General features: G+C 33.5%; 14 protein-coding genes and 2 long non-coding RNA genes across 39 annotated transcripts; 10 read left to right on the top strand and 6 right to left on the bottom strand.

The window, feature by feature from the left end:
• Nucleotides 1-733: 733 nt before the first annotated feature.
• On the top strand, nt 734-3,617 carry LOC123921049. 3 transcript variants are annotated; one of them, XR_006813898.1, is made up of 4 exons: nt 812-992; nt 1,688-1,768; nt 3,014-3,164; nt 3,256-3,617. XR_006813898.1 is itself a non-coding variant. In XM_045973449.1 (2 exons), the coding sequence occupies exon 2, from the start codon at nt 1,763-1,765 to the stop codon at nt 2,204-2,206; it is 444 nt and encodes a 147-aa protein (XP_045829405.1). In that variant the 5' UTR covers nt 820-992; nt 1,688-1,762; the 3' UTR covers nt 2,207-2,485. The 3 variants fall into 3 exon arrangements, 1 of the variants encoding a protein (XP_045829405.1); XR_006813897.1 differs by having other exon boundaries at nt 734-992; nt 1,688-3,164; XM_045973449.1 differs by lacking the exons at nt 3,014-3,164; nt 3,256-3,617 and having other exon boundaries at nt 820-992; nt 1,688-2,485.
• A 1,093-nt stretch (nt 3,618-4,710) lies between these two features.
• On the top strand, nt 4,711-6,856 carry LOC123923126 (pathogenesis-related thaumatin-like protein 3.5). Its single transcript, XM_045975781.1, has 3 exons — nt 4,711-5,297; nt 5,954-6,224; nt 6,542-6,856. Exons 1-3 carry the CDS (start codon nt 4,799-4,801, stop codon nt 6,729-6,731), a joined length of 960 nt encoding a protein of 319 aa, XP_045831737.1. The 5' UTR covers nt 4,711-4,798; the 3' UTR covers nt 6,732-6,856.
• Nucleotides 6,857-14,579: 7,723 nt separating this feature from the next.
• LOC123923616 lies at nt 14,580-18,761 on the top strand. Of its 14 annotated transcripts, none has more exons than XR_006814444.1 (8): nt 14,580-14,745; nt 14,974-15,027; nt 15,659-15,708; nt 16,454-16,477; nt 16,711-16,780; nt 17,444-17,541; nt 18,116-18,228; nt 18,375-18,761. It is a non-coding gene; the product is annotated as an uncharacterized LOC123923616 (long non-coding RNA). The 14 variants fall into 14 exon arrangements; XR_006814448.1 differs by having other exon boundaries at nt 15,633-15,708; XR_006814447.1 differs by having other exon boundaries at nt 15,633-15,708; nt 16,409-16,477.
• A 7,821-nt stretch (nt 18,762-26,582) lies between these two features.
• Nucleotides 26,583-32,292, bottom strand: LOC123881743 (ribosome biogenesis protein BRX1 homolog 2-like). Its single transcript, XM_045930478.1, has 9 exons — nt 32,189-32,292; nt 31,776-32,019; nt 30,108-30,249; nt 28,336-28,414; nt 28,031-28,155; nt 27,620-27,721; nt 27,194-27,262; nt 27,010-27,108; nt 26,583-26,917 (listed from the first exon to the last, which is right to left on the bottom strand). The coding sequence occupies exons 2-9, from the start codon at nt 31,997-31,999 to the stop codon at nt 26,786-26,788; spliced, it is 972 nt and encodes a 323-aa protein (XP_045786434.1). The 5' UTR covers nt 32,000-32,019; nt 32,189-32,292; the 3' UTR covers nt 26,583-26,785.
• Nucleotides 32,293-36,060: 3,768 nt separating this feature from the next.
• On the top strand, nt 36,061-41,508 carry LOC123921240 (autophagy-related protein 13a-like). The gene is made up of 4 exons (XM_045973694.1): nt 36,061-36,569; nt 36,858-38,337; nt 38,426-38,607; nt 40,868-41,508. Exons 2-4 carry the CDS (start codon nt 37,081-37,083, stop codon nt 41,178-41,180), a joined length of 1,752 nt encoding a protein of 583 aa, XP_045829650.1. The 5' UTR covers nt 36,061-36,569; nt 36,858-37,080; the 3' UTR covers nt 41,181-41,508.
• Nucleotides 41,509-46,647: 5,139 nt separating this feature from the next.
• Nucleotides 46,648-73,180, top strand: LOC123923712. 7 transcript variants are annotated; one of them, XR_006814480.1, is made up of 9 exons: nt 46,680-46,892; nt 47,416-47,589; nt 47,686-47,927; nt 48,017-48,223; nt 48,313-48,405; nt 48,488-48,589; nt 49,251-49,653; nt 72,462-72,533; nt 72,630-72,752. XR_006814480.1 is itself a non-coding variant. In XM_045976430.1 (9 exons), exons 2-9 carry the CDS (start codon nt 47,430-47,432, stop codon nt 72,818-72,820), a joined length of 1,455 nt encoding a protein of 484 aa, XP_045832386.1. In that variant the 5' UTR covers nt 46,680-46,892; nt 47,416-47,429; the 3' UTR covers nt 72,821-73,180. The 7 variants fall into 7 exon arrangements, 6 of the variants coding, with proteins under 6 accessions (XP_045832385.1, XP_045832389.1, XP_045832390.1 ...); XM_045976430.1 differs by lacking the exon at nt 72,462-72,533 and adding an exon at nt 72,540-72,582 and having other exon boundaries at nt 72,616-73,180; XM_045976429.1 differs by lacking the exon at nt 72,462-72,533 and having other exon boundaries at nt 46,648-46,892; nt 72,540-73,180.
• Nucleotides 49,893-51,402, bottom strand: LOC123923715. Its single transcript, XM_045976438.1, has 3 exons — nt 51,320-51,402; nt 50,455-50,683; nt 49,893-50,338 (listed from the first exon to the last, which is right to left on the bottom strand). Exons 1-3 carry the CDS (start codon nt 51,370-51,372, stop codon nt 50,090-50,092), a joined length of 531 nt encoding a protein of 176 aa, XP_045832394.1. The 5' UTR covers nt 51,373-51,402; the 3' UTR covers nt 49,893-50,089.
• LOC123923714 lies at nt 52,246-53,208 on the bottom strand. The gene is made up of 3 exons (XM_045976437.1): nt 53,094-53,208; nt 52,675-53,025; nt 52,246-52,592 (listed from the first exon to the last, which is right to left on the bottom strand). Exons 1-3 carry the CDS (start codon nt 53,166-53,168, stop codon nt 52,344-52,346), a joined length of 675 nt encoding a protein of 224 aa, XP_045832393.1. The 5' UTR covers nt 53,169-53,208; the 3' UTR covers nt 52,246-52,343.
• Nucleotides 57,811-58,239, bottom strand: LOC123923716. Its single transcript, XR_006814481.1, has 3 exons — nt 58,204-58,239; nt 58,028-58,120; nt 57,811-57,945 (listed from the first exon to the last, which is right to left on the bottom strand). It is a non-coding gene; the product is annotated as an uncharacterized LOC123923716 (long non-coding RNA).
• LOC123923713 lies at nt 67,200-68,166 on the bottom strand. Its single transcript, XM_045976436.1, has 3 exons — nt 68,056-68,166; nt 67,605-67,958; nt 67,200-67,519 (listed from the first exon to the last, which is right to left on the bottom strand). Exons 1-3 carry the CDS (start codon nt 68,140-68,142, stop codon nt 67,268-67,270), a joined length of 693 nt encoding a protein of 230 aa, XP_045832392.1. The 5' UTR covers nt 68,143-68,166; the 3' UTR covers nt 67,200-67,267.
• A 3,701-nt stretch (nt 73,181-76,881) lies between the features above and the next one.
• Nucleotides 76,882-77,469, top strand: LOC123922416. The gene has a single exon (XM_045975135.1). The coding sequence runs from the start codon at nt 76,882-76,884 to the stop codon at nt 77,467-77,469; it is 588 nt and encodes a 195-aa protein (XP_045831091.1).
• A 12,725-nt stretch (nt 77,470-90,194) lies between these two features.
• On the top strand, nt 90,195-94,150 carry LOC123881508 (zinc finger-containing ubiquitin peptidase 1-like). Of its 3 annotated transcripts, none has more exons than XR_006799490.1 (8): nt 90,204-90,404; nt 90,485-90,530; nt 91,390-92,306; nt 92,407-92,518; nt 93,180-93,275; nt 93,358-93,472; nt 93,769-93,803; nt 93,911-94,150. XR_006799490.1 is itself a non-coding variant. In XM_045930217.1 (7 exons), the coding sequence occupies exons 1-6, from the start codon at nt 90,337-90,339 to the stop codon at nt 93,439-93,441; spliced, it is 1,323 nt and encodes a 440-aa protein (XP_045786173.1). In that variant the 5' UTR covers nt 90,195-90,336; the 3' UTR covers nt 93,442-93,472; nt 93,769-94,150. The 3 variants fall into 3 exon arrangements, 1 of the variants encoding a protein (XP_045786173.1); XR_006799489.1 differs by having other exon boundaries at nt 90,212-90,404; nt 93,769-93,819; XM_045930217.1 differs by having other exon boundaries at nt 90,195-90,404; nt 93,769-94,150.
• Nucleotides 94,151-97,467: 3,317 nt separating this feature from the next.
• Nucleotides 97,468-98,425, top strand: LOC123921822. The gene has a single exon (XM_045974503.1). The coding sequence runs from the start codon at nt 97,756-97,758 to the stop codon at nt 98,167-98,169; it is 414 nt and encodes a 137-aa protein (XP_045830459.1). The 5' UTR covers nt 97,468-97,755; the 3' UTR covers nt 98,170-98,425.
• A 29,847-nt stretch (nt 98,426-128,272) lies between these two features.
• On the top strand, nt 128,273-133,892 carry LOC123881688 (wiskott-Aldrich syndrome protein family member 2). Its single transcript, XM_045930410.1, has 2 exons — nt 128,273-128,860; nt 133,060-133,892. The coding sequence occupies exons 1-2, from the start codon at nt 128,416-128,418 to the stop codon at nt 133,572-133,574; spliced, it is 960 nt and encodes a 319-aa protein (XP_045786366.1). The 5' UTR covers nt 128,273-128,415; the 3' UTR covers nt 133,575-133,892.
• A 1,501-nt stretch (nt 133,893-135,393) lies between these two features.
• LOC123924523 (60S ribosomal protein L6-like) lies at nt 135,394-137,270 on the bottom strand. The gene is made up of 4 exons (XM_045977452.1): nt 136,930-137,270; nt 136,710-136,816; nt 135,814-135,995; nt 135,394-135,712 (listed from the first exon to the last, which is right to left on the bottom strand). The coding sequence occupies exons 1-4, from the start codon at nt 137,184-137,186 to the stop codon at nt 135,557-135,559; spliced, it is 702 nt and encodes a 233-aa protein (XP_045833408.1). The 5' UTR covers nt 137,187-137,270; the 3' UTR covers nt 135,394-135,556.
• Nucleotides 137,271-140,252: 2,982 nt separating this feature from the next.
• On the top strand, nt 140,253-141,490 carry LOC123922415. The gene is made up of 3 exons (XM_045975134.1): nt 140,253-140,342; nt 140,459-141,027; nt 141,073-141,490. Exons 1-3 carry the CDS (start codon nt 140,253-140,255, stop codon nt 141,488-141,490), a joined length of 1,077 nt encoding a protein of 358 aa, XP_045831090.1.
• The last annotated feature ends 1,768 nt before the right edge of the window (nt 141,491-143,258 follow it).

The raw sequence follows: 143,258 nt of genomic DNA, 5'->3' as shown, positions 1-143,258 counted from the left end.
AAAAATATATATTATTGTGACAAAATATAAAATATTATATTATTTTCTTAAGAAGTGTTATTAATTAAAAGAAAAATATTATTTAGTAAAAACAAAATTTATGCATACAATTGCCGCAACAAAACACCAGCAGAATTGCTTGCAAAAAAAAAAAAAAAAACCAGCAGAATTCCTATTTTTTTTCACCATATCATCCTATTTTTTTATATGAACATGACAAATTAATATCTTTATTAATTAATAACTACGTTTTACATGTTAGAATATCTTTATTAAACTCTTTATTTTATTAATTAATAATCATAACATAATCTATTCTATCTTATATATAAAGAGGAAATATAAATTTTGATGTGAACTTTTAATAATATCAACAATATCTTTGATTTTTTTTAGTAGCAACAAAAATCTTTTATTAACAAACTCATCATAAGCACATCTTTATTTTTAGCAGTAAAAATTCTTTATTAATAAACTGACCATAACATAAAACATATATTTTATTTTTTTGGACATAAGTTAGACACATTACAAAACTGACCGGCTACCAATTAATAATGAGAAAGTGATGGGTTAAGAAAGAACGATAGAGTTGGATCCGATAGTTAATCCAAAATTAATGGAAACACTGACACCTTACAAAACCCGACCCAATATCAACCTTTTTACATTTGGATCACAATTTACCCGAAATTTAACATGCATTTAGTTTTGTCCTATATCCATATGTGTCCCCACCCACAAGTCCACAGTGACCATAAGTGCATCACTTTCTATAAATAAATACCCATTCTTCCTCATTCCTTGCTCATTTCATTTTTCTTAGTTTTGTTTTGTTTAGGTGCAGAGAGAGAGAGAAAGAGTGTGAAAGGTTTTTTTTTCTTTCATTAATTTCTGTTTTTATCTTTTGGTTTTTTCTCTTTCCTCATTTTTATAGGTATTTTGTGGAGGAAGAAGACTTTGTAGCTTGACTTTGTGAAAGATTAAATCATGTGAGTTCATTTTCTCAATTTTCATTCATTTCTTACAATTGTTAATCTATTTTAATTTTAATATTTTTTTCTAATTCCAAAAAAAAAAAAAAATCAATTTTTTTTATAATTTATTGACAAGAATTAATTATTATTGAGTTTTTTAAATTTATTTCTTAATTTGATTTGTTATATATGAGCATGGTTTTGTGGGGGTTGTTGGGAAATATATGTGGTATAATTTGTGTTAATTATGTTGTTTGTAAATCATGTAATTGGTTTTGGTTTTAGATCTACAACATGTGGATAATTGTTTTGTCGTAAATTGAGTGTGATTTGTCTTATTAGCATGAAAAAGACACAATGATGATAAAACATATGCTGATATTTTTATATGTCCTTTGTGTATTAGATTTTGTTCTCATAATTCATTTTGCTATCTGCAAAATTCCAAAAAAATATTATGGTTGATAAAAAATTGTTAATTCCTTGTGTTAGGTGTACCCTTTTTTGTAGGTTGTTACATTAATGGTATAAGATAAGATAAGATCTAATTTTACACATACCTCTTTTGAAAGGGAATGATTAGTTGTAGATTAATATGAAATTAAGTTTATTTATAAAAGGAAGTTTAAGTGAAATTAAGTTTATGAGACAAGCAGATGAGTTTGTGTTGAGTTTGACTGAATTATGTGTTGTTGTGGTGGGCCCTGCAGACAATTCAGGGGGTCTTAAAGTTGGAGGGAATTAGATTGAAATATCTTAGAAGTTTCTCTCTTTCGACTGAAGAAATGGAGGTATATGGAAAATCTATGGTTGCAGCTCCTTCAAATGTTATTTATCTGTCAAGTATTTTGGGCCATGATGGTCCAAGTCATGTTCACAAATGCGACTGGAAATGCCAAAACGAACGTGTTTGCGGAAACATGTTTCGCTGCAAGCTGACAGGTCTCACACACATCTGTGATAAAAACTGTAACCAGAGAATTCTGTATGATAACCATAGCTCCCTTTGCCTAGCAAGTCGTCAAATTTTCCCCCTTACTCCAACAGAAGAACAAGCAGTGAGAGGCGTTCGAAGGAAGCTCGACGCAGCAGAGAGTTCACCCGTTGATAATAACATCGGTTGTAAGCGTAGGAGGGATGCACAATTCCATCCTTCTCCTTTCGAGAGATCTTTCTCTGCTGTCAGTCCTATCTGCAGCCAAGTTGGAGACGGCATGGATACGAACTAGATATTGAGATTCATATAACTGAAGGAGACCTTTTTATCATTTTCTCGTTTTTTTTTTTTCCTTTCTTTTTTTCTATCTGATGAGTATCCATAACAGAACTTGAACAATTATGAATCGCCGATTGGTGGACCTTATGTGTCCCCATTCGCCGTAGGACGTCTTTATGATTCTAGTAATAATGTAATGCAGTATTTAAAGTAGCTTGACTGTTGAATGGAGACTTGAGATGGCTGTGTGTACACAGTTATGAGACTTGAATTAAATTCGGTTTCTTTCTAACTTACTCAGAAGCTGATTCTTATATAGCTTACCACAGGATATATTCTAGCCTTCGTCTATGATGCTTGAATTTAATTTGGACCTGGTTGATGTATACATATTAGCGATGTTTCTCATGTATATGTAATCATTAAGCGTCCATATTCTAGTATTAGAGTGGTGTACTCTTGTATTCTTCCACTTTCTTTTTCTATGGTTCTGTTAGAACAGGTTCTCTTCAGTTCTTCATATGCAAATTTTTGGAATCTTATGGAGACCGATACTAGTTCTCTGTTACAGGCTCAAGGGAGATTATACTAGTTCTGATTTGAACTTGTCTTAATCAAATTTCTATTATTTTTTGAGGTTTGAATTTGATTGACAGTTGGTTGTGTGAGTTGAATGTAAATTGTGCAGGTTTTGAAGCATATATGCTAGGAAGGAGTCTTCAAAATATTTGTGTTTCAATACTGAATGATTTCTTATGATATAGATTTTCCCTGTTTTATAACATGAAATACTGATAAATGTTTCATTTTCTTGATGCAGGTACATGTACATGCATTGCAACTTTGGCTTGAGTTTTTGTCTTTGCTGAAGTTTGGAGAAAATGAGGCTGTAAAGAGTTAAAAGGATATCTCTACCCTACAAGATGTCAAAAGGATTGAGAGCAGTTATGACACTGTTAAGGGATGATAAAGTAGGTAGCCTTAATCTTATATATTAATTCTCATTGAAATTTCAGACCTCATTGTGTTTGACTTCTCCATTATATGATCTATTTCTTGTAGGTGGCGAGGTGAAATTGAGCAAATAAAGATTTACCTCCAGAAAAAAATATCTGTCATCATTGCTGTCACCAAAAATATCTGCATAATGGCGTTCAAGGATTGAAAGTAAACCTGTTTTGAATTGAAGGATTGAAAGTAATAGGTTGTTCTTGGCTTCTGCTAAATTGCATATTTTTGTTACATTCTTATAGCTTATTTGTGAAGGTAGAGGAATGTAATATACCCCAACTTTGATGTATTTATCTCATATCTTATTGGCTTGTAAGTATCCAATCCAATCAATGAAATTTGGAACTGTTCATTTTCATGTAATGCAAGCTGTCTTAAAGATATGGATATTCAGATTTTGTTTTCTGTTTTAATATGCCAATCACCTTTGCAAAAAATGATATAAAAATTAGATAAGTTTACTTTAAGATTTATAAGTTTTCAAAATGACCTAAAATCAATAAAATAATACAAAAAGACTAGAAAAGGACTGCTTGAAGTTGTGGCCCGTGACCTCCAACTTACAAAACAACTTTATTTTTTGGGGTTAACCTCTGAGTTCTAGGTGAAGCAGGTTTTAGTAATTCAGAATTTAGTCAAGATTGTAAGTAAAATCTGATTAAAAATTGTTTCATTTCGAAATTGAGTTTGGATCTTCCTTAACAATTTTTTCATAATGAAATTTATTAATCACTTGAGCACAATCATTTTGCCACTACTAAAATAAGCCACAATAATTGCATAGAATTTTCCACCATCTACACAATATGGAATTTAAAAAGAAAAATGTGCCAAGAAGTTTCAATTTTATTATTATTAGTATACCAAGTAGTTGTTTAACCTGAAAAAATGAATACCAAATTCTACCAGCTTTGATCCAGAAGTTTGTGAGGTGGAGCAAGTTTCCCAACGGGAAGAATTGATAATAATTAAAGGAAGTCATGGTCAAATTTCTTGTTTAAAAGTTTATCCTTTACCTCATATAATTAAAGTTCAATAGTTGGTATATGTCAATGTTCTAAAGTCACTGAGGTCAAAGGGAGTAGTTTGAAGTTCTAGGGAGGGAAACATTATGCATATAATATTTGCATAAACGAGTTTAACTTATTACCTAGTCAATATTTTTCTATCTATAAGGAATCATAGGTCACTTCTTTATAGGATTATCCTATTCAACTTGCTAACTTTTTCCTTATTCTCTTGTCATAGATTTTCTTTCATATAGATTTCTTTGATAATGATTTTCATATAGATTTCCTTATTTGTACATTTTCATTTTTCTCATGAAATAGCAAAGGCAAAGAATTGCTTCTAAGTTAGGCTAGGCTATCCACAATAAAAAGAAACACTAAACCCATAAAGATGTTTTTGCGGCTAAGAATTTCATCGAAGCAAAGTCAAATTTTTATTGTTTTTTAATAACAAAGAAACTCGCAATTCATCATAGCATATAAAGTTTATAAACACTATTACAAATATGAGAAACATTATATATCCATTCTTTCTATATATCTTAACTCAAGGATACTACCATATAATAAAACTATAATCATTGATGATAATGCCAAAAATTGTATCTTGGAAACTCACAAGTTCCTTTTTTGTTCTTTTTACTTTGTTAACTTGTTCTTTATCTAGCATATTCACCATAACCAACAATTGTCCGTATACGATATGGCCGGGGACACTCGCCGGTGCAGGCACACCGGCATTACCATCGACCGGATTCCAGCTTGACTCAGGTCAAGCTGTGAAACTAACAAGCGCGCCGGGATGGTCGGGTCGGATATGGGCGAGGACCGGTTGCACATTTGATGCAACAGGAATTGGGAAATGTCAAACAGGTGATTGTGGTGGAAGGCTTGAATGTGATGGGAATGGTGCAGCTCCACCTACTTCACTCTTTGAGATTACAATTGGTCAAGGTGATCAACAAGATTATTATGATGTTAGTATGGTTGATGGCTATAATCTACCAATGCTTGTTCTACCAAGAGGTGTATATGGTAAAAGTGCTTGTAATGCCACAGGTTGTGTGACTGATATCAACAGAGGTATGTATAAGTTCTAAATTAATGAGGCCATTAATTATAACATGGTTCATTTATCATTAGGTACCATAATAACAATTTCTAAATTAGTCCTAAAATGAAATAGAAAAATCAACAATTTCTTGCTTCATGTAGAACATGTTTGTCCAATTGAACTTGTATATTGTGGCAAGGTACACAACTTAAAAAATGATGTACGGTATAAATTGTGGACAGTCGAGTGTCTCGCGCCTAGAGGTTGATCGCTTGGAGTGCTTTGCCACATTTTTCTGCTGCTGTAGCTTCAACTTTTGACTATTTGTCAACCAATATCCAAACACCTTAGTGCCTGTTTGTTTTTGCGTTTCAAACTACAAATGCATGTCCGTCCATGTTTCCACCGTGATTTCCAAGAAGCTACAAATCAAGCTTCTGCATTGTCGTGATTTTTGCAAACGCGACGCAAAGCCAAACAGACGCTAAGTTGTGTACCGTAAAAGCTGTCTATATCCATAAATGCATTAAAAACAATTGGGCTCATAGGGATTAAATTGAAAGATACTTTGTGCATGGAACCAAATAAAAATAAAATCATATATAAGTATACAAATATGTTTTAACAATCACTTATGATGAAATGACAAGAGTGCTTTTTTGATTGAAAAATTACAACTGTATAGGTTGTCCAAAAGAACTTCAAGTAGTTGGTGATGATATTGGATACCAAGGTAGTGTAATTGGTTGTAAGAGTGCTTGTGAAGCATTTGGATCAGATCAGTACTGCTGCAGTGGACAATTTGCTAATCCAACAACATGCCAACCTTCCTATTATTCCACAATTTTCAAGAAGGCTTGTCCAAGAGCTTATAGCTATGCATTTGATGATGGCACCAGCACTTTCACTTGCAAAGCTTATGAATATGACATTATTTTCTGTCCTACCAGCAACAAGTATTTACTTTCTCCCTTGAATATTATTATGAGTTTTCCATTTTTTTTCAATTTATCGTCTCGCGTGTATGATATACTTGCAAACAAAACATATGAAGCATAGACAATCTTGGGACTAGATGTGTCCCTGCATGTCCGACTCTCGTATGAAACTCGTACGACATGTGTCGGATAGCTCAGACAATTATCTAACAAACAAAATCTTTACTTCGACACGCCTTAGACGCTTACACGACACAACATAGAATCATCGATTGTAATAATGGACATTGGTTCTAAATTTTATTTCTAACTTTCAACATTTTACATTACAACAGGATTACAAAACCAAATGGTGCATTTCCTCCGCCGCCGCCGCCGCCATCACCATCAATTGGATTTCCTTATGAGAGGGTTCAGCAAGACAGTTCTTCTTCAAGTGTTATCTTGCCTTTTCAAGTGTCAATCTTTCTCTTAGTTGCCACAATATTCTCTGTGTTTATAGAAAAGATTTTACCAATGATTTGAAGTAGTGCCAGCAAAGAATCATACAAGTTTTTTCTTGGAAAGTTAGAAACAACTTGGAAAAGGCCAATACAAGGAAATGGAAATGATAAGCAGTGAAAATGAATCATATGAAGAATCCTACTGAATCAAATAGATGCAGACATTAGACATAGTTTCAGTTTACCCTTGTAAATCATCCAATAAAAAAACTGTGGAATGAATTGATAAAATAGCAAGTTATTTACAATGTAACCGTTTTCAGAATCTAGTTTTTAGATCAATTCGTTTTGGCCGGAGCCTGGATGGAGTCGAAACGTACATTCAACTAACCCGTAAACTCGTACCTTATATGAAAATAAACATATATAATATATATTTTAATTACACATTTGGTTGCTTACGTTTATTTTAGGTTTTAATTTGATCCCTTACGTTTAACAAGTATCAATTTGGTCCCTTACGTTTCTACCGTTTCATTAGTTAGTCCTTTCCGTCAGTTTTGTCACATGTGGCAGACAGTTTGCATATGTGGACAGACACGTGGACATTGGACATACTGACACGTGTATAGTTCAAATTGTGTTAGTCACAAAACTAACGGAAATGACTAACTAATGCAAATGATGAGAACGTAAAGGACCAAATTGATATTTTTTAAACGTAAAGGGCCAAATTAAAATCTAAAATAAACGTAAGTGATCAAATACATAGTTAAGGTTTTTTTTTAATTTAGAAATTTAAGTGTTATGAATAATTTTATTTATTTTTATAATAAGTGTTATGAATAATAATTAAAGAAAAGATGACAAAATTAATATATTATTAATTTTAAATTAAAAAATAAATTTAAATATTAAATAATTCACACTTAATTGATATTCTCTTCTTCTCATTCAGTAGGTAAATATGACTATAATTATGCATTTAAATACAGTAACAAATAACTCAACAACTATAAAGACATAATATCTCTCTTATTTTTTTTTCACATATGATTCTTTAAATCATGCATGTAATGCGAGATTGAATATTATATATTATTGAAATACAAAGTGGTTGTATATTTTAACCCCCTATTGTTGTATTTATTTTGGCGAAACCTCTATTATATCATGTATCTTTTTTTAAAATAATGTTTATGTATTTATTATTTATCAAATTAATAATTATATTTAAATGTCCACAAATTTTAGCTCAACTACTAGAAATATTGAAATTGCTAGGTCGGACGTCATTTCATCTATTTACAAATATATATATATATATATATATATATATATATATATATATATATATATATATATATATATATATATATATTTAAACGCATAAAATTTTGAAATATTATTGTATTTTATCACAATAAAATTATTAACTTGTTTTGTTTCTCACTTGTTTTTGTATTTTTTTTCGCACATGTGCATAAAAATAGGAGACATTGTTGGGATCATACGAGTATTAAAAATTATTATATGTTTGTCTAATTGTTAATGTACTCCTTTCATTGAATAATTAATATACTTGGTCAATAATATAGATCAGATAATTAATTGTTACTCTTATAATTATTAAGATATACTATTATAAAAAATTAAGTGCTCTAGATGTGATATTATATATATACTAGTATCCGGACCCGTGCCAAGCACGGGTAAAATGAGACAAAAATTTAACATTTTAATATTAAAATTTTCATAATTCTCAAATAAAAAGAATGAAAAGTTATAACTTAAAAAAAAAAAAGAAAAAAGAAAGAAGGATCCCGTATTTGTCAAAAGTTAAATAAAATATGATCCTGTATTAATATATAAATATAGTTCCTGTGTAAATCACAAAAAAAAAAAAGGAGGTCTCTTATAAATTACAAAAAAATAAATCATTTCTCTTATACATAAAAATATAGACTGCTGATCTCATAAGTCCTAGCTCAACTGACAAAATGCCGAAATTGTTACGCTGGACGTCGTGACCCAGGTTCGAATCCGGGATCTCACAATTATACGTGAGTTTAATTTCAGTGGATTATCACTTCATCTAAGACAAAAAAAAAATATAGACTTGTGTGTAAACTTAAAAAAAAAAAAAAGAGTCCCCCAAACAAACAAAAAAAAGTTAAATTAATGTCATAATATCCATATGAAAATAAATATGAAACAAAAATACCCTAAAAAGGTTATCTGAATATATCTTATATTAGTTAATTTTCACATCAATATCCTCAAAATAAAAAAATATAGAACGTCGTATAAATTAAAAAAAAAATTGTCTTTGTGTTAATATATGAATACAAATATAGTCCTTATAGTAATATATTTTTTTGGTATTAACCCTCTTGTTCTCATGGAAGAATTCTCTGATAATTCAGAGTTCAACCGCCATGTAAGTATAGCCCCAAAATAATACATGTGCAAAAATATATGCCCATATAAATTATAAATACAAAAGTCTCACATAAATTATAGAATAAAGATAGATTCTCGTCTTAATATATGAATATAAATATATAGTCTTCATATAAATCAACAAAAAAAAAAGTTATATATAAATAACAACAAAAAAAAATGAACCCAGGCCCCATAAAAAATACAAAAAAATAGGTCAATATATGAATATATTAGTAAAAGTATAAAATTCCGTATAAACGTGTTAAAATAAAGCCCCCGAGCAAAGAAAAAAAGTATAAATGCAGGGTTTTCTACATCTCAACCATCGATGAAAAAATGTAATATGAATTTATGGTAGAGAAATTGTTTACCACCACAAGCTTTTACTAATCCCTTAATTTTTGAAAATGCCTTAATTTATGGGGTTCATCCAATATTTGACATTTCCAAAAATATATTGCATTACCATATATTTTCCAACTATTTTAAATATACTACAGTCAATAAATATATATACTACAGTCAATTTTTTTTATTGTATTCATAAAAAGAAATTAGTTTAGCTATAATTATTTATAAAAAATATTTCATTTTAAAAAAATTTATTTCGTTTTAATGTACCTATAGTTTTTAAAAAATAAAAATTATTAAAAACCTTTTATTTAAAATATAAAAATTAAAATCTTTTTCCTTAAAATATAAAAAAAATCATTTAGATAAATACTTCTTTTAATTAGTTTTTTATTTTATGCCAAAGATTAATACAAAATTATTTTTAGAGGATATTCTTTTATTCATACTTTTAATTCGAATTTGCTATAATTATATAGATTGATATTTCGATTTTAATTAAACAAAACGCGTGGCTAATTTACGCCCAAATATATTAATATATTTCAATTTCATTATTTTATTTGCTGAAAAAAAAATGAGCTAGTAAACATTTATTAGAATTAGAATTCTTTGAATTCTTGCCATATATGATTTTAATTGCAGTAAAAAAAATGTATTGATGAGTGAATCAATTAATTAATATCAATCAGCACCAATTTTGCGAAAAAAGAAGTGTATAGAAAGAATGAATGTGATTTCTAATTGCCAAATTTTACGGATCCAAAAACCGCAAATGTATCGCACCACTTTCATAATTCTCTGCCACCATATAAAATTATCAATTATATATATCCATAAACTTTACATAATTGGAAGAAGAAAAAAAACTACATTACATAAATAATCCTATAATAAACTACATTACATAATCGTAAAAAAGAAACTAAATCACACAGATAATCCTATAACTCCTACAAAAATAAATCCATGGATATTGGACCTTTGCAATGGGGAACTGCACTCAGGTAATTAATATATGTATGTGTGTGTGTGTGTGTGTCTATATATATATATCATGATGAGAAGGCATCGAATCAATTTTTTTTACAGTTACATGTGATACAATTTTCATTGTGCATCAATGCGATTTATAATTAACAAAAAAAAATTGACATAAATGTGATTTATAATTGACATAAATGTTTACCAATTTAAAATTTAAAAATATGCAATCAATAAATCGTTTTTTACTGATAGCATAAATCAAGAAATTGATATATGGTGGAATTCTAGGTCGGTCAACATGTAATAACTGTGAATATTAATAGACTAAATATCAAATCAAGGAGAAGAGAGGATTATTGCAAGCATGCCATGTGGTAGGAGAGAAGAATATTAATACACTAATTATCAACATCGATCTTCCTTGAATTTAAATTACATACTTTGTTTTATTAGAATTTTCAGACATATTCTAATTAAAACATACCTTAATTATAAATCAAAAATAATTTAATATGATAATTAATTGTTTTGTTTTTGACTAAGTGAGAATTAATTGTTAAATGCACAAGAGAAGAGTGTATTTTTTAATTACAAAAGAAAAAATTAGTATTGTTAATAGTGTTAATAATAATTATTTTACAATTGTCTTTGAAGGATTTAAATCTTATTCATTTTGGTTATAAAGTCAAGCTCTATCGCAAATATAAACTTAGATCCTCTCTTTCAATCAATTTTGTCCCACTTTCTCCTTTACTAATTTGTGCCTATTTCTCTAATATTTTTTCTCTTGTTTTTTTAATTTATTATATTTTATTAATTTCATCCCTCCTCTTACACTTGTATTCTTGAAGGAGGTAGAAAGGTGGGAGGAGATGGTCAACCTCCACAGATATGATATCTCTTGAACATAATTTTTATACAAACAGTTCAAGAGAAACAAATTATATGAGATTATTGGGTAACTGTCTTAAGAAAAATAAAGAAAAAAAAGAGGACTATTGAGATACTCTATCCACATTTCACATCAACGTTTCAAATAACTCAGTTGTCTATATAGATTGTACTAATCACCTCAAGGATTTTTGCATCACCAAATCTTGAAGTGCAAAACAATCAGGAGAAAAAAAATCTGAAACTGAATTATACGCTATGGTATGGGGAAAAAAAATTAGAATTGTAGTGAAGTGTACAACATGATTATATCCATATTGTTAACAATACAACAATATGCATATATACTTAAAATCAGAGAAACATACCATTACTATAGTAGAGAAGAGAAATATAACGCAATAGTTTTTAGCCAATAATAACATTATTTATTACTCATTACTATGGTATAAAAGCCTTTTCATTCTACAATGAAGTTTTGAGTGAAGTTTAAACTAACAATAACAAAATGTTCAGTAATACTTTCCTACACAATAGAAAAACATAAATGATAAAGGTAATTAAAGAATACAATAGAAAAATCTTCTCATAAAACATGCATTTGTCCCTACCAATTCACCACAGCCTTTGTCGGCTATACTCGTAAACCTAACATTATTCTTCACTCTCGGTCTTTTAAGAAGATAAGAAAAGCATGACACTCAAAAGAAAAATCCACCAGAACAGTTGCCTTCACCTAGTATTCGGACTCGTGCCAAGCACGTGACAAAATTCCCTTAATCGCATTTTTTTTAAACTAATTTTATACTGTTAATCAATTTTAACCATGTATTTCACCAAATCATTCCACTACATCCCATTTCAATTATATGACATGGAAAAATTTTAGATTCCTATTAGATGTCAATGTAAAATTAATTTACACCGACAGAGCATATTCGTTAAACTCTTTTTAATTATAAAAAATTTAATCTTAAGATGATATTTTTTAATCGCATTTTTACCCGTGCTTGGTATTTACCATCTTGTTCTTAGGGGAAGAATTCTCTGATAATTAATAGTTCAACCGCCAGGTGCGTGTATATCCTCAAAATAATACATGTGCAAAAGTCTCACATAAATAAAAAAACAAATAGGTCATATATAAATAAAAAAATAAAAAAACACAAGCCACATAAAAATACAAAAAAATAGGTCCATGTATTAATATATAAGTAAAAGTATAAAATACCATATAAATGTCTTAAAATAAAAGTATATAACCACGATAAAAAATATAACAAATAAAAAAAATAAAAAAATAGGAAAATAGGAAAATTAATAATAAAAAAAAGGAGAATGTCTTAAAATCCCGTATAAATGTCTTAAAATAATTGTATTCTCTTCCTCCTCTTTATTATTGGTCTTCTCTAAATAAATAAAAAATTGATACAGAAAATAATCTTAACCTAATCAAATAAATTTAATCCACTCTAAGAAAAGAATATCATTGATTCCGTCAAGTTCAATCGCAACTATCTTGGTCTTAATTCATTATTTTCATAGTCTTTCTATTCATCCGCGAATAAAATATAATAAATGGTTAAATCCAATATAAAACATTGCTTTGGATATTATTTTTACGGTACTATAAAAATATAATAAAATTAATGTTTGCGATAAAAATTATATTCTTTAACGATATGAATTTTCTATAGAGCTATTAATAGAATGTTGCATCGCTTATTTGATTATAGAATGTTTTTAATAACGTCCAATTTTGCATATTATTAGTACTAATGGTACAACTATAAATCATCAAATAAATTGCAGCGTTTTATTATCAAAAGAGAAAAGAAAAGAAAAGAACAATAAAAAGCATATTAAATACATACAACATTTTAAGACCTGCTATCAATACGCTAATGGACTGGATAATTTGTTGCCAAATAACGTAAAGTGTTGCCTACCTCCTACCTGAAGGGATGCTTCAACACCCATCCATATAAAAACTTGCTTCCATAACTCAATAGTGCATTGCTACCGATTGACTATTAAAAGGAATAGCTTTTTTTGAAGCAATTAAAAGGAATAGATGTACCACTAAAATTTCGTAGCCTATTTATCAAAAAATAATAATTCGTATTCCCTATATTATTATTTCTAAATTCTAAATATGGTAACTATTTGAATTATCATGTCTTTTATGGTCAAGCCAATAAATATTATTAACGGAGCTGGACGATATATCAGGAAGTAATATGAAGAATAAATATGTGAGTAATACAATAGAAGTAATATTTTTAAAAGTGATTAATTTTCTAAAAAAGATGATTTTTTTTAAATAAAAAAACTGTAACAATGCCTCTTAGTTATATTTTTCTAAAAATTTTAAAAGTAATACAATAGAAGTAATATTTTCTAAAAAATTATTTAGTTATATTTTTTTTATCAATCATTATTTAGTTATATACTTTTGTTTCTTAGTTTTTCAATTTTACGTAGAGATTTTTTGATAGTCAACATCATATTATGAAGGAAAAAAAAAGGAAAGAATATTAATGCATTTAGATGTAATGAGTTGTTGATTTACGTAAAACATATTAGTGCATTGCCACGACTTTATGACCAGAAAATTAACTTTGATCAATCACATTTTTATGTGCCTTGGACAGATTTTTTTTTTGTCATTAATTTTATTAATTACAATAAATGCCAAATGCATGAGGAATGAGATTGAATGAGAAGAGGAGAGAGAAAGACAAATTAGTTTGGCATTTTACATTTTTACAAATGTCATGTGTACAAATTTATTTGAAAAAATGGTCCCAAATAATATAATAATAGATTCTAATTTAATTCGTTGTCATCTATTTTCTAATTTAATATGTTTATGATATTCAATTCATTTTTTTTTCAATTATATATGATCACATACAATATCATATTTATATTACTATATATAGCATAATATATTTTTTTTATGTCGTATATAATTCTTCACATTAATAATTTGCTAAATCATCTCAATTTTTTGTTACCAATTTTATTTCTCGTTATATAAAACACCTCAATTTCAAACCGAGGAACATATTGTATTAAAATGAAAAAATACTCAACATTAGCACAAAGCCTGTTTTATTTTATTATAAATTAGTAAATAGAACTGTATATATTATTTTATTCTATTTTTAAAAAAAGAAAAATACTTACTACATAAATTATTTTATTAATTAATATTTAGCAACAAAATGGTTAGTTTAGAGTGCAGTAAACAATCCTATCTATTAACAATAGAAACCGCTTCACATAATACTGTTAGGGGCAAAAGAGGCGCGTACCCAGCACCTTCTCCCTCGTCCCCCGACGCTGTAGCTTCAAGAAAATTGCGCGTTTTTCAAATCCCTCTCCAACTGAGAATCTCACTTTTGTCCTTCATCACTGTAAGATTTTGATTCTATTCCTTTTATATTCTTATTTTGATTCTGATGCTTGCTCAGCACCTACTTCTCCATCGCAGCATCACACAAGTTTTCCATCCACCTTATAAATACCCTAATCATTGGTATGTCTCCATCCTTCGGATTTGAGCCCATTTTGTTGCTTTTAATTGTAAGTTGCTTTGTAATGGATTTTTCATTTGAGTTGGTTTCTGATTTACATCCATGTAGGAAGGCATGGAGAATGAAGGTTAGGGTTGTAAGGATTCCTCATCTCAATTCTTGGTAAAGTTCCATCTTCTCCATGCTTATTTTTTCTACCCATAACTTTTATGCATGATAAACATTTTTCCCTTCTCATTTCACGCACTTGAAATATTTGTTCTTTTTGCAAATTTATATGCCAGATTGTTAAAATTTGTGAGTTGTTATCCCAGTATCAATTTTAGTTAAACTACTTGATTTATCAATTTTAGTTAAACTACTTGATTTTGGGTGTGGGTAGTAGTGGGGATAGAAATAGAATTAGTAATTGAGATAAAATGCATTGCAGGTGTTTGATAAAATGCCCATGTGGAAAATTGTGGTAGCTACAATAGAACTATAAGTCATGGACTTAATTTTGAATGTCTTTATCTGTGGCCTTTATAATATGCATCATTTTAACAATATTAGACAGGTTTTTTCAGATATAATCTTCTAACTATACATACAGTTTTCTTTGTGTGCATAAAAAATCTCTGGCAAATACTATATTCTAAAGGTTTGTACACAATTTCATATCAGTTTTGCCATAGGTGGGTCATTATTTTCCACAATTCTGTTAGCTAAATTAAATTTGAAGTATTGATTCAATTATGAGTTATTTGGAATGGTTGATACATTGATAGATGATTATATAAGTTTGATTCACTAGGCGACGAGATTCAATGGACAACTTTAGAAGACAATTGTGAGTTGTGGAAGGTAAAGTTAAGCATTTTTCAGTTTAAATTTACAACCAAGAGGAGGAGTTAATTTGCAAAAGCACAATGATTGGTCTTAAAATGAGTTTTTCCTTCACGTTAAATAAGTTCTTAAACTGCATATCTTCTTTTTGAAAATTCTTACCAGTTGAATTTGATCTCAATAAAAAATTGTTATTCAAGTTTTCTTCAACTGTGTATTTAAATATGATCTGATCCAAACCTTCCAATATTCATGAGGCATGCCTAATATTCTTATGTTTGGGTTCGATTGTCTGTATTTTTAACTCTTACTGTTATGTTCATTTTCATTACATGTCATGTTGATTTTCATGGAGTATTATTTTTTTACTATATTGATATGGATATATTTTGAAGAGGAAAAATTGTTGCACTCATATAGCACAGTTTTAGGTAGGGATCTAATTCTTTTTTTATAGCTATATTTGTTATAAACTTCAAAATGAGAACTAGGTTGCTCATGCATGATATTATATAACTCTGCTTTTCCTGTTAGGCTTAACTTTGGGTATGACTTCGAATTAATTAAATTTGTTAGTGTCTCACTGCCTTATTTCTGGTTATGATATTTACTTAAATGTCATCATTTGTATTTTGTTAGTATTCTTTTGTCATCTCTCTTTATGTTATCAGCTGATGCAAATGTTTGATTTTTTATTGCATGCCACTTTCTAATTCAGTGGACGACAATTTTTTCCTAACCTTAAGATGGTTTTGGTCTGCAGATCCCATGATTGTTCCAGCTATTGGTAAGAATCCATACTCTTAACAAAAGTCTTGCCAAATGTTAACCGGAGATACCCCATTTTGGGTGTTTTTTGCCTTTCCCCGTTTGTTATTCATCTAAATTTCTTTTCAACTATTAATTTGATTGAATGTATTTCTTCTCCATGAACACAATCGGGTGAGAGAGATTCTCTCATGATTTTTGGGTTTTTTTCTCCTCATTTATTGTTTTCTTTTTCTCTATTTTTTTCTTCAGCAACAGGAAATAATGGCAGAAAGTTTGGTATGAGAGATGAAAATTGCTTGACTACATATATGTATGTAAGGTAATTATAGAAAGGGATGGAAAGACGCATCAATCATTTATTTTATCTTTTGTTTTTGTAGGTTATGTTTATATTTTTGGGCTAAGAAACATGGTTCAAATATTTTAGAAATGAATTCATTGAATGAGAGATTGATGAAATTTACTCTTCAGTTATGGGCTTTTTAATTTATGAAATAACACTTCATTTTGAGTTTTATTTGTTATTGGTTCATTACATCTTTTGTTAAGATCTAACTAATTCTAAATAAAAAAGAATGGAATTCTAGACGAAGTTGAGTTTTATGTTTTTGTTTTTAATTAGTTTTTAGCGTCTTCTCTTTCTAAGATGTCTAATCCAGTGGAAATTTAGAGTCTTTGGAATCAATGAAAAATACTTTTATCTTCTGCAATGAAATGTTATATATGCAATGAAATGTAATACATGCAATCAAGTGTCATAAGAACCGTTTGTTATTTCTTGCATATTGGTTCCTCTGTGTTTCAACGAATTTGATCCCTTTTAGGAAAGAAAGTTCTTAGAACTCATAAAGGTCTCAAACTTTTGGTCATTTTGTTTTATTTCATTGCTTTTTGTGTTTCAGTAATTATATATTTTCGTAAATCGTATCTATTTTAATTTTTTGCATCAATTCATTTCTTTCTTGGTGCTTGAAATATGCAGGAGCTAAAAGTAATGGAAAGAAGAAAAATTATAGCTTTCGGGGATTTTGGTCATCGAGCATTTCACAAAGGAGTTTGGAGCTTTTGTCATTCTCGTAGGTAAACTACTTTTAATGACTTGCTTATGGGAGATTGCTCCAGCACAAATTTTTACACTATACATATTTGGTTTGATAAATTTATGACTAATTGAAATAGATTACTATACTATACTGCATATCTAATAAGTTTATGTCTAATATGAGTAAGTTTTTATTAAGATTACTTATTTCTTTTAGCGTTGTTAAACTTTGGCATATTACTTTTTGTGCAGTTCATGGAGAAAAAGAAACATTGTTTAAGGTTTTAGAACCAGCAGTCGCTGAATACTTTTCATTTTTGTTTTCCAATAATGCAAATACGAGATCTATTTATTTTTTGGATTTTCAATTCAGCAGTTAACTTATCATTATTAATATTTTTTTTGTGGTTAGAACACATTGGATAAAATGGGTTGCTAGCTATTTCCTGAAATAAAATTACATTTACCAATATTGTATAGCTTTATGTTCAATTTCAATTTCATTTGTAATGTGTGGCTGTTGTTCAATTTCAATTTCAATATTGTATAGCTTTATGTTCAATTTCAATTTACATTTACCAATAAAATTACATTACCAATTTTGAATCCCAGTTAATGCCTTAGACTCAATGAAATGTGTGGCTGCTGTAAAAAGGAAAGGAGAAGTGCAAGAAGAGGATATTTGCATGAAGTTTCTTACTTCCTTTTCATTGATGAAGAAAGAGGTAGTACATTAATTTAATTTATTATTGCTATCTATCTTTTATATTTGTTCATCATCATAAATAACAGTACATGGGATGCCATCTTATTATATTAAACAACCACTTTACTTGGAACATGTACTTATGATTGTATTTTATGCTATTAGGTGAGTGAAGATCCATTCATCTTGCTTCTTGCAAAGGTAGTAGAAGTTTTATGTATTTTGATTGTCTTAATTTAATTTTTTTCCCGGTTGATTTGGAAGAAGCTGAATACATAGTGTTCAAGTACATATGGTGAATAGAGGAGGAATAGAGAAATACAACTTATGATATGAGGTTGGGACTTGGGAATTTGTAAGAATGTGACAAATTAACTATATCTTTATGAATTGTTGATGTCAAACATGAATACAAGATTGATCAAGTAGTTGGTACTTAGAGAAAATTTGTCTCAATGATGAAATTGGTAATGTCCATGTTAAGAAAGATTGTGAAGGCTGTGAAAATTGACAATGATGAATATGAGTTTAAGATTGTGAAGGTTGTGTCAATTGGACTTGTTTTATCATATTTTTTTTTCTTCTTTCATTTATCCTTTAACTTTAAGTTCAGTTTATTTATAGTTTTTAATATTTACAAAATAAATAAATTATTATTACTTTTATCAAAAGTGATTGAGACTTTTAAATGCTTTTGCTCTAACACTATGTAAGTTTTTATTTGGTTTTAGACAAAATGATAATTACTACCGTGAGATTTCAGATTCAAACATAGATCAAAGTTTTAGCTTAATAATATTTCCATTTATAAATATTTTGATTTAAAAAAAAATATTGTCAATCTAGACATTCTAAAAATTGTTTATAATTAATTATGGTGTCAATAAAAACATTTGGAGTTTGATAACGATAAAAAATTAAGTTTTTTTTCTTTTCAAATTAACGTCGAGTTCTAAATACTATGTAAACATGTTGCACCCGTGCGGTGCACGGGATTAACACTAGTATATTATCAATCAAAAAACTTTATTGTTCATCTTCTCATAACCACTTTTCCCACTAACATCTACATAAGAAATATTTTTCTACAAAAAATCTAGATTAACAATATGCCATTATTGTTTTCAATTTTGGACTGGATAATTTGTTGCCAAATAACGTAAAGTGTTGCCTACCTCCTACCTGAAGGGATGCTTCAACACCCATCCATATAAAAACTTGCTTCCATAACTCAATAGTGCATTGCTACCGATTGACTATTAAAAGGAATAGCTTTTTTTGAAGCAATTAAAAGGAATAGATGTACCACTAAAATTTCGTAGCCTATTTATCAAAAAATAATAATTCGTATTCCCTATATTATTATTTCTAAATTCTAAATACGGTAACTATTTGAATTATCATGTCTTTTATGGTCAAGCCAATAAATATTATTAACGGAGCTGGACGATATATCAGGAAGTAATATGAAGAATAAATATGTGAGTAATACAATAGAAGTAATATTTTTAAAAGTGATTAATTTTCTAAAAAAGATGATTTTTTTTAAATAAAAAAACTGTAACAATGCCTCTTAGTTATATTTTTCTAAAAATTTTAAAAGTAATACAATAGAAGTAATATTTTCTAAAAAATTATTTAGTTATATTTTTTTTATCAATCATTATTTAGTTATATACTTTTGTTTCTTAGTTTTTCAATTTTACGTAGAGATTTTTTGATAGTCAACATCATATTATGAAGGAAAAAAAAAAGGAAAGAATATTAATGCATTTAGATGTAATGAGTTGTTGATTTACGTAAAACATATTAGTGCATTGCCACGACTTTATGACCAGAAAATTAACTTTCATCAATCACATTTTTATGTGCCTTGGACAGATTTTTTTTTTGTCATTAATTTTATTAATTACAATAAATGCCAAATGCATGAGGAATGAGATTGAATGAGAAGAGGAGAGAGAAAGACAAATTAGTTTGGCATTTTACATTTTTACAAATGTCATGTGTACAAATTTATTTGAAAAAATGGTCCCAAATAATATAATAATAGATTCTAATTTAATTCGTTGTCATCTATTTTCTAATTTAATATGTTTATGATATTCAATTCATTTTTTTTCCAATTATATATGATCACATACAATATCATATTTATATTACTATATATAGCATAATATATTTTTTTTATGTCGTATATAATTCTTCACATTAATAATTTGCTAAATCATCTCAATTTTTTGTTACCAATTTTATTTCTCGTTATATAAAACACCTCAATTTCAAACCGAGGAACATATTGTATTAAAATGAAAAAACACTCAACATTAGCACAAAGCCTGTTTTATTTTATTATAAATTAGTAAATAGAACTGTATATATTATTTTATTCTATTTTTAAAAAAAGAAAAATACATACTACATAAATTATTTTATTAATTAATATTTAGCAACAAAATGGTTAGTTTAGAGTGCAGTAAACAATATATTATCAATCAAAAAACTTTATTGTTCATCTTCTCATAACCACTTTTCCCACTAACATCTACATAAGAAATATTTTTCTACAAAAAATCTAGATTAACAATATGCCATTATTGTTTTCAATTTTGGACTGGATAATTTGTTGCCAAATAACGTAAAGTGTTGCCTACCTCCTACCTGAAGGGATGCTTCAACACCCATCCATATAAAAACTTGCTTCCATAACTCAATAGTGCATTGCTACCGATTGACTATTAAAAGGAATAGCTTTTTTTGAAGCAATTAAAAGGAATAGATGTACCACTAAAATTTCGTAGCCTATTTATCAAAAAATAATAATTCGTATTCCCTATATTATTATTTCTAAATTCTAAATACGGTAACTATTTGAATTATCATGTCTTTTATGGTCAAGCCAATAAATATTATTAACGGAGCTGGACGATATATCAGGAAGTAATATGAAGAATAAATATGTGAGTAATACAATAGAAGTAATATTTTTAAAAGTGATTAATTTTCTAAAAAAGATGATTTTTTTTAAATAAAAAACTGTAACAATGCCTCTTAGTTATATTTTTCTAAAAATTTTAAAAGTAATACAATAGAAGTAATATTTTCTAAAAAATTATTTAGTTATATTTTTTTTATCAATCATTATTTAGTTATATACTTTTGTTTCTTAGTTTTTCAATTTTACGTAGAGATTTTTTGATAGTCAACATCATATTATGAAGGAAAAAAAAAAGGAAAGAATATTAATGCATTTAGATGTAATGAGTTGTTGATTTACGTAAAACATATTAGTGCATTGCCACGACTTTATGACCAGAAAATTAACTTTCATCAATCACATTTTTATGTGCCTTGGACAGATTTTTTTTTTGTCATTAATTTTATTAATTACAATAAATGCCAAATGCATGAGGAATGAGATTGAATGAGAAGAGGAGAGAGAAAGACAAATTAGTTTGGCATTTTACATTTTTACAAATGTCATGTGTACAAATTTATTTGAAAAAATGGTCCCAAATAATATAATAATAGATTCTAATTTAATTCGTTGTCATCTATTTTCTAATTTAATATGTTTATGATATTCAATTCATTTTTTTTTCAATTATATATGATCACATACAATATCATATTTATATTACTATATATAGCATAATATATTTTTTTTATGTCGTATATAATTCTTCACATTAATAATTTGCTAAATCATCTCAATTTTTTGTTACCAATTTTATTTCTCGTTATATAAAACACCTCAATTTCAAACCGAGGAACATATTGTATTAAAATGAAAAAACACTCAACATTAGCACAAAGCCTGTTTTATTTTATTATAAATTAGTAAATAGAACTGTATATATTATTTTATTCTATTTTTAAAAAAAGAAAAATACATACTACATAAATTATTTTATTAATTAATATTTAGCAACAAAATGGTTAGTTTAGAGTGCAGTAAACAATATATTATCAATCAAAAAACTTTATTGTTCATCTTCTCATAACCACTTTTCCCACTAACATCTACATAAGAAATATTTTTCTACAAAAAATCTAGATTAACAATATGCCATTATTGTTTTCAATTTTGGACTGGATAATTTGTTGCCAAATAACGTAAAGTGTTGCCTACCTCCTACCTGAAGGGATGCTTCAACACCCATCCATATAAAAACTTGCTTCCATAACTCAATAGTGCATTGCTACCGATTGACTATTAAAAGGAATAGCTTTTTTTGAAGCAATTAAAAGGAATAGATGTACCACTAAAATTTCGTAGCCTATTTATCAAAAAATAATAATTCGTATTCCCTATATTATTATTTCTAAATTCTAAATACGGTAACTATTTGAATTATCATGTCTTTTATGGTCAAGCCAATAAATATTATTAACGGAGCTGGACGATATATCAGGAAGTAATATGAAGAATAAATATGTGAGTAATACAATAGAAGTAATATTTTTAAAAGTGATTAATTTTCTAAAAAAGATGATTTTTTTTAAATAAAAAAACTGTAACAATGCCTCTTAGTTATATTTTTCTAAAAATTTTAAAAGTAATACAATAGAAGTAATATTTTCTAAAAAATTATTTAGTTATATTTTTTTTATCAATCATTATTTAGTTATATACTTTTGTTTCTTAGTTTTTCAATTTTACGTAGAGATTTTTTGATAGTCAACATCATATTATGAAGGAAAAAAAAAAGGAAAGAATATTAATGCATTTAGATGTAATGAGTTGTTGATTTACGTAAAACATATTAGTGCATTGCCACGACTTTATGACCAGAAAATTAACTTTCATCAATCACATTTTTATGTGCCTTGGACAGATTTTTTTTTTGTCATTAATTTTATTAATTACAATAAATGCCAAATGCATGAGGAATGAGATTGAATGAGAAGAGGAGAGAGAAAGACAAATTAGTTTGGCATTTTACATTTTTACAAATGTCATGTGTACAAATTTCTTTGAAAAAATGGTCCCAAATAATATAATAATAGATTCTAATTTAATTCGTTGTCATCTATTTTCTAATTTAATATGTTTATGATATTCAATTCATTTTTTTTTTCAATTATATATGATCACATACAATATCATATTTATATTACTATATATAGCATAATATATTTTTTTTATGTCGTATATAATTCTTCACATTAATAATTTGCTAAATCATCTCAATTTTTTGTTACCAATTTTATTTCTCGTTATATAAAACACCTCAATTTCAAACCGAGGAACATATTGTATTAAAATGAAAAAACACTCAACATTAGCACAAAGCCTGTTTTATTTTATTATAAATTAGTAAATAGAACTGTATATATTATTTTATTCTATTTTTAAAAAAAGAAAAATACATACTACATAAATTATTTTATTAATTAATATTTAGCAACAAAATGGTTAGTTTAGAGTGCAGTAAACAATATATTATCAATCAAAAAATTTTATTGTTCATCTTCTCATAACCACTTTTCCCACTAACATCTACATAAGAAATATTTTTCTACAAAAAATCTAGATTAACAATATGCCATTATTGTTTTCAATTTTGTGACTCATCCCAAAATGTTCTTGATATTCCTGAAAAAATAGATGAAGAAAAAATCATCAAAAGATTAAAAAAAATATAAGAAAGAAGAAAATAAAAGTAAACACAACAAATATGAGTTAGAAAGAGAAAAGAGTTAGAAAATGAATGAGATGAAATGCTCACACAAAGATCATATTTATAGAGAAAAAAATGGGCATGTGCAATTAAACTCATTAAAAACAAATATATTGATTCCTTTTCTAATTTTAAAAAATAACGATTTTTTTTAATGATAACAATTATTTGACTTTTACACACATTAATTCACTATTAATGAAAGGCAAATGTATTCCATTTCATTATAAAATATAAAATAATAATAAAAATAGTAGAATATAAAAATTAATAATAATTCCTTCCAATAAAATAATAACAACAATAATAATAATTTCGAAATTTATTATAAAATATTTTAAAATCTATTATTATTTTAATTTATATTTGAAAAAAAAAGAACTTTTATAAAAAAACTTGCACGAAAATAATATATTAATTTCAAAATAAGGGAATTTTTAATCAAATACGAATTGTTTTTAAAAATATTAATTTAATTATTAATTATTGTAATAATAGCATTTAATATCAAATGCATGAGGATTGAAAATGAATGAGAAGATGAGAGAGAAAGACAAATAACCTTGACTTTATTCATATTATAGATTACCATATATACAAAAACTATCATTAATATTATTAGTCAAAATTGATGCGATCCTTAATAATAGTAAAGGATAACATGATATGGACAAAATTGAATAGGGGAATGAGTAATTGGACAAATCCACTATTAAATGTTGAATCAATTAACATGTTCGTCCACTTATAGTAATACTAAATAAATTTTGCAAAAGAAACATTAAATGTGGGGAATGAGGTTGAATGAGGAGAGAAGAGAGAAAGGGAAATAAGTCTGGCTTATTACATATTATAGATATAGATTATAGATTACTAATATGATAAAATTTAACTTTTAAATTAACTAAAAAAATAAATTAAATTGTCAAAAAAAAAAATTAAGTTTTTGAATCGTTAGGTGAAAACATGCGAGTTTAAGTGATTTTTCAAAACGTATAATCCATAGAATTTACTTCAACCTCTCCCTATACCAACAAAAATCTGGACTGCCATGAGGTTAGATTTTACTGAGGGTTTGACAAGTTCTGCGGGGAAACAAGTCATTTTTGTTGTGGTTGATAGACTTAGTAAATATGCTCATTTTACGGCGTTGTCTCCATTGAGGTCGCAAAAAATTTCCTTGATAATATATTCAAGTTGCATGGAATGCCAGAGTCTATTACTGGTGATCGAGATCCCATCTTTCTCAACAAATTCTGGAATGAATTTTTAAAAATTCAAGGTGTTGTTTTGAACAAGTCCACTTCCTATCGTCCACAATCTGATGGCCAAACCAAGATTGTCAACAAGAGCCTTGAAACATACTTAAAAAGCATGTGTGGTGAACAACCTAAAACTTGGGGTGCAATGGCTCTCCTTAGCTGAGTTTTGGTACAATACCAACTTTTTCTCTGTATCTATTTCCAAACCTTTAAACCCGAGTCCACGAAAACAATAAATAGCCATAATATTTATTTCATAAAATGTGACATGATGTCTGAAGGGTGAAAATTGGAAACAGCTGGTACTAATCATTATGAGAAAAAACAAATCAATATTATCCAATTTATATCTCTTCTCTATGTATTCTCAAACCCTTTAAACCCTAGTCTACGAATTGTTTTTCCAAATTCAACAATTCCTAAGCTAAGGTTGTGTTGTTATCGGATATTTTCCTAATATCCAAATTTTTTTATCAGAACCGCGAAGACCGTGCATAGTTGGAATTTGATAGAAGTGTGGATCTTATGATGGGCCTTGAAAGAAAAATGTTATTTGAACTACTTTTAACAACTTTCTCTTTCTTACTAACATTATATTCTTATTCCCTCTCCATTTTTATTTTGTCAACAAGAAAAGGAGAAAAACTAAGTTGTCAAAATTAGTTGTTTAAACTTTAAATAGCATTCCTCTAAATACCTTGGGCTCATGCTACAAAGTTCAACCATAGGCTGAAAATATGATGAATTGGCAACATTGATGTTCAACACAATAGAAGAGAAAACAAAAATTTACTAATGACAGAAGGAAATAGAACACAAAAGATGAAAAATCACCTAATATTGAAGTTTCAAAGAACATGACAGCAGAGTTACGACGACAACGTGATGAAATGAGAGAGAGAGAGAGAGGTGGTGGTGCTGAGTTTGGGGAAGGGAATTGTGACGGTGGTGCTAGAATGGAGGAGAGGTAAGGGTTTGAGTGTGATCGCCTATAAGAGAAACAGAGAAAGAAAAGGAATTGGAAACGTTTGGACTTCGGGGTTTATTTGTTCCTTTTTTTTTTTGTGGCTTTTTTTTTTAAAAAAAAAAAAGAGGACCGGTCCAAGTCACACATGGGTCATACGGTTCGCCGGTTTAACCATCGACCTAGCCGGTTCACACTGGTTTTCACTTATTTTTAAGCAGAACTGATTTTGCATGCTAACAAAGCCAGCCACCCCACCTGTTCCCGGTCCGACCGGCCGGTTTTTTAAACTATGGTCATAGGTTCACAGTACCTCATCCTTACGAAATCATTTAGGAAAAATAGAACAATTTCATGTTGATATGCACCATTGAGCAATGAAACCAACATCTTATAAGAATATTGATATAGCATAATCAACAAATGTTATACAACTAAGTATTGGAAAAATTTACCCCAAGAATTAAAGAAAATAACCTTATAGATTCAAATAAATCTTCCTTTTGTTATAGATCATAGTTCAATAACAAACAAAAGTACAACTTATATCTCCAATCGAACATATAAAGCGCAGGATGCTAACCAAAAATTGCCATTTCTTACTAAAACATATTTTGGTGAAACGTTAATTCTAACTTTCAGTGAAAGAAACATGAGTATTTAAAATTAATCTTTCCACATATCTGCAAACTCATCAGGCTCAAGAGGATTAGACATCTCATGCATTTTCCTCCTTGTCTTTGCTTTGACCTTCTTTGCAAACTTTCCAGATTTCTTCTTTTTCTGCAAAGCTCGAATCTACAAAAAAAAAAACCAAGATGTATAGTTAATTTCAGTAGAACACTAGATAAATTATTATGAATATACATGGACAATATATTGGTCAGTACCTGATTTGGTGACACATAGAATGGGTTTTCATATAAAGTTGGGCCTCCAAAACTGCCCCCAAATATTTTAATTGGGTTCAAGCAAAACCGCGGACCAACCTAAACAAGAAGTTTGTGCACACATGTTAAGGGAGATTTTGGAGTTGACAGATCAAATATAAATCAATAAGAAAAATTTTCAGACCTCAATCAATGTCATTTTATCGAGGCCTCCTCGAGGTAATTTGTCTGACTCGTTATGAGGAACAGATATCTGCAAGGGAATCAAAATGTGGTTTCATATTCCTCATCAAGCATCAATATTAAAATGGAGCAGAAAATGAGACAAACATTTCAAAGCCATGTTTGCTAGAATATATGTGTATTCGCAGCAAATGATACCACTATCGTGTTTAGTTTATCAAGTAACCTCAATACATTATAAAATAACTACTAGTATCATTAAATTCATTAGATTAATATGTTGGCCGTTCAATGCATGTATAAGTAACCCTTTTTATATCAACAAATAATGCATTAGGAGGTAGTGTCGTGGTGTTTAAGACATGCATATTTAAAAAAAAGATGTGTATGCCAATTGTTTAGATCTTGTGCAAATGCAAATACGAACCTGATAATTTCGGAACCATATATGGTCGTCAACTATTGAGAAAACAAAAACGTGATCATGGAAAGGCTTAGCCTTTCTGTGGTCCTTTGGTGTTTCAAATATCTAAATGAAGGAAAGAAAGAGTATGTCAGCAACAATCAAAATTGTGTACACTTATATCATTTTAATCACCGAGAAAAACACAAATACATAACTCAGGTACAAGAACCAAAAATAGAAAATTGAGGACAAGAATAAATGTTTGTTCTACATCCTACTCAATTTAAACTATGCCAGCGCCACAACTACATTGGAAAAGTTGACATAAAACAATTTTCAATTATGCTGGCAATTCATACAGGACACGACACCACAAAGCATCAAAATAAGATGGTTATGTTGAAAGGGTACATAACGTAATCAACCAAATACCTGTAACAGCATCTCTTTCAACAGTTTCCAATGTGCATCTTTTTCAAAATTCGAAGAAAATGTCAAAAGAGGGCGGGATCCTTTTAGGTGATTTCCAGTTAACTTCAATTCTTCCATTGTGTGCACTAGAAAGCGATGAAGGTAAAGAGAAACTAGTAAATTGGCCTCAAAGGAAGAGAGAATCAATCATAATTCAAAATGAAGAACGAAGAACAAGAATACTGACCCCCAGAATACTATGTAATCATAGAAAGGAAATTAGTTTTTGTAGTAACCTTAAGATAAAGATCGGATGAGAATATTACCGGCACTAACTAAAAATTTAACAGATGGGCCATTTGGACATTTTGCCATCCAGAGATAAAGATCTTTTGCCTTCCTGCACTGAAATTCATATACAGAAAAGAGGAAGATAAGACAGTTATCAGAATGTCACAAGGTGACCAGCCTCGGCTCGGTCTATTTTAGAACTGAAGTGCAAACTCAAGAATTTGAATGCAAAATGTTGCGACAATAATCAGAGTTCGAATTAATTTAACTACTAAACACATGGAGTTCAGGTATTCTATACTTTGAAATTTGTAATATACATTAAATCTATACTAAATATTTGTGTATGGTGAGTGAGGAAGTGTTATTTCTTGAATGTTCTATAAGATCACCCCTTTCTGTCTCGGTTTTAGGATCTAAGGTTTATATTTGAGTCGTGCATCTTATTATGGACTCATATTTTGCAGTCTAATTACTTTCACCAACCTAAAACTAAGGAAGAAGGTTTGGAGTCAAAATCCTTCAAGATCTGGTTTTTGCTGCCTAGAGATTACCTATGTTTTTTAGTACCCCCACTTTTCAAATTAGGCTACAGGAGTCGAATTGCCACCATTCTTTGCAAACAAATTTCTGTTCACATATAGAAATTGGATATAAAGAATTCAGATCATATTTATATCAGATTCATAATTGGAGTTTGTTACCCGCTTAATGTTTCTAATTGAGACTTGATATGTTGAATTTTGAAAGAAAAGAAAAATGTACTTTAGCTCTCCGAACAAGATTTTCCAAGTTCAAATAGGTTTAAACACGTGCTAAGCCTAATCACGCGATGATTTGAAATCACTTCATTAAAATGGATGGATTACTAAACTATGTTGTCAATCTCAGATAGCGGTGCATAGCGCCGAACCCCAAAAATGCTATAGCCGGATGACCACTATGTGAACACTAAAAAATCATGTACAAAGTAAAACATAAATTCCAACAACATACATGAATACTCAAAAACAGATAAACATACAAAATTAAAGGGACTAAAAGTACTCAATGACATCCCATAAAAAAAGACAAGCAAAAAGAAAAGCAGGGAGAACAATGATGGACCACAATTGAACAATCGAACCCATGAGTTACAATATTAGGTCACTCAATGGGTGTTAAAGTAGCAATATACCCTCAACAGATTAAAAATGATTTCAAAAATTAGGTTTTCTGAGAATTGTTCCCCAAAATTGCAATAGCGGCCATCAAACTACTACGATACCGGGATAGCATTGCTTTTCAACCGCTAATAGCGGCCACTATTTCCGCTACTCTCAATGGCGCTTCGCAGGCTTATGCCGTAGTAGTAGAGTGCTGCACCGCCAAACTATACCGCTATAGCGCGCTATTGAGAACATGGTTACTAAATAGGATTCAAAGCCTAGTATTAACAAGTCAAATTCGTAAGTTAAACACTTGGTTGCTGCTTCGTCATTTATATTCCATATTTCCTAATCATTCACAATGCTAAGTTAAGGTCAAAACCATGATTTAAACTCCTTACATTCTGCTGCCAAAGGTCAAAAAACAGAATACTAGTGGCAGCATGCATAAACATTTGGAAAAAGAGATAACTCAGGTTTGAAAGTATAACCATAATAATGAATTACATCTAAATAACAACACCAAGATTTCTAACCAATTTAATAATTTCATACACAATAAACAGGTCAGAAAATTTTCTAACTCAACATCAACATAGCTCATAAACATACTGCATCGTTGACACTGAAAAACCTTGTGAAATATATAAAAAGAATACCTCAAAAAATAAACAAGAGGAACAGTTCTTGAGCTCAACTAGCTCGTTGAGGGTGGCGCCTTTAGTTTCCTTTGATTCAACCTTGTTATCCTTCTTGCAATGTGGAAGAAGTGAAACGATATTCAACATCAAATGTCTGTACCTGTATATTTATGAAAAAGTCTTCACCCCATCAAATACCATAGTTAAAAACTAACCAACAAGACAAAGCAAAAGTTTCTTTCTGCTTTATTTTTACATACACACAAACATTTCAATTATATTCTTTTATGAACACAAATATAAACAAGCATAATCTCAGATATACTATCACTACCTCCATCTCATTATGGCCCATTTAAAATATATTTATGACTCAAATTATTTATCATTTAAAATATCAACACTCAATACAACATTCATTATTTTTTTTCCGATAAAACTCTCATTCAATTAAATAATATACATAGACCCTACTTGGATAGCATAAGCGCTTATCAGATAAATACTTGTGTATAAACTATTTCTAAAATAAAATATAAAATGGAGTCAAACTATTTTCGTATAAGCTATAAATTGTTTTCATAAGCTATCCTTGACAACTTACAGAAATAAACTTAAAACAACTTAGGACACCCATAAGATGTTTCCACAAGTTTTCTCAAATAGTAGCAGTCTCCCAAGCAATGTAGTCAGGTTCGGGATCCTACGTAGGATCGGTAGGCTGGTGGAGGGTCGTAAGGTCGGGATCGTAGCTCGATTCGTAAGAACCTACTTAAGGGTAAAATGGTAACTTCACATATATACATATACACAGAACCACAAAATAATAATAATAATACATGAACACAATAAACTTAATTAATATTTCATAAATATCATTCCAAATGTTCATAACCAATGTAGTTAGGTTCGAGATCCTACGTAGGATCGGTAGGCTGGTTGAGAATTGTAAGATCGAGATCGTAGCTGGATTCGTAAGATCCTACTAAGGGTAAAATTGTAACTTCACATATATATACATATACACATAAACACACAAAATATATAATACATAAACAAAATAAACATAATTAATTAATATTTCATAGAGATCATTCCAAATGTTCATAAATTCATAACAGAGGGTTGGAAGAAGCAACAGCAAGGTTAAAAAAATAAAATGAAAACCGAGGGGTTTCATGTAGGACAGAGGTTTGAGTGAAAGAGATGGTTGAAAGTGAGAGAGGAATGAACCAAAGTGAGAAAGGAGTGAGAACAAACATACACTAACCGCCGTCGAGGTTCACAACGACGCCGTCTAGAGCTCAGGTAAAGAAAAACCTCTGGGATCGTAAGAACCTATGACCCGGTGCGAGAACCTAACTACAGACAGGTCAAAAAAGGAACCTACATGGGTTCTAAGCTCGTTTGGCCTTCACGAGCTCGTAGGATCGTAAGAACCTAAGACCCGGTGCGAGAACCTGACTACATTGCTCCCAAGTGCTTACGTCAATAGATAAATTAAAATAAGCCAATTTAAACAGGCCCTTAACTAATTGACTACTATTACTTTCAATCTCTCCAAATAATGTAGATATTATAGTCTCACCAACACCACATTACTTAATTATAGGAATCAACATAACAAATCAATTTTTTAAGAAAAATGCATTCCCTTACAATAAGAGAGAGTGAGTATATACCTACCTATAAACGATGCGCCTAGAGCAAGTAACCAAAACTTTCTCTTTATTCCTAAAAAAAGGCGAAACACCATTATCAATAACTTCAACATCATCATCAACATTGTTTTCATTCTTATCCTTCCATCCTAAAAGGGTCCTAACTGGTCTCTCTGGAGCAGCATCATCTTTCTTAGGCACTGCCGCCACAACTTCAGAAACATTACTTCTCTTTCTCTTCTTCACCATGTTTCTTTTTATCTAAAATTCTGCAATACCCAATAATCAAAATCATGAAAAGTTGACATTTTGACATTAACCCATTGGCACACACTACCCTACACACGTATACAGTGTATCAAAGATAAAAGCAGAACAGAAAAACAAAAGCATGCATGAGATTAAGGAAGTGAAATGAGAGCGAGAGAGAGAGAGAACCGTTGGTGAAATTTGGCCGGCGGTGACGGTAGCAGCGGCGTGAGGTTGCGATGGATGAGAAAGGTAACAATGTTTGGTGATTTTGTGAGAAAGTTTGAGTTGTATATGGGCCAAGTTTAGCTGGGCTATGAAAAGCCCATTTCGATGTTTTTTATTAGAAACTACTTTTCACACCCACTCTCTATTGCTACATACTTAAGAAAATCCAATTTAGTTCTTAAGAAAAATTATAAGAATTAATTTATTCGTTGAAAAAATTAAATGACACAAAATAATCAGGTCTTCTTTACACTTTGTTTGATCAAGACTCTACATACTTTAATGGATGAATAGGTGAAGAGGGTGTTAATAATGGTGGAAGCCGATTACAAAAAAAAAAAATGGTGGAAGCCACCTTTGACTCTAAATAGAAAATATTGTTTCAAAATGTCGTATAGGTCATGCTTAATTCATTTCAGTATAGAAATTGATGCTTATATTTTCACTATGGTCTTAAGGCTTATGTCTAAGTCCTTAAGTAAAAAGTATGTGTTCATCATCTACTTAATCATATTAGTTCATTAAATCCATTTATTATTAGATGTCTCTTAACAATAAACTTGTGTTTAATCCTAAGTTGATCAATCTTAGAATCAAACATATAACATGATAACAAATGAACGAACTAATGCAGGATAATAACACTTAACACATCACATGAATAACATCAAACTTTCATTAAACTTTACATGATTTCAACATCAAGAGATTTAGCTCATGGTGAGCTTAACAATACAAATAACTAGAATAGTAGATTTACACATCATAATAGATAAGAAAATGTAAACCTACAAGCACAACCACTTAGAGATGATGTGTAACACCCAGAACTAACTACCCTTAAAAACGTGATCTTAAAAACTTTTTAAAGATAAGTAGCCGGAGCGCTACGGAAAACATTTTCAAAACGATCGTGCACATGACACGAAACGTCGCATGCGGAAAACATAAATAAAGGATTTTCAAAGCAATGAACAAAATAGTTCAAAAGATAATTCATTAACATAAAACATAAGTTAAGATGTTCACATCGATATACGACGGAATACAAACGATCCCCGACTCGATGTTACAAAATACCAGAGCACTAATATACATCACAACCAAACTAAACTCAACAAAACTATACTAAGGTAGCCTACACTAGCTCCTCACAAAAAGTGCTCCACACCAAAAGGATCTGCAGCTAAAGCTCGTCGAGACCTCGACCTGAATACCTGAACCCCAAAGGTCCAGCACATAACAAATAGGTAGAGAGTTAGTAAACATAATCACATACATACGAATATAGAAACGCACCTATATTCAACCTATCACGTATTACTAACTCACACACATGCCTCAATAAGTAATACACCAGATAACACATACTCACAAATACTCAACCAGATAGTTTCACGTCGTTTCGGACAACACAAAAAACTCACATAACACATAACACATAATTGCACATTTACTCAAATGCGATTAATGTCAAACATTCAATGTCATGCCAACCTAGACACGACTAATGCATGTGGTACCATCTTCTTTATCAAGGAACTTACCATTGATATTCTTCTTTATTGGACAAGTCCAATACCCTTCTTTATCAGACAAGTCTGATATCCCTAAATAATGCATGAATTTATGAATGTCATGCATTTACCAAACATATGATAATCACTTAGCACGAAGCTACTGCTCACTACATGGATAACATAATCCATTAAACTTCTTTATCAGACAAACTGATATTCTTCTTTATCGGACAACCCGATATACAAAAATACATATACTTCTTTGACATTTTATATAAATGCCATCACACAACACAATTATTAAACATATAATAATTCAAAACCAAAACAAAACCAAATACATGGATATACTCACTTTGCACTACAACTAATTGCATACGCGTGCGAATCATTAAATTCACACCATGGTAATACACTACAATACTAAGGAAACATATCCCAAAAGCCCAATTGAATTATAGAACCCCACAAAATTTTTTGGAGAAATCAGTTCCCCTCGCTCAGCGAGAATCAGCGAACACTGGCGACCAACGGCAGTGGTCAATGGGATCCTGGCGAGCACTGGCGAGAGTCAGCGAGCTGGTCGCTATCTCTCGCTGAAGCCTCACTCAGCGACCACTCAAGAACAGACACGCTCGCTAAAGCTCGCTGCAAGCTCGCTCAGCGACCGTGCATTTCCTGCAAGATTTCCTGAGGCGGTTTAACATTGAAACCAACCAAAAATTCATTCAAACATGTTATAAATGCATAACAAGTGATCAATCATGTATATACCATACATATATACATGTATTAACATTCACAAACACCAAAACACATCACACATACAAAAATCATGCATCAATCTTGCAAAATAAGCAAAGTTGCATAAACATGCAAAACAATCATCAAACATATACATATTCCCTCCTAGTTGTTCATTAAGCATACTAAGATGAAAAGAACATGTTTATGATAAAGAAATTTCACCCAAACCCCAAAGAAATTGGGTGAGAGAGTTTGGGAATGGAGGCTAGACACCTCCCCTCTTTTGGATCACCCAAGCTTATGCTTAACCACTCTCACCTTGGATTGAATGATGATTCTTGGCCTCTAAATCTCTTCTCCTTGCTCGTGTTCTTCTTCTTGCTCTCCTAGGGTTTTTTGCTCTTGTTCTTCTTAGGAAGAAAATGACATAATGAAAATATTTGCACTAAGGTTTTCTATATATACCTCTCCCTAATTCTCTTGGTTCAAGCCCAACTTGTCTAAGCCCAATAAGCTCTATCACACGCCCAAGCCCACTAACATGGCAAAGGTTTCGCTCACAAACTTATGTTCGCGATAAATAATTATACGTCGCGTAAATAAATATTTAACACTAACCCAAAATATATGCAAATATATAAAATATCGATTTACTAAAAATCGGGTCGTTACATGATGTCTCAACCTCCAAGTTAGCAGTGTCATGCCTCCAGTTATCGGAATCGCACAGAGTGAGTGTGACGGCACACAAAGTAGCTCTCCAACTTTACTTTGTTCTTTTGCCTCCAAGCTTGCACACCAAAATTAGGGGTAAAAGCTCCTTTATATAGCAATCAGTCTTGAATCATAGGCCAAACTATTCTTAGATAAGAGAACCCAAATGAATAAAGGATATTCCCTCAATTGGAAACGACAGCTGTCTTATCTTCGGATAGCAGTGTATTCTTCATCTTTGCATACGTGAAGGCTTTGACTGCGCATAAGGCTCCCCGCAATTCATGGTTGTATGACAAACTATTTATAGTCTTGACTCTAATTATCAAATAAGTTTTGAGGCCTTTTGTTGTTGTGGTTCAGTGGTCTGTCTTGACACAAATTATTACCAGAAGTGACTCTTTGAACGAATAATTACATTTAAATCCTAAATACATCACTAGACTCAAAATACATCAAAATCATTCAAAACAATAGTAGATCACCATACTGAGAAGTAATAATACAAGTAATAAAGGACAACTAACATCACATAAACTGAGTTATCCAACACAAAGTTTGTTCAATACCACAAATATTTGTCATGTGTTGTTCTATCTTGTACTATCATGTACTGTTTTGTCCGATATTAATATTTTGCAGGGCAAACAAGCTCTTGTCAAATTAATAATAGAGGGTAAAATGGTGTTATTCACATACATATATATATATATATATATATATATATATATATATATATATATATATATATATATTTTTTTTTTTTTGGTAAGGATAGTATTAGATTTAAATTAATTCATATAAAAGTTATATTTGATCCATATATATAAATGAATCTGAGATTCAAATTCCACATCAGCGTAAAGAATCCAATCACTTCATCACACCAATTATAATTCCCTATTATTTTATTATAAAAAAAACAAAAGATAAATGTAAAACACCAATCACATAGCTTTATTGATAAATTTGTCAGAGTATAGCAACAGAACAACATGAAGAAAAAGAAAACCCTTCTTTAACAAACTGTTCCTGCATTTCTCAACATTTATCAATTCATATTAACACCCTTTTATTCATAAACCTTTAACTACCACTACCAATTTTTTCTCTCTTCCTCAAAACACCATCAATTAAAAATATATACTTCAGCTTTACAATATTATTATACCATATACTATTAAATTAAATTAAATTAAACTACATCATCATCATCATCATCAATAATGTAATTTGGAGTTGAAAAGAGAGAACGCTACGGAACTGTTTGTTTCTACGCAACCTTCTTTCTTCTTCTCTTATGGCTTCTCATCATTCTTACATATCCATCACCCTTTTTTCATCTTCTCTTATTCTTTCACGTAAGTTCTTCCTTTTTCCTCTTTCTACTCATTCATTGTTACTACCCATGTTATAAAAATTCCTTCTTTATTCTCGGATCGTCATGATCATAATTGTCATTGTTTTTAGAATTTTTTTTTTTTTTTTTTTTTTTAATGATTATTTGAAAAACCCAATTGATCTATGTACCCAGTTGAATTTTATTTCGTAGGCATGTTTAAATCTGCATTGTAGTTGAAATTTTATAGTTAGAATATTGCTGTGTAAACATGTTTATGCTTATTGGTTGTTGTTTTTTGCTTTATCAGAATGATCCATGGTGGTTGCTGGATTCATATTTACTGGTGAAAGTGTTGATTGATTGTTGATTGAGGTGTTAGTGCTAGTTAGTTTAGGTGTATATGATCTGTTGTTTATCTAATGTGTTTTTGGAATTTGGTATTTGATAGAGACATGTATTAGTTTGGAAAGTAGTGTTTTTTGTTGGAGGAAGAGATTGGTTGATTAATTAGGAATTGATTAGGATTTAGGATGGATTTTCAGAATAATATGCAGCCTGAATTGGGAAAATTGGAACAAATTGTTTATCAATTTCTATTGAAGTGTTTACACATCATTTTGGACTCAAGGGTAGCTTCGATACGTCAACATGATAGAAGTGGTGACCTATCAACGGGTGGTTCTCGTGTGAGGAGGAGTGATAAATGGTTTAATTTCGCCTTAGGTGATCGACCTTCTGCTCTTGATAACTTGAACTTTTGGCATAGGAATTTGATGGATCCGATGATAATTGACATTATATTAGTTCATGAAGAGAATGGTTCTTCTGTTGAGACAGTTATAGAGAGGTGGAATGTTCAATATGAATGTCCAAGAATAATGGCTCCTCAAATTAGTGATAGTACTATATCTTACAAGAAAACATACCAGAAATCGATTATACTGTTTCGCGCTCTTTATTCTCAAATGAGGCTTCTCCCAACTCATAAGATATTTAGGCAGCTAAGTTCATCAAATTACACTTGTAATTTTGATATTGTTTACAAAGTCTCTTCCTTTAGTGATCCATTTTCTAGGGAAGAAGGAGCGATGATGGAAGAATATATTTTCACACCTGTTGATGCGCTTCCAGGCCGTCTTAGCTTATCTGTGACTTACCGTTCTACATTATCTGATTTCAACCTTGAGTGTTCAACATCATTACCAACAAAAATAATTACTGATTATGTTGGAAGTCCGAATACAGATCCTTTGAGGTATTTCCCTTCTTCAGTAAAGGGTGTTCGTGTGCCTCCGTCTTCTACGCCACTTGACCGTCCTCATAGTTGGACGCCTGGATTTCATAAAGCAGCACCTTTTGTACAGAACCATCAGTATGCTGGATCACCACCGGTGCATCGTGGCTCTCTCAAGCCATTTGATTTTCCATCTCCACCTACTGATAATTTCAATATCAGATATCATAACCGTCGAATACAAAGTCAGTCAAGGTCTACAAGTTATGACGAGCATCAACTTTCTCCACCATTCTCATCCTCTTTATCTCCATCACCACCTATACATAGTGGCAATACAATGCATACTCGTATGCGCTCTGAAACAGCACCTGTGTCTATACCTCATCCAATAATGGGCAAAAGCTCTAGAAATCTTTCTCCTAATTTTTCAGATCCTAATAGAAATTCTCTGCCCCCTTTATCTCCCAGAAGGAATGATGCATCGTCAAACGAGTCTCCATCTGGAATCAGGTCATTCAGGAAAATAGAATCTCTAAAGTTTGGTCAAAAGGTAACTTTAATTGGTCCTCCATTTCTACTCCTTAAGTTTAAATCAAACGTGTTTTATCTGTTTGATAAGTCTTTTGTTTGCTTCGTAGATTGTCAGAGATAGCAAGGAGGATTCAGGGCGGTTCTCAGGATTGCTATCTTCTAGTGACTCACCACGTGTTGGAGTTTCTAGAACCTCAAGCAAATTATCTTTTCAGGATGACTTGGACGATGGTGATTTTTCATGTCCTTTTGATGTTGATGATGTTGACCCTCCAGATGTTCTGTCAAGGTACTTTGATAGACTTCACCATCACAACTAGATTGATAGTCATGTTTAAGCTTACTGACTTACTGTGAATTCATAATTACTTTCATATGAACCTTTTTTTTAAGAACCTCAACATAATATTTAGAATGTGTGACTTACTGTGAATTAAACTTATAATTACTTTGGTATGACCCTATTTTATTTGCTGACATGATTGGAATGGTAAAAGAAACGAATCAAGGTCTAAATCTGCTTTTTCTGGATATATATTTTTTAACATTGACAAGGTTCTAGACATATGCCTTCAAAAGGAGAAAGGAATTTATGGAGTTTCTACCAATGCTAATGAAAAACCAAAAAGAGTTAAAGATTGTTTGATATTGTAGGATTTTGAAGAGTTATTTACTTGATATGAGACAACGTGTGATGCTATAAAAAACCAAAGTACTATCCCATATTTATACTGGTACTAGATTGACTCCCAACCTATACAAGGAAACAAATCATGAAAGATAGAGAAATATGGTAACCAGTCCTTTGAGTGATCTAAGATACTTCTTTTTTTTTTAAGACTCGGTATTCAGCCCAAGGACCGTCTAATCCGAGGGACATCTAAGATACTTTGAGTGATCTAAGATACTTCTAAATTACTCTAAGATACAATATACAGTTAAAGATATTGATGCAATATTGTTTCGTATATTCTAACAATCAAAATTATCTTATGGCACAATAACTCATCCCTAAAAGCGCCTTTCAAAAAAAAAAAAAAAACTCATCCCTAAAAGCCAAGTTTGTCATAGCCACTCACTAAAGGAGCGTTTAGAAAAGCTTATATGGAAACTCTTGTATAGAAGTGCTCAATTAAGTTGTCTATGAAATGCCCCGTAAATCTCCAATTTTCGCTCTATCAAGTTTAGTCCTGGATATAAAGTTTGTCAATACTCAATAATAGTCAGTCATATCCTTATTGTTCCTGGGATTTATTTACGTTTCTGCTCGTTGATTCATCTATTCTGATTGAAAACTATTGGTTATCCTCTTGTGGATATAATTTGGATCTTCTGTCATCACAGAGTTGTTGTCTTCTGTCTCCTTAAGTTTAGGTATTCCATACTAGATTCTACAATACCATTTGTTTTTGAAGAGAAGCAGGTCATGTCTTTTGTAGGATGGCTATTTATTGGCTTCCATATGGACATCAATATATGGTTAGTTCTTTTTTAGAAAAAACAAAATAGAGGGGCAGGGGTAGTTTCCCTGTCTGACATACTATATTAAGTTGCTTTTAGAATCACGGTCATGCTTTTTGTTAACTTCTAATTGCTCCATGCTCATCTTCTCTCTTGAACCACGGTTGCCTTTTAGCTTTTCCGTATTCAATTATGACTTGGGTGGAGTCGAGTGAGTGTCCTGCTAAGGTCTGTTCCTAGCATCCTCTATTCCTGAAATCTAACATGATCGATTCTACTTTTGCTACTTGCATAGTGCTGGCTTGCTATATTAATATGTAGTTATCATAGAAATTGGGTTGAACGTAACTTAACCGTACAAAACCCTTCAGTCATACCTAACTTAGAAATATAGGTTATATCTCATCTAATGTGATCCTCTTAACACACACTCCTCATGCCTATGACTGGACATCTAGAGCGCGACTCAAGTGGCACGATAGCGGTGACCTAATAGTAAGTGAGCCAATGGATATTAGATAGGCTCTGATACCATCTTAGAATTTGGGCTGGCCATAACTCAACCCTTACAAAACTGAGTTGTAAGGTGAGGACTAACCACTTATAAACATATTTTCATGTCATATCTCATGTAATGTGAGACTCTTAACGGTTGTGTGTTGTTAATCTACCAGTAACATGCTCCAAGAGTATACCTCCTTTTTTAAAATCCTGACACTATTGACCGATCCTTTTGGAAACTAATAAAGTTAATACTCCCTCTTGTCCTATATATAAGAAAAAGTTTGCTTTTTAGATTCATTGTAAAGTTGATGTATCTAGACTAAGTAAATCTTATATATAGGACTGGAGGGAGTAACTTGTTGGATTATATTTTGTTGTTCCATGGTCATTTGTAGATTTAGTATGTATAGTCAGATGAAGGAATTGTATTAGAATGTACAGACAAAGAATACTGCTTAATATAAGCTTTGTTAGATTTTTGGGATCGCTGTTCTATTGTACTATTCTCATTTAAATTATTTTTGATTTTGACCCGCCTTTCTAATTGTTATGCCTTTTTCCTTGTTGATTTTATATGTAAATAGCCATAATGTGTATGGGAAGAGTGCTTCAGAGTCCCCTTCAACATCATTACCAATAGGGAGAAAGTCACAAGATGCTGCTGTTGGTGTTCTTGTGCACATGCTCAGAACAGCACCTCCTTTGCGCCAAGATTCAAGTTGTTATTCATCGCATTCCCTGAAGGCTGAAGTCGATGGAGGAGTTGCTACTGCTTCTGGATTCTTCATGCCTCGAAAGACAACTGACGCACTCGAAGAGCTAAGGAGTTATAGAGAAATGAGAGACCTTCTTCTTTCTAAGAGTGGTACCCGGATCCTGAAAAGAGATGAAACTTAAGCATGGTGACTAATTACAGGTTATACAGAACAAGCAGTTGGGAAAGAAAAAGATTGAGGGAATTTTGTACATATCTGACTTTATGATTGGTTAGAAACACCAACATTATTATTTTATCATGACTAAAATGCTTCTAATTTGCTCTAATCTTTATAAACATTATTACAGTTTGAAATGAAGAATCTGTTTGCCCTTTGTACACGACAACGGCAATAGTGGCAATTAAAGGGAACATTTTAGAAGTATTTTGGATGAAAGATTGTTGAATTTCTTTGTAGAGATGCACATATACTTTTGTTGAAATGATGAATTTTATTTTAATTAGAAACTTTGTGGAGTTTGGAAGTGTTAGATTTGCTTATGGTAGTGTCATTTTGAAGGTTATCTTATTCCTATGATTTCACCTTAGAACTATCATTATACTCTTGAGACCAAAAAACTATCCAAAAAGAGACTTGTAATGTTTCTTAACTTAATAAGACCTATATTGTTTACAATGGTGATAACTAAAAAACACTGATATTAAGAAGACTTGACGCAATGGATGTGATTATAATGTTTGTTAACGAGTTTCATCCATGTTAATTAACTCCGGTTGCATAACATCAACCTTTGTCTCTTGCTGCATGTAGGATGTCAACAGAGCAGTGAATGTGCGGGGAAGCTTCCCCGGTCCCTGCCCCAAAGTGCATGCAGGAGAGATTTAGCCTCCATTCCCGTCCCCACGAGAGAATATTTGTCTCCATCCTCATCCCCACAGATCCCTACGGTTCCCGCGGAGATCCACGGACAGGGATGGAGGGAGGTACAAGGTTGTGTGGGCACATGCTTGCACAACCTTTGGAGAATTTTTTTTTAATACTAATAATAGTATATTTTGATTGTTGATATATTAATTAATTAGTTCCACATTCACCTATTACTAATTGAAAATAGTTTCAATTTAGTCTATAACATACTCTTTAATATTTAAAAAAAATCTATTTACTATCAATTTAGTCTATAACATACTCTTTAAAAGACAAATATTAATAAAGTTTGAAAGAATGAGGAATCATTGTAGAATATTTGATAGTGTTTAATTGGGATTATTGTATATGATGCGAGATCTATATATATATAGATATATAGTGCATGTGTATGATTTGAACATAGTTTTAATTTGGTAAAAAAATCTAATAATAAGTAATGGATCATTTTTTTTTTCTCAAAAGAAAGTAAAATTCATAAAACTCGTCACTTCTAATCCTTAAGCACTTGATGAATATGAAATTATAAAATTGGATCAATCTATAAAAATATAATTTGACAGTATATATTTTATGCTATAAATTTAGGCATTTAATGCCCCCACTGTTAAATTTTTTTGGCTCCGCCACTGTCCACGAATATCAATTATTAACAAAATTTCTATATTTTTCGATCAAATTATGATAGTAGTATGACGTTATTTTTTCTGTCTTATTTAAAAAAAACAAATATTTTGTGTCTTTCTTTTTTAATAAGTAAAAACAACACATAATGCATTCATAACCAAAAAACATTTGACTACTAATAATCATACAAAACCTAACGGCCAAAATATTTCATAGCAAAGTATGCGTAATCATATAAAAGTTACTAACCAAAATATCCAAACTGTTGGTAATTGGTATCCAACCAAATTAGATAAATATCTTAAAAATGTTGGTAATTGGTAAATATCCAACCAAATTGGATGACTCCTCAGTTATTTTTTATTTTTTTATAAAATCAACAATTAATTTATAACAATATATAAAAAGGATATGTGAGTTTGGGATGAACTTTTCAATATACCTATTTTACCCTTGACTTAGTTTCACAACTTCCATTAACTAATCAATTTTAAAAAAATAAAAAATAAATTCAAATCATAAAAATGTGAATAAGTGGCAAATGAGTTGCCAATATATGAATGATTACCAACTTAATACTACATCTATACTATATAAAAAGATAATACAAATATTTTTGGTGTCGATTTTTCATAATACCAACAATATCCTTATTTTTCTAGCAATAAAAATCTTTTATTAACAAATTCATCATAACATAAAACATTTTTTTGGACATAAGTTAGACACAGGGAGGCGCGGAACGCGCCTGTCTGGCCCGCTAGTATATAATAATAATAATAATAATAATATATAGTGTATATATGGACGGATTCGGGGAATCCGCGGGGACGGATGTTTCGTCCCTGATCCCGACATCGAAGTGCCTGTGGGGGATTTTTGCCTCCATCCCCATCCCCACAAGGATAACATCTTTGTTTTAGGAGCTCCGAACGGGGCAATCCCCGAGGGGATCCGCTCCACCGGATGCAAATTGACAACCCTAGCTGCATCCATTGTGTAATGCTTGTGGTTTCCTACCATAAACGAAATTTGGGAAATTTATTGAATCCGATTCGACGATTGCGATTAATTTTGTGGCGCTCGATATCTTTCCTCTACATCTTTATGCTCCTCTCGTAAAATTAGACAACTCCAAAACATCTGACTATTGCTCATCTCATAAAAAAAAAAATTAGACAACTCCAAAACATTTGTATATGACTTTTTTGATATTGGTACGAAATTTCAACCATCGTTAGCAATGACTAATCTTCGTTGGGGTACTAGTGGGGCACACAAAGTGAGTTCTCTCCTCCAACCGATTGTTTTTTTCATATGCATGAAATCGAACCTCTAACCACATGCTTAAGTGGATCAAGATCCTTATCACTTTAACCAATTCATTGTTATATATGATTTATTAAATATTTAAAATTTAGTTTTTTTCTAATTTAAATTTTATAATATATTGATTGATGGTGTCATACATTTAGTGGGTTGGTTCTTTAGTTTTTTTGTTGTGTACCCTTGTCATACAACCGAATTAGTTTTGGGTCTTGATAACGACTACTCTCACACACTCTTTAAGCATTCTATTTTAAAAAAAAAATTCAAAAAATTAAATCTACAATCTTCAATATGTTCACTTTACACATTTTCATAAAAACTAGACCCTTACCCGTGCGATGCACGGGTGTGATGCAATTATTTTTATTTTACCATTGCATAAAACTGAAACATTAAATATTATCAAAATAATAATAATAATAAAATTGAGAATCTGAAATTCAAAAGATTTATTTTCTAAGGAGAAGTGGTGTGGCATTGTAAGTGAGTGGTTAAATAAAGAAATATTATTGGTTTAAAGATTATGGTTTACTTTACATGAGTAACAGAATGACTATCTAAAATTTATATATACAGGAGTAATATGATATATATCTCCACACAACATATAAATCTATTTCAAAACACACAAAGGATTGGATGAAAAGATATGTGACAAAATCTAAGTCACACAATTGGCATATAAATAGTGACAGAATTAGAAAAACTCAAATAAAACAAATAAAATTAAAGGGTACATACCTTTTAAAAATATTCCAAATGGACATATGTGAAGAGCATCAACCTCACAGTTCAGTTTGTTAGAGTAAGAGATGATGACCCAAAGCTTAAAATCAAAAATTATAAAAATAAGTATATCAATAAAAAAAATGAATAAATAAAAAAGTAAAGGAAAGTAAAACAACTATTACATAATTCAATTAAAAATAAAGTATATATTATTTAATTTATATCATAATAGAATATAAATACACATATACAGTAACAATTAACTAAACCTATAAATGATGTGCAACACAAAAGTTGAATGTATGATCTGCAACAAACAAAAAATGTCAAATTCTCTTAATTTTATTTGTTATGCAAAAAGTTAATTTTTGCAAAAAATAAAATAACTACAACAAATCATGGTTTTAGAAAATAACATAAGTATTTATACATGATGCACAAAAGATGAAGAGGCAAGATAATGGAAAGAGAAATTGCACATTATAAGATATGAAAAAAAATCTATTCTCACATTCAACCGGAAAAACAAATGGTAATCTTATTAAGCACATGATTGAGCACCAGGGGATGAAAATATTTGTTTCTAACATTCGTAATGGTTAGTTAGGAAAATATGAATAGGATACAAATTAAAACACTTGTAAGCTATATATTAAAATATTGGTAGAAGAGTCTAAGGGATGAAAATTGAATTGTGACTTAAGAGATGAAAAATATATTACCGAGAGTTACAAAGTTAATTAGTGTGTATTTTTGTATTCTCCTTATTATAATATAGTAAGCAAAAATTATTATATTCACCAAATAAAGTAAAGACTAAGTAAAAGCTTGAGTGAATGTATATTAAAAAGCCATAAGTATATAAATGTAGAATATGAAAAGTATAGAGATGACAATAATAATAATAATAATAATAATAATATAGATGATGTGGCTAAATGAAACAATTTGATTGGTCTAAGTGGATTAGGGTTAGGAGAACTATTTAGGAATTATATATATAGATCCTATAAAAAAAATTTACTATTTAAGATCTTAAAGAGTGTCCTGAGATCACTCGTTAGCATTTTGCTTTTAGTTTTTTTGTCATACATGAACATTAGTCATAGTCATTTTTATATCATCTAAATAAAAAATGAGATTAATCAGGATATACAAATTTGAGTATATTATAAAACTCATTTTGATAAACATTTGTCACTAATTATATTATTTTGGTTTATTTATTTTATAATTTATACATCAGTCTATTTTTATTCGGTTTAAACTTATCGTAGCTGAAAGTATTATGTATTTAAAATTTTGTTAGTTTCTTCCACTTCAAATTTTAATATTGTGCAAAAAAGTTGTGTTGTTAACTTGTGTATTTTTTTTTTTTTTTGCCAAATAATTCACCTCCTTTGATATGAATAAATTGAACGTTCAAAAATTTAAATTATAATTTCTAATATAAAGGTACTGTTTGATAAGTTAAATAAGCTAACTTATAGTTTATTGGACTAGCTTATAAGCTTGTTTGATAAAAATGTGAAGTGTTTGGTAATGAATTTCTCTAACTAGCTTATAGCATTTTTTGAGTTGTCATTTCAAATAGCATATGCACTTATAGTTTTTTATATTTTATTTCATATTTACCATTATTAGTTTTATTTATTATTTATTTATTTATTTATATTATAATAACTACCCACAAATACTTACAAAAAAAAATTACTCACTAACCATATACTTTTGTGTCATTTTGTACTTACAACAACTGAATTTGTCAAACATTTTAATTTTATTCTACTAGATTTTCAGCTATAAGCTACCAACTATAAACTAGCTTAATTTTCAACTATAAGCTAACTTATAACTTATTTTTATCAAACAGATCCAAAATTTGACATCTTGTAAAAAAAATTTACAAAGCCACATCTCTATCCAACCGAACAAAACTCACAAAAACTTTTTAATTTATGTAATTAAATCAAACAACTTATTTTATATAATTTTCTATATTTAGTTAGTTTAATTTTATTATAACATTTTCTAATACATATCGAAGCTCGTTTTCTACTAATTATCGTACTTTAGCCACAGTCACCATTGCAACTGTGCCTAACATAAGAGAAAGCCCGAAATTTACCACGTCTTGTCGACCGTGGCAAAATTTCCGGGAATTCCAATTTCTAGTGTTTCTCCACTCCCTCCAATTTTCCCCCCATTTTCTCTTTTCTACCAACAACCCTTGCGAGAGAATTCCTCGAAAAAACAAAGTCGCTGTAAACAATTTCAGGTAATCGATTTTACTTTTGGTGTGTTTCAGATTTCAGTAATGTAATCCTTCGTGTTTCATGTGTTTGTGTGTGATTTACCCTATTTAGTAGTATCTTTGTAGTGATAGAGATCATAGGATAATGTTATGGCGCTTCAATATCTTGAGTTATGAACTTTGTAATTTAGTCATAGTTTTTCTTTTACTTTTAAATAATTTGATATTCAATAACATTACATTTTTTTGTTTATATTTAATGAGCAGTTAATCTCAAGGTCTGTTTGGATTGACTTCTTTTTGAGCTTATGCAAGTAAATAAGCTTTTATGTATTATTCATCAGCTTGCCAATGTAGTTTATGAAAAAACAGCTTATGAAGATACAATTTTCTTTAGCGACAACTTATGAATTAACATAAAAATTTATTTATTCGTATAAGCTATTTTTCATAAGCTAAAAGATAAGCCAATCGAAATGGGCACTTAATTTATGAATTGTTTAAGAATATTTTGGATCCATGTCTTAGCTCTTAGCAAATCATGCAGGTATTTGATTTGATATGAAGACAAGGCAGAAGAGTTATGTTCAAAAAACATCGGCAATGTTACAAGGGCAAGAAGATCAAAATGATATGGAGCCTCTCCAGGTTCAGCTCCATCAAAGTATCAACAATCAACTTGACGAACAATTTGAGGAGTCACTACTTATCAAAGTTAAAGGTAAAAATAACATTATTAAATATATTATTTTATTTTATGGTTGGTTGCTACTAGAACAAAACGTATAATAACTTTGCTTTATGTACACAACGATAGATACTTATTCCGGAGAAATTATAATTCAAAAACTGGTAGCAAGTGAAGTTTGGTTTTTGGAAAAGACAAAAAAAGTTCTTGTAGAAATCAATGGTAATGGACAAGGCAATGATAATGGTGCAAACTTACTAGTGAGGTTTCTTGGCGAGCTCGCTAAAAAATCAGAATTTTGTCCGATCTCCATTGAACGATGGGATATGATGTCAGAGGAGAGTATCAAAGCACAGTGGAAAAATATAGAGGTTATTATCTAAATGTACTACCACTTTGATTGTTTTGTTGTACACATTTCTTATTGAATATTGATATATGAATATATATATATTTCAAGGATCGTTTTGAGTTTGATTATGCTGCTGGTATCAAATGGGTAAAGACTACACTAGGGGATCGATGGAAGTACTATAAATACAGGTTAAGGTGTAAACACTTTAAACCTAACAAAAGTAAGGAGGACATACTTGCTAATCCTCCTTCTGGTGTGCCTCCTGTTGATTGGATTGCTTTTGTGAATTACTACAATAATGACGAGATGAAGGTATAAACTATTCATTTTAGAATTTGTTTTACAAAGTGAGTAAAATACACTAGTGTTTAACATTGAAGGGATATATTGAAAATTTATAGAAAGTAAGTGAGCGAAATACAAGAAATCGTAAGAAGCTTAAAGTCATACATGCTGGTGGCAGTAAGAGCAATGCAAGGAGGGGTCGTCAGATGGTAATTTGTTTTAGGCAATTTCTATATTTTTATACTATAGTGAAGTTAAATATTACTAATTTATATTTATTACTGATACTAGGAGCTACAATTAGATCGACCAATATGTCGTGGTGAGGTTTATCTGTCAACTTTGCGAAAGAAGAGTGGAGACTATTTAAATGATGAAGGACAAGCCGTGGCTGTAAGTAAAATGACTGCATTGCTTTTCATTCTTCTATAAGTTTGTTTGCCTCTCTCTCCAGATAAAAGTTTGCTTGCCTCTAACCTCCCCAGAGAAAAGTTTGCTTGCCTCTAACGAGGTGTTGTGAAACTACTAAACGAGCCTTTGTAAGAGGTTCAGTTCTAATTTTGATATTTTTTGCATGTCATTGTTTTTTTAAAAAAATTGTCTTTGGTTTTTTTTTTGACAGAAACAAAAAATATTCTCTTTGGTTTTGTTTCCTAATAAAGTTGTTATTTATTTGAAGTAAAATATACCCAATAACATGTATGTGTAAGTGACATGTGTATGGTTTCTATGAGTATGAAAGACTTGTTATTTGAAGAAAATTGGAAATGAAAAATTAAAATGAATGGAACCGCTATTTGCATTTGACTCTGTTCTATCTATGAACATACAAGGTTCATATATGCCAATTGCCAACTAAGAAATCATCTTGTGCTCGTATAAAGTTTGGAATATAATAATTGAAAATGATATGATTGTAAAACTAGACTCTGCAGGTACTTTATTAACTAGTCGTAAATGTGCATTTTCTCTCTTTCCCCGGACTCAATGTTTAATTTGAATTTTTTTAAATGTGCCATTGTTCATTAACTGTCTTTTGTTTTTTCCCTAATAGGATAAAATATTACAGCACTTGCCTCAAGATCAAGAACGAGTTGCAACTTTAGGTGTTCCATCAAAGATTAATGCTTATCCTGATGATGCAATTGGAAAAGTTCATGGAGCAGAGCATTCAGGTCGAGTGCGTGGTATAGGTGTTGGAGCTAGCTCTACCGAGGTTTTTGAAACGCGTAAGAATTTTGCTAAAATTGTCAATGTTGGTGCTGCTAGCCAGAACAATGCCGAGGACTTGCATAAGTATGTATGTGCTTTGGAAGAAAAGCTAAATGGATATGAAGAGATTAAGGAACAACTTGCACAAACAAAAGAGGAGCTTTTAGAAACACAAATCGAGCTAGCAAATCTCCGTAGTTTTTTGCAACGCAAATTTGGTGACGAGCTAGCTATTTTCATTCAAGGTTTTCCTCTATCTTAGTCATATAGTTTCTAAGAGTTTACACATTTAATTTGAGATTTTGCACTTACGTCGTTTTCTGTATACTTAAGGCCACTAGCAAATATTATGTCCCTCCGTTTTACAGGTTACTGTGCTTTACATACGATGAATATGTTATGCAATTATTGGCTTTTATTAGTGTTAACTAGTAATAGACCCGTGCTATCGCACGGGTCGTAACGTTACGCTATTTTTTTTTTTCAGTTCGACTTTTCATAAGTTGACATATATAAAGTAACATTAATATAACTGAATTACAAATAAAACTTGTGAAATGAAACATCAAACTAACTGAATTACAATACTTGTCAATGTCTATTACAATTTAAAGGAAAACTTGAAACAAAAAATTAAACATTTTGTAGGCTTACATATGGATCTCACATAGATGTGTCCAATTAAGTTGTAACCTTAAAAACTTTACCAACATTTGGATAAACATGTTTGAACTCAATTCGAAGCCTATCACCAAATTGTATTCCATTGTCAAAACAAAAGTTTTTCCATCCTCCCACAATCTGCACATTTTCAGAAGCATCGGTTGGATACTTTAAATGTACCTTTGAACTGTTTGTTCCTGGTACTTCAAGTATGAGGCTTTGCAAATTGAAATCACGAACAAATTTTGATAATTCATTTGGCAAAGTCTATAAAACAAAATATGAAAAAGTAAACCAATAAAAATAAGAGATAATAAAGATCATGAACATTTTAAAAAACTAACTTCAGATGTGAAAAATGAATAGAAAAGGGAATATCTTACAATTTTTGTTTGGCTGCAATGGTTCAAATGGTCAATACTGAATTCAAAGGTATGTACATCCGGAATTGGATGATCTGCAAAGCCTAATGGAAAAAAACTTACTGCATAAGTGTTAGGTGCATCTTCAACTCCAGAATTTTCCAATCGTTCATAATAATCTTCACCATATTTTTCAAGGAATTCAGCGTAATCCGAGTCAATTTCTTCATAATTATCACGGTGAAATTGACTAAAAGAAACAAAACAAATGAAATTAAACCTACTCTGTCATAGGGGATTATTTATGATTGCACAATAATTATAAATTTAATGTTACTGAATTATAAAGTATATGTTTCTTTTTCTAATGTGTTAATCGGAAACAAAACAATTATGTTGGTAAGTATCAATCTAATAACAATATAATGACAGATAAACCTATTGTTGTTATTAAATAATTTTATAATAGAAAGCATGAAATTATAAAATTTTTTTATCAAAACATTTTATATATTCAATGAAAGCATCTGATTTTACAATACAATTCAATCACTGTTTCTTATTAATCAAACCCATTTATTTCAATGAAAGGATAATAATCTGGATCTATTGAATCATGATATTAAATAGAAAAAAAATTTAAAATTAACGTTGTTGTATAAAGTATCAACATATAATAGCAAGAACATATCATATAAAAATATGATTAAGATGAAATTATATCAATGTAAATAAGAAGGATATATCTAATGAATAAACCTAATATTGAAATAAACAGAGTATATAATGAATCAGTATATGTTTGTAGTCCTAAATCTTACATAAAATTTTAAACCCTAAATAATTTTGCTAAATTGAAAGCGGATAAAACATATTTCTGTCAAACCTTCCTTTATTTGTCGATGGCATGCTGGATCCTTGACCTATGTGTTTCTCCATTGAAGATGAATTCCCCTGGTTCTGGATAGCGACTTTGTTGGTCTTGTTATGGAAAGGAAAAAAGCAATAGATCAGATCTATGAGATTTTTGTGGTATTTGGATAAGAATGTTTTAAAATACTTAAGAGAAATATTGTTAAAGTTTGTTGGGCTGATGGGCCATAATTTGAGCCACCGAGTTTTGGCCCAAAATACTATTTATAACAATTTTTCCAATTATAATTTTAAATTGTAAATTGGTTAAAAATAAAGTTTAAATTGTAAATTATTTTATTTGAGGTTAATATTTTATTTGAGGTTAATATTTTTAATTTTTATAAAAGCAAGTAAAAAATGTATTTATTATGTTTAATATATTTCAAAATAATAGAAATTGTTAGTTTAGTTATTTTGAATTGTTATTGTCGAATTCCAATTGTGGAATATTGTTCTAGGGGTTAGAAAGCTTAACTTCATTATAAGACATATAGATCAATTTTTTTGAATTGATGCTAGTGTGGTCCATTAAACCTTTTAAAGATTGATTTTGATCCGAAGAATTATCCAACTTATGGAATTTATGGAATTTATGGAATTTTGTAAATTTTGTAATATTTGTTCATTATAAGACATACATTTGCATATTTTATTATTCTTGTAGAAAAATGTAAGGTCGATCTTTATTCATTATTGATAATGGTTTATAACTTTTGACCACCATTATTTAACCTTGTATTTTTTCCAGCATATTAAAATGAACATCATGTTTGTTGTATTAATCAAATTAAACCTCATTGTTTTTTAATTGAAATGACTATAAAGAAAATAATTCATAAGGGATAAATGCAATAGAAGTTAAAACTGTAACACAACACGTACATTAAGAAATAATACATGCTACAACATTTGATCTAAATTATTGAATGAAAAACAATACATCATTTGCACGATACTTGTAGTACTTATAGTTAAAAAAAAAAAGCCTTGATCGATCATATCAATGTTACAATAAGAACATTATTATACTGCATTTTTTGCTCACATGTGAATTTCAGCTTATTCCCTTCGACGATGTTATTGAGTTGACAAAATGTTGCCCAACCTTCTCCAAGTTTGGTAGTGATTTGATCTTCAGTTGCAGTTGTTAATGTGCAAGTAACGACATTGTTTAAAGGTCCACAAAGCTTAACTTCAGAATAATTTGTTTGTAATAGAAATAATCCAACTTTCCTTGGAAGAACCTATTTAACCATACAACTTAATATTAATATAAAATAAGTAAATTTTTTAAATAATGAACTTGAAAATAAATAACAATCTAACCAGGTAATTTGAGTTGATTGTGGTTTGGTTCATTACGATTTTAAAAGAACGATTGTCATTTCCATAAGTGCTTGAGCTGTGGAAGGTTGGAAAAAATGTTGGGAGAATTTGTGCAGTAGAAGGGATCAAGCGGAATGAATTATTGCCATGATAGAAAAAAGTAATCTCGATGTTTCCTATCCATTCATAATGATTTCTTATTGTTGGCCAACCATTAGTTAGCAGTGGTTTTGTCGCTGACATATTGAATTCAACATCATGTTGATTGCCACTGCCATCAATCAAATGCCATACACTTCCAAGTTCATGAAAAAATTGTGCCACAAAATAAGGATCCAATTCTCCTACATTCTAAAAATATGATTTATCATTAGTGTTATATAATAAATAAAAAAATTAATTTAAAAACATCATTTTACCTCATTTTGAACATGAACTGTAGTAAAATGACCTTGAATTTGACCTTCTATTCTATGTGAAAATGGTACAGCCATATTTGCTTAATGAAGTTTTGAAAAAAATATTTCTTGCAATGAAGATAGATATTGAGGTGTTGTATATATATAGGTATGAGTGTAATAATGAAATTAAATTATTGTTGCATTTGATTTATTTTGTCTTTATGCATTTGTCAAAAGCATGTGAAGAATAATTTTGAGATATGATTTTGAAGATGTAGCATACCAATGACATGTGAATATGTCCTTTTGGTTGGTCTCTCAATAAATTATTTTTATTGATATCACTTTATTGATTTTAGAATCTTATGATGTTACTTGACAATGAAATAGTTTGTCATGTGATAATCATCATATAATATTTAGACAACATGCACATGTAGTATATTTAATATATAGTCAAGTTATTGGGGAACCTAAATTATGGTTTGAAAAAATTATATATTTCAGTTATTGGGAAACAATAGTTACTGAAATTAAGTACCATCATGACATGAATTATAACAATAATATATAGTATTATCAATAAGACTCTCATTCATATCGTACAAACAGTTTAGCATTCATCATTCATCATTGATAGATACATAGCATGGTTACTATAAATACTTTAGTGCAACCATTGTAGTAACTCTAAAAAGAAAAACTAAACTTAAAAGCATATACTAAAGTTCAAAGCTACACACAACATACATTGATTAAACACTACAACATAACATAGATTACAACACAGCATACCATTGATTAGGGTTTAAAGCAACAAAGTTAAAAAGGATTAATTCTAATTAAAGACTTAACTTGAACCTTACTCATGCTAACATTAATCTGGATTCATTTGTGATTCTTGTTCTTTCGATCTCTTTTTGCATTGCGACGAACTATTTGAACTTCAATGATATGATCGACTAAAGGATCCATTTGGAATCTTAATTCATCTCCTTCCATCAGTTCATTTGCCCTCACCCATTGATACCAACCTTTAGTCAAATACTTTTCCTTGATAGCCTTCTTTCTTCGTGCCTTTTGAACCGTGCACTTGATTCCACTTAGTTTGTGAGGAGTTTCAATGTAAACAAACTTCTTTTCCTTAATAACAAATTCTGCAGTATCTGGTGGGAAATGCTTAAAACAAAAAACATTACATCAAATTAGACAACAATGAGATATCAACAAACATTTAAATGCAATTTATAATATCATGCTGATAACTTACCAAAACTTGTTGCTTTTTTTTGTCAGCATAAGCCTTGCTGACCTTAAGCTTCCAACTCAAAATACGATCATTATCAAAATAATTGCTTAGAAAATTTTCAAGATCAGAATCATTGGCCGAGTCATGTTCGCTATTGTCTTCAGAAATTTCACTGTTATCTGCAACATCTTGATCAGTTGATAAAATAACCAAATCTTCATCTTTGATAACAGTCATACTGAAACGATTGTCATCAATTTGGTATTCAAGAATTACTTCCGTTGGTTTAGCAAAACCAAATTCTCTTGCCAAGACTCTCCCTGATTGAATGTGACAATCTCCATCATCCAGGCATAGTAAAACCTGACACCTTTTTCCATTTGCATGTTCTACCCAGCCAAATGGTTGTTTTTGTAGGTTAAACATCCAATGGGTTTTGAATTGTGTACATATTTGAATGTTGTCCTAAATTTCAAGTTGATATAAGGAACAAACTGTATTAGTGTGTTGTATAACTAATACCTAAAATACAATGTGTAATTTGATATGAACATTTTAATGAGTTAATACCTTCGTTGGATAAATCACAGTTTGAAAAGTTTTTGTCCTCTTCCTTTCGACCTCAAGTCTTGTCATTCTTTAAACATATACATTATTAGATATTCAAGTCAGTCCATATTCAAAGTACATAGTAGAGTTAATCTGAAAATTTGTTTATTCAGATTCCAGTCTATAGGTTTGATAAATTGTTTTGTTGTTGTTTTCGTTTGCAGGATTCATTTAAATCAAACATGGAAGACGATGATAATTGTGTTTCAGATATTTGTGTTTGTGAAATAGAATCCAAACCCTAACATTGAAAATTGGTGAAATTTGAAATTGATTCCACGATAAAAGAAACATAAACGATGCAAAATAGAGAGATGAATATTAAAATCTAACCTTTTTGAGGAAGAAGCCATAATTGAAGGATGTGGATCGACAGGATTTAGATTGCAGATTTTGTTCTTTTTGTTTGTATGTATGTTGTTATGGTGGTAGTTGAAAAGGAATGATACTTTAGTCTTTGATAGAACACTAAAGGTGTGGTCCTGGGAACAATTTCGCACAGTGTCATAGGATTTGGGCCAATAAATTAATGTTGACAAATTTGTAGGCCCATTTGTATCTTTTATCTTTTTAAAGCAATGATATGTGGTCCTGCATGATTATTTAATTTGTTTTTCATTTATTTAATTAAATTGAAAATAATTAAATAATGAAGGATTAGAAATTTAGAATAATACAATATTTATTTACTAAAAATATTGATGGTATTTATAATATTGGTTAAAAAAATGACTATCTAACACAGTGACGGAGCCAGGAATTTTGTATAGAGAGGTCATCATAATCGTATAGTATAAATTTGTAGCATTTAATATATTTTACATTTTATTTTTTAAGCATAAATATACATCATAAATATAAAATATTGAATGATATTCTAATTTTTCAATCTCAATAAAAATACCTCTTTATAAGACAAATACGAATATCATGTTTATCCAACACATATATATCTTACAATATTGTGTAAAATGTATATCCATTTACATTCCTAGAAGTCACTTGTGTGTAGTGGGGTGGAGATGAAGTTTTACACTCATAGCAACTTTAGTATTTGGATGATAAATGGATGTGGGCTTAAGTGGTAAAAGTGTCAACACATATATAGTATAAAAAAATTCTCAAAAACTTAGTGCAGGCTTGTGCCCCCATTGTCATGCATGTGCCTCCGTCCCTGATCTAACATGACATATTATAACAGTCCTAAAAATATTTCAGACAACTTTTCATCAACTAAACACAAAATTTAACGAAAATTTCATGAAACATCATTTTAGGTACAATATATAGATTGTACCAACACCTGAGGACTTTGATTTTTTATTTAAAGTTGGAAAGGTAACATGGAGACATATTGTAACTTCCATGTTCATTGAAAATCATGGTTGTGTCACTTTTTAAAGAAGTTTGGATCTATTTCTCCGTATGGCTATAATCCAAAAGTCAAAAAAAGTTGTTTTTTTAGCTAACAATGAAGACAATATTTTTTGAAAAATTATGAATTCAAAACATTTTAACCTCATAGGGTACATGTAAAAGTAATGAAAGATCCAATAGGTTGATTTTGTAGAAGATGGTTAGTTGAATTCATTTTGTGATCTTCTAATTGAGCAAATGTATCTCAACTATTGTTTTTCATGTTTGTCATATATATTTTATATATTGATTTTTTATTTAAATTTGGAAAGGGAACATGGCGACAAATTTTGAAGTGAGATAATATTCAGTAATAATAAGATTTTATAATCTACTTTTGTACTATATTTACAATGAGAAGACAACATGAAAGAGTAAGTAAAGTTTATTGTCTTTTACTAATAATGTTGGGCTTATGTAACAAATTGAAAGTGAATACAATGTGGCAAATTTTTTTTGACATTATGCAATTTATTTGTTAAATAAATGAACTACATCATATGTTTAGTAAAAAAGTTTAGAATATAATAGATATGTAATAATGTATTCAGAAAAATTTATTCATATCTTACTTACTTGGATAAGATGGTATTGAAATAAGTCAGAGCAATATAGCATATCATTGTTTTAAACATAGAACAACATAGGAAACAAACATTTAATTGTCATTACAGACAATGCTGCTGAACATATTTATAGGTTGTCTTAAACACAATAGGATAGTAAAAAATCCACATATCTATTACATAATTATCATATAGAGCTAAACATCACCAATAATAGTCAACTTGGAAAAACCAGAATATGAGAAAGTCACCATCCTCATTTGCCCTTGATCAGTTGAATCATCAATTTTGCTGGAGGTTCTTGAAGCTTGAACATCAGTTTGTCACCTGCCTCAATATTGGTCTTCTTGATGATTTTAGACCATTCTTTGGAAATGTATCTTTCAAATTGGTATCTCTTGGCAGTCATGACATTGCAAGGAATACTCAGCAGAGTTACTCCATTCATTTGAACTTCAATCAAAATCTTGGCAAATTTCGGCTTCAATACAATTTTTGATATTTCATTTGGGATGTGCTGTGAATTATAAGGTTTAGAGACTTATACTGAAATTACTATTTGCACAATAAAGTCATAATGTAACTTGAGTTAAGTATAATAATAGTAAAGATAAATATAAGTACCAGAACTTTAGCTCCATATTTTCTAGCTGCTGCTTCAGTCACTAATTTAGTCCATTCATATCCAAATTCAGTCTTTTTAATTCTAATCCTACTAACCATAGCTTTGGTAGAAGCCCTGACAAACTTCTGGTGTTTCATTCTTTTTGATGACAACTTTGGTTGGGAGTTTGTTAACTTCTGTTAATATTGTCAACAATTAGGATTTGGATTGGAACAAAATCATTCTAATTAAAAGGAATGCAGCAATTGTAAAATGAATGTTTACCTCAATTTGAATTTTGTTGTTGGCAACAATCAATCTTTTTGATCTCCTTAAAGAAACTTGATCAGAAGTTTCATGAATGACATTATCTCCATTAAGTGGCTTCCTTTTTAAAGAGAGCCTGCCTTCTTTGTTACTCAAGTTCTGTTTAGAATAATCAATGTTAAATTTATAATATATGAAATATGAATATAACATATTTAACGAAATATATGATTTAGGTTACCATTCTTGGAGGAATTTCAGATGCATGATCCCTGTCATGAGTAGCCCTCATATTTGTGTTATTATCCACTGGCAGTTGTTCAATCTGCACATTCTGTAAAGAAGAATGAAATTAAGAACAATCTATTACAAACACTTCTGTTTGTATTGTTAAAATACATTGCCATATATAGTTACCTGGGCTGGAGGGTTTGCAGAATCATGATTGGGTTGCTGAACATTAGTGTCATTGATGTTAATCTGTGGAACAATGTCAATCTGCACATTTTGTAAAGAAGAATGAAATTAAGAACAATCTATTACAAACACTTATGCGTGTATTGTTAAAATACATTGAATTGTATAGTTACCTGGGCTGGAGTCTTTGCAGGATCATGATTGGGTTGCTGAACAGTAGTGTCATTGATGTTAATTTGTGGAACAATCTTATGAGGTAAAATTCTCATCCAAAACTTATTTTCTGCAGCGACATAACTCAAGGTAACTCTGGTTGGTCTGACAAAGCCAAAATACTTTGAAACAACTGATGAATCAGTAAGGACCAACCCAGAGTCAGTTTGTTTATAGAAGACCTCAACATTTCTGAAGTTAGGACCTCTAATCCAGGCAAAGTTGTGTTTATCAAAAGTAGTTTTCCATTCATTAACAAAATCATCAGGAATTGAAATGGTTTCCTAAATAAAATGAACAAAATTTGAATTAATATCTATATCAGAAAAGTAATTAAATGTAATAAAATCCCAATTCAAATACAAATGCTTATACCAAGTTAGGGTCAATTTGAGTGTGAAATTTGTGCCTGTATTTTTCAATATCTGCAGCAGTTGGAACTCTAAAAAAAGGAAAAAGTTGAAACTTATGAAACACATAGTATAATAAAATATGATCCACATGAATTGATAAAGTAAATTGATACATGATAGTTAATATAAATTTCAAGATATGATACATAGAGTAAATAAAATTTAGTATCGTGAATGGAAAATTACCTTTTTCCAGAAGATCTATTGTTTGGTAAAATTCGCATCCAAAATTGATTTTCTGCTGGGACATAACTGAAGCTTACTCTGGTTGGTTTGACAATACCAAAAGTTCTAGAAACATTTAATGTATTTGTCAGAACCATCCCAGTGTTAGTTTTTTGATATAAGACCACAGCCTTCTTATAGTTAGGTCCTCGAATCCAACCAAAATTGTGTTTGTCAAAAGTGGTTTTACATTTGATATAAAAATCATCAGGCATGGAAATAGTTCCCTAAATATAATGAACAAATGCTAAATCAATATATATAAATATCAGAAATTTAATTTAATTGTTATTAGATTACAAAAAAAAAAGACATAAAACTATACCAATTTAGGATCAACCACAGATACAAATTTGTTCTTGTATTTCTCAATATCCTCAGGTGTTGGCATTCTGAAAACAATCGAATAAAAGTTTATCAGATGTCATTGATAGTAGTATAAATTCTCAAAAACCTAAAGAAGTAATTTTGGCATTTCTTAAACTTTATATTGATTTCATTATTACAGGGTATAAAAATTTCCAAAACAATCTATTAATTCTTCATGATTGTGACACAGATAGTTACTAACTACGAATCTTATAAATCAAAAATATACATTCATAACTATTATTCATTGTAATTGAGAAATTAGATAAAGTAGGAACGATCGTTTTCAGAATTACCTTATGCGAAATGATCCCATTGATTTTGAAGATCTGGAAGTTGATTTTGAAGTTGAGTTTGACTTGAATCTTGGTTGTACGTTTTCCATTGTTGGCAAAGAAGTTGCTAATGGTTGAAATGTCTTTGGATAGTAAAGTTTCACTTTTTGGAGATTTAGAAGTTTCTTATTCCTTAATCATGGATAACACAAAATGTTTGTGGTCCTTATTTTGTTGGGACCACCGCACAATTTTTTTTGTTAACAATAATTGATATAATTAGTGTTGGGCCATTGATATCAGTTGGACCTACTTATAAGCCCATCTAAAACTATATAAATGGTAGAATAATTTATAAAAAGTAACTTCCCTTTCATATGTTTTTTGAACCGTATGATAAATTAATAGTGATATTTTTTCTTATGTTTATCTAGATGTTTAAGATATTAGTCTGTTCCATGCAGTAAAAGTAAAAATATAGTCTAAAAATAAACCATTTATAAATTATAAATTATATCATCAAAACATAGATCGTAACTTTGGAATTGAAATATGATTAGAGGCATTAGTGTAACAAAACATAGATCGTAATGCATGAAAATATAGATTAAAATACAAATACAAACCATGATGTTCAAAAAAATAACTACATGGAATTGATATATTCAATAAGTAATTGAATTAAGTTCAACATGAAGACATTGAATGTTGTGTTTGAACCTGAAAAATAAAAATACATGATTACAAAATATGAAGCAACATTGAACAATCAATATAGGAAAGTAATATACCTGTTTTCCAAAAGGGCATAGTTAGCTAAGTTCAAATATTATTGAACACTTCCTTGAAGACAACATTATTTGTAGTTTCTTTAGGATGTTTCTTTTCATCGTGAATCAAAATCTTAATACCTTTTTTGCTTTTAACTCTTGAAACAGCTACATATATTTGACCATGTGAAAAAACATCTCTCGGCAAATAAACACCGACATTATCCAAAGACTGTCCTTGTGACTTGTTAATGGTCATGGCATATGATACCATCAATGGAAATTGCCTTCTGGTTAATTTGAAAGGCCATGGAGATTGTGATGGAGACATATCCAATCTTGGAATGTATACCTTATTTCCATGATGCTTGCCACCAATGATTTTTGCCTCGATGACATGGTCAGCTAATCTGGTCACAATCATTCTTGTACCATTGCATAAACCTTGAGTCTGATCAATATTCCTCATTAACATTATTGGTGATCCAACCTTGAGCTTAATACTATGACTTGGAAGACCAGAAGTCCGAAGAGAGCTCAGAAACTCATGAGTAAACAGTTGTGTAATACGCTGATCATGAATTTCTGATCTGTCGATATCATTTGCACTCAAGTATTCCTTGTCTTCACCTGATCATGATTGATTCAAAATATAAAAGTATAATTGAGTCATTATTTGTTCATTACTTTTAATAAAATTTGGAAATGTTGGCATTTACCTGGCATAATGTTGAGCATGTAATCATTGATTGAATCAACTACTTCAATTGTAGATGCTAAGATTGCTCTATTGAGTAAATATTCATAATCCTTGTAATTCTGCAGGAAATTTGGATAAGTACTATCAACAATTCCTTTGATGGGATCATCAAAGTTTGTAATCAAGAGATCATCTGGAATTTCAATTTGTGCAATTCCATCATTAGGCTCAGAAATTCTTCCTTCTCCAACAGCTAAGAGCCAATTTGAAAAAGATTCAATTTCATCATTTTCCTCATTATTCGGGCCTTGTCGCAGTCTCATGTTCTTGGTTAGAGTCAGAACCTTGACATGATCCCAAATATAAGATGCATTGATTGAAGCATGGACAATATCAGATCTGCTTCCTCTTGGAATAACTGGAAGTATTTGTCTAAAATCACCACCAAATACAACAACTTTACCACCAAAAATCTTGTTCTCCTCTCCATTTTTTGTCATAAGATCCTGTAGACAACGGTCTAAAGATTCAAAACAATACCTGTGAGCCATTGGAGCTTCATCCCAAATGATTAACTTTGTTTGTCTTAGCAATTCAGCAAGGTCACTATCATGGTCTATTTTGCAAGTTGAATTGTCTAAAGTTGGAATAGGAATTTTAAATTTGGAATGAGCAGTTTTTCCTCCAGGGAGTAGTAGTGATGCGATTCCACTTGTTGCCACAGTAAGTACAATCTCTTGTTTTGATCTCAATGCACTTGCAAGTGTTCTCCAAATGTATGTTTTCCCGGTTCCACCGTAACCATGTAAAAAGAAAACTCCTCCATCTTGTTTGTTCACAGCAGTCATAATTGTTTTAAAATGACTCCTTTGCTCATCTAAATGATAACAATTAAAGTTAATGTAAATTAATATGTGAATAAGTAGGGAAATTTAATAAAAGTGTATTTGATAGGATTATACTAAACCTGTTAGTGAAGCGGATAATTCAGCGAATTCTTCTTTAAGTGATGCAACATCATAATTTCTCTCATCATATATAAGTCTATTCCCCAATTGTTGTAGCACATAACCTCTAGGATAGGGCATTGAACCAAACTCCCTTAATGATCTCCTGTTGCCTTGCAAATACTTCTCAATCTCCAAGAGACATAAATTTTCTATCTCATCATCAGTCAGTTGCAAGTCTTTACAATGAAAAAGATTTTTAAGTTGTTAGTGTATAATATATAGTGAATGTATTGATGACAAAATTATATTATAAGTATAATAGATACCTTGATTATGTGCAATGATCCTTTGTTGATATAGGATGCCATCTGAAAGCCACTGTATTGTTTTCTTGAATACAAAATATGGTCTATTCATACAACTACACACAAGTAGAATGACAAACAATTTTCTTAAAAAATAACCTGGTCCCCATCCATGAGCTTCTCTGATTGCACTGATGTATTCTTTATCATCACCAAGAAATCCTTTGGCAAAGCAAGCATCTCTAAAGGTATCATATTGTATATCACCAACTTTTCGAATATCTTCGTAACACATTGGTCCTTTGACAACCGTCAACATCATTCGCAAGTAAAACAATTCTCCTGTGGTTGGAGGAACCCAAATCAATCTACCAATTTTGAAACCTTTTTTCCTTGGTGTCCAAGATTTCTTTTTTTTGTTGTATGTAAACTTTGTGACAAACTGACCATATGTCAGTTTTCTTGCAGCTGGATAGTCTTGATTTGCTTGTAACCATGATGTGAACATAGATTCCGTGACACTTGGTTTTTCCAAAATGTTTTCCATACGGTCATAATCAGTGAAATAAATAGTATTCTCTCCGACCAAATGGAAAAACATTCTTTCGACGGCTGGCTTTCTACCATGAATTTTGAATGAAAAAATTCTCCAACATGCTTCACATGGTGATATGTATCTGCAATCAACATACTGTTTGATTTCATCAATTTGTGTCTCCTCATTAGTAACATTGTTTTGTGATCGTACAACTGTAGCTGTGATTCGATCATAACCTTTGTGTATGTACTTGAACAAATACTTTATTGATGAAGATTGGTTACACCATTCCATATTGATATGAGCTTGATATTTGAGCAACAACCTTTTATTATATGGAACAACATATCCATTGTCCAAAGTAATACCATTTTTTTCCACTGTATGACTATTTGAACTTCTCCTGTAAACAGGATATCCATCTTGATCAACTATGGTTTTTTCAATGTATTTTTTTGGAAAGAATTTAGTACATCTTCCATTCACAGTGCATGGTGATTGTTTTCTGGATTGTCCACATGGACCATGGATCATATGTTTTTTGACCAGGTTGTAAAGTTCAATGTCAGTATCAGGGTTTGGTATCTCAGCAGAAATAATAGTGTCAATATCATCAGGTGAAGGATATTTGCTTGATGGATGTAAAAAAATCAATATATGAGCATGTGGCAGTCCTCTTTTTTGAAATTCAATTGTATACATATCTGTATAAGTTCATTACAGGTGACATATATAAGCATGATATGGAATAACATATGAATGAATAAATTGAATATTAAAAGAATAACTTACATGCTAAGACTTTGCCCATAATGTGTCTTTTTGTTAAATCCTTCATAAGCTCATCAAATTTGATTTTAAAAACCTTTGAAACAATATCTGGCCGATCTTGAGGTTTCAAATTGTTTTTTGCCAACTCTCTTGTGATCTCTGGCCAGGTAGGATTACATGTGAAAGTTATAAAAATATCTGGAAATCCAACTGCAGATGAAATGGCCATACCATCAAAGTATAACTGATCCATGTATCTTTTACTTCCAACAAAAGTAGAAGGCAGAACAACTCTTGTTCCTCTTTTCTGGTTTGAACTATTAATAGCATTTGCAGGTCCTTCTTTCAATTTGTGGTACTTTCCAACTCTGAGTTTTGACTGATTTTTTCTCAACCAATTCAACCGTTCAGTTTCCATCATCGTATATCCATCCACCAAGAATTGTTGGAAAAGTCTTCTTGAACATAACAAAGTTTGTGCTTCTTTTTTCCGTGTTTGAATTCTAAAACAAAGCCAATCTTTGATAGTAAGACGATTCCTTTTGGTAATGTCAATTTGGTGTCTATATCTAAATTGAATACCTGACCTGAAGCCATCCTCACCATAAGGAAAAAGTAGTGGATATTGGTAAGCAAGATAAGCTGGATGAAACTCATTTATTCTTTGCAAACTACCACTTCTTTTATGCATGATTATATCTCTTTCTGCGGCAGAGTCAATATCTCCAACTATGAGAGCAGCTACTTCGGAAACAGTTGGTTTATTATAAATCCTACCATCTGTAGTCCTCTCAGAAATTAATTTGAACTTCAGGTCTTGGAAAAAATTATTCTGCAATGTATGTCTAGCCATTCTAAATGATCTTGCATGGACATTGTGTTCATCAAGCATAACCTTTAATTTTCGTACAATATTTTCATCAAGTTCTTTGTTATCTCTGAAATAATAATAATTGAGGTGTATCAACACTACAATAATGGAATACAGCATCATGATGATAACCAATATTGCATAATATACATGTTAATTTCAATACCTGAAATTGTTCATTCTGTTTTGAATTTCGTTTTCAGTATCATAAATATATAGCTGTGCAAATTTAGGAGGTTGACCATGAACTGGCAACATGCTCCCAATTCGATGACAAACCTGTCCTTGAATTCTTAATGTTGGTGGACCTCTACCAATTCTCTTTTTGTCATCCAATTTCATTCCAGGAGATGTAAAAGCAAACATTGAATTATATATCCTTGTGTGTGTTTGGTAATTTTTGCTGTCTGCATTGTGGTAACTAAACAAAAGATGTTGAAGAAGTTCTGGTGGCTGGTCCAACAATGGCAGTTGAGCTTTACCTCCATGACAACATTGTTGGAATTGAGGTGTGAGGGAATGTGTACTTTTGTTTTTCCTTTCTTGATACCACATTAATGCACCACATTGTTGGCATTCCCAAATAGGATCACCTATATCAAAATACCCTGCAAACAAAAAGAAATGCAAGTAAATAGTTTGTAATTTAAATTGTGACATTGTTGATGACAATAAATAAAGGAAGGAGCTAAAATTGAACCTTGTTGATCATCTTCCTCTAAATGTTGTTCATCATCAGATTCTGAATGCTCATCACTGCTAGCCCTGTCTTCTGATCCAGACTCATCAGAAGAAGATTCAATGACATGATTATCAAAAAGTGAGGAATATTGAGATTTAGTGTTGGTTCCAGATTCAGTATTCCCTAAAGTTGTGTAATTTTGATTGAGTGTAGCATTAAACTTGTTGTAGAGATTAACTCCTCTAGTTTGATAATGAGTTTTTTTTGCAGGGGGTTCAATAATGTTGTTCAAATCAGAAGGTTGGGTAGCATTTGAAGTGCGTGTATGTGCTTTATCAGTTTGATTGATTTGAATTCCTGATGAACTTTCTCTGTGGATAGAGTTGGACCTTTGCTGAATTGGTTGTGTATCTTGTTGAGAGATTGGCATATGATTTTCAGCAAAACCATTTCGCCGCATTTGACCAAAAGCAGGATTTGGTTCATTTGAAGCAATTTGCCTAAGAGTAGCATTCCAGTTCCTTATAAAATTGGCTGATGCTGAAGGAAAAAAAATTTGTGTTGGACTTGTTTCATTTGGAACATTCAACATAGAATTTTGGGGAGTAGTTGTAGATGTATTTCCTTGTGTATGCTTATCAGTTGGTTTGCTAAGATTAACATTAGTCTCTCTGGTGTTGGTAATATTAGCAAGTGGAGTTAATGTTTCATTTGAAATTGGTTGTGATATCTTGGAAGAACTGATGAAAGGTTTTGCTTTCTTTGTGGACTGTTTCTTGTTATCTACAACAGCTTTTCTTTTTTGTCTTGCAATAGTTTGAAACTGCTTATGGTTTTGAGAGTTGTTCTTCCTTTGATCCATATGATAACATTAAGTTGCTATAATTTTTCAATGTTTGTTTGGCTATTATACTCTAGTGTTAAGTAAGATGACAAACATTATAAAACCGAGTAATGTTTAAGTGTGATCCTCTTAACCAAAATTTGAAATTTGAAATTGGAAATGGTTTTCAAAATTCAAAATTTGGTGGGAAACATTTAGGTTTTGATTTCAGATGTTACATCACGAATTTTAAATTGCAATCTTAAAATAAAATCAAAAAGTGAAAAGGGAAATAATGCTATGACTATGATGGTATGTCTACATTGCAGCTTGAGTTGAATGAAATTGCAAGGTGAGTTAACTTGTAGGATAGACTAAGTTGGTAAGAGCATTAAATACACATCTCTTTCATTCACCTATATTGATCATACCATTGTGTAAAACGAAGTCAAAGACTATGATGTAGGTTGTCATAAAAAACTGCAAGTTACTCCTTTGTGTACTATGTTTATAATATAAAATTCCAATTACTTTAATGTTATTATGATCAAATTGATGTATTCGATGCAGACTTAGTATCACAATAGCTGGATATGGGTATTAGTGTCTTAGTTGCAGGAACAATATAGGTGATCAGAGTAAAGCTATGATTAATAAAAAATGAAAACCTCTTGATTAAGCATACTAAATGAACGAACTGCTATGAAACAATAAAACTTGAACCATGTAAACTATAAGTTGGTCTGCAAAATCCTTTGGCATATACTAAGTTAGATTGCAAGAAATAGTAGAAGATAGATTGCAAAATCAGGTTGTCATTGAAACCTGTTGTCTTGAGACTGAGATACCAAATTAGATTGCAAGAAACATTAAAATTTTGTAGTTATTATCCATTAGTTCTGACATTGGATGAAAAGTTAACATCAACAATAAATGGATATAGGTGAGACTTGATGTTTCTAGACACAACAACCCAAATTTAATTTAATTAAACTAAATAACTTATAAATTATCATTAAACAAAGACAATAACATAAAATCATAATTAAACATATTATTAATACTTAGCACAAAGGATTCAATTACTGCTTCATGATGCTGGATTACAACAAATCCTTAGAACAGATAAACTCAATAACATACCTAATGAGATGCTGTACTAATGACTTATCCAATCAACATCAACCCTATTACTATTTTCAAGATCAAAGAAAGTGAACTTGACAATATCTCCATGACTGAAATAGTTTTCCCTGCAGAAAATAGGCCAACTATCCACTTCATAGCTTGTGACTTGGTCTTGATCTACTAACTTAATAATTGGAGATAACATAGGCTCAGCTACTGGTCCTTCAAGCAGCAAGGAATTGTGATAAGAAGTAATATATTCACCCAACTCTTGGTTAAGTATCTGAAATGGGAAAAATTGAAAAAAGTTACAAAATAAACCAGTTGATAATTGCAAAGTTATTTAGTCATTTATAATAATACTCAACTAATTGTATTGTAGAGTTAGGATCAGAAGGAATAGCAACATCAAAACTCAATGAATCATTTGGTTTAGCAGATAGAGAGTGAAATGAGGGTAATCCATAGGTTGAGGAATCCCTAGTTGGATTAAGCACCAAGTGAAACATGCTGTCACCATAATACTCTAAACCAAAAAGATGATAATGATTCTGCAAATCCAAATGTTCACGAATCTCTGTCCATCCATTTGTTAGTCTAGGTTGATTGACATCGCCATTCCAAGTAACTAAATACATGTAGTTGCAGCAAAATAATTTCCATTGATGATCTAACTCATGAGAGTATTGTTGTGCGAAGGAGGGATCAATTTCACCATATGGCTGTCCAATATCAGATGCAAGTTACATAAGGATGAAAATTTAAAAATGTAACATAAAAATAGTAGACATATGCATAAAAAATGTTACTTGAACTTACAACACCATTGACATGAACTGTATATGTAATTGATTTTTGAATCCTGGAACCAAGATATAAACTGATATCCTCATAATATGTTGGCATGTTTAAACTTAAGTGAAGTGTATAATAAGTGAAGATCAAATGTTATGAAGGTGTATTTAAAGTAAAAATTGACATGTGATAGTCATAAATAAGTTGTTGTAGTTGGTATACTGCATTTAAATGTTGGAGGTTGGATAAGTCATTAATATGGAGACTACATAAAGGGAGCAATAACTGAAATGTATATATTACAACCAAGTAGGCATAATGTGTTTAAGTTCACGGCCAACACATCAACAAAACATAGGTACCTAAAGCATAATATCATACACAACACATGTAGTGTTGGTATAAGACAAAACATCAACAAATTAATTAAGTAGCTACAACTTTAAAGTTTTGTTCAGCATAATACCTAAACTAAATACTTAAGCTATCCATTATACATTCCATTGATTCACTCCTTTTTTGGAACCTTGAGTCCCTTTTTGCCTGATGCCTTTCCTCCAACTTTCAACATCTTTGTGGATGACTGCTTTTCTCCAATGACATCCTCAAGTTCAGCATTATGGGGAGTAGACATAAGGTCGTTCCCTGACCTCTTTGATGGTGTCTTCATCCCCAATATATCAGGATCAATTTCATCAGAAGCAGACAGAGAAAACTGAAAATATGATATAAAGCAAACTAAATTCAAATAAAAATATGAAATATACATAGTCAAAATATAATAAGCGAAGAGATAAACTTGATTGGACGTACAGTCGGTATAACAATTTCATCACCATCGGCAACATCTGCATCAGTATCAGTAGGCTGCAATGAATCATGTAATTACAATTTTATGTTTCAATTAATGTTGTTTTCAGGATAATAACCAATATTAGAAAAACTTGGTTAAGAAGTTTTCTAACCTCAACCTCATCTTTCTTTTGGACTATAGATTCAGCAGTACTATTGTCCTAAAAAAGAAAAAAAAACAACAATTGAATTCAAAGATTGTAGATGTTTATGATACCAATATTATGAATACTAAAGAAGTAAATTATGAATAACTTTGTTACCTCAATTAATAATGTAGATTTATCATCTTGTATCTGTCCTTGTGGAGCCTAAAAAATGATAACATGGAATGAGACTTAATTGAGTTAATATGAATTCCAAGATGATGGTAAAAAAACTATAAGAAAGAGATATATATTATTAGATGGAAACATAGTAATATCCTTACATCAGCAGGTGAGAACATCGCAGCAATTTCATTGATAAAGTCATCTCCTTGGTTGATTTGAATGACTGATCCAGTTTTCCACTTGGGTTGCCACTTAACTTTGACGCCAATTTTTTTCCCAGTAATTAGATCGATTTCCTCAGGATAATCCAGAGGATCCGTTATTCCATCCTAATATATTGAAAAATTTAAAATATAATCAGGAGAAATGTAGTTGACAAAATCATATAATCAGTATATATGTAGATGACAAAAACAACTACAAAACAATATCATATTGTAAGAGAGTTTAATTTTGACCTGCAACATTTGAGCACGTAGAACAGTTGCACTCTTGCCAATCAATTGCTCACACTCGCGGTCCCAGAAAACAAATGTTGCCTTAACATCTCCATCACCAACCTCAACATCCAGCTTGTACCTGTAATTTAGTAACTAATCATTTGTTGACAATACAATCCTATTCATGTATAATGTTTTAAATTATACCGGGTGTGAATTAATCGACATACATAACGTTTACCTCAGAATTTCTGCTTCAGTTTCATGACCATCTCCACATATAAAAGGAGGAGCATCACCAAAGCATTGTTTAGGGCATTTGAAGCAAGTCATATAGTACCATCCATACTTTGTAGGCTTGATCTTAATTGTCTTGATAATCGTCACACATTTGGTTTCCTGGCCAATTTAGAGTTACACATTGGTCATTAATTAAGTTTAATTTTAACTTTTGATGAAATTATAACATCACTGGTGTTCCGTTCCATGTTTTACCTGTGGTAGTTGCACCATTTTTGTCAGTGTAATCAGTTTTGCATTGTGCATGAATGTTTGTTGCGGTGTGTACTGGGAACTTCCATACGATTGGCTCATCATTTGTGTCGGAGTTTCAGCAAACCGATCAACAGTACCATTTTCAATCCCAGCAAGTAACCTTATAATATAACATATAACATTTGTAGATAGTTAGTTCAAAATTATATTGCAAAGATCAAAAGTAAAAAATAATGAGATAGACCTTTTCTTGAAGTCAATAATCTCTGGAACTTCTTCATTGATGAAAAGCTTTGTTGTGTTCCATGTGTTTGAAATTGTCAATGGCCATTTTCCTAAAAATATTATGTATCTATCAATAATAGTTCGTACTTGATAAATTTTACAAAAGTTCAAACCTATATATTGTACCTTCTTTTTTGATTTTAGCATATTTCATGAAAACGATAATTGGATCACCCTTAGCTTCATTCTGAACATTGAAGAACTTAAGTGCATAGTTTTGCCATAGAGTGCATGCAATTGGAATGTTCCTACCAATAATACAATAGGCAAGTTAGTATACAATCAAGTCTAACATGTCGCAGGATATACAATAAAAAGTGGAAAATATACCCAAGGTCTCGAAGAGTAAGGTTAACTTGAACTTTCCTATTTCCATGAGTAGGTTGTGAATAACCAACTTGATCAACCAGTCCAATAACATCTGAACACACACAACAAAATTTGTAAACTCCAAAAATTGATTGTAATAAATAAATGTAAACGAACATTAAAATATACCATATAATAGATTTTCATGAAAGTCAAGGTTGGCAATCTCAGTGAAAGGTTTAATGTTTGTGACTGCATCACCAATTTTTTGAACATTGACATCTTTAACTATAGTTCCACCATTGAACCTCAGCTTGTAAACATGATTTGAGGTTTTGTAAAGGTCATCATTCTTTGAGACTTGAAAGTTTTGCATAGTGTAAGTGTTGTTGACACTTAAATCAATTAGTTGTTCATTATTCTGAATAACCTCATGAGGAATGAAAACGGATATGTCATCTCCCTGAAATATAAATAAAAGCCTTGTAATAATACTTGTTTGGTACAAAGTTTTATGTGCCTAATGATTCCACACTTTGAAATTCTCTGACAAACACATATATTGTTTCATGTTTTAAAAATCAATTATCAATGATTTATGGAATTTTGTAAACTCAAAGATGAACAATGCTGTTTTGAACACATACTTTTGAACACATGGTCATTGACAGAAAATGTTTGAATACAATAATTATTCAATGAGATATTGAACACATACTTTTGAACACATACTCATATCAATCAAATGTTTGAATAGCCTAATTTTTATTCATTTTCAAACTTGAATACAAACTTATATTTTGGAATGTATAACCATAGAGGTAAAACATTGCAAATACCTTTAATGTAATAATAATGATTTTAAAACCAACAACATCAGTTAAGATTCAGTAATAATTACACATTGTTAAAGGGATAACCTTATGATCAAAAACCAGCAACTCAATGGACTGTTTTCCATCCTTCAAGTTACTCCATTTTTCTTTGACCTTAACTGAAATCTTCCAAAGATCTTTTCCATCGTTGATATCTTTGACACATTCGAACTTTCTTGCCATTTTCCTGGACCAAAACATCAAATAAAACTGACATTAATCCTTGTGTTTAAAAAACCACAAATAAAATTAATTTGTCATAGATCTTCTCTTTGGTAGGTGTTATACAAAGAACATGAAGTTTCAAGAAAGAGGGACAAGTTTTTATAAACCATGAAACAACTTCAACTTATATGATTAAGTTATAAACCATGAAACAACTTAATGAAAAACTTTGCAACCGTTGATCCGAAAGTAACAAATATTGCAAGAAGCATGACTTGAAGAACTTGAAGAAGATGAAGATGTACATGAAAGAAGACGTCTTACCTTTGGTTTCCAGAGAGAAGAGTTTGAGATGATATCGGGTAATGTGAAGGAAATGAACAGCATAGGGAAACTGAAGTTCTTTTGTCAGTTTGAAAAATTTCAAAGGAAAAGTTTATGATGTGACATAAAGTAAAAAATTTGAAACCAATTGGTAGACTTGATATGCAACCATGGCTTGCATAAAAGTTGCATTTTGTCTCACAATATCTTCATTTGGCTTAGTTAGCCAGCCATGTGGCTCGGTTAGCCACCAATCTGGTTCCATTACTTAATTTTTGGACTGCATTTGCCCTTGAAATGGACACTTGGCAATTTATGAAGGAAGGGCAAAATTGATTTTTCCATAGTAATCAATTTTCTTATATTGTAATAGATTATTAAATATTTGCTTACACAGTGCTTCTCCTGTGCAGGTTCTAGTTCTGACAATTAAACCATTATAGGAGCTCACTTCTGTCATTTTAACCAGATTAATTTTTTGATTGGTAAAGGAAGGAATATGTTGTTTGAAAGACGGATTGGCTGCTGGTTCGAGTTGCTTGTCTTCACTAGATTTCTAATGTTCAATGCATGTTTTGTAGAAGGAATGATAGAAACATGGATCAAGAGTTGGGCCTTGGCAGTGGGCCTAAAGCCTAAAGTTTGGAGAGTGTATACAAGGAAAAAGAAGAAGCATGACGTGTCTAATGGAGGGGAGGAACGCAGGTGTGTGCATGAGAAGCATGAGTCAGTGCTATATATGTGGCTAGAAGGAATGAGAAAGAATCATTGAGGAATTCTGTTATTGAGTGGGATCACTTTTAGTGATTTGGGGCACTTAGTGCTTTGGGGCTAGTAGACTCTCTACTAGTTTGTTATTTCCTTTATTCTGTTATCTTCTACCTAGTAATTGAAACTCCATTCATATCAATTGCAAGCTTTTCTTCCATTCTACTTCATTATTACTGTTTCATTCATTTTCATAATTCATAAACCCATCAAGGAATCTTTGTTTTTCTGCATTGTTAGTTTAAATTAGTTAGTTTTTGGCTTGCTGGTATATTGGCCTTAGGTCCGTAACTTTAGTACTACTGGTATGCTCATGCTGTAAATATAATATTGTTTCTGCTGTATTTTATTTGGCTCTGCACTCTATCTTGGTTTTTTGCATAGGTTGTACTGGATTTTCTAACAAATTGAAGTATATCTGGTCAAAATGGATATGTTATAACTGCTTATACAAATGTGGAAAATGTAAAAAGTAGTTGTGTTGTGGCTCTAGGGATGACAATGGGTAGGGTATTATAGTACTCATTCTCATACCCGCAATTTGAAAAAATTCAAGTATGGTGATTTTCGTATGTTGATTTACAACAATCATTTTTGCACTTTAATACTAAGGAATTGCGTATATAAAGGTTTATCTATAGTGTATCACAAGACTTTAAATACAAAAACGATGTTGTAAAGAAAATAGAAATAGAGGTACAATAACCACATTGTTTCAAAGTTTCTAAACAAATGTCTTTTAAGATCAAAGTTTTATATAAAACTAGCTAGGTCAAATGCATAACAAATTTTATTATAGGTCAAAATTCAATTGCACAACAATTGGTATTTTATTATCGAGTTGTGCAGTTCAAGACTAAGTACTTATCATCTGATTCATTCTTCCTTAAAAAAAAGTACAAAATTAAAATAAAGTTTAGGACGGTTTAAACGTGGATTCTTTAAGACTTTAAATTCAAACTCTTTCAATCATTAAGTTTGTTTGTTTTCACGTTGAAATCAAAGCAAATGTACGTCCAAGCCACGCTACAACTTGTAGCTTCAGAAAATTCATGGTAGAAACGCCTTGAGACGTGAAAATTGGAGTTCAAATGCAGAACCAAATGAACCATAAAGTTAAACAAGTTGAACCATCAAACCCCTGCAAAGTCACCTTATTATTAATTGTGAGTGTCCAATAACGTTATATTGTGATGTTTATAATATGAAGTTTTCTCTCCCGACCCCCCTCAATTCTTTTATACCCCCCGAAAATCTCATTTTGCCCCTTGCGGTATAAATTTTTTTTGCCAGAAAACTTCGGTTTTTACGAACCGCAGGCCAAGGACTTCGGTTTATATAAACCACTCGCTGAATTACTTCGGTTTATGTTAACCGAAGTGTTTCTTTATATAAATACTCTGCTGTCACTTCTTATTCTTCACAAAACGAAAATCAAAAAAGCTTACGGGAAGAAGATCGATTTTTCACGCATTTGAGGCTTGAAATCAAGATTGGAGCATCATCTAATGGATTCAACACGCACCAAAGCTCAAAACTCAGGTAAACACCGATTTAAATTCGTTTTTTCTAGCTATCATAGGCTCTGTTTTCGTAGGGGTTCTGACAGTAACCCTTCGGTTAATGGAAACTGAAGTATAGGTTATATGACCTTCGGGTTATACGAACCGAAATATTGGTCCACTGCCTTTGGCTTGACTTGGCTTCATATTGACTTATAAATTGTACTCCTAATTGCATAATAGTGTCCTATGTGTTTAATTAGTATTGTAATAGGATTGTAACTATTATATGTGGTTGATTGATTGTTTTTGCATTTGCTTATGTTGTAGTTATGGAAGGCGAAATTTACGAAGTTGACGAAGTTAAACCGAGGCGACCTGTTGTGCTTGGCCTTTTTGCAACGGGCATTGTTCCAGCTGGTGCTCAACCAAGTAATCCTCCTAATGTGCCGCAGTCGATAGAAATTGACACGACGTCTCACTTTGCGACTGATAGGCAAGAGAGCGACAGAGATGAGTTGATCAAATGGGCTCGAAGCGTGTCAGAAAGTTTAAGGTTCGCCATTATAGTTAGGCGATCCGATTCGGGCGAAAAAAGAAAGGCTCAATTGATGTTAGAGTGTGAACGTAGTGGGAAGTATGTTCCAGCCAAGAAGAAGTTGAAATCTGATTCGTCCGGAACGAGAAAATGTGAATGTCCATTCTGACTTCGTGGTTATTACAATAAGGAAACAAAGCTATGGCGTTTGACTTTTGTCAACGGTATGCATAACCACGAGTTGGACAAAGGGCTTGAAGGGCATCTCGTGGCGGGGCGTTTGAAACCGCATGAGAAGGATTTTATGGACGAGATGACAAGGAATGCGGTGGCTCCAAAAAACATATTGTCCACATTAAAGGAGAGAGATCCAGAGAACAAGACCTCAGCAAAGCAAGTGTACAACGCTCGTCATAGGTACAAAGCTAAAATGAGGGCGTCCATGACTGAGATGCAACACTTATGCAAAAAGCTTGACGATAACAAGTACTTCTTCAAGTATCGGACGATTGTTGAAGATGGAGTTGAACATCTTCAAGATATATTCTTTGCACATCTGAGGTCCGTAACGTTATTAAACTCTTTTCATACTGTGTTGATGATGGACTCCACATACAAAACCAGCAAGTACAAAATGCCGCTGTTTGAGATAGTCGGATTCACTTCGACCGAGAAGACATTCAACGTTGCTTTTGCCTGGCTCAGTAAAGAAAAGGAAGACAACTTTATATGGGCTATGCAACAACTGCGTTGTCTGTTAAGGCGTGAAGCAAATTTGCCGAAGATTATCTTGACGGATCGAGATTTACCATTGATGAATGCTATTCCGGCTGTGTTTCCAGAAGCGGCGGCGTTGGTTTGTTGGTTCCATGTTACGAAGAATGTGAGGAGCAAGGCAGCCGAGCTGGTCAAGGTGAGGGATGGAGAAAAGGTAAAGGCGTCGGACATGAGGGAAAAAGTCTGTTCGGCTTTTGCGGATGTGTTAGATTCGTGTACTGAGGCCGAGTATACTGAAAATGTTATGACTTTTAGGAAGTTATGTGAAAGGTGGCCAAAATTTGTGTGGTACGTTGAAGAGACAATTTTGGACACCGACAAAGAGAAGGTTGTGAGTGTGTGGGTGGACAAGTATATGCAGATGGGCAACCATACCACAAATAGAGCCGAAAGCGCCCACGGTGTCTTGAAAGATTACTTGACCGACGGTCTCGGTGATTTGGTGAAGGGTTAGGAATCGATGCACAAAATGTTAGGCAATCAATTCACCCAAGTACAAACTGAATTTGGCCAGAACATGTCTGTTTATGGACACACATACCGGGATCAAGCTCTTTACTCGACTTTGATGTTTAAAGTCTCTAGATGTGCATTGAAATACATCCACACTGAATCACAAAGAGTCGAGTTTACTGGCATGGATAGCATGAAGTGTGGTTGTCTGATGAGGACTAACTACGGGCTGCCATGTGCGTGTTTGATTGCCAAGAAACTGCTACACAATAGGCCCATTAGACTCGATGAGGTGTACAAACATTGGAAGATAATGTGTTTCCAAGATGAAGAAGTTGGTGGCGATGTCAAGGACGATTATGCGTGGACGGCAGAGTGGCAAGCAATTCAGGTGAGTGTTTATTAAATGCATAATTTCTAATATCTTTATTTTACGATTTTACGATTATTATGCGTTGGTTTTTAATTTTTAATGGCATAATTTTTTGTTTGTTTTAGGAACGATTGAGGACAGCTGATGTAAGCATGAAAATTGAGATCCGAGATCAACTCCGCAAGATTGCGTTTCCTGAAACCAGCGATGTGGAGCCTCCGACCACAAATGTAAAATCAAAAGGGGCTAAAAAGAAAAAGGTGGTCCGTGGAACAAGATCCACCAGCAGAGATAAGTCTCGATGGGAGCATGTTGAAGAATATTTCACGGAGACACAAGCTTCGCAATCATCAAAGCCGTCTCCGTCAATTCCGTCCCACTCAAGGCCATCATCATCATCATAACCTACCGCATCAAACCCTATGCCTACGGTGTATGAAGCTCCTCCTACTGTGTCCAACCCATTGCCACTAACCTCATCTCAAATTTTTGGCATTAATCACATGCCAAAATTCATGCATCCCTTCATTGAAGATATCACCAATGTGGACGGTGACGGCTATTGTGGGTACCGTGCCGTTGCATTGGCTCAGAGAGGCAACAAAGAGGATTTTGAGCTGATACGGTGCAGCATGAGCAGGGAGTTGAGATTGAATAAGGATATGTATGTTGCTATATTTGGTTGCGAGAAGTGTTACCAATATATTTGTGATGCACTACTCCCACCCCCGAGGACGAGACAACGTAATAGTAATAGGAATAGTGTTGCACCGAGGGATAAATGGTTCACGTTGCCGGATATGGGACATGTCGTGGCCACCATCTTGGATAGAGTAGTTGTTCAGCTCTCCATACATCAAAACGGCCCTTGTGAAACCTTTTTCCCATTGCATTCCATTTCGGCACCAAACCCGTCTTCAAGGGTTATTTGCCTTGGCGCGTTACCGGATCACTATGTTTTGGTAAAGCTGAAAGTTGGATGTCCGATACCCAAATCAAACAAATCGTGAAAGCAATATTGTGCTAAACAAAGTTTGGTTTGGGAAGATTCATTCATAGCTGCGCAGCATAGGTTCGAGGAGATGATGAGCACCGAGAACGTTGTCCCCGTCAAAACAGTTGGTGCAGGTAGTAGAGAAACTCCATTGGTGATTGACTGATCATTTGGCCTATTTTAATGTATTTTACGTTGTTATATATTTTGATGTAAAGAACATCCATTTTGTAATGATATGAATCGAGATGTAATGACATCCATTTTGTAATGAAATATATTGAAGTGATTTGGTGTTGTGTAATTGTTTGTGTCAATATAATGATATTAGTGTTGAAGTAATTTTGATGTTGTATAATTGTATGAATTTCTTTTCCAATATGAATGTGTCTGAACAACATAAACAATGGATTTCGCGTGGATGTCATTCCATGGAATATACAACGTTTCATTGTGATTTGTTGCCATGAAAATATATTTCGGTAACTACGTACCAAAATGTACCCAGATTTCGGTAAACATCTGCCGAACCGAAACATGGTTTCATCGCTACAAATTCCAACTAGGGGGTATAAAAGAACACTGGGGGAAAAGAAGAAAGCATGTGATTAAAAAGTTGTTAAAATCGTATAAATAAATTAATCGATATGAATCTGACAATTAATTTATGGTTGAGATTACATCGACACTTTTTGTGGTCGAGATTGTACCGACAATTTTTTTGTGGTTAAGATTACACCGACAATTTGTTGTGGTTAAAATTACACCGACGAAATTATGTGGCTGTAATTAGTTTGAATGTAGTATAAAACCGCCGAATGTGTATAGCTGGGAAAAACACGTTTTCACAATTTTGCTAAATGAGTGCTTCAAATCGGTTTGTTAATAACAATATGGCGACATCTCATGCATTTTCAGTTAAGTTTCGCGGTAACGACGAGTTGTTCTGCGTTGACCTGTCGAACACTTTAACAACTATTCAGGCTCTTAAACGCAAGATCGAAGTCATGTATCGCTTCAAATACGGCAGACAAATCAAAATAGAAAGAATTGCGTATTACGAATCGACAATCGATCTGACCAGTGATAATGTCGGTGGATATGATGAGGCACCGCGAAAATACGAGTGGAAAGAGTTGAAAAATGATGAAGATGTGAACGAAATGTTCAATGGGGTAGAAGTGGATCCGAAATATCCACGTTTGTATGCTACCTTAGTAGTTACAAACTGAAATTTTATTATTTATGTTGTTGTTGAATTTTCAGTTATGTTGTCGTTGCATTTTCGCTTATGTTTTCGCTGATTTTTCAGTTATGTTGATGTTGAATTTTTAATTAATGAATGCTTTTATGTTGCACGTTTTTATGTTGCCTCTAATTTTTCTAAATGCTCGCCAAACGAATCAACATCCACCTACCACATTTAAGCCCACCTAACTCCGTTAACTACCAACCTACCTCATTAACGCCCACCTACCACAATAATGTGCACCAAACCCATCTTTAAATTCACGTGTTTTGTTGAATTCAACACTCGACAAAAAAAAAAGCAAAATGGATGTCTCACTCACACAACGAATGAGATCTACTCTTGCGGCAGTTTACTTCGGCAATGAAAAACCAAATTTGTTTCGAATCAATGATGGTGAAACATTTGAAGGTCTGAAACAGCAGCTGTACCAACTGAATCGCACCGTCAACAACCCGAATGACAATAGAACGGTATCAAATCTCCTGTATTGAAAGCCATCGATTGGTGCTGACGATCGCATTACTTTCACCCGTATGACTGTTGAAAACAATGATGATGTCCAAACTATGTTTTCAATCTTCGAGCAGTACTGCTCCACAGGGCATATCGAGCTAGATGCGACAGTGACAAGATCTGTTGAAGCCATCCTTGCTAGTCTTGTTGGACCGGAAGACCCAAATTATGTTACCAAGTGATGCGACCATTTTGTTCTCGTTTTGTTTTTTAGTTTGCCTAAGTGTGTTTCCTTTTCATCTTTGTTGTCATTTTTAGTTTGCCTAAGTGTGTTTCATTTTCTTGAATTTCTAACTAATATTAGTCGGTGTAATTTCAAAGACATCTCTCCCCCCAGAGTTATCCTTTATTTCGGTAAATGAATACCAAACTTTTACCAGATTTCGGTAGGTAGGTACCGTAATTTTCTCTCGCTCACTGGAATAAGGTAATTTCGGCAAAAATCTACCGAAAGCATTAATTCGGTAACTATGAACCGAAGTTTACCCAGATTTCGGTAATGTCCTACCGAATTTTTCCCTGGCTCACTGTAATTTGTATGTTTCGGCAAAAGGTTACCGAAATATGTTTTCTTCCAATCAAATGGCGTTTAAACAATGTATCATCCGTGGGATCACATCCACGCGAAATCACCTGTTCGGATATAATCGTATTTCAAATGAAATTCATACATTCCAATCCAAATCCAATAAAAACCAAATTAAATAGAAACCGCATTCAATAGAAACCACATTCAATCAAAATCCATGTTCATACATTCCAAGCAAAAAGAAATTATACGGCCAAATTGTTCCATTGTACACGGTAAGATTAAAAAAAAAATATAGCGAAAACAAAAATAAAAAACTACAAGCTACTTGTTCCGGCATCTTCCGTGGTTTTCTTCTTCTAATTTCTTTTCTTTGTTCCTTCACCCGAGTCTCTTTTCCTCTTCCGTCGCACCAAATATGCATCCACATGCTCCAAATCAATGTAGGCTTTTTCAATAACCACCAAAGCATCCGCCAAATTCAGTTGACCATCAAGCGCTTTCCTCAACTCCGCTCGAACCTTCTTAGTCACCTCGGACACGTCGCATTCGCCACTCACGTTGTCCTTCTCAAGGTTAGCATGTGTTGGTGGATCCGCTTCAACCGGTGGCAATATCTTCGAATGAGAAACACGGTATAACCATGTAATGTATCCGGGTACGGTATCAAATGCACGCACAACTCTTGGGCCTCGCATCTCCTCAGTCACATAGTTGGCAGTCAAGTAGGAAGCAAATGCATCAGCAATCGTAAACCGATTCATACCAGCCTTTGCGAGACATCAGGGTGTCTAGGAATAGACTGGACATGTCCAAATTGTCGGAGGACACGCTCTGGCAAATGTGGATTGATAATAGCACTTCCACACATAATCCAGCCAGTGTACCAACTGATATCTTGAAAGGGTCTGGTTTGCCGGTGCTCCTCATATGGGCAAAACACCACTTCATCCACACGCATTGTATCCAATGCGGACCTATGCTCCCCTGGAAATTTTGGACCTTTTAAAGGCAAAAATTTTGCCGCATAGGGTTGGTCGTGGGTGTATCTTTCATCAACAAAACGTCCACCAAAAGTTTTGAAATGCACCATAATCCAGGCCTATTGAAAACACATGATATGGGTAAGTAAAATATTTAATTATAACAATCGACATTCAGTTAAAAAGCAAGACGCATATTGAGTTTGTATATATACCTGAAAGAAACAGTTATAACCACCATGATTTCCACATCTCGGGCGGCTTGCAGCATCCAAGTAGTTGTACAAATATGCCAGCCCAGAAGCACCTCAATTCCACGTGTTAACTAAACTGAGGTCTCGCAAGTAGGTAAGAAAAATGACGTCCACGTACTGCATACTTTTGTTGGTGAAAATGGTTGCACCGATCAAGTAGAGCAAATATGATCTAATGGTGCATTCCCTGAGGAATTCCACATCTTCAACAGGCTTCTTTAACCTTTCAGCTTTCAAGGCACTCTTCAAATTATCGATGTACAAATCCTTCAACTCCTTAAACCCTATATGTGCTCCTTTCATTTTTTTTAAACTCTTTCTTGCATTTATTCCTAGGGTAGTTCAGATACTCTACACACATCTCTTCACCATCTTCCTTTGTGCATGACGTTCCGTTGTGGTCGAGCATTTTTCCGGTAATCGGAATATGAAGCAATGAAGACACGTCGTCCAAGGTTATAGTCATCTCACCAATAGGAAGATGGAAAGTACCGGTCTCAGGATGCCATCGCTATGCAAATGCCGTCAACAGCCCCCAATCGGTGTGATTGTAATTTGTCCACCGCAGGGGTTCAAGTCCAGAAGCATTAACGACATTCCAAAACCACAAGTACTCTTTCGGACATGGTTTGAAGTTGTTGATTTTTTCCCCGTTGTTCATTACCCTCAAATACCGGGTTTGGAGCTGCAAAACATTACATATTCCACTTCATAAATAACTTACCTCTCCTTTCCACAATGGGACAACAACATGTTTTCCAAATCCCGGCAACAAAGACAAGTCAGACGGACCACCATTGTAACATGTAACTGGTGGTGGTTTTACTCGTGGTGGGTTCTTTCCTTGTGTTACTCGCGTAACCTTTTTCCGTGATTTTTTAGGTTCTGGTGGTGGTTGTTCAGACTCATCTTCCTCCTCCCCTTCCTCTTCCGCTTCTTCCTCCACTTCTTCCTCCCCTTCTTCCTCCGCTTCCTCGTCCGCTTCCTCATCCACTCCCTCCTCCCCTTCCTCAGCAAAATTTTCCTCCACATCCTCAACCTCCTCCTCGTGTTCATTCTCCTCTTGCGATTCTGCATCCTCATGTTCAGTTTGAAAGTCATCATCCTCATGTCGAGGCTCATCCGTTGTGGTTGCAACTGCTTTCCCCTTAGCCCGACTTGGAATTTTATCTACATTGACCGCAGCCTCTCTACATGCAGAGCTATGTGCTTTGCTTGCACCGTCACGTCTTGTTCGGCCAACTTTGTCGTCTGTCATGATTCCTATAAGAAAACAGTCACTATAAGTATCTACGTAATTCATCAGTTACTCATTCAAACAATTTTTATACATAAATCAGTACTCATACAAGCATTTTGTCAAACACTTGGTGCACATAAACCAGACTACAAATCCAATTCATATGCCCTAAATTAAATTACCCTATACAAGTCCAATCGTATACCCTAAATTAAAATACCACCCCAAATTTATTGGAATCAAAACAATAATCACGAGCATTATCAAATCAAAATCACAAAAATATAAAAAGCAAGAAAATGAAAGAGTTGAGTTTGAAATCTTACTTGTAGAGATAAGTTCGATGATTAGCAGAGTGAAATTGAATGATTAGAAGAGAGAAATTGTCGTTCTACTGGTGAAACCCTCAATTTGCGATTTTGCGATTGAAACCTTCAAAATCGCCCTAGCCTTTGTTACAAACTGTTTTCACGCAAATGGTGAAGGTTTTAAGTTTTTCTGATATATTAATTAATTTCGGTACCTGCGAACCGAACCACAACATTTTCGGCAATTGAATACCGAAATTTACCTAGATTTCGGTAAATGGTCCCCAAAATTTTCATTGGCTCACTGGAATAAAGCCAATTCGGCAGACATTTACCGAAATATATGTTCGGTGACCAGGAACCGAAATTTACCCAAATTTCGGTACGTGTGTACCGAAATATTCATTTGTTCACTGGAATAGGGTCTGTTCGGCAGAAATTTACCGAAATGTATGTTCGGTTACCAGGAACCGAAATTTACCCAGATTTCAGTACGTGTGTACCGAAATATTCATTTGTTCACTTAAAGGTCAATTACTACATCCCCACCTCACCACTATTGATTTCGAAACCTGTTTGTTTTTTTTTCTTGCACATTTATGTAACGTCATAAAATATCATAACATAATTGAGTATTAGACACATCACGTTAACGGAAATCACAAAAATGTAACGGGTAATTAAATGTAGTCAAATACACCAAATTGTTGAAATCAAATTACATCCAAATTCGGCAAATTAAAATAATAAAATTACATTAAACAACATATGAGTTACAATATTAGCTAAGCCTACTCTCGAGTGTTGTATCGTCTCCCCCTACCCCGCTTAAGTCGCCGACACGTCAAAATAGGGTTAAGCAAATTCAAAATCCTCCGCAAAGTACCATGAACAGGAGTTCCTTCCACCGCCTCACCTTCGCGAAGTGACCTCTCCACCTCATCCCTAACACCACGGCATACCTGAAGCATATTAGGGTCATTCCTTGCTTCTGCGGCCTCTATCAACACCTCTAAGTTAGGTGGCCTTGGTGGTGACGCGGGAGCTTGTACGGGTCGCATAACTGGATGCGACACTTTGTAAAACCATGTCATATATCCAAGTTCATGGTCCCATGCGCTAACCACAGCCTGACCCCTCATCTCTTCAACAATCATCCTCAAATCCAACTCCTCCATAAAAACTCGATCAATCTCACATAAGCTCATCCCCGGCGTCGCAGACAAATCCGGTTTTCTTGGAATGCCTTGGACATGTTTAAATTGTCTAAGCACACGCTCAGGCAAGTGATTTGCTTTCAAATTACCACACCTTAATCATCCAGAAAAACAACATGAATTTTGCAAAGGGCGGCATAACCTCAGCATAGATAGTATCATCCGCCCACACACTAAGTCTCGGAAAATGAGAAATTATCCAGCCCTGAAAGCATGACAAACAAGTTTCATTATATTGGTAGACATTACATATATGATCTCTATGTATGTCACAAATAATGTCAACACAAAATAAATAGGCTTAATTAGTTAAATGGTCCCTTAAAGACATTTTAGGTTTCACATTGGTCCCTTAAAGAAAATAAAGTCTGTTTTGGTCCCTTAAAGATATCTCTGTTTGCCACTTTAGTCCTCTCCGTTAATTTGTTTTAATCTGAACCATTTGATCTTTTTATTAAAAATGTAACGGTAGGATTTGCATGTCCACTGAATATAATGGTGAACCATCATCAACCAAATATTTCTCTTGTTCTTCATCTTCTTCTCTCTCTTGTTCTTCATCTTCATCACCAACTTCATCAATCTTCATCAAACAAACCCAAAAAAAAAAACCAGATCCCCAAATTGAAAATCAAAATCCCTAAATCACAACCAAGGAATAGGAGCACAAAGGAGCAAGAAGCAACACAAATGAAACCCAGAAACCCATAACTAAACTTCATCAACACAAATCCAAAACTTCAAAAACTTGTAAATCTCAAATTCAGTTTCAACTGAATCTCAAATCAAACAACAGAAAAAATCCAGTCCTTTTCCATATTCAATTTCACAACCTTAATAACACTACAAGTCTCAATCCTTAAAAACAACAAAGCAGAACAACAAGCTTAATTTCTCAATCTGTTCCTTCCAATTCAGTTTCCGTGTTGGTGTTTTCAGAAGCCATGAGAGAGTGGATTTAGGTTTGAAGATTAGAAACAATTGACCGAAGAAGAAAGTTTTGGAAAAATTATGGCAACATTTTGGAGAAAAAAATCTGGGTTTATTGTTTGTGTTGATGAAGTTTACAAAGAAGAGGGGAGGAAGGAGATGAAGAAAACAAAATAAAACTAGGTGTTGGTTGTACATTATTAGATACAATAGATCTTTAAAATCCAATGGTTGTTCTTTTGATAAAGAAATCAAATGGTTAATATTAAAAAATTATTGAAGTCTATGGTGAACACCTATAGTGTTGGTTCACCTTATAATTTTGGGGTTAAAAATTAACGGAAAGGACTAAAGTGACAAACGGAGATATCTTTAAGGGACCAAAACGGACTTTTTTTTCTTTAAGGGACCAATGTGAAACCTAAAATGTCTTTAAGGGACCATTTAACTAATTAAGCCAAATAAATATCATACATGTTGAATAATTTTCGTAAGCGCACGTTTATGTTACCTGAAGAAAAGACATGTACCCAGCCATCTGATTCACTGTCACCAAACACGCATCATCCAAATAATGTTGCAAATGAACCAGAGAAGCAGCACCCCAATTCTATTCACGGACAGCTGACAAATCCTGAAAGTACTGCAGGTATACTACGTCCACGTAGTAACTGCTTTTGTTGCTAAATATGGTACAACAGACCAAAAATAGCAAAAAAGCCCATATGGACCTGTCCCTATACAGCTTAATCTCATGCGCCGACTTACCTTCAGCAACAGCTTTATCAGCTAATCTATGGTTATCACTATAAATATCCTCCACGTCAGAATGCCTCAAATGGAGCCCGTTCATTTTGGCAAAATGACCCATAACAACATCCCGGTCAACTCCTAGAAATGAATTAACCATGTCAGCCGCTTCATCCCTTGACATTTTGCCATGGTTCAGAAACTTTCCCTCGATCGGAATATGCAACAGACATTGGACATCGTCCAATGTGATGGCCAGCTCACCCAATGGAATGTGGAATGAACTCGTCTCCGAATGCCATCTTTCAGCAAATGCCCAGAGGAGCCCGTAGTCAAGCACGCTAAAATTAGTCTGGGTAAGCGGCTCCAAACCCGATGCTTCAACTGCATCCCAAAACCACCTGTCCGTGTGGCGGGACGGTTTTTGTATATTAATAACTTTTTTTCCGCTGGCGATGCAACGTAAATTTCTCGCTAAAATCTGAAAAATTTCAATAACACAAAAAATTATCGAGCTAACGTAATCACAACATTGTTAATAAAATAATCGTCGTATTTTAAATTTGTTTACCTCTTTGTCATTTGGGTCTGCATACCATATCAAAATAGCCATATGCTTATCGTACTCTGTTAATAAGGACAAATCCGTCGGTCCTCCTCCAAAACCAACTTCGTCATCATTACGTGAACACGATGGTGGTGGTCGGCGTACTGGTTTGCGTCGTTGTTGTCGCGGTGGTTGTTGTGGTGGGTCTTGCGGTGCGTCTTGCGGTGAGACTTGTGGTGATCCAAAATCGTCATAATCAAAACCCGCATTTAAAAATTGGTCGGCATCAAATTCATCTTGCGCCACCGATGATTGTCCTAAACGTGACCGTGCACGTGTATGCGACCCACCCGCCTCGACATCATGTGTACCTTGCCCCGGAGTTGGTCCTTTACGACGACCTCGTTTGGACGGATGATTTGCAGCAAGCTCTCAACGAGCGGAAGCAGTTGCATTGATTGCCTTTCCATGCCTACCCCTAGGTAGATTTTCTTCCATATCTATACATAGATAAATAAATTCACAATCAATACAAACAATTAATCTATGATAAATTAATACATATAATTCAATCGAACACATGATTCTTGCAACAATGGAAACATAATTCAAATGGAAACATGCATTCATATTCACTCGTACATTTTGACAAACACTTGGAGTACAATATAACTCAATTAGCTTCACATTCACGTTAAACTTAATTAGCAACATGCATTCATGCTATTATGTAACTAAACTAACAACTAACCAATAATCAACAGTTCAAACAACATAATCAATAATTTAACTCAATAATCAGAGATTGAAATTTTGGAATTTTTATAGGGAAGAACAAAAAATGAATTTGAAATGTCATGGTGATGAGGAATACATAGAATGATAAAAAAGGAAAGAAACTTACTTGATGAAGTGTGATTTGAAGTTGGATGTTGAAGTTGGCCTCAAATGTGTGCAAGAAAGGAAGAGAAGAGTTTTGTGGTTTGTTTTTTAAATAAAACGAACTTATTGACTGGAAATGTTCATATGTAAGGCAACTTCGGTTAATATCAGGGGCGGAGCCAGGAATTAAAACTTGGGGGGACCAAGTCCAACAAGTTTAATTTCGAAGAGAAAAAATAAATTTTAAGTGTTCAATATATACAAATAATTTTAGAATTTATAAGTAAATGAAATAAGTGAATTATTTTTTACCAAACCATCTTTAAACTTAATTTTTTTTATTACATTTAGAATATAGCGGTGCGAAGAAATATATCATGTGAAAAGATAAAAAAACACTTAAAAAGAGATTATAAAAATTATAGTATAAAAAATTCATTTTGATACAATATTTTTCCGTATCTCTTTTAGAAAGATATTATTAACGATGAGTATTTTTTTAATAAGGTGAATATTTTGGTACTTCGGAATTTAGTTGAATACTCTCATAGATAAAATTGAATGTCATATCATATTTTATATTAATTATATTAAAATGTCATTTTAAATGCATTTTTGTCTATGAGATATCGATACCTAACTAAATATCACGGTAAAAAAAAAATCATATTTTAATAATTCAACATTTATGATTAATGTTGGTGTAAGAATTATTTTATCTATTCATAAATACAAATTAAATCTATGATAAAATGGGAGTAGTAATCTTTCATATATGTCTATTTTAATATTCTTTTATGTGATCAAGGATATGGCTTTTTATCAGCAAAAAGAAAATATGTATACATGCAAATAAAAAATGTACATAAGCCTAATTTAATAGTATATCAATATAGTGTAAAAAAAAGTTGGAAATGTTGGGGGGACTGTGGCCACCCCTTGCCCCTACTGTGGCTCCGCCACTGGTTAATATCAACCGCAGTACCCCTATATTTGGTTCGCAGCTACCGAAAGCTATCAACTCCACTTTCGGTTCGCAGTTACCGAAATGTTTCAACATGTCAAACGACTTCGGTTTCTATAAACCGCAGTACCCCAATGACAAAAACGGAAATTCAGCGAGTAGAAAAGAAATGAGGGGGGTCGGGAGAGAAAACTTCTTATAATATTTGGTCTTAGTTCAGACTCTTTCAAAAGAATTAAAATTTAACTAAAAGATTCACTCAAAAAAATGACTGAAATGTCAAGACATTGGACTCAAATGATTAATGAGCTTCTCATAGAACGAATCATTCACAAGAACTCGAATTCGATTTCTAAAGTGGGGTGTCCGGGGTTCAAACCCCGACCCCAACATATAAAATGCGATGACTCTGCTTGTTAAAAAAAAAACGATGAATCTATCAACCGGGGGACAATATATATATATATATATATATATATGGGGGCTGCTAACTTAGACCCAGTTGGGTCTAAGTTAGCAAGGTGCACCTTTTTAGTTGGACAAAAATACCCATTCTTTTTAATTAATTAACCAAATTACCATCAATGGACGTAAATCCAGTGTCGCGCGCGTACCGCAGGACCATGGTTACAAACCGTTGATTTCCATCAGACAGCCAAGATCTGATCTCATCAAGACTGTCTGATCTATCAGACAGCCCAGATCATCCGAATCCATCAGATTCCAGCGCGTGCACCACACTGGATTACACCCTGGAGAGAGAAGAATCTACTTTTTAAAAGCAGGACACGTGTCGCTGTCTGATCGGCTGGACGTGATTTTTTTCCATTTAATACTTTGAACTCAATTATTTCATTGTAAATTAATTTTTTTTTTTTATACCAAAATTCATAATTTTTTTTTCTCTATAAATAGATACTTGGTTCGTTTGATTTGGACACAGAAAAAAAAACCCAATTTTTCACTACCTTAATCTCATTTTTCACTACCTTACATCAACTCACTGAAACCATTCTACCAGCAAAATGGTTTCAGATTACAACTCTCTGAAACCATTGTACCAGATAAATGGTTTCAGAAGCAAACACAATTAATAAATTACTCACTGAAACCATTCTACCAGTAAAATGGTTTCAGAATACAACTATGTGCAACCATTCTACAAGCTAAATGGTTTCAGAAGCAAATAACTAATAATCAACTTACTGAAACCATTCTACCAGCAAAATGGTTTCAGATTACAACTCTCTGAAACCATTGTACCAGATAAATGGTTTCAGAAGCAAACACAATTAATAAATTACTCATTGAAACCATTCTACCAGTAAAATGGTTTCAGAATACAACTATGTGCAACCATTCTACCAGTAAAATGGTTTCAGAAGCAAACACTAGTTTTTAATTACCGTTTTATCTCATTTAATTAACTAAAAATAGTTTCAGGTCTCCAAAAATTTCATAAAATATACCAAAAGTTCCATAATATTATCTATTATTTTCCTGGTATAATGGTTTCAGTGAGTTGGTTGAGTGGTGCGTGTTAAATTACAACACACAAGTAACGTATTTAGTAGACAAAAATGAGATTAAGGTAGTGAAAAATTGCATTTTTTTTCGGTGTCCAAATCAAACGAACCAAGTCTCTATTTGTAGAAAAAAAAAATTATGAATTTTGGTATAAAAAAAAAATAAAAAATTAATTTACAACGAAATAATTGAGTTCAAAGTATTAAATGAACAAAAATCACGTCCAGCCAACCATTGTGTGACACGTGTCCTACTTTTAAAAAGCAATTTTTTCTCTCTCCAGGGTGTAATCCAGTGTGGCGCACGCGCTGGAATCTGATGGATTAGGATGATCTGGGCTGTCGGATTGATCAGACAGTCTTGATGAGATCATATCTTGGCTGTCTGATGGAAATCAACGGTCTGTAACCATGGTCCTTCGGTACGCGCGCGACACTGGATCCGCGTCCATTGATTGGTATTTTGGTTAATTAATTAAAAAGAATGGGTATTTTGGTCCAATTGAAAAGGTGCACCTTGCTAACTTAGACCTAACTAGGGTCTAAGTTAGAAAACCCCTATATATATAATAGGTCTTTACTCATGCAATGTTAGCGAGTTTTGTGTTAACCCTGTAATTTTATTTTATTTTGCTAAAAATATAAGGGGCAAAACTACATCATCTTAAGCCAACATATTCAATAAATGACTAAAATGACAGAATCTTACGGTGGTAATCGAAAAAGAAAAATTACAAAACTCGCTTAAAAACTATTAACCCTAAAAAAAAATCTGGGTACAATTTAGTGAAATAATCACCGTAATGTAAGGTAAATTGACTTAATAATCGCTTTTAAAAATAACAGAATTATGTGTTATTTTTTCAATTAACTTTTTTCATTCATCATCACCACTATATAAACATTGGAATTGGAAAAGGCTTTCCGCCATTAAAAATCAACATCACATAGCAAGCATTCTCCACTCTCCGCTTCATCTTCAATTTTGATGAACATGGACGATTCTTCAACTTGCCCTTTCTGTTCTTTATCACTTCCATCCTCTCAACTCCAATGGTATTTTTCTCTTAATTCATTCTTCTTCTTATTTTTCACTCTTTGATAATACTTTTATAATAACACTGCTTCAATTTCAGGCATGCCAATACCCACTTCGAAGATAACGATTTTCATTCTCCTCCGGTAACCCTTTTTCTTCCTCATTCAAACCCACTTAGCTTTTTCCTTTTTTCGTTCAAAGTAACCTAAGAAATACACAAATACATAAAAAATAGAAATAAAAATTGAACCTTTTTTTTTTTTGTGCCCTTTTTTAAAGTGGTCTGTTTTGTGGATGATTTTGTGATTATTTTCTGCAAACACCACAAAATTCCTCAATTACTTAGTACACTCCAATGATGATTATATTTTATTTACCCCCTTTTGTTGAAATGTAAGTTTTCACATGTATATGTATGTTCTAAGATGGGCCACTCTTCTGTTTGTTAATGAATAAACTATCTATATAATATCTAAACTCTACAAATATGGGACCTTAAAGTGTAACTCGCTGTCACATTAGTCTTGAATGTATTGAAATTGCAAATATATGCTAAATATCTCATTTGATAGCAATTTTATGGACTAAATTGACAATGTAAAAACAGATTCAACTACCGAAATGACTAATAAAAGAGATATTTGTAAATTTAATTGCAATTTTGATACATTCAGGGACTCGACTTACACATTCGAGGACCAAAATGATAGTTTGCTAATATAAATATAATAAGTAGTCCTAAAATATATGAAATCCATCATTTTAGTCCCTAAACTATATAAAAATCCGTCAATTTAGTCCCCCACATCTTATTAGTAGGGACTAAATTGATGGACTTTTTATACTTTACAGACTATTTATTATATTTATATAGTTTAAAGACTAAATTGAAGAAGTAATGATAGTTTAGGGACTGAATTGATGGTCTATTAGTTTTTTGATAGTAGAAAATAGGTATTTTCTACTCAATTTATTGTTTGCGTTGTCTTGTTTCATATGCAGGTTGAAAGAGCATTTAGTGACTCACATTTTGATACAACTTTTGGAGATTTTAACAGTTGGTGTGGTGGCGGTAGTAGTGGGATTGGTAGAGATAATGGGGTGTGGAATATGGAGGAGAAGATCTCTTGCTTGGTTGATTTGCAGATAAAGGGTGAGTTTCACAATGTTAATGGTGGTTTGATGAACTTGTTGAGGAACTGTTTGGAGTCTGAAGGTCAAAACTCGAGAAGCATTTTGTCACGTTATGTTGATCATTTCCAAAGCATTAGGTTCGAGGATGGTGGATTTGGTTGCGGTTGGCGTAACATTCAAATGCTTAGCTCACACTTATTGGCACAAAAGCGAGAAGCAAAAGATGTATTGTTTGGTGGTTCAGGATTTGTTCCTGATATTCCGTCACTCCAAAGATGGCTTGAGATTGCTTGGGAAAGAGGTTTTGATGAACCTGGCTCTAATCAATTCAATCATACTATCTATGGCTCTAAAAAATGGATAGGAGCTACCGATTGTGCTGCACTTTTACGTTCTTTTGGTCTCCGGACAAGGATAATGGACTTTGGTCCTAAGGAATCTGAATCTCTCTATCTATCTGTCCCTGGTTCAAGTGTTGGTGGAGAGGAGCTAGTGAGAATTGGTGATGGAAGGAAGAGGAAAACACCAAATTTTTATGGACCAATGGATAGATATATGTCTCGTGGAGGTGGTGTTTCACAAACAAATTGTAGCAAGAATGCAAAACCTAGTTCTGCTCTTAATGATGCCACTAGGGATAAAGAAAGTGCTGGTGAATGTGCGGTGAAAAGTGCTGCAGAACAAAGTAAATCTCATCAGGTTCTTATGGACTTCGTGTGGAATTATTTTTCTAATAAAAACACAATTCAGTTTGGTTATAGGCGTGTTGTCTTCAGCGAGAAAACGTGAGTGAGGATTCGTTTTAGATACACTGGTTCATGTTCTAACCAAATAAATGATATTGTTTCTTGTTGTGTTTGATGTTTTGAGATATTTCTTTGACAGGCCCTTGTACTTCCAACATGATGGACACTCAAGAACAATAGTTGGAATCCAAGTCAATCATCAACGAAATGGAATTCAGCATTATAATCTCCTAGTTCTTGATCCTGGTCATGTAATAATATATTGGTGTTATTGTCTATTTTGTTGATTGTTATTTAAATAGCTGTGTCTAATTGCATATCATACAAATGCTTCTTGAACAATTGAAATCAAGTTCATCGCAAAGCTTAACCAATTTCAATCACAATGGAATATAAACCTTACTTTGTATTACTGTATATCCTTTAGTTTTTGTGTGGCAATGGGTTGTATTTTTTGGACGGGTACAAGCTCTACAAGTAAGGATATGCAATTACAAGTAGGTTTATGCGTTTGTTTCGATTGGCTTATTTGAGCTTATTTTCTAGTATAAACACTTGTAAGACTGTTTGGGAGAGCTGATGGGAACAACTTATTACATGTCCATAAGTTGTTTTAAGCTTATTTGCATGAAGTTTCCAGCAGGATAGCTTATGAAAACAGTTTAGAATTTATTTATCTTTTGATAAAGAAATAGCTTATACATATGACACTCAATTGCTAAGTGCTTATGCTATAAATGCTTATATATATTATAAGCGCTTAATTAAGATGTTCATATGAAGGGCCGAGATATCTTTTCTTTCTACTTCTATCTGTTATTATGTGTTATGTATCTGTCTATTCTTGGAACATGCATGTTGTGTAGTAATGATGGCATGACATAATTTCAAATGTGTGATTTATCATTATAGAGAACGGCTGAAATAGAAAAATCACTGAGGGAGAAAGTTGGATGGCAGAGATTCATAAAAAGAGGAGTACACACACTGAGGAAGAAACAATATCAGGTTTAACTTCTTTTTACAAAAATTTGCAATGCCTTGCACCTTTGAAAGATGAGGGTTGATGATCTTGTTGTTTCTATTTCAGTTGTGTTATGTTGATCCTGGAATTGCCAACGAGGAGGAGATGGAAAAACTCAAGACATTGGATAGCGTCTTCATTGAACTTTAGACAACCTTATAAAGGTCTTTGCTATATCAAGGTACCATGCCATCTCTTATTTCATGCCATATACTCCCTCTGGTCTCATATATAAGCAAATTTTCACTATTTAGGTTCATTCAATAATTGATGTATTTGATCCATAATATGAACCAAATACATTAATAATTGAATGAACCTAAAAAGTAAGCATTTGCTCATATATGGGGTGGAGTATAATTTAACTATTTTTCTGTGCACTTTTTCTGACTATTATTCTATTACAACAACAGAAGAAATATTGGAGATAAATTAAAAAGTTTTATGAATTGATGCAGATATTTTTCATTGTTACAGATGCTGGAGCTGTCTAAAACTATATACATTATAAGGTTTATATGAAGCTTAGTTATGTGTCATCACTGAATCAAACAAACTACACGTTCGGTATTAAGTTTTTATATTGGTCGTAACTCATCCTTACAAGTCAATTTTGTAGGTATGAGTTAGGCCCAACCCAAATTCTAAGATTCAGTAGCATCAAGGGGGTAATCATCGGATCCAAATCAGTATACATACTTCATACTACTTGTATGAGACGGAAGGAATCCGCTAATTGCACAACTAACAGGTGTTATACCATGTTTATGATATATGATGTTCTTATGGGATGGCAAAACTACTAGGACTTAATGGACAAAATAAGAATGGTGGTTTATGGTTCTTCCTTTTCTGTAAACTTTTGCTGTCAATTGGCCACAATTTTGGCTGTAGAGCTCTCATCAAAATGGTAATCTCTACAATTGATGCTACCTCTTGAACTTTTTGTGGTCCAAAGCCTGAAATGGTTTCTAACTTGTTTCGTTGCTGTGATTTAGTCTTTGCTATTGTTTTGAAAAAATTAACGTAATTGATGATATTCTGTTAGTGATTAATTTTAAATTTCATTAATTTCAGCGATCAAATTAACAATTTTAAGGACTAAATTACTAATTTGTTTGCCTATTAATTGACTGCCGATGGGTTGATTTTTGGCCCTCCTTTAAATAGGACATAATTCCTCTAATTTTGCATGTGTAACTGCAGAGGAATCTAATCCTAAATAAAGTGAGTTACATAGCTTCTGTGTATATAGCTTATAATCAATGATTCTGGGTTAGCTGATTGTGGAGGTCTTTGCGCGGAGACACTGTCGTTGGAATGTGACTTTTCTACGTTTAATGGAGTCACTTCTGTCTATATAGCAGAACTTTGGGTGATTTGGTAAGGCTGAGATTGGGTTAGGAGAGGGGTTTTAGATTGGTGGAAATGCATACGGATTCTAAGGTAGTATTTGATGGTTTGATATTGGTGCTTCATGTGGGAGGAATATTATAAGACAAATCTGCAAAAAAACTGATGGAAGCTTGTGTAGAGGTGAAAATGATGCATACCTTTAGAGATTTAGAGAAGCTGATAGATGTGCAGTTTGTTTGGCTAGCTTGAGATGCAATTCAGAGACTAGTTTGGTGATTTATAAGTCTCCTCTGGGCAATCAATTCAAGGCTAAATTATACATTTGACCCGTCTTTAACTTATTTATTAATTAACCATTTGATTTTTAGTTCCCATGAATTGATATGTATATAGTATTTTATATGTATGTGCTGGGTTCGAATCCCCAATGTACTTAATTCTAGTCATTAGGCTGTTTGACAAAAAACAACCATTAAATCTTGAATGTCTACGTTGTGTAAGGGTAGTTTAGTTGGTACTCCCTCTAGTCTTGTATGTAAGTAAAAAATCAAAAAAACACATTTAAGAAAGTAGGTAAAGTGCATTTAATGATTGAAAAAAAGTATTTTATTTCCAGTTTTACCCTTCCTTTTTGTTTAAATTAAATTAATTAATTGCACACACTTCATTTTTTTTTTTGATAAAATTGGAATAATGACATTAAACATAATGATTGTAGTAGACTTTTGCTTATATTTGAGACTAATAATTTTTTTGTTTTGTTGCTTATATTTAAGACCAGAGAGAGTACTTGGTAGTCAAACATTATTAGAGGAGCTGGGTTCAGATTTCAAATTATTCACTTCTCCACACATAATGTGTGAATTTAGTTGTTGAACTATTTGACTAAAAAAAATCTTAAAAGTCTACTAAATCTAATAGTGAACCATCGAGAAGCAATTTCTTTTACTTCTCATCTTCGATCAAATCAAAAGTTAATATAAAAAAAAGGTTCAACTTTTAATTTGATTTTAACTTTTATTTGATGAAAAAGTACAGAAAAGAAGTTCATCTTTATCATCATCTTTATAAAGAAAAAAAAGATCAATCTGAAACCATTTGGACCTATTTAAGGGACCTATTTGGACCTATCTGAAACCAAAAATATCTTTAAGGGACCATTTTATTAATTAAGCCTTAATTTAAAGAACAAATTGCTTAGTGTTAATCATTTGAACAAGGAAGCCAGCTCAATTAGGCGTGTCAAATGGAATCAACCGTCAAATGATCAAATTCTGTACAGCAAGAAAGTACATTAAGAAAAGATCAAATATTTTGTTTGCTAGTTTGGTGAGGCCAAGTAAAACTTTAAAAATTGGAAAATTGCTAATATTTGTTTTAAGGGCACACAATAAACAATTTAATATAGATTTTTTTTTTGACTAAATAGAAATATTTCTTTTAAAAATTGTGGATTCAATTTTTTAAAAATCAAATTATATTTTTAAATATAATAATTATACTTTTACTTGTACGTTCTTTAACATGTGATAATACGACACACATTAGCAAGACTCTGATAAATACTAACTTTTGGTGTAATAATATTAAAAAAAACTTTTAGTGCAATTTTACTGAATGTTTAAAAAATACAAAATTTGTATCCAAAAAAATACAAAATTTTAGAAAATGAAAAACTAAGAGTGTGTTTGAATGGAGTAATTAGAAATCTAAGAGGATTTAGAATTCTAAGCAATTCAAATGATTGTATTTAAATTACCTTCATTTTAAATATGTGTGTTTGAATAGAGTAGTAGAAAATTTGGTCGTGAATATTTTGAGCTACTTTTATAAATTTAAAAAGTTTGGGTCAAATTTAAAATTTTTAAAAAATAGGAACCAATTTGCAATTTTCAAATATTTAAAGGACTAATTTGAAAAAATTTAGGGACCAATTTTTCTTTTTTGGAAAAAATTGAGGTCAATATGCAAATGTAAAAATATTATAGGAGTCAATTTGAAAATTTTGAAATATTTGGAAGGAAGGAATTTTAAATTCCTATTTTCTTTATGTCATTTAAAATTCGTTAAATTTAACTCGCACAAGATACTTAATAAATTATCCCTATTAATTCCAAAAAAATAAAACTTAATAAATTCCATCATTTTAAAAAAATCAAATTTATCATCCAAACAAAAAAATTTGAATCCTCCATTCTTACAGACTCAAAAAAAGTTTTTAGAAAGTAGTTATATTATTTTCTTATAGTAAAAAAAAAGAAAAAAATAGGATATGCGACCATGTAAAATAATTTTTTCATTTCATTTTTCTTTAGACGTATTTCTATTTCACCTTATATATTCCACAAATTTTACGACAAAGACTACTCATTACTAACCGCTAAAATATAAAGGTAATCTAGAAAAATAATCCTCCATTTGTCCCAAAACTTTAGTCATTTTAGAGTTTTGCACATGAATTAAGAAATCATAAAAGTTAATAACTTAAATTATTTTTAACCTTATTTTATTAAAAAAGAGAAAATTCATTTAATAAATACTTTAACTTTTATAAGAGTATAAATAATTTAAAATATGATAAAATATCATTAATTGTGTCTTGGTATCATAAAAGAACCAAAATTTTAAAATAAAATTAGAAAATTAAAAAGACCAAAAATTTGTGACGGAGAGCGTGTATAATTAGGTGGCATATTTTCTCACTCGGTGGTATTTTTCTTTCCTAATACAACTAACTTTTAACCACCACACTTCCTAACGCGTATCACTATTCTTTGTTTTTCAATTATTTTGAACTTTTCTTTCTCAAAAGAGAGAAGAAGTTTCACATTTCTTCCAAAAAATATTAATATTAGGTGTAAATTCATTTTCCAATATTAAAAACTGAAAACAAAAGAAAAGACACATTCTCCTTTTACAACGGCAACGAACATTCTTTCTTTCATCAGAACCCCCAAATTCGTCAATTAGGGTTCAATCAAATTTCAATTCCCAAACCCTCCAATCCTCAATCTTCCAACATTCTCTTCCAAATCCCAAAATCTTCCCTCACTGATTCCCCCAATTCACACGGCGAGCCTCCGTAGCTCGCTTCTTCGCCAACCAATCATGGCGAAATTCTCCGATCAAACTTCCCATCTCCGATTAGGGAAATTCACCTCCATCGTTCTCACCTTTTTCGCTCTCTGCATCATCTTCCCCATCTTTACGACAGCAGAGCACGAACAATTCTCCGTTATCAGGTTACCATCCGCCGGAGAAGATCAAAGCCTGTGTTCCAGAACAACTCCGTCATCATGTCCTGCAAAATGTTTCCGGACGGACCCCGTTTGCGGTGCAGACGGTGTAACGTATTGGTGCGGTTGCGCAGAAGCAGCTTGTGCTGGCGCTAAAGTTGCAAAATTGGGTTTCTGTGAAGTTGGGAATGGTGGATCTGCAACTTTTCCTGGTCAGGCACTTCTTTTGGTTCATATTGTATGGCTCATTGTTTTAGGATTTTCTGTATTGTTTGGATTTTTCTAGTTTAAAGGAAATTTTTTCTGTAGTACCAAAAAAAAAAAGAGGGAAAATTATGTAATTATGAGAATGTTGTTTGTCTAATCTTCTGGGTTTGGGTTTAGGTAACATGACAAATTCTTTTTCTCATTTATTTTAATTGGGTGCTATGAATCTTGTGAAGATTCATGTGTGTTATAAGATGGATTTTGAAGATGTTGATCTTTGTATATTGTTGTTATATTGATCATTTGACCAGTTCATATATATTGACATTGTGTAATCTTTTAATTGTGTTGAATTTTCTTAATTTGTTATTTTGTTGTTTTGATGATTAGCTTAGCATATGAATTTTCTTATGCATTCTTTTAACTTGTTTTTATATACATGAATTGTCTTCCAATTTGTATGCATTCTTAGCAAATTTAAGTTTTTTAATTTGTTTTGCTTCTCATGTCGGATGCATGGTTATCGGTATATTACAATACATTGTATCTCGATTTGATACGATACTGAACTCAATCTATATGAATCTTAAAAATGTAACTATGTTCATCATGACTTTTGGCTTGACTCCCAATTCATTATGATGATGCATCCCGATTCAATCTAATGAATCACTATCTAAACTTAGAGTAGCGAGTCTTTATTACTATTTTGATATTAGTAGATGATATGTTAGCTTATATAAGTTTGCTGTATGGCTTGTTTTGCTTAGAAATGTTACTCCCTCTGGTCCTAATTATAAGAAAAGATTCAGTCTTTAGATACATTCAAAGTTTGATGAATCTAAACAATAATATAGGCTAGATACATCAAACTTTCAATGTATCTAAAAAGTAAATCTTTTCTTATAATTAGGACTAGATGGAGTATATTTTTATTGGTTAATGTATCTTACGAAACAAGATTCCATCCATGATTCATAAAATAAACAAGCCGATTTACAATTTGAATATCGATTTGATAACCATGGTATGATGTACTATTGGTTTTTACCTTGATTCCATCGACATGCGTTGTTTTTGTCAATGAACATTTGTCTCTTATAGCTTGGTGTAGTTAAGAACTATAGGCAATCTTTGTCTCTCACAGCTTGGATTATGAGATAATGGTTAACCTTTATTCTTTATTAATTTTCCAGCCTTGTTTCATGCTTGGTATTGCTTGCTTTATGTTGGTAACCGCTAGCTGTAGAAAACCCATGGTTAAGAATGAAACTGGAAACCAAAATTATCTTGGTAGAATGTTTGAATTTTGAGTAATTTTACTGGCAAAATGGATGTCAGACACAGAGTATATTTGCAATTGCAGAAACTTTGAGTATTAACTGTTTTTGTTTCTTTAACAATGTGTTGTTTAATGTAATTGTGTGAGTTTTATACCATAGACTCTTTAACACAAAAAAAGAAGAGAAATTTATTTATCATTCGTATGTCATAAGTGTAAGATGCATTATTGGTCCTTATCTGTAATTCTCTAAGCTGAATTTCAATGAAGAGAGTATTGGAAGGTGGCATTTAGCATGGGGAAGTGGTCTTTTCCCACCATGGGCAAGTTGGCTTTTTACCCTTGGATCAAATAAGGAACATAATTTTATGGTAGACTCTCAACACTAGATCAAACCATCCATCCTCTAGAATCCATCTCCTCTTTGCCTCCACCACCTCGTCAGACCACCACCAAACTCAAGATCCACTTCATCACCCATCGGTCCTTCACTCTCCATCTCTGTCAACAGCTCCAGCGGACATTGAAAACAAAAATCCACCATTCTAGGATTTTAGCAGTGTTCCACACCATCTTCCACTACCTTTTTCTCTGATTCTGTACCATACTACCATTTCACCATTGCTTTGGTAAATTTTTTTTGAACATCACACTCCATGAACGTTTCAACATGGCAAATAAACAATGATTTTTTGAGAATTTCCATTTGGGTCTTCTCAAATTTTCCATTACTTTTGATTTTGCTATTCCATTTCATCCGCTTAATATATATCTTCTAAATTTTTTCATATTGAAACTTATTAAGTGTTCACTTCAACCAATTGAGTTTTTATGAATAAATCCACAAATTTTGTTAAAAACCCATGAATAAAAAAGCATCTTTTAGTTTCATATGCAAAACCCAGTAATAAAAAAACATTTTTTTAGCCTCATATTGGTTACAAAGATAGTAGAGTTTTGATTTTTAAGTTGTTCTTGATTGTTGGCTCTGGTTATCTTGGTTTAACATTCATGGAGTGATGTTAAAGAAAAAATGAAGAAGGTAGTGGCAGATTAGATGATGATGTGAAAAAATGATATAGTGTGAAGAGAGTATGATAAAAATGTGTTCCTTATCTAATCTAATGGTCAAAAACTAACTTGACCATGGTGTAGAAATTTGTCACTTGACCATGCTAAATGCCACCGTATTGGAAAACATTATTTAAAGAAGAAAATGTTATCTTGAACTTGATTTTGGATTCTTTCAATTTCATTATGATGTTTAAAAAAATTAAGTGATTAAAAGAGCAATTATTATGAAAAAAGAGATGGACAAAATTTAGTGACTAAGGTGGCAGATCAGCTGCCTTACCATACAGCCACAACATTGATGCTGCATCATTGAATGCATAATTATTTGTGACAGTGGTAAAGTAATTCAATAAAAAGCACTTCATTTATTTTTTTTTATAAGCAAAAGTATATTATTGAAAAGAGTACAAGTCCAACCCGTATACAAAGAGAGAGGTCCAAACTCGGCATCATAGCAGAGAAACTACCCACCTTCTTCTATTAAGGGTTGTAGAATTCCGCCAAATCTTGTGTTCGAAAGTTGGACAGAATTACAACACCACATACCAAACAATAGTACATGGAGAAAGCACTACATAAACCTACACACCTGTTACTACAATTTAAAGAACATTCCTGCAATTACATTGAACTCTGCTAACAACATTAAGCAACCTCCTTCCACCAATACCAAATAAAGCAAGTATCAGTAGCCTTCATTACATTACTATCACGCAAAATCAATCCCTCTAAAACCTCCACACTGCTATACCTTAAAACACGATCATATCATGCATAACAAAGACCTACACAACCAATCTTCAAAGCTAACATCAGGTCTCTTCCTTACCCACCATGCTAAACCAGCTCCATGACAGATATTTGATTTTATAAATAACATCATGGATAGAAACATGCTTACCTTCAAACCACAACCTTATTCCTAGCAGCCCATAAAGTCCATACAGTTGCCAGCCAAACCAGATACTTGTTCTTTTTCCACTTTTTTCCTTCAATCCAACCATCTGTTGCACAAAATGATCCTGTATTGTACCAGCATAAGCTCCTTCAAATCCCAGACAACACTAAATTCACATCAAGACGCTGTGTGCGAAGTGGTAAGAGAGAGATGCATGTGATTACAACTTTCAGCCTCTAAGTTACAAAACACGCAAGAGCTATTAATTGACTGAATGCCTCATGCAATCAAGCAATCTTTAGTTGCAATTCTGTTGAGCACGACGCGCCAGCCATGGATTAAATATTTCGATGGTGCCGAGCAGCTCCACAAGTGCTTAAACAATCTACCAGACAGAATATTGCTCTGATCTGATCTTGTTTCATCAAATTATGCAGGTGACTGTACGCCATCCTTACAGTGAAACCTACTGTTTTATCAATTTGTGAAAGCCCGTTTATCCTCTATACCATGGGTTAATGTGACATCCTTCAACAACTCTAGTAACTCCTTCAAATGTTCGTCCTCCCATGCGAAGAGAGGTCTACGCTAATTCCACAACCACTCTCCTATTTCCATCGGTCTTAAGTATTTCTGAAATTGTTGCATTTTTGTCAATCGTAACAGAAAAGAGTCTGCAAAATCCGCCCTTCAATAAAGTGCGTCCTGCCCACCTCTCGGTGCCGGGTCTCGAACCGAGTTCCTCTAGATTGAGGATTAAATCCTCAACCAAGTGACTCCTCGGGAGACAGGTGCGTCCTTCCCACCTCTGCAACCAACCAGAATGACATGCTTTCACCGTTACCGATTTTCCTAACCACAACATCCTCAAACCAGCTAACACACGAAGGAGGAAATTTATCGACTTCCATTAAATCTCTCTACCAAATAGTCACTATTGCTGCTAACTGCCAACGATTTAATATCCAAAATTCTAGACCTCCTGCCAATGCCATACCTGAAACGCAACAAAGGCTCCCAAGATGCACTACTATCCACTAGGCACCTCCATTTCCACTTCGCGCAAAGAGCCAAATTAAACAGCTCAAAATTCTTAACCCCAAGGCCACCATCTTCCTTTGATTTACAAACATTATCCCGACTTATCCACGCTTTTTGTTCCTGATCATGATCCATACTTTTAGTTCCTCTATTCTCGATAAGTGTTTTTTTTATAAAAAAAAATCTGATTTTTTTATAATCAAAATACTATTTTATTTTAAACAAAAAAATTTGTTTTAAAATTTAATCATTTTTAAATAACAATTTTTTTTTTTAAAAAAATAAACCAATTTTTTTTTACCGATCAACTTTTTATTTTTGTTTAAAAAAATTGGCAATACATTGGATTCAAAATTAATAATAATCAATGATCCATTGGATTTTAAAATTAAGTTGGATGGATTGGATCCATTAACTAATTTTTTTCCTCATGGATAGATCGGATGGATCTATTAGTGAATGGATTTGATGGATAATTTTGACACCCCTAAATGTGGTTGAGTGGGTAAGTGTTATCATAGATAGTCTATATATTAATAGTTATGTGTATGTTAGAAGTCGTAAACTTCCTATTTAGAAGATGTACGTTAGAAAACAACTAACATACTTCTCGATTTGACGTTTGAAGCCAATGTATGTTCTTTTTTATGTATGTCTTCCTCACGGTTGGAGAGAAAGAAAGAATAACCAAGAGAAGGAAGTAGAGAGGAAGAGAAGGAGAACACATTGTTTAAATTGTTCTAAGAAGTTGTAAAGTTTTGTTTAATTTAGAATCAATTTTTTGTTGATTAGTTGGAGATTTTAATCAAGATATCTTGCTATGTTGGTTTATGAACTCAATACTTATCTAAAAATATATTTATATTAATTTATTTTAACACGCATGCACGCACACACGTACGCGCCCGTACGTACACTCGACACACAAAAAATTGGTGCTCTAAAATTTGTACTTTTAAACATTTCTACTTTTATCTTTCATAATTGTTTAAATTTGATATATATATTTTTAATTGCAATATATATATATATATATATATATATATATATATATATATATATATATATATATATATATATATATATATATATATATATATATATATTATGAGAATAGTAAAGATATATGAGAATATGAGAATGAAATAATAGTCATTGGATAAAAAATGGATGGGTAAGATTAAAAAACCTCATTATGTGTCTCTCTTACTCTATTACTATTTCTTTTATACTCATTTTCGCTTTCATCTTCTTCAACGCAACTTTCATCCATTACCTTGTCTCTTAGATTTATTTCTTCTCTTCAGCAGATTAATTTCTTCCCGACATCTCACACCTGCTTGTTGTACTCAATTACTCATTCTATTTTTTAATTTTGATACAAATGTTGATTCAAGCCCTGTCAAATAATACAAGCTGTTTTGAAACAATCCAATTTGTTTAATTTGAAACCAATTACAAAATAAATGAAATTAACCATTGCAGATCCAAACTATTTTGATATACAGATGAGAAATCAATGAATTAAAATAAATTTCTAAGAGTAGCCACACAAATATGGTGGCGGTGTAAAAGGGACGACAAAGAATCTTGGCCGCTCGTATTCTTCTCTTTCGTAGTCGCCGTCGTTCGTCAACATTAGCCTAGGGTTGCCGTTGTTCATCGACATGAACAGTTATTCATCTTTCGCCGACATGAACAGCACAAGGTCGCCGTCTTTCTTCCCCTCTGAAATCTGGCACGCAGTGAACACAATGCTGCACAAGATGCTATAGCATACGTTGCAGCAAGACAGTCGCAGAACACAGGAAATAAATAAATAAATTGCAGAATAATAAATAAGACAGATAGTTGTTAACCCAGTTCAGTGCAACGTCACCTACTCTGGGGGATACCAATCCAGGAATGAATCCACTATAATAGCTCTAGTTCAAAGCCCTCGACCAACACCCGGTACTTGACTTATCACCTAGACACTACCCGTGCAATCCTACCTAAGAACCTCTTAGATAATGAGACCCCGTCCCAAATTCCTTCTAACAACACATACTATGTTGCTGTCAATAACAATAATCAGGATGGAGACACTCTCCTAGAAACTAGACCACACTCTTGCTTAAAAGCTTATGAGTGAATCACACACACTAACTCCGTGCTTAAAAGCTTAGGAGTAGCTTACAATTAACAACCAAAACACAGTCCTAAACTTGCATCAAATTGACACAAGAAAGGCTGACAAAAGACACAAACTCTAAACCTTAAAAACTCACACTTTGTAAACAACACGGTTTAGAATACATGAGTTGTAAAGGCTTGAGGCTTCACATATTTATAGTCTTCAATTGTCTTGATGTCCAAGTTAGGTCTTCAGACATGTACAGCTGTAGGAATTGCGGCCCAACCCTAAATTAATTTCAAAAATATAATTTGTTTGTTTCATGTTGTACCAAACAAAAAAAAAATGCCAAAAATATAATATAATTATATTTTTGTTTTAAATAACATTCCTTCATGTTGGGTTTTTGTAAGTTGGCTACATTTTGCAAAAACATATTTTAGCCAAGTGTTGAGACAAGTGTGCTGACCCCAAGTGTTGTGACAAATGTTGGGACACTTTGGAACAACTCCTGACTCTGTTCCTGCGCGCGCCAGCTAAGGTGTTATTATTTTCTACGCAATCTTTTGAAGATCTGTTTGAAGAATTTGTTCAAGGTATCTTGCAGAAGAAGGCGCACGTGTTTAATGTGTTTCCTGAGGCAGCCAAACCCTAGTTTTATTTTCCAAAGGAATTATATTTTTGGAAAATATATTTTTGCGGTTTCAAAAATATAACTATTGTTTTCAAAAATATATCACAGCTGCCGCAATTCTAGAAGCCCTAATTTTGTCTTGAAGCCCAAGTCATTCTACTACTATAAATACGAAGGCAAGCATATGGTTTCAAGTATCTAAAATCGTGTATTACAAAGCGTGTGTTCTTAGGGATTTTAGAGTGTTAATTGTGAGCCTTTCTTGTGTCTCATTGATGCAAGCTTAGGACCTGAGTGTTAATTGAGTTGTAAGTGTGAACTTCTCCTAAGCTTTGAAGTACGGAGATTGTTCTATTGTGTTGTGTGGTTTACTCGCAAGCTTTTAAGCAAGAGTGAATCCTAGTTTCTTAGGAGTGTGTCTCCACCTGTTGTGATTGTGAAATTGAATAGCAGCGCTGTCTGTGTTGCTAAGGTGGGAATTGGGACGGGGTGTCATATCTAAGAGTTCCTAGGTAGAAGGGTCATTGGGTAGTGATTAAGTGAGAAGTTGTAAACGGGTGAGTTTAGCTTCGAAGTAATACTGCTGATAGTGGACTTCATTCCTGGATTGGTATCCCCCAGAGTAGGCTTTAGGCTGAACTGGGTTAACAACTCTCGTGTGTTATTTACTTTATTGTTTGTATTGTTTTATGTTATTTGCTCTGTTTATAGACAAGTGTTGGCGCACCAGTAACAACATCTGTCTACAACAGACAAGTGTTGCTGCACCTTGAGCAACACCTGTCCACTGTGTGCCAGGAATTTCAATTGGTATCAGAGCAGGCACCCTGTTCTGAATTTTAGGGTGAGCTCCAGGGAAATCGTTTCTGGCAAGGATGGACAAAGAAGGAGGTTTTGTTACCAGACCACCTCTCTTGGTTGGAGCTTCAAACTATGACTATTGGAAGTCCCGCATGATGGCCTTCCTAAAACAAATTGATAGCAAGACATGGAAGGCAATTCTGAGAGGATGGACTCCACCTGTGAAGATGGACAAAGATGGTAAACCAACTCTTGAGTTGAAATCTGCTGAAGAATGGTCCAAAGAAGAAGATGAGCTTGCTCTTGCAAACTCAAAAGCATTATATGCACTATATAATGGTGTTGACAAGCACATATTCAGACTCATCAAAAAGTGTGTCTGTGCTAAGGAAGCTTGGACAATTCTTGAGACTGTTCATGAAGGTACCTCTAAAGTGAAGCTGTCTAAGCTACAACTCCTAACAACTAAGTTTGAGAATCTAAGAATGAATGATGATGAAACCATTCAGGATTTTCACATGACCATACTTGATTTTGACAATCAATTTGATGCCTTGGGTGAAAAGATACCTGAAGAAAAGCTGGTAAGAAAAATGCTCAGGTCTCTACCTAAGAAGTTTGACATGAAAGTCACAGCTATAGAAGAAGCAAAGGATATCACAGATATGAAGCTAGATGAACTGGTTGGTTCACTACAAACCTATGAGGTAGCCACAAATGAAAAGATGGATAAGAAAAACAAAAGTATTGCTTTTGTTTCAAATGCTGAGGAAGAAGATCAACTGAGTGACACAGAATCTGAACAAAGCATCTCTGATGCAATGGTTCTTTTGGGAAAACAATTTAATAAGGTGCTAAAGAGAATGGACAAACGCTCTAAGACAGGTGCAACTGACATTGGTCGCAACACTTACAGGAATTTCAGAAAACCTGTAACAGATGAGAAATCAGCTCCAAATAAAGGTGTTCAATGCCATGAATGTGAAGGGTTTGGTCACATTAGAAGTGAATGTGGAACCTTTCTGAAGAAACAAAAGAAGGGGTTAACTGTAACTTGGTCAGATGAAGATTCTGAAGGAGAAGCCGATACTGCAAAAGCCATACATGTATTGACAAGTGTTTGCACATCTGACACTGAATCATGTGAAGAAGAACTAACCTTTGATGAACTTGCTGAATCATATAAAAAGCTGTGTCTGAAGAGTGCAGAAGTCTGCAGAGTCTCTGAAGAGCAAAAAGAGACAATCACTAAGTTGCAAACTGAGAAAGCTGCTAATTTGTCAAGAATCTCTGAATTTAGTACTAAATGGGAAGATAGTTTAAAGATCATTAAGGAACAGAAGGCAACTATCATCAACTTAGAAGCTGACAAGATTAAACAACTGACTGAGATAGCCCATCTGAATGAAGAGGTAACTGAATTAAACTCTCATCTTGAGAATTTAAAGAAGCATGTTCTTAGGCTATTCAAAGGAAGTGATCTAGATGAAATTCTGGAAACTTTGCCTGCTCCTAGTAGATCCAAAACAGGCATTGGGTATGAATACAAAAATGTTAATAGGATTATGGATTACAACAAAGAAGGTAAGTATATACCTGAGATAAGTAAACAACCGTCTCCAAAAATGCATGACAGGATGTCGTCACACCTGTCTCCTAGACAACAGAGACAAGTGTTGTCACATGTGGCACCACATCAGCAAAGATGGCAGAGACCTAGGTTTATACCTAGACCAAGAAGCAGGTACCATTCATGGAGATGTCATCACTGTGGAAGAAAGGGGCACATAAGGCCTTATTGCTACAAACTGTATGGTTATCCAAGTGAAATTCCACAAGAATCTGATCAATCCATCACTAAAACAAAGATGGAATGGAAGCAAAAAGATGATGCAACCAATACCAAGGAGTATACAGCTGAAAGCAGTGGGAAAAGTTTGATTGCCCATACATCTCTCAGAGCATCATCAAAAGAAGACTGGTACTTTGATAGTGGTTGTTCCAGACACATGACTGGTGTTGAAAAATATTTAAAGGAAGTAAAATCTTATGCCACAAGTTTTGTGACATTTGGAGATGGAGCAAAGGGGGAAATCAAAGGTATTGGAAGACTTATTGACCATGGTCTACCAAAACTTGAAAATGTTCTCCTTGTAAAAGGACTAACTGCCAATCTAATCAGTATAAGCCAATTATGTGATCAAGGCATGAAAGTCAACTTTACAAAAAATAAATGTCTGGTCAGCAATAATGAAGGAGACATCCTTATGAGGGGTGTTAGATCAAAAGACAATTGCTACTTGTGGATCCCTCTTGAAGAAGGTAATGTATCTACATGTCTCTTAACTAAAAATGAAGAGGTTAAGCTATGGCATCAAAAATTAGGACACCTTAACCTGAAGAGCATGAAGAGAGTCATATCAGAAGAAGCTGTCAGAGGACTACCAATCTTACAGATACAGGAAGGCAATATCTGTGGTGAATGTCAGATTGGGAAACAAACCAAAGTGTCGCACCAAAAGTTGCAACACTTGTCCACCTCTAGAGTTCTTGAGTTACTACATATGGATCTGATGGGGCCCATACAAGTTGAGAGTCTTGGAGGTAAGAAATATGTTCTTGTTATTGTTGATGACTTCTCTAGGTATACTTGGGTGAATTTCATTAGGGAAAAATCTGAGACTTTTGAAGAATTCAAAAATCTTTGTGTACAACTTCAAAAGGAGAAAGACTGTGGTATTGTAAGAATCAGGAGTGACCATGGTAAGGAATTTGAAAACTCTAAATTTGCTGATTTTTGTGCTGCTGAAGGAATAATTCATGAATTTTCTTCACCAATTACACCTCAACAAAATGGTGTGGTTGAAAGAAAGAATAGAACCTTACAGGAATCTGCTAGAGTAATGTTGCATGCCAAAAATGTTCCTTACAAGTTCTGGGCTGAAGCCATGAATACAGCATGTTACATTCACAATAGAGTAACATTAAGAAAAGATACTGCTACAACACTGTATGAACTATGGAAGAATAGGAAGCCTACTGTGAAGTACTTCCATGTGTTTGGGTCAAAATGTTATATTTTGGCAGATAGAGAACCTAGGAGAAAATTGGACCCCAAAAGTGATGAGGGGATATTTTTAGGTTACTCAACCAACAGCAGAGCCTACAGGGTCTTTAACTCCAGAACAAGAACTATGATGGAATCAATTAATGTAGTTGTTGATGACAGTGATACAACAAGTGCAGATCCAGCTGAAGAGACAGATGTCATAACACCTGTCCCAACACCTGATGATGATCAAACTGAACCTGAACCTGATCAACATTCTGAATCTACTACAGAGGTTCCTAGACCAAACAAGGGACCATCTACTAGAACACAGAAGAATCATCCTCTGGAACTTGTCATTGGAAATCCAAATCAAGGAATTGCAACAAGAAGATCAAAAGAAGCAATCTCCAATTCATGTTTCATATCAAAGATTGAACCAAAGAATGTTAAAGAAGCTTTGACTGATGAATACTGGATCAATGCTATGCAGGATGAACTAACTCAGTTCAAAAGAAGTGAGGTATGGGATCTAGTACCTAGACCAGATGGTATAAATGTTATTGGTACAAAGTGGGTGTACAAGAACAAAACTGATGAAAATGGTGATATTACTAGAAATAAAGCCAGACTTGTAGCACAAGGATACACCCAGATAGAAGGAGTAGATTTTGATGAAACTTTTGCTCCAGTTGCTCGCTTGGAGTCCATAAGATTACTCTTGGCTGTGGCATGCATTTTAAAATTCAAGCTATATCAAATGGATGTAAAAAGTGCATTCCTAAATGGCTATCTAAATGAAGAGGTATATGTTGAGCAACCAAAAGGGTTTGTAGATCCAAGCTTTCCTAACCATGTTTACAAACTAAAGAAAGCACTCTATGGATTGAAACAAGCCCCTAGAGCATGGTATGAAAGACTGACTGAATTCCTTGTCAGCCATGGATACAAGAAGGGTGGTAATGATAAAACCCTATTTGTAAGAGAAGAGAAAGGGAAGCTAATGATAGCTCAGATATATGTGGATGATATTGTATTTGGTGGAATGTCGCGACAAATGGTGGAACATTTTGTGCATCAAATGCAATCTGAATTTGAAATGAGTCTTGTAGGTGAGCTAACTTACTTTTTAGGTCTTCAGGTCAAACAAATGGAAGACACCATATTTATCTCTCAAGAAAAATATGCAAGAAACATTGTGAAGAAATTTGGAATGGAAGGTGGTAGTCACAAAAGGACACCTGCACCTACACACTTAAAGCTTACCAAAGATGAGAAAGGGGTTAATGTGGATCAAAGTCTCTATAGAAGTATGATTGGGAGCTTGCTATATCTCACTGCTAGCAGGCCTGATATCATGTTTGCAGTTGGTGTTTGTGCTAGATACCAATCTGAGCCCAAGATGAGTCATCTGACTCAAGTAAAGAGGATCTTCAAATATGTCAATGGGACATGTGGCTATGGAATTTTGTACTCTCATGGTAATGATTCTACCTTAATTGGATATTGTGATGCAGATTGGGCTGGAAGTGCTGATGATAGAAAGAGCACCTCTGGTGCATGTTTCTTCTTGGGAAACAATCTAGTATCTTGGTTTAGTAAGAAGCAAAATAGTGTATCTCTATCAACAGCTGAGGCAGAATATATAGCAGCTGGAAGTAGTTGCTCTCAATTGTTATGGATGAGACAAATGTTGAAAGAGTATAGTGTGGAGCAAGATGTCATGACACTTTACTGTGACAATCTGAGTGCTATAAACATTTCTAAAAATCCTATTCAACATAGTAGGACTAAGCATATTGATATACGCCATCATTTTATAAGAGAGCTTGTAGAAGAAAAAATTGTTACACTTGAGCACATTGCATCGGAAGAACAATTAGCAGACATTTTTACTAAAGCGTTGGATGCAAGTCAATTTGAAAATTTAAGAGGCAAACTTGGAATTTGCCTTTTTGAAGACAAATAGCAGTTACAGCATGCAATGCGTGTAACTACCTATCTTCACTTTAAGTTACACGCTAATCAAGGAAGTTCTCATTCAACTTCCCACAACCTCCATCAACCACAATCATTACTTTTCATCTATTCTCTCTCTCACGCTCAAAAACTCTCTATCTTCCTCATCAACACTTCTCTGACTTCTCCTCTTCTCAGAAAACTTCAATTCCAAATCATGTCTAACTCCGCCAAATCTTCACCAACAAAGACAGATGCTACTCCATCACTACAAAAGGTGGTAATCGATGCTGTTCCTCTCACCACCATACCTTCCATAAGTCCAACTATGAGGAGAAAATCAGTTGCGAAGAAGGAAAAATCATCACGAACGAGCATAAATCCTTCATCTCCCTCCTCTTCAATTAAGAAAACGAAGAAGAAGAGCAAGAAATCGCGAACTGAATCGAGAAGATCTTATACAATGTCTAAACTGCATGTTGATCCTCTGCCATCAAAAAAATGTTCCTACTCCTGTCGTTGATCCTGCAGAAGAGAATGTTGACACATCTGGTAAGACTTCTGTTAATTTAGGTCTTAATGTTGAAAATCCTGTTGAGACCCTAGGTTTAAAGGACCCTGCTATGTCTGAAAAATTGGGGAAAACTGTTCCTAACCCCCCTACTGTTGTTGATGCTAATATTGGTGCTTCCACTGAGACCAATGAGGCTGTTGCTGATGAGTCTCTCAAGAAAACTGCTCCTGAGACTCATGTTGCGCCGAATGTTGCAACACATGGAGCTGCGCCAAATGTGGTGCCAGATGTTCCCACATCTTTGGCACAAGAAAATATTGTGGACTATTCTGAGTCTGATGAGAGTCCCCCACCTAAGGATACTGATAAAGTTGTGAATGAAAATCCTGAGGTTATAATTGTTAATGAAACAACTGTGAGTGAAAAGTCTATTCCTGCAAATTCTGAAGCTAGTGTGGCTAGGAGAACTAGGAGTAGGGCTGGTAAAGGTGTAGAGACTGCTAACACACCTGTTCAAACACCCAAACCTTCTAAGGCTAGAAAAGATACTGGTAAAAAGCCTCTGTATGGACCCCCAAAACCTGTCAGTAAAGTGGTTCCTAGGACTGAAACTAAGAAGAGAAAAGCTCCACCAAATAGTGATCCTGATTTTGAGCCAGAGACAGATGTTGCTGCATCTGGCAGCACATCTAGGAAGAGTATAGGAAGGAAGAAGGTTCCTCAAACTGTTCCCTATGCTCCATTAGATAATGTTTCATTTCATCTGGAAAATGGGTCTGCAAGATGGAAATTTGTATATCATAGGAGGTTGGCTCTGGAAAGGAATTTGAAGAATGATATTCTTGAATGTCCTAGTGTTGTAGAAGCTCTTGAGTATGCAGGTCTGATGAAAACTGTGGTTGGTTTGGACAAGTGCTATGACAGGCTTGTCAAGGAATTTTTGATTAATGTGGCTGCAGACTGTAATGATCCAGCAAGTCCTGAATACAGGCAAGTGTTTGTTCGTGGAAAGTGTGTTCAATTCTCCCCTATTGTGATAAACCAATATCTCCAAAGAAGTTCTGATGAAGTGGCTCCTCTAAAAGCCACAGATAATGAAATCTGCAAGGTCCTCACTGGTGGAAAAATTAAAGTGTGGCCAAGCAAGGCAAAGCTATCTGCAACTTCCCTCTCACCATTCTATGCTGTTTTAAATAGGATTGCTGCCCATAATTGGGTACCAACCACTCACTCAGGTGATATTGCAAGAGGATTGGGAAAGTTTATCTATGCTGTGGGTACCAAGGCCAATTTTGACTATGGAGCTTATTTCTTTCAAGAAACTTTGAGCCATGCTTTAACATATGCTGTTGAGAAACCAGTTGCTCTCCCCACTTTGCTAAGCAATATAATACTTGAGCAACACCCAGATATTTTGAGAAGTACTGATGTTCCTTGTAAAAGGAAAGGGGTGTTGGTTATTGAGCAGAGACTGCTGGATGGGACAAATGTTGCAGCAGGTGTTGGCACATCTGTCCAGGCTGGTGTACTTTCAAGAAAGCAGATAATTGCTGATCTTACTGAGACTAGCAGAGCCCTTGAGGCAAGAAAATTGAAAATTGATCGTGTGATTGAGGCACTGAAGGCTGAGGAGGCTGCTGAGACTGTTGAGGGTGAGCCTAATGAACAAGAAGGAGAAGGAACTAGTGACTCTGAGGATGGCTCTGAGGATGTGATGGAGGACTCTGATGAAAGTTCTTCAATCTGATTTCTGATGTTTTTCTTATGATTTTCCTGATGTACTTTTGATGTTTCTTTTGTTGTTCCTTTATGGGCAAGGCCCTGGATTTCTAGTACCTGTGTGTGCTCTATGGTCTGTAATAATTGCACCCTGACACTTCTATTTCCTATGCATGATATTTGTCAAAATTATGGCTAAAAAGGGGGAGTAGTGTGTGTGTGTGACAAGTGAGTGGACAGATGTTCTCACATCTGGTGACTGTTTTTGTGCTAATCTTCGTATGCTCGTATTGAGGGGGAGTGTGAGTAATATGCATGTACTGAGGGGGAGTAGTGAATATTCTTTCTCTATCTGGTGTGTGTATGCATGAATTCAGGGGGAGTGTGTGTGATATTATCTCTTGATCGCCTGAATGTGTGTAATGCCAAATGTTGTGCCAAGTGTTATGGCACCTGACTAATAAGTCCACTATCCACGATGACTGAGAATTTATTTTTCTCAGATGCTTTATGGGAATTTATTTTTCCCATGTTCTTATGATGAATAGATGCGCGTTAAACCATTAGGAGTTTATTTCTCCTACTTCTTAGCATCCACTATGGGAGTTTATTTCTCCCTTGTGTTGTTCCATGAGGCTAGTTGTTATTATTCCGCTGTTGCATTGCCTCTGATACTACTTAAATCTCTTGGAAGTAGTTTTATTATGTGTTACTTTCTTTCCTAGTTGTGTGATCATGTTGACTCGAAGGAAAGGTAATACTGTATCTCTCTATATACTGGTCTAATATTGTTTTAGCCAAAATTTGCCAAAGGGGGAGATTGTTGGGTTTTTGTAAGTTGGCTACATTTTGCAAAAACATATTTTAGCCAAGTGTTGAGACAAGTGTGCTGACCCCAAGTGTTGTGACAAATGTTGGGACACTTTGGAACAACTCCTGACTCTGTTCCTGCGCGCGCCAGCTAAGGTGTTATTATTTTCTACGCAATCTTTTGAAGATCTGTTTGAAGAATTTGTTCAAGGTATCTTGCAGAAGAAGGCGCACGTGTTTAATGTGTTTCCTGAGGCAGCCAAACCCTAGTTTTATTTTCCAAAGGAATTATATTTTTGGAAAATATATTTTTGCGGTTTCAAAAATATAACTATTGTTTTCAAAAATATATCACAGCTGCCGCAATTCTAGAAGCCCTAATTTTGTCTTGAAACCCAAGTCATTCTACTACTATAAATACGAAGGCAAGCATATGGTTTCAAGTATCTAAAATCGTGTATTACAAAGCGTGTGTTCTTAGGGATTTTAGAGTGTTAATTGTGAGCCTTTCTTGTGTCTCATTGATGCAAGCTTAGGACCTGAGTGTTAATTGAGTTGTAAGTGTGAACTTCTCCTAAGCTTTGAAGTACGGAGATTGTTCTATTGTGTTGTGTGGTTTACTCGCAAGCTTTTAAGCAAGAGTGAATCCTAGTTTCTTAGGAGTGTGTCTCCACCTGTTGTGATTGTGAAATTGAATAGCAGCGCTGTCTGTGTTGCTAAGGTGGGAATTGGGACGGGGTCTCATATCTAGGAGTTCCTAGGTAGAAGGGTCATTGGGTAGTGATTAAGTGAGAAGTTGTAAACGGGTGAGTTTAGCTTCGAAGTAATACTGCTGATAGTGGACTTCATTCCTGGATTGGTATCCCCCAGAGTAGGCTTTAGGCTGAACTGGGTTAACAACTCTCGTGTGTTATTTACTTTATTGTTTGTATTGTTTTATGTTATTTGCTCTGTTTATAGACAAGTGTTGGCGCACCAGTAACAACATCTGTCTACAACAGACAAGTGTTGCTGCACCTTGAGCAACACCTGTCCACTGTGTGCCAGGAATTTCACTTCAGCCGACTTCAATAAAACTTGCTGAGCAAGGTTCGTTTTGCCCAGACGCACGTGCTTGAATATATAATTGAAGCAAATCTTGACTCAGATTTGAAATAAAAATTCTGCACGAAAAACAGAGCATCAGGATGCTGTACTATAATGGTACAACACCTCAGTCCAGCATCTGGCTGGTTGGCTTTTGCAAAATGTAGCCAATCAAAACACCAACAATCTCCCCCTTTGGCAAATTTTGGCTAAAACAACCTTGGACCAGTGCATAGAGAGATACAGTCTAGACTTTCCTTCGAGTCAACATGAGCACACAACTAGGAAAGAAAGTAGAACGATGCTAAGCTATTTAAACTTTCCTTCGAGTCAACATACGCACACAACTAGGAAAGAGAGTAAAGAAATTCATCAGATGAATAGATAGCTAGCACGTAAGCATCAGAGGCATGCAACAGCGGAACATAACACATCTTTGCCTCAAAGTACAGACAGAGAGAAATAAACTCTCACATAGTGGATTCAAGATAGGAGAAATAAACTCCGTAATATTTAAGCAACGCCACAGAGGATAGGAAAAATAAATTCCTATATAAGCATGCATATTAACAGTAGTAGAAAAATAAATTCTACCTACTCCTCCTCAACACATGCATAAACTTCACTCCCCCTCAAAACATGCATGTAAACCAACATGCTATACTAGATGCTATAGCATTTTTCATCACATCATGCACAACACAACACATATTTTACTCCCCCTTTTTAGCCATAAATTCTGACAAATAAAGTCAGTTTCATAGAATAGGAGCAAAACAAAGAACCATAAAATACCAAGTAGCACAAAAGACGCAGGATGTCAGATCATAGAGGATCACATAGTACAAATTACAAACCATGAGGCCTAAGCCTTCAAAAAATAACATCCAAAATAAAGAAAAAGTTACAGAAGCAGATCATATTGAGGGACTTTCATCAGAGGCCATCTCCTCTTCTACAGTGTCACCACCTGCAAGATCATCATCATGGGAAGCACCATGGGAATGACCAACTCCATCCTCATTTCCTTGTGACTGCTCAAGCTCCAAGGCTTGGATTACACCATCTACCAGCTCCTTCTTCTCACCTAGCATTTTACTAACCTCCCTGAGATTAGCAATCATCTGTCTCTTGGTCATACCTGCAGCTGGTTTCTTCAAAGATGCTACAACAATGTCTGCAGCATGTTTACCTTCCAATAATCTAAAATCCATGGTCAAGGCTGAGGGTCTAGAGACAGGCACATCAGACTTAGTGCAGATGTCAGGATGTTGAGACAAGATAATACTACAGATCAAAGTGGGAAAGGCTATTGACATCTTTACAGCAGTAGAAGAGCCATGGAGAATTGTGGCATTAAAAATATGAGTGCCATAATCAAAAACAGTACTAGTACCTACAACATATATAAATCTAGCCAAACCTATAGCCACAGTATTGGAATGAGTAGTTGGAGCCCAGTTGCAGTTTTCATCAATCCAGCTGCATTAAACAAATCAACAAGCTTTTGGCATTTGTAAGAAAAACTTCACTTAAATTCGTTTCCACAGCAAGCTCCTCAAAAGCTTCTTCTTTGGCTCAGAGGGCCCATTAATCTTACTCCACTGTCTTTTAAGACCATAGATTTTCTTTTCCTTGGCAGTCTTGACAGGAACATTAGAAACAACTACACCTTTACCAGCATTGCTCCTTAACTTCCTAGTACTAGAAGCAGGAGTCCTCTCAGTAAGGTTGAGATTGTCCACATAAATAACATTTGAATCTTTCTCAGCAGATTCATCAACATTCAAAGGAACAGACATAGTTTTACCACTATCATCAACATAAGGGATCACATAGATATGATGAACAAAAACATTATCAATAGTAGTTGCTTCAGAACCCTTTTCTTTGTTAGAACCAATAACATTATCTGGAGACTCGGGTATAACAATGTTATCCAAATTTTCCCGTGCTGCAGATGTTGTAGCATCATGTGCAACATCTTTCTCAGGAACACTCTTCTTGACATGTTCCAACACAGAGTCATCTTTGACCTCAGTTGGAGCGCTAATATCATTACTAACAAATGTTAAACACAGCAGGGGAGAACACCACATAACTTTCTCTGACAAATACTTTCTCATCACAAGAAACATCCTTATCATCAACAAACACACAATTCTTACCAGATCTTCAGATGTTTCAACATTACCCATAACATCGTGCATTACTAAATAAATTGAAGAGAAAACTGCACGCCACACTTGCAATAATTGCTATAACTCTTCAGATAGGCAAATCCCAAGTTTGCCTCGCAATTTTTCAAATTGGACCGCATCTAGAGCCTTAGTAAAAATATCAGCCAGTTGTTCTTCAGTGGCAATATGCTCAAGAGTTATAATACCTTCTTCAACAAGATCTCTGATAAAATGGTGCCTAATATCAATATGCTTCGTCCTGCTATGTTGGATAGGATTCTTTGAAATATTGATGGCACTAAGATTGTCACAGTACAATGCCATAGCATCTTGTACCACATTGTACTCCAATAACATTTGTTTCATCCATAATAACTGGGAGCAGCTACTTCCTGCAGCTATGTACTCAGCTTCAGCTGTAGATAAAGATACACAGTTCTGTTTCTTGCTGAACCAAGATATAAGATTGTTGCCCAAAAAGAAACAAGCTCCTGAGGTGCTTTTTCTATCATCTGCACAACCTGCCCAATCAGCATCACAATACCCTACTACCATAGAATTCTCACCATGAGTATACAAGATCCCATAGTCACATGTACCATTCACACACTTCAAAATTCTTTTCACTTGAGCAAGATGACTCATCTTTGGCTCAGCTTGGTACCTAGCACATACTCCTACAGCAAAGGTAATACCAGGCCTGCTGGCTGTAAGGTATAATAAGCTTCCAATCATGCTTCTATAAAGACTTTGATCAACATCAACTCCCTTTTCATCTTTGGTAAGCTTTAAATGGGTTGCTGCAGGTGTTCTTTTATGAGCAGCACTTTCCATACCAAACTTCTTCACTATATTTCTTGCATACTTGCTTTGGGAGATAAAAATAGTATCTTCCATCTGTTTTACCTGGAGTCCAAGAAAGTAGGTTAGTTCACCTACAAGACTCATCTCAAACTCAGACTGCATTTGCTGCACGAAATGTTGTACCATCTCACTAGACATTCCTCCAAAGACAATGTCATCAACATAGATTTGTGCTATCAGAAATTTGCCTTGATCTTCTTTCACAAATAGAGTCTTGTCATTTCCTCCCTTCCTGTAGCCTTGACTAATAAGGAACTCAGTCAATCTTTCATACCATGCTCGAGGTGCTTGTTTTAATCCATATAGAGCTTTCTTTAATTTGTAAACATGATTTGGAAAGTTTGGATCAACAAACCCCTTTGGTTGTTCCACATACACTTCTTCATTTAAGTACCCATTGAGGAAAGCACTTTTCTCATCCATTTGGAATAACTTGAATTTTAGAATGCATACCACTCCTAGAAGTAATCTAATGGATTCAAGACGAGCAACCGGAGCAAAAGTCTCATCAAAATCTATCCCTTCAATCTGTGAGTATCCTTGTGCAACCAGTCTTGCCTTGTTTCTGGTCACAGTTCCACTTTCATCAGACTTGTTCTTGTAGACCCATTTGGTACCAATTACATTTGCATTTTCTGGTCTAGGAACCAAGTCCCAAACTTCATTCCTCTTGAACTGATTTAGCTCTTCCTGCATAGCATTTATCCAGAACTCATCAGTGAGAGCTTCCTTCACATTTTTTGGCTCAAACTTAGACACAAAACAAGCATTAGAAACTAAGTCAAGTGTCCTTCTAGTAGTAATTCCTTGATTGGGATTACCAATAATCAGGTCTGTAGGGTGATTCTTTTGAGTACGAGTAGAAGGGCCTTTCTTTGGAGTAGCAGAGATTTGTTCAGATGCAGTAACCTCTGTATCATTCTTGGATTCATTAATAATTTCATAATCTACACCACCTGTTATAGATGCTATAGCATCTTCTGTATCATCTTCAGCAGTTTCACTTGAGGTGTCATCTATTACCACATTTATAGACTCCATCATGGTTTTAGTTCTATTATTATATACTCTGTAGGCTCTGCTATTTGTTGAGTATCCCAAGAATATGCCCTCATCACTTTTAGGGTCCATTTTGGTTCTTGGTTCTCTATCAGACAAGATGTAGCATTTACTACCAAACACATGAAAGTGCTTAACAGTAGGTTTCCTCTCTTTCCATAATTCGTACAGAGTAGTTGTAGTTCCAGATCTCAGGGTGACACGATTATGGATATAACAGGCAGTATTCATAGCTTCTGCCCAAAAACCATGTGAAAGCTTCTTTGCATGTAACATTACCCTTGCAGACTCTTGTATAGTTCTATTTTTCCTTTCTACTACACCATTTTGTTGTGGTGTAATGGGAGATGAGAATTCATGTATGATGCCTTCAGAGGCACAGAAGTCAGAGAACCTGGAGTTTTCAAACTCCTTACCATGATCACTCCTGATCCTTAATACAACATTGTTTTTCTCCCTTTGAAGTTGAATACATAGATCTTTGAACACATCAAAGGTTTCTGATTTCTTTCTAATAAAATTTATCCAGGTGTATCTAGAAAAGTCATCAACAACAACATATGCGTACCTTTTACCTCCTAAGCTTTCAGTTTGCATAGGACCCATCAAGTCCATGTGTAGAAGTTCAAGAACTCTGGTGGTGGTAAGATGCTGCAGCTTTGGATGTGGCATCTTGGTTTGTTTTCCAATTTGACAGTCTCCACATATGCTACCTTCTTCAATTTTGAGATTTGGTAGTCCTCTGATGGCTTCTTTAGATATTGCTTTCTTCATGCTTCTTAAATTAAGATGACCAAGCTTTTGGTGCCATAGTTTTACTTCATCTTCTTTAGTGATTAAGCATGTTGACATATTTGCTTCTTCTTGGGGAACCCATAGATAGCAGTTGTCTTTTGATCTGACACCTTTCATCAAAATCTCATCTTCGTTATTTGTAACCAAACATTCAGACTTGGTGAAGCTTACTTTCATTCCTTGGTCGCATAGTTGACTAATACTTATCAAATTTGCAGTCAATCCTTTTACTAACAGCACATTGTTTAGTTTAGGCAAGCTATTACTTCTGAGCTCCCCTATCCCAACAATTTCTCCTTTTGCACCATCACCAAAGGTTACAAAGCTGGTTGAATTAGACTTTATACCGACAAGAAATTTACTTATTCCGGTCATGTGTCTTGAACAGCCACTATCGAAGTACCAGTCTTCCCTTGATGAAGCTCTAAGTGATGTGTGAGCAATCAGAGCAGTAATCTCTTCTTCAGGTTGAGTTGTATCACTTTTCTTCTCATTTTCACCTTTAGGTTTCCATTCTTGTTGAGTAGAGGCAGTTGTGGAAACAGGTTTATGCTGAGGACGTCTGTTAGGGTACCCAAATAGTTTGTAGCAGTAAGGCCTTATGTGCCCTTTTCTACCACAGTAATGACATCTCCAAGCATGGTGTTTTCTTCTATTTCTTGACATGGGATGCTGCTGATGATGCTGCGGCTTCTGGTAAGGCATCCTTTGCTTCTGAGTTTCTCTAGGATCCATGTACATGAGGTCAGGACTGTATTTTTTTGAATTTGTTGACATTCTCATAGCTAAGCCCAATATTCCTAGGCTTTCGAACATTTTTCTCTAAGATTTCCTCCAGTTGACCATCAGCCTTATGAAGTTTGTCAAGATGCTCATCATCTTTATACAACATGTCAGAGAATTTTCTCAGCCGCCAAATGTCAGCATTTAATTTTTCAATGACTTCCTTAGCTTCTTCAAGATCAGAGGATAGATAATTTACCTTCTTTTGAAGTTCCTCCATCTTTGAGATATTCTCAAATTTTTCTGCTTTTAACTCATTGATGGTTACCTTTTGTTTCTCAATAACCCTGCAGATTTCTTCACTCTTAAGACAAAGTTCCTTGTAGGATTCAGCAAGCTCTTCATAGGTTACCTCTCCATCATCAGATTCTATATCAGATGTAACAATACCTGTTAAGACTGAGATATGTTTAGCAGTTACAGATGCTGTATCATCTTCTGAATCATCATCCTCAGACCAACTGACAGTTAGCCCTTTCTTTGTTCTCTTCTGATATGTTGGACACTCAGGTCTGATGTGACCATATCCTTCACATTCATGACATCGAATGTTTCTGTTTAAGTTTGATTTTTCATCATTTTTTGGTTTTCCTTGATTTTCATTGCTGCGCATAGTGCCTGGAGCATTGTTTTTGAAATTTGATCTTGGTCTCTTATCCATTCGTTTCAGAACTTTGTTGAATTGTTTTCCCAATAACACCATGACCTCAGAAATGCTCTCATTAGATTCTTCTTCATCCTCCAGTTCTTCTTCATTATTTTTAGATGAGAAGGCAATGCTCTTATTTTTCTTTTCACTTCTTCCATTTGCAGCACTTTCATAAGTTTGGAGTGATCCAACCAGTTCATCCAGCTTCATCTGAGATATGTTTTTGGCTTTTTCCATAGCTGTGACTTTCATATCAAATTTCTTTGGAAGAGATCTGAGCATTTTTCTTACTAACTTTTCTTCGGGAATTTTCTCCCCCAAAGAATCAAATTGATTATCATAATCTAGAATAGTCATATGAAAATCTTGAATTGTTTCCTCATCCTTCATATGTAAATTTTCAAACTGAGTAGTAAGGATCTGTAATTTAGACATCTTTACCTGAGGAGTACCTTCATGAACAGTTTCAAGAATCTTCCAAGCTTCCTTTGCTGAGACACATTTTTTGATCAGCTTGAAGATGTGTTTGTCTACCCCATTGTATAATGCATATAATGCTTTTGAGTTTCCCAAAGCAAGCTCATCTTCTTCTTTAGACCAGTCCTCCTCAGCTTTTAGTTCAAGTGTTGGCTTTCCATCTTTGTCCATGACCACAGGGGGGTCCCATCCTTTCAGAACAGCTTTCCAAGTTTTGCTATCCATAGATTTTAGGAAAGCAATCATGCGTGATTTCCAATAATCATAGTTGGAGACACCAACGAGAAGCGGTGGTCTGCTTACAAGCCCTCCTTCTTTGTCCATGTTGCCAGACATTCTCCCTGGAGCTCACCCTATAACCAGAAAGGGTGCCTGCTCTGATGCCAATTGAAATCTGGCACGCAGTGAACACAATGCTGCACAAGATGCTATAGCATACGTTGCAGCAAGACAGTCGCAGAATACAGGAAATAAATAAATAAATTGGAGAATAATAAATAAGACAGATAGTTGTTAACCCAGTTCAGTGCAACGTCACCTACTCTGGGGGATACCAATCCAGGAATGAATCCACTATAATAGCTCTAGTTCAAAGCCCTCGACCAACACCCGGTACTTGACTTATCACCTAGACACTACCCGTGCAATCCTATCTAAGAACCTCTTAGATAATGAGACCCCGTCCCAAATTCCCTCTAACAACACGTACCATGTTGCTATGTTGCTGTCAATAACAATAATCAGGATGGAGACACTCTCCTAGAAACTAGACCACACTCTTGCTTAAAAGCTTATGAGTGAATCACACACACTAACTCCGTGCTTAAAAGCTTAGGAGTAGCTTACAATTAACAACCAAAACACAGTCCTAAACTTGCATCAAATTGACACAAGAAAGGCTGACAAAAGACACAAACTCTAAACCTTAAAAACTCACACTTTGTAAACAACACGGTTTAGAATACATGAGTTGTAAAGGCTTGAGGCTTCACATATTTATAGTCTTCAATTGTCTTGATGTCCAAGTTAGGTCTTCAGACATGTACAGCTGTAGGAATTGCGGCCCAACCCTAAATTAATTTCAAAAATATAATTTGTTTGTTTCATGTTGTACCAAACAAAAAAAAACGCCAAAAATATAATATAATTATATTTTTGTTTTAAATAACATTCCTTCAGCCGACTTCAATAAAACTTGCTGAGCAAGGCTCGTTTTGCCCAGACGCACGTGCTTGAATATATAATTGAAGCAAATCTTGACTCAGATTTGAAATAAAAATTCTGCACGAAAAACAGAGCATCAGGATGCTGTACTATAATGCTACAGCACCTCAGTCCAGCATCTGGCTGGTTGGCTTTTGCAAAATGTAGCCAATCAAAACACCAACACCCTCTGTAACGACGAAGAATGTGAAGGACCTGACTTTGAATCTCAAAAACTAGAATTTCATTTAAAATACCCATATTGCTTTGATTTGATTTCTATTATGATTTAAAAACCCAGATTTGGGTGGAAACTGATCGTATTAAGTTGAAGAAGATGAAAAGGAATAAAGAGAATTGCCTACACCTGTTGTTTAAGGGTATGTTTGGTTCGGGGTTTTTGGAGGGGAGGGGAGGGGAGGTGATGAAATATTTTAAATGTTTTGTATTTGGTTCAAATTTTATGAGGGGAGAGGAGGGGAGGTGAGCAAAATCCCTCCAATGACCAATTTTTGCTTCCCCCCAAATTGGGGGGATTTGGAGGGGAGGGGAGGTGAGGAGAGATGAATTATTATAATTTTAATTACATTGACATAATTATCCTCATATTTATTTGAAAATACCAAAACTTTCCTTTTAAAATTTATATTAAATCATACTAAGTTATTTGTTTGTTGCCATTTTTTTTACGTTGCTAACATCCTGTGTTTATTTTTTACCTGTACTATTTTTTTTTTGTTTTAATGTACTTTTTTTTTACAAGATACTTGTTTTTATTTTTTACCTATCCTACAACATTTTTGGATGAATACTTTTTTTGTTATATATAATAAAATGAACACTTTTTAATTCATTGCACTGTACATGTATATATATATATATATATATATATATATATATACATGTATATATATATATATATATATATATATATATATATATATATATATATATATATATATATAAACTATCAACAAGTTTTTTTAGGAAAATTAACTATCAATAAATTGTTTTATACATATTTTCATATTCTACACATTATATTTTAGAAGTGCTCTAATATTTTTGAACATAAAAAATTTTGTTAGAATTTTGCATTTGATTATTTCTGGAGTTTTCGGTTATTGAATTTTCATATTTAATTGTTTATGTAGTGAATACTGAATAATTTTAAAATGTTGAGATTTTGTAAAGATGACAAGGATAAAAAAGTAAATTAATTTTAGAATCTCTCCCCTCCCCTTGTGAACCAAACACATATTTAGTAAAAATCTGTCACCTCCCCTCCCCTCCCCCTCTTTTGAACCAAACATAAATATTATCCTCCCCTCCCCTCACTTCCCCTCCCCTCCATTAAAATTCCTCCCCTTCCCTCCCCTCCCCTCCTTCTATTTCGAACCAAACAGACCCTAAAACTTACTTTTAATTTCAACCTTTTGATTTTGATCTAAAGGCTATTAATCATTCTCATCATTCTCATATATCTTTGTCATTCTCATAATATACATCATATATATATATATATATATATATATATATATATATATATATATATATATATATATATATATATATATATATATATATATATATATATATATATATATATATATATATAAACATATTAAAAAGTATAGAAACTTAGTAAAGAGTATCAAAAGTACTTAAAAAGAAATTAAACTATAATTTGTATATTTTTATCTTGATAAATGATTTTTTTAGCCCAATATTCATGTATATATTCAAGTGATGGGTACTTTTGGGGTCGAATTTTATTTTTTTATACATTTCCTCTTAAAATTTAAAAATTGCACTGAAATATAGTGTTTTCATATTTACTATTGTCTGTGATGGATTGAATAAATATATCGAAAGACATGAAATATATATGTGGTTTATAATTATATTAACAATTTAAGTCATTAAATTAAATTTATGTCAAAATATAATTTGCATATATTAAGCTCACAACTACAAGTAGGTATGACAATAGGCGAAGATGTGTTTTGCCCTCTCTAAACTCAAATCCATATTGTTACTTTATTACTTCTTTATTTTTGACTCAATTTACTCTATTGCATGGAGAATATCAATGCACTTTTAATTCATTATTGGCTATTGAATTTTGTTCTGATTTTTTTATAAAAAAAAAATGTATTTTTTATTGATGTTAAAATATGTTAGTATTTGAAAGACACAATAATTATTGTTTATTTGGTGTTAATTTCTTCACCATTGACAATTTGATCATTATGTTGCATTTGTGTAGTTTAAAGGTAAATTTTAACGTCCCGTATTTTGATTCAAGATATTACGTCTAATTTTTTCGTTTTCAAAAAAGCGTAATGTTAACATGTGTCCTAAAGACACATTTTAAGTTATTTAATATATTATAATTTTGCATTAAATGTCGGCATTCTTTAGCATTTCATAACAAGTTAGATAGGAAGAGAAACAGTAATTAGAGAATGAGACTGGCTTGATATATAAGAAATTTCAATTATGATAAAATGTAAGAAACTTTAGATAACTAAAATTGATTCACCTATGGTTTTCAAAGATACTACCGGGAAATAATAATAATAATAATAATATCACAAAATTAAAGATTATGATATGTATCGTGTTGTAACTTTAGATAACTAAAATTGATTCGCCTATGGTTTTCAATGATATTATTGGGAAAAAATAATAATATCACAAAATTAAAGATTATGTATCGTGTTGTAGCTAAGGTAACAAATAACAATGAACGACAAATATTAGTTTAACTTACCATGAAATATAGGTAAGGAAAGAGAGACGATATAGGTAAAGTTCTAATTGGAAGGCAGTCGCGACAGATTTGCCATAGTAGAATTGGCTCTTTTTTGAGGTGCACGTACCCAACCCTTATGATGAGGAGATAGTCCAATATATAAGTGATGCAATCCCAAGCTTAGGAGGTCCTATGATAAGGGCACGTGTAAAAAGAGTCAATGATTCCTTAATTCATTTCGTGATCAAAATAATAGAAGGTTTGACCCAAATTGAAGAAGGTGTGGCCAAAGTTGAAGAAAAAGAACCAAAGTTTATGATTATCATCCAAACATGTGACACCGACACAATAAAGAATAAGAAAAGTGGAAAATAAAGGGTTCCACTAAGCATATGAAAGCGGTGCACCAAGCAATCAAAGAGCACCGCTATCTCTTCTTTATTTTGCATTTTCCTGGTAATAATTCGGCCCCACTATCATGATGATTAGTGGCTAAAATCCCTTTGCTTTCTTAGGAGTTACTTTTTGCTTATTCCATCATCATAAGTCATTCATATATAAAGGAGACATATAACTCTTGTCAAATGAAGGAATTTGTTAAGTTTTACACTTTGTGTAATTGAGAGTATTTGCTCTTAGGTTCTGAATTGGACCAAAACTGATATTATATCAAGAAATCTTTTTCTTGTGATGATCGTCATCCATATCCTTATCATTCGCTCTTGGATTAGATAGAGTGTGGTGCCCCTTCTACTTTATTCCATTTCTTCTATTTTCTTTAGTTTGTTTCAATTTCGTTCCTAAATGTGTTTGTGTCAAATTCTATCATTCTTTCATTTATGAATCAAACACCCATCTTCAAAACAGTTTTGTTTCCTATTGAATCACAAGAATTCACAAGTCCAAAGTTCAAAAAGCTAATTCATGAATTTTTGAAGGTACTACATAATTTTCAGCAATTGGTGCATAACACTTTACCTTCCCTTCTCATCCACGGATCGCTCATCACCCTTATTTTACTTCAATCTTCAATTCGCCATCTACCTCCAAAGTTAAGAACACAACAAGATTTCCATAAACTCCGCCATACATAGCTTGAATTATTCCCAATATGCTTTAAAGAAAGATGAATGGGGAAAAGTACCTATGCTTTAAAAAAAATCCAGCTAAATGGATTCGTCATTATGTGTCAACCTTGATTCGTCATTTTGTGATGTTAAGAGGTGTTAGTATTTGAAAACTCGTGTGTCCAAAACACAAAAGCTTGTTTCTTTTTCACTTCTCTCCGACAACTTAGTGTCGGCCGGCGTCTCTCTGATGACGAGAATCATTGAATCATTTTAAACATTGCTGAAAAGGCAACTACCAAAAAGTGGAAGAGAAAAAATGTGAGATATTTTTCAGGCTTTGTTAATAGCGTGTAACTGAGATATTTGACACAAAAAAATAACACAATTATTGGTATAAATGAGTCAACTAAAAACATATTAGTAATAGAATTAAGAGAGTGCGGTGGTAGTTTTTTGTTTTTTTTTTTACAAGAGTGTTGTGCTAGTTTTAAGCAGGAAATCCTATTTTTGTTTATGCATGATTTGAATTAGATAAATCATAAATCATTTGAGTTGTTTGAGAATTCTACTTCAAGAAAACACATTAGCTAATGTAACAATGTTGACGCAGTTACAATGTGAACCTCCGATCTTAATGAACAATTGAGATCTTTTTAGTATATATATATAATATAAACCATGCAATATAAAACTAGTCCCACACCTGTGGGTGTTATGCCGTATTTTATATTATAATGTTGAAAAATCATTCGTATAAATTGAAACTATAAGTATTATGAAAATTATAATAATAACATCAACAACAACAAAATAATAATAATAATAATAATAATAAAAGTGATGTAAATATAAGATAGATATTAAAGATGTGTTTATACATTTCGAAAATATTACAATGGATCCTATTGCATCTACCAAAATAAGTTGGTAATCCATAAATTGTCATGTCACTGTGAAAACGGTTTGTAGTCATACTCATACACTGTGCATTTGATTCTTAATTGGACACTATAATTCAATATATAGTATAAAAGATTAATTAGTGCGTATAATTTAGTAAAAACTATTATTATTAGTTGAGTGAGTGTATAATGAAAAGTCATAGGAATATAAATGTAGGCATATGAAAAAGTGTATAGAGATGACAATGATGTAAGTAGAAGTGATGTGGCATTATTAAGTGGTTTAATTGGATATAAGTGGCTGACGTGAATTAGGATTAGATTAGTGGTTGCACAACTATCTATGAATTATATATATATAGATAAGTAACTGAGATTAATTACTGCGTGTAAAAATGTGTGCTTTTTTAATTGTACCAGTGATCCACACTTAAGAGAGAAACATTAGCAAAAGTCAAAGGGTACCCCTTAATGTTGACAAAAGTCAAAAGGCACCCCTATAGAGAATATATCTTTTTCTCACTTAAAGCGTAAAGCATCACTTTTTCTTTTTTCTCAACACAAACATAACCTCTTTATACTTTTAAAATTTCTATGAAACTATGGTGAAAATCTGGGTTGAGATATGCTTAATATCAGCTCGTGGAGTAAGAGCTTCACATTCACTATGGAAACGTCAATGGTATGCTATTGGTTGGATTGATCCAAACAACAAATACATAACCAAAGTTGATGCTTCTACCAACACAAACCCTCTTTGGAGAACAAAGTTTTCTATTCAAGTTGATAACTCAGAACCAAATTTTCAAGATCTTGCATTGAATGTTGAGGTTTATAGCAGAGACCCTTTTTTCTTCACTGAGAAACTTCATGGTTCTGCTACTGTTATTCTCAAAGAGTTTCTTGCAAAACAGTTACAGAATGGTGAAGGGAATGAAGAAGTTGGAAGCTACCAATTAAGGAAGAAGAAATCTAACAAACCACGTGGATTTGTTGATGTTTCAATTCGTGTTTCTGAAGACAAAGAAGAACCAAATTCACACTCAGGTATAGTAAATGGTTTATTCATAAGCTTCAAATAAATAATAAAAATGGTTCCTTTTTTTTTGTTTTATGTGAGTTAGATTTTAATTCGATTTTTGATTTTGTCAAGTAGCCTAGTGGTCAAACTTACACATTTAAATGTCGAGAAATATGGAATCCGGGGTTCGAACCCCGGCCACTTCAATAATGTCCCTGGTAGCTACCATTTGAGCTACACTTATGGGACAATTTTAATTCGATTTACTCTAATGGGTTTATTCCTTTAGCGGTAGTAATGATCAAAACTTTTTTTTTGGTAAGCAAATTATTTTTATTAAAGGCGAGTACTCAAACAAGAAACAGACCAAAATACACTTAATTGAATACAAGCTAGAGGGTATCCTGTTAAATGCAGAAAGAGAATAAGTGGTTGTGTGTTTCTATATGATTGAAAGAGAAAACACAACTCTGTTCATGATGACTTCTTAGAATTCCTCTATTCCAAAGGTTTATCCTTGTAGGCAATCTATCTTGAAGAAGACACCATCCAAAGACCTTGATTTTGCTCTGGACTGTGCTCTGCCATAATCTGCTGCAAGCTGCACTGAAATTACCGTCAAACTCCGGAACAGACTTAGATTGCAAAGCTCAAAATAGCCACTGTTGACTGTGTACTCTAGGGACTGTCGGGGGTCCAACAGATACTGTCGTGCGAAGCATTCAGTAAGGTAATAGTGCTGATACAAGATTCAAGATCAGCAGCCTGAACTGCTTCTCAGGCCGTCAACGTCCTGGTCCAATGCAGGTTCCAGCTCCACGAGTTGTTAGTCCATTCCCCCATGTCACTGATCTTACCTTCCTTGTCTTGAGACAAGGAGAACAGATTGAAGTATCTCGGTTTTAGCATTGAATCGATCCAAATGTCCTTGCAAAACAAAAGTAATTTACCATTGCCAATCCTCCATTTTGACAGTCCACTGAACCAGTTTGTTTCGCCTTCGCTGACAAACCCGCTAAGCAGAATGTCTTTCCACCACAAAGAGTCCGAGGCATTGATTTCAAGATCCTCCGAGCTCAGTAACTTTTTTGATAGATCGCCATGCCTGAAATAAATAAGATTTGACCAGACGTTCTCATGATCATTGATAATTCGCCAACACCATTTATTTAAAAGCGTAAGATTGAACAGTTGCAAATTTTTCATTCCGAGACCTCCTTCTTCTTTTGGTAAGCAAACCGAGTCCCATTTAACCCAACAAACTTTATTAGACTCTGAGTCACCTCCTCAAAGAAATCATCTCTGAATTTGAACCTTCTTTGGCGCTTTGAAGAAAGAGAAGACAAACACCGGTAAACTACTTAGCACCGAGTTAATGAGCACCACCCTACCTCCTATGGATAAGTTTCGACCTTTCCATGTTGCGGGTTTCTTCTTGAATTCATTAATCACCGGCTTCCAAGTCTCTGAACGCCAAGGGTTAGCACCAACCGGAAGCCCCAAAAAGTGAAAAGGGGCTCTGTCGACATTACAGTACAAAAAGTTGGAGGCTGCCTCAAGAAACTTTTCTTCTAAGTTCCACCCATATAGTTTACTTTCGAAAAGGTTCACTTTCAATCCTAACACCAACTCAATACTCCTCAGAATGGTTTTAAAGCTCCACAAGTTTTCCCACGTGCCTTCACCTATTAGGATAGTATCATCAGCATATTGGAGAATGTTGAATTCAATTCCGTCATTAATTTTGTAGCTTTTGAAAAGACCCAAATTCACTGCCTTTTGAACTAGCCCCGTGAGCCTTCTGCCCCAATAAGAAATAGAAATGGAGCTAAAGAGTCTCCTTGCCGAAGTCCCTTGCCCACTTTGAAGTCTTTTGTTGGGCTTCTGTTCACTAAAACAGACATTGAACTATTGAAGATCAAGCTCTCATCCAATTGATCCAAATTTCAGAGAAACCCATCTTTCGAAACACAAACTCAAAATGAGACCAGCTGACTGAATCATATGGTTTCTCAATGTCGACTTTTAGCATTAAGCATTTGTCCTTCCTCTTTCTTGCCCAGTCTATCAATTCATTGACCACTAGGACCCCATCCACCAATGGCCTTCCCGGAAGAAAAGCTGTTTGATTGCTGGAAATAATTCTATCTAATACGGCTTTCAGCCTATTTGCCAGAGTTTTGGCGAGAACCTTGTGCATGCAGCCGATTAGACTAATTGGACTGTATTCTGACAGACATTGTGGATGATCAACCTTCGGTATAAGAGCTAGAAACGAAGCGGTGACAGCCTTCGGAAGATAGTATGTCGAATAAAACTCGTCCATGAAAGCCATGAAATCTTCTTTAATGATGTTCCAGCAAGTCTTGAAGAAAGTAAAGTTGAACCTGCCGGTCCTGGACTTTTGTCTCCCTCACAACTCCAAATGACTCCCTTGACTTCCGCTTCAGAGAAAGGTCTAATAAGGGACTCATTCTCATATCAGTCAATTCCTTGAAGTTGATTCCGCTTAACTTTGGTCTGACCTGTACTTACTCCGAGAAAAGAGTGGAGAAACCACGATATACCTGGCCTTTGATGTCCTCCACAATTTCCAAATTGTAACCATTTTTTGTGAATGGAGACAATTTGGTTTTTTCTTCTTCGACCCTGCATGAAAAAACTTTGTGTTAGCATCACCCCTCCCTAATCAACTACTCCCTTGATTTTTGATTCCAAGATACTCTCCTTTCTTCTTAATGCCTTCCAGAAGCTTTCGTCGACTTCCAATCTTCGGCTCTCCAATCCACCCACTTCACCATCACAAGCTTTCACATCAAGCTCATTCAACTCCTCGACAAAGCTTTCTAGATTCAGATCCACTACACCAAATACCTCTTTGTTCCACGTCTTTAATTTCTCTTTTAAAAGCTTCAGCATTTCCTTGAAGACACAAGCTTTCATTCCACGAACATTAAAAGACTTCCAGCACTCCTCCACAAAAGATAAAAAGTCCTTATGTTCTGTCCAGAAACTTATGAACCTAAAAGGCTTAGGCCCACAGTTTGATGTCGAACATTTGAGCCAAATTGGATAGTGATCATTTCTGCAGTCCTCCAGATGTTTGATAACCCTTTTCGTTCTGATTTAGATGTTACACAGTTAAAGTGTCCACCAACGCACCATTCTCCTTTCTCGCTACTAATTTTCAATGCTAACAATTCCTCCCACAACTTCCTCTTCCCAGATAGTGAACAGGGACAATACACATTAACTATATAAAAGACAGTCCCTTCCATCTCTATGCAAAGGCCAGTGTAGCCTTCTCCTTCAAAGCTTTTTCTGACAACAAATTTTCCATCACACCATGTAATTAACAACCCTCCCGACATCCCTTGAACTGGTTTTAGTTTTTTTTTTTTTGAAAACTTGGTATCCGGTCTTAGGACCGACTAATCCAAGGGGACCAATCCCACCGCCCACTTGCGGGGGCCCCATTTAAAGCCAGAGTTTTTTTTGCTCTGTATGGACTTAGCCCACCGAAATTGGCACCAGTGGGAATCGAACCTGAGACCTTGAGAGGAGCATACTCCAAGGGCCCAAGCCAACACCACTCGACCAACACCACTGGTTTTAGTTTGATTGCAAGTTTTAAGTTTGTAGCTTTCAAAAGAGTGTAAATATCCAAATCTGTCCGTAAAAATGTGTGTATCAATCTAATCCTTCTCATTATCAATATTTCAAAATGGTCCCTAAAATTGCAGAATTTGAATTAAATTCATCCATCCATTATTTGTAGGCACTAGAGTGACATTAAGTTAGTAATATTGAATGTGAATTTGAAACTAAATGAATAATGTCATGGATGCATTTGATAATAGGTTAGCCTAACTTGTCTAGAGAGGTGTATAACTACAAATTTTACAAAAAGTTCTGATATGATGGACACAGTGACAAATTTGATTAATAGTTTACAATATAAATGATCATTTTGGAATAATGATAATGTGAAGAAATAGATCGATACAACACTACAATTTCAAGGATCGATTTGAATATTCATATCAAAGAATATTAAGGTCAGGGTTAAAAAAAACCGCAATTGCAATATAGGCTGTATCAGCCTTATTTGACCGTGATTCTTTTACAATATCAAGGATAGAAACACAACCACATCATTTACTGCGATGACTATTTTAAACATTGATCAAGATTATTTGAGGCTCTATATGTGTTTGTTTTGCAGGTAACGGGGGAGGAATAGAGCTCTTAGATTATAGTAATAAGGGTGGTATTGGACAAAGCTATCACAAACAAATGGATCCAGCTTCATTCAATGAACCACATAAACAACCACAAACTAATGTACCCTACTCACATCCAATGTCATATCCTACAAACTACTCTAACCCTTATGTAGGGGGACCAAGCTACCCTTCAGCTGCTGGACCATGTTATCAACCACTAAGAACTCCTGCTCCACCACCACCACCACCACCCCCACCTTCAAATGTTGGTTATGTTCCCTATCATTATCAAAGTAATGATGGGTTGGCACCAAGTTATTTTAATATGGCATCATCATCAGGGACAGCTCCTAGACAGAGAGGACCTCCAGGATTAGCAATGGGAGCAGGTGCCGGGGCATTAGCAGCTGGTGGTGTAATGTTTGGTGATAACTTCATATCAGGATTTGATGTACCTTCTGGTTTTGGATTTGGAGATCCTACACTTACCATTGCAACTGATCCTCTTTTCTAAACAATCTTACCATTGCTACTGCACACGGCACACTGCCTAGCTAGCTACTAGCAAACCAGATTCGGATTCGGATTCAACAGAGTAACTGATTTTGGCTGTTCGGTCACAAATCACCTATGAAGATTATTTCATCATGACTTAGTAAAAGTTTAATGTGAGTCGACCAATTTCAAAACAATATCGACTACTGTGTGTAAGTGCGTGTTAATTTAATTTGATATAATATTGAAGTGACCGGAATTGTTTTATACTTTTATGCAAGAATATTCATGGTTTTATACCAAAAAAGTGCAACAAATGTCCACCTTCATATGAGTATCATTCTTGTCTCTCGCACTAAATACGTCATAAACAGAATATTGTTCGAGTACCATTATTGCCTCTATTGAATTAGATAACTCGTCTCAATAATATTTATCAGTATACAAAATACATACATCCTCAAAATCACTTTATAATTAATTTAAATTAAAAACTTCATTATGAATTCCACAAAATATGTCTGTATTCATCATGAATCTATTCTATATCTATAACAATATGTAACCGTAAGTCAAAATTCAAATGCATTGTACACTCAGGTAAAAATTTAACCTCTAGGCAACAGTTTTCAAATTTCTGAAATTGCTATCAAATTGAAAAGAAAATCCGTGGTACCGTTCCATTTCTAAAACTGCGAAAGTGCACCAGCATAGAAAAGATAACAATTGTGAGATGAAGAGAGGGATTGGTAGAGGGTGACTTCAATTTGAAAGAGCTGATGTAATTACTATATTTTTTCAGTACGAAAAATTGATGTAATTTCTATTCTATTACAATCTTCAAATTAATTAATCGTATTTTGAATTTTGCACGGGTATACTGTACTTATGAGGTGATTGTTTATTGGCATAAGGGGATAGAGGATTTTGTGAAATTCAAGTAACTGCACATCAAGTTTAGTAATTTTCTTGGATAATAATCTACTAGTTAGAGTAACTAATTTTCTTAATCTAACACTAAAAAATAAACGGCTTCTATGATTAAAGACTAAACTTTGAAGGTCTCTATTTTATATTCTTGTTCAGTTACTAGTGAGCTATGCAAACCCTGGCTTCAAAGACTAAACATAGAAGGTCCTAATTTGTAGGGACTAAAAACATATTTTAATCTTAACTTATTGCTTATTGTGAATAATAAACATCTCAAGGACATCTTATGTGAACCAAATACAAAACCAGTAAGTAATAATATCATAACATCAACAAATTAGATTTATTGTAGTAAAATGAATAAAAAAACATGAAAACCAAAATTCATGAAGAGACAGAATTCAATTCAATTTGTTTTATGTCATTTTCTAATTCTTAGTGGTAATTGACATTTCTTATCATGAAATATAAATTTAATTCAAACAAAAGTGAATTTTAAGAACATGTTCATGTACTGAACTGATAACTAGTAAGAAAAGTGATTATAAAAAAACAAAAACAAAAAAGTGGATTTTAAAAACATTGCTATTATGCATTTCTTAAAATATAAAAACGAGATAGTATACACAATAATAATATACTTGAAGTGATTATATAAAAAAAGTAATACACTTGAATTGTTATTAGCCTTGTAATCTCAGTATGTTAGATAAAAATAGTGTAAATTTAATAAATATAATAAATATAAAAATAGTGTAAAAATAGTGTAAATTGACAAACCGAATCACTATACCCCAACCAATAATCAAGTTTTAGAACTCAAACTAACAACTTTGTTCAAAGTACTATATATCTTAGTTTCTCTTTGAGGTATGCCAGCAATGAAGTCTCAAAATTATAAAATCAAATAGTGCACGAGGATAAAATATATTAAAGAAAATACCTGACACATAAAATACAAGTTTTACAGCAGTCTAAATACCAAGAAAATGTAAATGATTACTTAAGATCCAACTTTGACAATAAACAAAAAACAAGGGCAAAAAAACAATTCTCTAACACTTGTTTCGTCTAGAAGAGTAACTCATGAGGCTTCACACCAGCCTTCAAGGAAAACCTCGCACCTAGGTAAGTCTTCAAGTCCGGAACACTCTCGATGGCTTTTAACAAACCAGCATCGACAGTCTTCTGATCATCCTTCTTTTCCTGGGGGAGAACCTTTTTATCCTAAAATGGCAACATTGTAAAGATCAGCAAAGATGTGAAACTCAAACCCAAAAAAGACCGATAAAAATCACTACAGAAACAATAAAAATGAACAAACAAACCTCCTTATCTGCCTCAAAGAACTCTCCCTCTCCCTTCTTTGTCTTTTTTGGGGACTCCTTTGAAAAGTACTTGTCATCAAACTTATCAACATTAACTGAAGAAATGTCTACTTTGGTTGATGTTCCAATAACATAAGCCTGATTCACACGCCTCAAAGGGACTCCGTTAATCTTGAATGGACCTGAAGCAGAAATGATTGTACAAATGAAGACCAGTCAGAGATGAGCAGAGACTAGAATAAATCATTAAAGAATTATTATCAATATAAATGCACATCACCTTCATACAATGCACAAAAAGCTAAAGTTTATTTAAAAAACCTAGATAAAAGTACTAGGTTTAGCATGCAACTAGAAGGCGCAGGCAAGTAAACAACTTAACTATGTTTAGCTTAGTGAAATAAACTAGGAAAAACCTATGGACACATCAAATTATCAACATAAGTATATCCTGAAAAATGTACTTCATGTCAAAATATAATCCATACATATACTTTCTAATTAATACAAAATCCTAATATATCATCAAGCAACAAATATCTTAATAATCGTCCCACGAGCTTAGCCGAGTTGACAGGGACATTGAATTTCCCACTTATCCACCTTAAGTGTGGAATTTCTAATCACTAGTCTACTTACCAAATGCAATAATATCTAAATAATCTTTCTAATTAATCTTCCTCTTTGTCTTTAACAAAATGCAATAATATCTAAGTCACCATCTCCAAACCAATTATTCATTAAAATTCAACAAATTGAAACTGAGAACAAATGAAGTATCCTAAACCAAATTATCAAGACAAGAACAGAACCAATAATCTTAATCCGCAATGCATATTATCAACACAAAAATGAAGTAATCCAAACAGTGTTAATTCCTTAAAAATAATAATTACCGGTTACTAGAAGAAGTCCAGAAGGAAGCTGCTTAAGAAACACAACTCTCTTCCCCTTAAATCTTCCAGCAAGAATAATCAACACTGTGCCTGGAGTAATGCTAACCCTGAAAACAAACAATAAAATCATTCATTCAATATAATCTCAATCAATTTTCCAACTCATAACAACATTTATCAGATCCAAATAGAAATGAACGGAGAAAACAAACAAACAAACCTTAGCTTAGTAGGTTTTGGTTTGTGCTTGTTACGGAGGGGCTTCTTAACATCATCGGCAGGGTAGAATTTGGGAGGCTTCTCGACGGGAGTTTCAGGTTTAGCGACGGGGTCATGGCGAGGGAAAGAGCCGCCATGTTTGGCCTTAATAGCCCAGAGACCTCTCTTGTGGTACATGGTAGACCTAGAGTATTTTCCGATACCTCTAATCAATTCAGGGTTACGGCTAACTCTAGCGGTCCTTTGTTTCGGTGCCATTGCCGCCGCTGTTTTTGGTTGTGTTGTGTTGTGTTTGCTTCCAAAACCCTAATTTACTAACAGTGATAGCTTTCTTTCATTTCGATGTATTTATTTATATCTTCCGTTTTTTTCTCTCTCGTTTTGGATCTCTAAACAGGCTTGTTTCTAGCCCAGCCCAATTCTATTTCATTTTCTTCACTCTTCTTTTCTTTTGTAACATTGTTTTTTATTAATTAATTAATATATTTTTTTGGTTAAATTTTTTTTGACGGAAAGAAGCTTAATGTATTTCATTTATAATAATAATAATAATAGAATCAATACAAAAACGAGCTATTTGAGCTTAATTCATGGACTGCTTGACTTGTCTCCTAATATAAATTAATTAATTGACCTTTCTCGTTATTAAACACAACAACTAACAAACTTTTACATTTAACTATAACTAGACCCTTACTCGTGCGATGCACGGGTGTTATGTGTTATTTTATATTATAATGTTGAAAATTATTTGTATAAATTAAAATAATAAGTATTATAATTATCGAAATTATAATAATAATAATAATATAGATATAAAAAATGTGTTTATACATTTCGAAAAACTTCTCTATACACCACATTTGAAGTTACATTAGTATCTTTATCATCATTGGTTAACAATATTTTTAACTCATTCTTTGATGTAACTCTCGAAATGACAACATATATCATGAGAAACCCCTTTCTTACAGTAGCATGAATCTTATCGCACTGGATAATCAAAGTAAAAAAAGGAAAAAAGTCAATAATAAAAAATAAAAATAAAAACATCAATATAGATTTTGTGAAAACGTGAGAAGTAATATCAAGATCATCACATTTTCATCAACAAACAACATATTGCGTTCAACGTTGGGATGGCGGCAGCAAGAGGGCCATGGTGATCGTTTGCATCAGGAGGCGTCAGAGGATCAGAGACAAGCTTCTCTATGGAATGAAGACGATTGCGTTAGAAATAGGAAGGAGATGGTGGATTCAAAGCATGGCGGCGGCAAGCTGCTTGTCGGTAATTTGGTTTTGAAAGATGATGTTAAGGAAGATGACATCAGTAAGCTAGGTAAAGCCAACCAGGGTGATGTAAGCAAGATTGGAATTGATAAGAAGGGTGAGGTAAGCAAGTTTGGTGATGACAGCGTGTTGGGTACTGATCTTACGCGGTACGTTTCTTTTTATTTCACTAATTTTCCAGCACAACTGCCAAAGTTTTATCTTAAAAAAGGTTTTGAAGTTTGTGGAATGTTGGAAGATGTGTATGTAGCAAAGAAAAGAAATAGGTATGGTCAACCCTATGGCTTCGTCAAATTTTCTAATGTTAGAAATGTTACTAAAATGGCGAGTGCTTTAAACGCTGTCTGGTTTGGTCACTTTCGCGTTAGAGCTAGTGTGGCTAAGTTTGAACGCAATGACTCGGGGTCGGGAAGAAGATTGGATAAGAAAAATGATTTTCTTCTGAAGGATGAGAAACACAATGCTTCGAGGTAAGCCGCGGCCAAAGGTGGTGAGAACAACACCAAGGTTATGGGGCAAAAACCACAACAAGATAAAGTCGTTGATCTTAGTGCGGAGAAGGAAATAAGTGAGCCTATGGAAGGTGTGCGGGTGGGGGGTATAGATGTAAAGATAGGGGCACATAATGTAAAGAAGAAAGTCCAAAAGGCGGGTGATGCTATGTCTCCTGAAGGTGATGAGCAACCAGTTGATACTGTAAAGGAGGGAAGAATCTTAATGCGGAGCTATCGATCAAAGCCTGAAGATGCTGAGTGGGCTCAAAATGGTATAGTGGCTACAGTGTTCAACGGCGAGGCGATTTCTGTGGTGCAAAATAGAATACTAGATGCGGGTTTTAGTGACCTGGTCCTTATACCTTTGGGTGCTGATATAGTATTCGTGAGAAGCTCGGAGGGTGTAGATGCTTTGTCTATGGTTAATAATGCAAAGGAATTCTTCAAACTCGTTTTTTCGAATTGGACGCGTTGGGATAAAGATGTGTTGACCTACCGAAGGGGTGCGTGGGTACGACTGTACGGGATTCCGCTCCATGCTTGGAATGAGCACTTCTTTAAACTTTGTGTTCATGAATGTGGACGTTTTCTTCGGACGGATTATTGCTCTGCTGAGAAGGAAAGACTTGATTTTGCTCGAGTCCTGATCGCTACGCCTAATTTGGACATCATCAAAAGAGTCGAAATTGTTTTGGTGGACGGTATTCAGGTAAAGGTTACGATTGCGGAGGAGTGGGGGTATGCTATGGGAGAAGATCATTGTCTTTTCGAGGAGGAGACTGAGTCGGATGCGGCTCAGTCTGATTGTGGGGAGGCTGATGTTGATCCGGAGGTTCGACGCAATGTTGACATATTGGTTAATAATATTACGAATGGGATAGAGGATGAGAACTGCGATGATTTTTCTGGAATGAGGAATGTTGAGTCCTTAGTTAAGCCTATGTTTATTTCGCCTTGCAAGGGGAAAACTATGGAGGAGGTGGAGCGGAGACCCGACACCTATATTAGCGCTGAGACTTCTTCCAATCTAAGACCGGGTACTAATGGAGCGTCTGGGGTTCAGGATCTTAGGGGTGCTCAGGTCTGTCATTCTGCTTGGCCGCTCCGTACTAGTCGCACGAATTCGTGTCCACCAAAGGCGAGTCGTTCTGTTATATCGGGGCCGTGGAGTTTGGAATGGTTACAAGATCAGAATCACAGGGATGCTGGAGTAATTTTTTCCGCAAGTAAAAAAAGGAGGAAAGGGATCTATCACGGAAAGAGACCTGAAAGGAAAGAGCAAAATGATTGTCAAAGAAGAAAAGCAGGTGGGGTGCTACGTCATCCGCTCTATAGTCTTAAAAAAGTAGTCAGGGTGCCAAGTAAAGATCGTTGTGAGGTGCTAAAAGTTTTAAAGAGAAGTGTTCGACAGCGGAGGGGGGGGGATGGTGTTAATCGTTCTTGTACTTTAAGTCGACAAGCTTCCGCTGAAGATTCTTCTTCATCAGGCTCCGTTAACAATGATTGGAAGAATTAGGTGGCTGTTCAAGGTAATGATCAAATGGCGGTGAATGATGTTTGGGGAATAGGGAAAGCCATCGGGGTTAAGTTTAAGGGAGACAACGTGAATATGTTCAATCTTCTCTCCCGGGCAAGTAAAGGCAAGAAGGAGAATTTAGGTTAGATTTCGAGGGGGGAAGTCCGGCCTGAGAAAGGGTGTTAGTTTGTGTGTGTCTTGTTCTTGGGGGGAGAGTGTTTTTTATGAAGATCATTTCATGGAATATTCGAGGGCTGGGGTGTTTCGAGAAGAAGAAGGAAGTTCGTAAGTTGGTGAGGGATCTGAAACCCTTTATTCTTTGTGATGATTTTCTTTGTTCGAATCTTTGGGGTAGTTCTTCATTCGGCTTTTCTTATCGTCCTTCGGTTGGGGCGTCTGGAGGGCTTTTAACCTTGTGGGATTCCACTGAGGTGAAGGTTTGGTCGACAGAGAGCCGTGAGCATGTTTTGTGGTGTCACGGCCGATTTTCTAAGACAGGAGAAGAGTTTTTGGTGGCAAATGTTTATGCTCCTTGTGATGATGGGGCCAAACAAATTTTGTGGGATTCTTTGACTGTGCGGCTTCTTTCGTTGGTGGGGAAAATGGTATGTGTTTGTGGGGATTTTAACGCAGTTAAAAGTGTTGATGAAAGACGTTCATCTCGGGGAGGTCAGCGCTCTTTAGATCATGTTCCTTTTAATCGTTTTATTGAAGATAACACCTTGATTGATCTCCCCTTGATTGGACGTAAATTTACTTGGTTTAAAGGGGACGGTTTTACCATGAGTCGTTTGGACAGGTTCCTTCTTTCCGAGGAGTGAGTTCTGGCCTGGCCTAATTGTAGGCAGGTGGCTAGGGTGAGAGGGTTGTCTGACCATTGTCCGTTGATCCTATCTGCTAATGAGGAAGATTGGGGACCCCGCCCGTCGAGGATGCTTAAGTGTTGGAAGGATGTTCCTGGTTATAACTTGTTTGTGAGAGAGAAGTGGAACTCGCTTCAGGTTGATGGTTGGGGTGGGTATGTGCTCAAAGAGAAGTTTAAGTTGATTAAGACAAGCTTGAAAGAGTGGCATACGACCCATACTCAAAATCTTCCTAGTCGCATCGAGACTTTGAAAGTAAAGCTATCAGCCCTAGATGAGAAGGGGGAGGAAAATGATCTTTCCGAGGAGGAGTTAGTTGAGTTTCATGGGATTTCGTCTGATATTCATTCGTTATCAAGGCTACACGCTAGTATTAGTTGGCAACAATCGCGTTCGTAGTGGCTTAAGGACGATGATGCAAACTCGAGGTATTTCCACTCAATTCTTGCTGGTCGCAGGCGTAGGAATGTTATGACGGTTATTCAGGTGGATGGGGTTACTCTGGAAGGTGTGGCTCCTATCAAGCAGGCCGTCTTTTCGCATTTCGAGTCGCATTTCAAGGCTTCTAATGTGGAAAGGCCTAGGGTTGATGACCTTCAGTTTAAAAGGTTGAATCAGGTGGAGAGTGGTAGTTTAATCAAACCTTTTACAGAGGCAGAGGTTAGATCAGCTGTGTGGGACTGTGACAGTTACAAAAGTCCTGGCCCCGATGGGATCAATTTTGGTTTCATTAAGGATTTCTGGGTGGAGCTTAAGGGCGACATTATGCGTTTTCTTTCTGAATTTCATCGGAATGGCAAGTTGACTAAGGGTATAAATTCCACTTTCATTGCTCTGATCCCTAAGGTAGATAGTCCCCAAAAGTTAAATGACTTGCGTCTTGTGATTGGGAGTTTGATTTCAGAGTCTCAGACCGCGTTTGTGAAGGATAGGCAAATCCTCGATGGTATTCTCATTGCGAATGAGGTGGTGGATAAGGCGCGAAAGTCTAAAAAGGAGCTCATGTTGTTTAAGGTCGATTTTGAAAAAGCTTATGATTCGGTTGATTGGGGCTATCTGGATGATGTTATGGGAAGAATGTCTTTTCCATCTTTGTGGAGGAAGTGGATCAGGGAGTGTGTATGTACGGCTACAGCATCTGTGTTAGTTAATGGTAGTCCGACTGATGAATTTCCTCTTGGACGAGGTCTTCGGCAAGGGGATCCGCTGTCTCCTTTCCTCTTTCTCTTAGCTGCAGAGGGCTTCAATGTGCTTATGGAGGCTATGGTAGCTCGCAATTTGTTTACGGGGTACAACATCGGGGGGGAAGGTCAGATTTCAGTGTCGCACCTGCAGTTTGCTGATGATACTCTATTGATGGGTGTCAAAAGTTGGGCCAATGTTCGGGCTTTGAGGGCTGTTCTTGTGCTTTTTGAGACTTTGTCGGGTCTTAAAGTTAATTTTAATAAAAGCATGTTGGTTCGGGTTAATATTCCTGATTCTTGGTTAGGCGAAGCTGCGTCTGTTCTGTGTTGTAACGTTGGAAAGATCCCTTTCCTTTATTTGGGTCTTCAGATTGGGGGTGATCCGCGACGTTTGAGTTTTTGGGAACCGGTGTTGATTCGTATAAAGAATAGATTGTCTGGCTGGAAGAGTCGATTCTTGTCTTTTGGTGGTCGTCTGGTTCTGTTAAAGTCTGTCTTGACATCTCTACCTGTCTATGCTCTTTCCTTCTTCAAAGCTCCCTCAGGTACTATTTCTTCCATTGAATCTCTTTTCACTAATTTTTTTTTTTTTTTTGGGCGGTTGTGAGGATTCTAGGAAAATTTCTTGGGTTAGTTGGAAATTTATTTGCTTAAATAAGGAGAGTGGAGGTTTGGGGGTTCGGAGGTTGAGGGAGTTTAATCAGGCTTTGTTGGGTAAGTGGTGTTGGAGGATGTTGGTGGATAGAGAGGGGTTTTGGTTTAGAGTGTTAGCAGCTCGGTACGAGGTTGAGGGAGGACGACTTCGGGAAGGTGGTCGTAAAGGGTCAGTGTGGTGGAGGGAGATAGCTCGTATTAGGGAGCGAGGCGGTGAGTCAGGGGTTAGTTGGTTTAGGGAGCATGTCTTGAGGAGGGTGGGGGATGGGTCTGATACCTTTTACTGGACTGATCTCTGGGTGGATGGGGTTCCTTTGTGTGAGCGGTTT

The sequence above is a fragment of the Trifolium pratense genome, linkage group LG4 (genome assembly GCF_020283565.1).
Source record: "Trifolium pratense cultivar HEN17-A07 linkage group LG4, ARS_RC_1.1, whole genome shotgun sequence".
In the NCBI taxonomy this organism is placed as follows: domain Eukaryota; kingdom Viridiplantae; phylum Streptophyta; class Magnoliopsida; order Fabales; family Fabaceae; genus Trifolium; species Trifolium pratense.
The sequence above is the reverse complement of the archived record's forward strand: the minus strand, read 5'-3'. Positions and strand labels throughout refer to the sequence as shown.

What these genes read in the sequence shown, in the direction of transcription:
- LOC123921049 (XM_045973449.1), top strand. Translation starts at nt 1,763, where the DNA reads ATGGAGGTATATGGAAAATCTATGGTTGCAGCTCCTTCAAATGTTATT.
- LOC123923126 (XM_045975781.1), top strand. Translation starts at nt 4,799, where the DNA reads ATGATAATGCCAAAAATTGTATCTTGGAAACTCACAAGTTCCTTTTTT. An exon ending in TGTGACTGATATCAACAGAG is followed by an intron (nt 5,298 to 5,953) that starts GTATGTATAAGT and finishes ACAACTGTATAG; the next exon opens with GTTGTCCAAAAGAACTTCAA. An exon ending in TTCTGTCCTACCAGCAACAA is followed by an intron (nt 6,225 to 6,541) that starts GTATTTACTTTC and finishes ACATTACAACAG; the next exon opens with GATTACAAAACCAAATGGTG.
- LOC123881743 (XM_045930478.1), bottom strand. Translation starts at nt 31,999, where the DNA reads ATGGTGAAGAAGAGAAAGAGAAGTAATGTTTCTGAAGTTGTGGCGGCA. An exon ending in TATGGTTCCGAAATTATCAG is followed by an intron (nt 27,263 to 27,619) that starts GTTCGTATTTGC and finishes ATTCCCTTGCAG; the next exon opens with ATATCTGTTCCTCATAACGA. An exon ending in TCTATGTGTCACCAAATCAG is followed by an intron (nt 26,918 to 27,009) that starts GTACTGACCAAT and finishes TTTTTTTTGTAG; the next exon opens with ATTCGAGCTTTGCAGAAAAA.
- LOC123921240 (XM_045973694.1), top strand. Translation starts at nt 37,081, where the DNA reads ATGGATTTTCAGAATAATATGCAGCCTGAATTGGGAAAATTGGAACAA. An exon ending in CTCTAAAGTTTGGTCAAAAG is followed by an intron (nt 38,338 to 38,425) that starts GTAACTTTAATT and finishes TTTGCTTCGTAG; the next exon opens with ATTGTCAGAGATAGCAAGGA. An exon ending in CCTCCAGATGTTCTGTCAAG is followed by an intron (nt 38,608 to 40,867) that starts GTACTTTGATAG and finishes ATATGTAAATAG; the next exon opens with CCATAATGTGTATGGGAAGA.
- LOC123923712 (XM_045976429.1), top strand. Translation starts at nt 47,430, where the DNA reads ATGAAGACAAGGCAGAAGAGTTATGTTCAAAAAACATCGGCAATGTTA. An exon ending in ACAATAATGACGAGATGAAG is followed by an intron (nt 48,224 to 48,312) that starts GTATAAACTATT and finishes GAAAATTTATAG; the next exon opens with AAAGTAAGTGAGCGAAATAC. An exon ending in ATGAAGGACAAGCCGTGGCT is followed by an intron (nt 48,590 to 49,250) that starts GTAAGTAAAATG and finishes TTTCCCTAATAG; the next exon opens with GATAAAATATTACAGCACTT.
- LOC123923715 (XM_045976438.1), bottom strand. Translation starts at nt 51,372, where the DNA reads ATGGAGAAACACATAGGTCAAGGATCCAGCATGCCATCGACAAATAAA. An exon ending in CCATCGACAAATAAAGGAAG is followed by an intron (nt 50,684 to 51,319) that starts GTTTGACAGAAA and finishes TGTTTCTTTTAG; the next exon opens with TCAATTTCACCGTGATAATT. An exon ending in ATTGCAGCCAAACAAAAATT is followed by an intron (nt 50,339 to 50,454) that starts GTAAGATATTCC and finishes TTTGTTTTATAG; the next exon opens with ACTTTGCCAAATGAATTATC.
- LOC123923714 (XM_045976437.1), bottom strand. Translation starts at nt 53,168, where the DNA reads ATGGCTGTACCATTTTCACATAGAATAGAAGGTCAAATTCAAGGTCAT. An exon ending in CAGTTCATGTTCAAAATGAG is followed by an intron (nt 53,026 to 53,093) that starts GTAAAATGATGT and finishes TCATATTTTTAG; the next exon opens with AATGTAGGAGAATTGGATCC. An exon ending in CAATCAACTCAAATTACCTG is followed by an intron (nt 52,593 to 52,674) that starts GTTAGATTGTTA and finishes ATGGTTAAATAG; the next exon opens with GTTCTTCCAAGGAAAGTTGG.
- LOC123923713 (XM_045976436.1), bottom strand. Translation starts at nt 68,142, where the DNA reads ATGCCAACATATTATGAGGATATCAGTTTATATCTTGGTTCCAGGATT. An exon ending in CAGTTCATGTCAATGGTGTT is followed by an intron (nt 67,959 to 68,055) that starts GTAAGTTCAAGT and finishes GATATTGGACAG; the next exon opens with CCATATGGTGAAATTGATCC. An exon ending in CTAACTCTACAATACAATTA is followed by an intron (nt 67,520 to 67,604) that starts GTTGAGTATTAT and finishes TTCCCATTTCAG; the next exon opens with ATACTTAACCAAGAGTTGGG.
- LOC123922416 (XM_045975135.1), top strand. Translation starts at nt 76,882, where the DNA reads ATGCCTACGGTGTATGAAGCTCCTCCTACTGTGTCCAACCCATTGCCA.
- LOC123881508 (XM_045930217.1), top strand. Translation starts at nt 90,337, where the DNA reads ATGAACATGGACGATTCTTCAACTTGCCCTTTCTGTTCTTTATCACTT. An exon ending in ACGATTTTCATTCTCCTCCG is followed by an intron (nt 90,531 to 91,389) that starts GTAACCCTTTTT and finishes TTTCATATGCAG; the next exon opens with GTTGAAAGAGCATTTAGTGA. An exon ending in GTTGTCTTCAGCGAGAAAAC is followed by an intron (nt 92,307 to 92,406) that starts GTGAGTGAGGAT and finishes TTTCTTTGACAG; the next exon opens with GCCCTTGTACTTCCAACATG.
- LOC123921822 (XM_045974503.1), top strand. Translation starts at nt 97,756, where the DNA reads ATGGCGAAATTCTCCGATCAAACTTCCCATCTCCGATTAGGGAAATTC.
- LOC123881688 (XM_045930410.1), top strand. Translation starts at nt 128,416, where the DNA reads ATGGTGAAAATCTGGGTTGAGATATGCTTAATATCAGCTCGTGGAGTA. An exon ending in AGAACCAAATTCACACTCAG is followed by an intron (nt 128,861 to 133,059) that starts GTATAGTAAATG and finishes TTTGTTTTGCAG; the next exon opens with GTAACGGGGGAGGAATAGAG.
- LOC123924523 (XM_045977452.1), bottom strand. Translation starts at nt 137,186, where the DNA reads ATGGCACCGAAACAAAGGACCGCTAGAGTTAGCCGTAACCCTGAATTG. An exon ending in CCAAAACCTACTAAGCTAAG is followed by an intron (nt 136,817 to 136,929) that starts GTTTGTTTGTTT and finishes GTTTGTTTTCAG; the next exon opens with GGTTAGCATTACTCCAGGCA. An exon ending in TCTTTGAGGCAGATAAGGAG is followed by an intron (nt 135,713 to 135,813) that starts GTTTGTTTGTTC and finishes TTGCCATTTTAG; the next exon opens with GATAAAAAGGTTCTCCCCCA.
- LOC123922415 (XM_045975134.1), top strand. Translation starts at nt 140,253, where the DNA reads ATGGCGGTGAATGATGTTTGGGGAATAGGGAAAGCCATCGGGGTTAAG. An exon ending in TGTTCAATCTTCTCTCCCGG is followed by an intron (nt 140,343 to 140,458) that starts GCAAGTAAAGGC and finishes TTTTTTATGAAG; the next exon opens with ATCATTTCATGGAATATTCG. An exon ending in ACCATGAGTCGTTTGGACAG is followed by an intron (nt 141,028 to 141,072) that starts GTTCCTTCTTTC and finishes GCCTAATTGTAG; the next exon opens with GCAGGTGGCTAGGGTGAGAG.